General features: G+C 40.2%; 1 protein-coding gene, 1 non-coding gene and 1 pseudogene across 11 annotated transcripts; 2 read left to right on the plus strand and 1 right to left on the minus strand.

Moving 5' to 3' along the window:
- Window positions 1–6,972: 6,972 nt before the first annotated feature.
- SAP130 (Sin3A associated protein 130) lies at window positions 6,973–89,391 on the minus strand. Of its 10 annotated transcripts, none has more exons than XM_058715662.1 (21): window positions 89,247–89,391; window positions 87,482–87,599; window positions 79,032–79,267; window positions 78,153–78,311; window positions 76,752–76,863; window positions 75,601–75,725; window positions 73,826–73,950; window positions 60,209–60,356; window positions 59,956–60,046; window positions 59,646–59,750; window positions 54,722–54,863; window positions 52,074–52,195; window positions 46,400–46,702; window positions 45,312–45,489; window positions 38,255–38,359; window positions 24,911–25,269; window positions 21,022–21,270; window positions 20,731–20,856; window positions 9,399–9,502; window positions 8,182–8,295; window positions 6,973–7,922 (listed from the first exon to the last, which is right to left on the minus strand). In XM_058715662.1, exons 2-21 carry the CDS (start codon window positions 87,591–87,593, stop codon window positions 7,764–7,766), a joined length of 3,174 nt encoding a protein of 1,057 aa, XP_058571645.1. In that variant the 5' UTR covers window positions 87,594–87,599; window positions 89,247–89,391; the 3' UTR covers window positions 6,973–7,763. The 10 variants fall into 10 exon arrangements, with proteins under 10 accessions (XP_058571645.1, XP_058571644.1, XP_058571648.1 ...); XM_058715661.1 differs by lacking the exon at window positions 89,247–89,391 and adding an exon at window positions 88,401–88,563 and having other exon boundaries at window positions 45,312–45,486; XM_058715665.1 differs by lacking the exon at window positions 89,247–89,391 and adding an exon at window positions 88,401–88,562 and having other exon boundaries at window positions 79,167–79,267.
- Window positions 31,812–31,965, plus strand: LOC131505870 (small nucleolar RNA SNORA62/SNORA6 family). The gene has a single exon (XR_009258625.1). It is a non-coding gene; the product is annotated as a small nucleolar RNA SNORA62/SNORA6 family (small nucleolar RNA).
- A 34,362-nt stretch (window positions 89,392–123,753) lies between the features above and the next one.
- LOC131493125 (proliferating cell nuclear antigen-like) lies at window positions 123,754–124,978 on the plus strand (annotated as a pseudogene).
- The last annotated feature ends 13,785 nt before the right edge of the window (window positions 124,979–138,763 follow it).

Genomic DNA, 138,763 nt, shown 5'->3' on the forward strand with positions numbered 1-138,763 from the left:
CGTCTGACTTCAGGCCATGATCTCATGGTTTGTGGGCTCAAGCCCTACATCGGGCTCTCTGCTGTCAGTGCAGAGCCTGCTTTGGATCCTCTGTCTCCTTCTCTCTGCTCCTCCCCCACTTGTGTGCATGCTTTCTTTCAAAAATAAATAGAAACATTGAAAACATTTTTTAAAAAGTTGAGGTAAATAAGATAGCATGCCCTAAGTTTAGACATACAGATCAAGGGAATAGAATTGAGAGATCAGGAGCGTCCGGCTGGCTCAGTGGGGTACAGCATAAAACTCTTGATCTCTTAGGGGTGCCTGGGTGGCTTGGTCGGTTAGGCGTCCGACTTCGGCTCAGGTCATGATCTCACGGTCCGTGGGTTCGAGCCCCGCGTCGGGCTCTGTGCTGACAGCTCGGAGCCTGGAGCCTGTTTCCGATTCTGTGTCTCCCTCTCTCTCTGCTCCTCCCCTGTTCATGCTCTGTCTCTCTCTGTCTCAAAAAAATAAATAAACGTTAAAAAAAAATTAAAAAAAAAAAAAAAAAAAAGAAAAAAACTCTTGATCTCGGAGTTGTAAGTTCGAGCCCCACATTGGGTATAGAGATTAAAAATAAAATCTTAAGAAATAAATTGACAGTTCAGAAGTAATTCTTCACATATATAATTAACTCATCTTTGACAAACTGCCAGGACAATTCAATGCGGTGAAAGAAGCCTTTTCAATACATGGCAGGGAAGACTGGTAAGCCATAGGCAAAAGAAGGAAGTTGGACCCTTTACTTCACATCAGATGCAAAAATTAACTCAAAAATGGATTCAACTCCTAAATGGGAGTAGTGGTTCTGGGTACAGGGCTGATTTTGGGGGCAATGAAAATATTCTCAAATTGATTATGGGATGGATGCACAACTCTGAATATAGTGAAAGTCACTGAGTTATACACTTCAAGTAGGTGAACTGTATGTTATGTGAATTATAATTCAAAGTTTTAAGATTTTATTTTATTAAAAAAAATTTTTTTTAATGTTTTATTATTTTTGAGACAGAGAGAGACAGAGCATGAACAGGGGAGGGTCAGCGAGAGGGAGACACAGAATCTGAAACAGGCTCCAGGCTCTGAGCTGTCAGCACAGAGCCCGACGCAGGGCTCGAACTCACGGACCGCGAGATCATGACCTGAGCCGAAGTCGGCCACCCAACCAACTGAGCCACCCAGGCGCCCTAAGATTTTATTTTTAAGTAATCTCTACACACAACATGAGGCTTGAACTCACAACCCTGAGATTGAGAGTCACATGCTCTACTGAGTAGGCCAGTCAGATGCCCCATCTCAAAAAAAAAAAAATTTTTTTTTGAGAAGGGGGGTGCAGAGGGAAAGAGAGAGGATCTTAAGCAGGCTCCATGCCCAGTGCAGAGCCCAACATGGTGCTCAATCCCATGACCTGAGTTGAAATCAAGAGTCAGATGCTTAACCTACTGAGCCACCCAGGCACCCCTCAAAATCCAAACAACAACAAAAAAGGAAAGGTATCACTACTGATCCCATGGACATGAAAAAGATAATAAAGGAATGCTTGGTTAGTTCAGTTGGTGGAGCATGCGACTCTTGATATCAGGATTGTGAGTTCAAGCTCCATGTTGGATGCAGAGATTACTTAAAAATAAAACCTTATAAAATTTTTTTAGTGTTTATTTTTGAGAGACAGAGTGTGAGCAGGGGAGGGGGAGAAAGAGAGGGAGACACAGAATCCAAAGTAGGCTCTAGGCCCTGAGCTGTCAGCACAGAGCCCGACACTGGGCTTGAACTCACAAACTGTGAGATCATGAACTGAGCTGAAGTTGGATGCTTAACTGACTAAGCCACTCAGGTGCCTCTAAAAATGAAATATTAAAACGACAAAAACAAAAACCCAAAAAACCCAAAAAGGACGTCTGCAAAAAACTCCATGCCCACAAATTTACTAACTTAGATGAAATAATGAAATTCCTTGAAAGAAATAGCCAAAACTCACACAAGGAGAAATAGGCCTATATCTATTTTAAAAATTGAATCAATAACTGGTAATTTCCAAAAAACAAAGTACCAGATCCAGATGTTTTCACCGGTGAATCTGACCAAACATTTAAGGAAGAAATTATACCAATTCTCTACACTTCTCCCCAAAAAACAGAAGCAGAGAGAACACTTCCTAAATCCTTCTAGGACATCAGCATCACCCTGACACTGATAAAGAGAAGTATAAAAAATAAATCATATGTTCTTTCATGAACATAGATGTAACTAAACGTCAGCAAGTTGAAACTAACAATGTATAAAAAGAACTATACATCATAACCAAGTGGAATTTATTCCAGGTATGCTGGTTTGATTGGCTGGTTCAGCAATTTAAAAAGTCAATTAATGTAATCTATTAAATCAACATGCTAAATAAACTCATATGATTGTATCAGTGATGCAGGAAAACATATGACAAAACCCACCATCCATTCTATGATTGAAAACTCTCAGAAAACTAGCAACAAAGAACTTCCGCAACTTAATCAAGAACTTTTAGAAAAGCCCTTTCTCTCACATCGTACTTAATGGTGAGAAACTGGACACTTTATCCCTAAGATTGGAAACAAAGAAGGATACTCCCTCTTACCACTGTTTGCTGTTGTTGTTATTGTTTGTTTGTTTTGTTTTTTAATGGCAGAAGAAGCCAATGCAGTCTTTATTGGACCTCTTACCACTCTTATTCAACATCTTGCTGGAAGTCCTATCTACTGCAGTATGACAGGAAAAAGAAAGAAAACTTATACAGATTGGGAAAGAAGAAATAAAACTGTATTTGTTTACAGATGGCACTGTTGATGTAGAAAGTCCCAAGAAGTTGGCAAAAGCACTTCTGTTAATATAGGAACACCACAGCATATAAGGTTAATAGTATATAGATGTTGATTGCTTTCTTATACACTACTAGTGAACAATTACAATTTGAAAACACAGTACCATTTATAATAGCATACACATAAAATGAAATACTTAAGTATAAATCTAATGAAATATGTACAAATGTATATGAGGAAAATTACAAAACTCTTATGAAAAAATAAAACACCTAACTAAATGGAGGTATCCGTATTTATGGACTAGAACATCCAACATTATTAGGATGCCAATTCTCTCCCAATTGGATTATAGATTCCATGTAGTCCTAATCCAAATTCCAGCAGAGCATTCCATACATATTAACAGATTCTATAATTTATATGAAAAGACAAAAGACCCAGAATAGCTAACACAACAGTGAAGAACCAAGTTGGAGAACCGATACTGCTCAACTTCAGGACTATAAAGCGATGGTGATTAAGGGGTGCCTGGGTGGCTCAGTCGGTTAAGCGTCTGACTCGATTTTGGCTCAGGTCATGATCTCGTGGTTCATGAATTTGAGCCCCACATTGGGGTCTGTACTGACAGCTCAGAGCCTGGAGCCTGCTTCGGATTCTGTGTCTCCCTCTCTCTCCATTCCCCCCCTGCTCACCCTCTGTCTCTATCTGTATCTCAGAAATAAATTAATTTAAAAAATTTTTTAAAAATATAAAAATTTAAAAAAATTAAAAAAAAAAAGCTATGGTGATTGAAACAGAGCAGTGCTGGTGGTGAGATGATACACAAGTACATCAGAAGAACAGAAGAGAGGGCCCAGAAATAGTGCCACACAAATACAGTCAATTGATCTTTGACAAATGGAGCAAAGGTAATTTAATGGGGATGGTCTTTTCAACAAATGGTGCTGGGATTGGAAATACACAAGCACAAACATGTACACAGACCTTACCACTGTCACAAAAATTACCTCAAAATGGATCACAGACCTAAAATGTAAAACACAAAACTATAAAACTCCTATAACAAAATATTGGAGAAAAATCTAGATGACCTTGGGTTTGGCAGTCTTTAGATATAACCCAAAAGCATGATCCACACACACAAAAAGAAATTGATGTTGTACTTTATTAAAATTGAAAACTTCTGCTCTTCTAAAGGCACTGTTAAGTAAATGGAAAGACATGCTATAGATAGCAATAAACTATTCGCAAAATGCATACCTTTCAGAAAAAGGACTGGTATCCTAAAAATACAGAGAACTCTTAAAACTCAATCTGAAAACAACCTAATTAACATATGGGCAAAGATGTGAACAGACACCTCATCAAAAATGGTATAAAGATGGCAAATGAGCATATGACAAGTGATTATCATGTCATTATGCATAAAGGCAGGAAACCACTATTTATCTATTAGAATGGCTAAAATCCAGAAGGCAACAACACTAAACACTGGAGAGGATGCCAAGCAACAAGAACTGTCACTGATGGCTGATGATAATGTAAAATGGGACAGTCACTTTAGAAGACAGTTTGGGAGTTTCTTACAAAAATAAAGTTTTACTTCGTGAGCCAGCAATCACATTCTTCGTTTTTTTCCCAACTGATCTGAAAATTTATTTCCACACAAAACCTGTGTGCAAATGTTTATAGCAAGCAGCTTTATTCACAATGGTCAAAAACCAGAAGCAAGCAAGATGTCCTTCAATAGGGACATGAGTAAACTTGCATATTTACACAGCAGAATACCACTCAGCAGTAAAAAGGAACGATTTATGATACGTACAACAAATGGATGAGTCTCAAAATTAGACACAAAAAAGCACATAATCTATGACTGCATTTATATGAAGTCAAGGACAGACAAAACTAATCTGTGATAATGTACGGATGAGCTGTTTACCTTGGTAAGGCAGAGGTGTGTTGGCTACAAAGGGGTCATCTTTCTGGGGTTATGGTGATGTCACACATACCTGTATTCAGATGTTAGCTAAACGTTTATGTATTTGTCAAAATGCATAAAACTATAAAGCTAAGATTTGGGTATTTTACTCCACATAATTTTATCACAGTAACATTGGTTATTTGAAAAAGTCAAGATAGTGGCTGTTTGTGGGGAGGTAGAGGGTTGTGACTGGGATGGGGCAGTGGTGGGGCTTCTGAGGTGACCAACAGAGTTCTAGTTTTTACCCTGGGTGGTAATTTCAAAGTTGTTTTTTTAAAAAATTTATGAAGCTATACACTTGTTTCATGTAGTTTTCTTTATCTGTGTTGTATTTTACAATAAAAAAGTACCAAAAAATAATCCTTTCAAAAGGTGTCCATTTTTTCCCAGGTTGAGAATCTTTAAATAGCTTTTAAACTCTAAAATTGTGTGATTCTATATTATTACTGTGATAAAAACACTGAAAATGAAAATACTATAAGGCATATTTCTATTTAATGGGGTTTTGAAATATCTGCGTTAAAAAATATATATGAAAGATTTTCTAGACAAAGCAGATAGGTTAAAACTTTTTTTCCCCAGTTTTATGTTTCTTTGATTTTCCAATGTAGAGAACAGGAGCCAAATCCAAGCCTTACCCCAAATATATTTCCAATTCTTTCTAATCTTTAAGTTTGTGAATGATAGTTTTCTGGAACAAAAGCCTGGTCTCTGGATTATCTCTTGCTTATAAACCCCTGGAAAGCAGAAGTACTTTAATATTAAAACATATGTCCATACAAAGAAATGTACAGAACAGTTGTATCTATAATATCAAAACCTGCTAACAACTCGAAAGTCTTCCTACAGGTGAACGGATAAAACAACTTGTGAAACATCCATGCAGTGGAGAGCTTGGTACTCAGCAACAAAAAGCAATGACCTATAGAAACATGGATGAATTTCAGGATAAATTTCCATTATGCTGAGTAAAGCGCGCAGACACCCTCCCTCGAAAAAGAATATATTGTATGATTTCACTCATATACAATTCCAGAAAATACAAACGAATCCAGCGACAAGAGGGCAGACTCGTGTTTGTCTAAAGATAGGGAGGCAGGTAGGGGTGAGAGGGAAGAAATCAGAGGCATGAGGAGAAACTACTGGGTCTGATGGATATGACCTTGACTGTGGGAATGGTGAAATGGGCAAATACACGTGACAAGACTCATCCCCCTGCCTCTCCCAACTTCTGACAGTATAAGGCAAGGAAGTACTGAAAACACTATTGTTCTAACCTGCATTGACAAGCTCCTTTGACCAGGGTTAAGTTTTGTTTAAAGTGAGGTGACAATACTTTTAGACAGGTCTGTAATGCAGGATCCCAAGTACGTGAATCACAGCCAGCACACCACATGAAACCATGGAGGCAATGTGTGCACAGAAGAGAAACTGAGGCAAAGGAACATGCTTCCAGCACTGGTGTCTAGCAAGCAACCAATAATACCTTTTAAAGTTGGCTCCATACCTCTAGTGGAATAGCCTTGATTATTCTGAGGGCTTCTTGGCCTAGGCTACCCAGGCCTATGTGGCCTAACCAGAAGCCTGCTTTGTTTCTTCTCCAGTGCCATAGCAGATGGGAGCTTACCGTTCCAACTGGAGGAAGCTTGTTGCAGGTGAGGCAGAGTGTTAGTCCCAAAGACCAGGGCAGAACTGGCACAGACTCCCCATCTTAAATCTATTTGGGTCGGGGCAAAGAGGTGAGCTTCAGGCTCAAGTTGGCAACCCATGTCCTAAGGAAGAATATCCAGCTGGAAGGGACAGAGGTGGCGGCTGGTGCTCAAAGGAAGCAGGCCTAGCCACTACACCACTCAGGTGGCTCGGAGGAAGCAAGAGCAAACGTGTGAAGAAAATCCACCATCGTTGGCAGCCCCACCCCCACTCCTGCAGCCTCAGTCCTGTAATTTGACCAGTTTGTGCCTGCAATGGGACAAAATACAGTCTTGTATTTATGACAACCAAGAGCCATTGTGACCTCTTCAAAACACCAGGATAAGAGGAACTCACTCATACGGAAGAACAAAACTTTAGCAGAGTCAACTCTCAACAATGTGTGAGAAATTACAGTAGGATACACACATGGTGGACAGCACAGCCCTGATTCACTTGATAAAAAGATGCAAACTGCTCATGTACAAAAACCTCTTTGAGTCCTTTATTAACATTGGGAGATGTGCGGTACATACGATCAACAGCATCACACCAGCTACGCGAAGTACAGATAACTGAGAATGTACTTCAGAACAAGGATCTCAGAGCAACTTCAGATGTTGCTTGCTCGGAACCTCCACAAAAACCCAACTCTGACACACGCAGGACAGACAATATAACAATTTCACTTTGAAATGGTTCTTTAAAAAAATGACAAGAATTAATAGTTCAAACCCTTTAGAGTGTGAGATGTGGCAAGTCTCTTGGTGCCATATGACACTGCTGTAAAAGGCCAGCTCAGGCATTTGAAGGTCAGACAGATAAGAACTGGCTGGGCTGAGGGGAAGAGGTTTGATTTTTCAGTGTAGTAGAGAGATAACAGATGGTCCAAGTGGATACTTTCAGTCCAGGCTCAGTATGGGTCCTGCAGGAATCCGTCAGATAAATACAATTTATAAACCAGAAGGCTGAAAACTGTCAGCCACTCATTTGTGTCACTGATTCTCACTGGCAGACACCGATGCATCAGGAGTCGTTTGTGACACAGCGAGTTTAAGAGGGATATGCCTAAAAGAGAGAATGGAGTTCACTGCATCAGAACAGCTCTGATCCGTTTGTGCCATTGGGTACCATGGGTCCCTCTGCTTTCTTGTGTGAATTAAGGAACACTTCCTTTTTTTCAATGTTCCATTTTGAAAAGAACCAAAACCCTCCCCCCACCCGCACCATCATTCTTCATAAATTCTGTTTCCAAAGTCCTGATTCTTCTGGGTCTAGACTTTCTCCTTTCGCTTCAATTTTGACACCTTCTTGACAGTCCCATTCTTGTTTAGAAGCTTCAGGACACGGTCTTTATGATCTAAAACCTTAAGCATGGAGTCTCTGGCCTCACTGATCTGGTCCATCACAAGTTTACACCGCTGCATATTTCCCTGCAACAGAAGACATCATCACCAATCGGTAATCAGGAGACCACCAGGCTTTTAAATAACCTTTCACCTTTGGACTGAGGCCATTCTGAGGCTGTCATATAAAAAAACGTTTTAGTCTTTCTTGGTATTGCAGGCTGAAGTAAACAGTAGGTTTTTACTAAATAAGTTAGTGAAAGAGGTAGGGAAATGGGAGAAGTAAGACCATTACGTAGGGATAACCCCCTAAACTGGATGGTCAGAGGGAAGGGCTCAATCAAACCTGTATCAGTTCGTTTATTCGGTGCAGATCATCATCAGTGGCCGCCTTTTTCTTTGGGATAATCCCTTCCTGTAGGTTGGTGAGTCTTTCATAAACATCATGCTCCAGATTTGTCTGCAACACACAAGAGGAAGGGCATCATGACCTCAGAGGTACTTTTCCTGAGTAACGTCAGGCAGATGCACCCACCTTGAATCACTTCTGTAAACTGGTGTGAGAACTGTGTGGGTGATAGGATCCTTTCTCCCGAGGACTAGGGCGCTAATGTAGAGCAAGGGAAACTGTTCAACAACGATTAACAGAACACTGCGTCACAGAGTCCATCTTCAAGGATAACTTTTAAATACTGCCCTGAATTCACAACTGCTCTAAAAAAAAAGTCTAAAGGTTTCAGAGAATATGCTTTTCTAAAGTACAAAAAGTAGCCACAACACTACTTTATTTTTAGATACTCATAATAGACCATGTTCTTCACATCAGTGCTACTCCAAAGATGGAAAACTTCATGAGGTTGTTTTGACTGGTGCCCCTTCACCTTCTTGGTGAAGAAGGACTCCCGCCCTAGGGTGATGGAAATGGACATGTAACACCAGCCAACACTGGACACACATGAGATCAACAGCAGTTTACTAGTCGATATACTCACAGCCCAGGGGAGGAGGACATCACACACCATGCAGGGCCACGCAGGGGCTGCACTCAGGAACAGAGTGAACAAGCAGGGGCTGTAGGAGGCAGGCTTTGTAGTATCAAGAGGGAGAGGTGTCCCCTAGTTCCCATGGGAGGATGGGACAGCTTATTTGAACAATATTGCAAACTGGCAGGGAAATAAATCCCACTAATCAGGAAGAGGTGGGAGCTGAGCCTGGTTCCCGTGATAAGGAGCATTGTGGGCAGCAAGGGTTTACAGTCAGGCCACTCGAGGCTCTCTGTTTCAGATTCATGGCAACACAAAATACTGAAGCTTAACTGTGGGTCTTACACCCACAGTTGTTCAATATATTTTGGTTCTGGGCATCAGACTAAGATATGTTTGAACTGTATCTCTGGGATAGATATAATAATTATAATATTACGTATTATACGTAAAAACTCTGCCATCACCCAGATGGAAATGCTTCAGAATTACTCAAAAGGAAACACTATGAATACGGATGCCTCTGGCACCTGTTCCTCATATCAGCAGGAGATAACAACTTTACTAGAACTCCACCTACCAGCTGTAGCAACTGAGCGGCACAGAGGTGAACTTTCCAGCCTTGAGCACGACAGGACACCCCTTTCTGGTTAGCTATTTCCTGCAGCATAGCTTTCTTCTCTTCTGGAGCCATAAAAAAATAAAAAGTGTATTTCAATTTTTATAAAGCTAAAAGAATTCGGGTTCAAGCTGCTGAGGTGCTACTATGTTATCAAGAATGTCTTCACTTAAATATCTTTATTTAAATAACTCCTTTGCATTGAAGTCATTAGGAATAGAGGTCACAACATGAATCAAAGTTTCTCCTTTTGTTCATCCCCGAAGAATGCCATAATGACGTACTCTGCTAATCTAGAGAGTTCAAAAGAGAGCAAATTAATGTTTTAATCTCTTAAAGGAAGGGAACTGGTCTGTGGTTGCTTAGAGCCCTTGCTGATGTGTGATGCTTCCAAGCCTGTGGAGAACTGGGCATGAAGTTTTAGAAGAGTTTTGCTGTTATCTAGATGTTGGAGAAATGAAAGGAATCAAATTTGTATAACATTTCACATTTGGATAGAAAAGTCCAGTAACCAGAACTGTAGTAAAATAAATATGAAACGTATCATCTGGACTGGGGAGGGATAAACTAGGATAGAGGGGTACTTGTCAAAGGTGAGTTTAGCTGTGTATGTGAAGTTTTAATTACTGTTTAGCTATAGCTTAAAATGTATTTACAGATTAACAGATCATTAAAAATTATTTTAAAATATTTTTAAAATTTTACTTTATTATTTAAAAAAATATTCTTGAAAAGACTGTCTATGTATTTGTCAAAACCCACAGAATATAGAACACCAATACTAAGCCTTAATGTAAGTGATGAACTTTAGGTGATAATGATGTGTTCATGTATGTTCATCAAACACACCAAATCTACCATTGTGGTGGGGATGTTGATAGTGCGGGAGGCTGTGCATGTGTGGAGCTGAGGGTACATGGGAATCCCCGTACCTTCCATTCAAATTTGTTGTGAACCTAAAACTGCTTTAAGAAGTTTATCAATTAACCAACGCCCCCCCCCCCCCCCCCCCCCCGCCCTCCATGGCACCTGAGTGGCTCAGTGGGTTAAGCATTCAACTTTTGCTCATGATCTTGCGGTTCACAAGTTCGAGCCCGGCATTGGGCTCTGTGCTGATGGCTCAGAGCCTGGAGCCTTCTTTGGATTCTCTGTCTCCCTCTTTCTCTGCCCCTTCCCCACTTGTACTCTGTCTCTTTCAAAAATAAACCTTAAAAAAAAAAAACTACCTAGTAGGTAAATATTAGCGTGCATATGATTTAAAGACTTTTTAAACTTTTGAGGCAATTGGAGATTCACATGAAGTTGTAAGAAATAACACAGAGATCCTAAGTACTCTACCTGGTTTCCCCCAGTGGTAACATCTTGTAAAACCACAGTACAATGCCACAACCATGATGATGATGCAGCCTATTTAGATTTCACCAGTACTTGGTGTACTGTACTTGGGTATTTCATTTTAGACATTAAAAAAAACTCTTTACTTTGAAATAATGATGGACTCAGAGGAAACTGCAAAGATGGTACAGGGATACATCTGATAAGAGACTTGTATGTAGAACATATGAAAAATTCTTACAACTCCATAATACAGAGATAAATCGTGTAAAAAGTTGAAGGATCCAAACAGACATTTCTCCGAAAAAGATATACAAATGGCCAATAAGTACGTTCTAGTTTCTGGCTACTCCAACAAAAGTTGCTATGAACAGCTGTGCAGATTTTTGTGTGGACACAGGTTTTCACTTTTCTGGGTAAATGCCCAGGAGTGTAAGGTCATATGGTAAGTGTATGTTCTGGTTTTTATGACACTGGCAAATTGCCTTCCTGAGCAGCTAGCTGGGCAAAGTGTGCAAGACAACTGACTTGTGGAATGACAGTGCACCACTGATCACTCCAGTGAAAGAGAAAATTTTAGTAACTATTTAAACCTCTGGGAAGGCACATTAAGGGAAAACAGAAATGCAACTCTACTCATGCAACATATATTTAAGCACATCTGCGGTAAGAACAGAGAGTGCGTGATATCTGAATCAAGACCATTTCTCTGTTTCTCTCCCAGCTCAGTGAGGTGGATACCCCATGCAGACTGTAGCAGCCCAGAACATGGGGTTCCCTTCCCTCCAGCTGCCAGGTGGAAGGCGATCTTCCCAGGAGAAGCAGGTCATCAGGATTTCCCATCCTGACCCTTGCTACCTGCTGCTGAGGCTAAGTACTAGGTGTGTACAACTGAGATGCAGGGGTTCTCTTCTGTTCAATCCCTAGTCCAGAATGGAGACTGTACCCAAGGCAAGTGTGCTAAGAACACTGGGGCCCTGGGAACCCTTTTCCCGCTTTTTGAAGTGATGGTTTTATGCTAGGAGAAGCAAGCCAAGAGGACCCCAGGCTGCTCACTCCTCTTCCCTTCCACTGGATGCTTACCTCCTAGAGAAGGTTGCTCACCTTCAGAGAGAAGGTTGCCATTGTCCCCACCCCACCTCCAGAGTCCTTGCTCAGAGATTCTACCTGGGGCGGGAGGTGGGGAACAGGCCATAAAACAGGTAGTTTCTAATCTTTTTCCAAAGCAACAGGCTCCATGTGCCACAGACTATGAAGCTGAAACCTAAAGGCACTCCTAGGAACAGTGGGTTCCCATAGTATAGGAATAAATGTTATGGAGGTGTCTCGGTGGTTTAGTCTGTTAAGCGTCTGACTCTTGGTTTCTGCTCAGGTCTCATGATCTCATGCTTTGTGGGTTCTGTGCTGGCAGTGTGAAGCATGCTTAGGATTCCCTCTCTCTCTTTCTCTCTGACCTTCCCCCACTCACACTCTGTCTTTCAAAATAAACAAACAAACAAACAAATACATTTTATGGTCATTTTCCATTCTAGGACCTAATGAAAATATTATATCTCCTTAGACAGCTCTTGGCTTGACAGTTTCTCAGACTGTCCTTGATTCTGATGACCTTGACAGTTTTGAAGGGTACTGGTCAAGGAATTTTGAAAGATGCCTTTCTATGTGGATCTGTCTGATGTTTCTCAGGATTAGAATGCAGTTATGAGAGGAGATACAGAGGGGAAGTGACAATGCCATCAAAGACTATGAGGGGTACACACTCCAGTATAAACAACATACAGTTATATTAGTATTAGGTGTACAATATAGTGATTCAACAATTCTATACATTTCTCAGTGCTCATCAGAAGTGTACTTTTTTTTTTTTTTAACGTTTATTTATTTCTGAGACAGAGCATGAGTGGGGGAGGGGCAGAGAGAGAGGGAGACACAGAATCTGAAGCAGGCTCCAGGCTCTGAGCTGTCAGCACAGAGCCCTACGCGGGGCTTGAACTCACAGACCATGAGATCATGACCTGAGCTGAAGTCGGATGTTTAACCGACTGAGCCACCGAGGCAGCCCAGAAGTGTACTCTTAATCCCCTGTACCTACTTCATCCATCCCTCCTCTCCAACTTCCCTCTAGTAACAATCTGTTTCATCAGCTTGTTCTAGAATTATAATTAAGAGTCTGTTTCTTGGTTTGTCTCTTTCTTTGTTGTTATTGTTTTTTTTAACATTTATTTATTTTTGAGAGTGAGACAGACAGAGCATGAATGGGGGAGGGGCAGAGAGAGAGGGAGACACAGAATCTGAAGCAGGCTCCGGGCTCTGAGCTGTCAGCGCAGAGCCCAACGCGGGGCTTGAACTCACGAACTGTGAGATCATGACCTGAGCTGAAGTCAGATGCTTAACCAACTGAGCCACTCAGGCGCCCCTGTTTTGTGTTTTTAAATTCCACATGAGTGAAATCATATGGCACTTAGCATTGTCTTAGCATTATACCCTCTAGATTCATCCATGTTGTTACAAATGGCAAGCTTTCAATCATTTTTATGGCTGAGTAATATTCCCTTGGGTATATATATCACATCTTTATCCATTCCTCTATCAATGGACACCTTGGTTGCTTCCATAATTCAACTATTGTAAATAATGCTGCAATAAATATAGGAGTGCATAAATCTTCTCAAATTAGTGTTTTCATACTCTTTGGGTAAATACCCAATAGTGGAATTACATGATATGATAATTCTTACTTCTAATTTTTTTTAATGTTTATTTTTGAGAGAGACAGAGTACGAGTGGAGGAGGGGCAGAGAGAGAGGGAGACACAGAATCCAAAGCAGGCTCCAGGCTCTAAGCTGTCAGCACAGAGCCCAACGCGGGGCACAAACTCTGGAACTATGAGATCATGACCTGAGATGAAGTCAGATGCCTAACTGACTGAGCCACCCAGACACCCTATTTCTAATTAAAAAAAAAAAAAAAAGGTTTATTTATTTATTTTTGAGAGAGCAGGAGAGCGAGCGAGCGTGTGTGAACAGGGGAAGGGCAGAGAGAAAGGAGAGAATCTCAAGCAGGCTCTGCACCATCAGTGCAGAGCCTGATGCAGGGCCCGAACCCACAAACCATGAGATCATGAGACTTGAGCTGAAATCAAGAGTCAGTGGCTCAACCGACTGAGCCACCCAGGTGCCCTTCTATTTTTAATTTTTTAAGGAACCTCTATACTATTTTCCACAATGGCTATACCAGTTTGCTTTCCCAACAACAGTGCACAAGGGTTGCTTTTTCTCCACATTCTCCCCAACATTTGCTTCTTTTGTTTTTGATTTTAGCCATTCTGACAGGCGTGAGGTGTGGTAGCTCACTGTGGTTTTGACTTGCATTTCCCTGGTGATGAGAGATGTTGAGCATCTTGCCATGTGTCTGCTGGCCACCTGGATGTCTTCTTTGGAGAAATGTCTGTTCATGTCTTCTGCTCATTTGTTGCTTACATTATTTAGGTGTTTTTGGTGTTGAGTTATAAAAGCTTTTAACCTTTTATCAGATGGGTCATTTGCAAATATCTTCTACCATCCAGTACACTGTCTTTTAGTTTTGTTGTTTCCTTCACTGTGCAGATTTTTATTTTGATAGGGTCCCATAGTTTATTTTTGATTTTGCTTCTCTTGCCTCAGGAGACCTATCTAGAAAAATGTTGCTATGGCCCATGTCAGAGAAATTACTGCCTGTGTTCTCCTCTAGGATTTTTATGATCTCACATTTAGATCCTTAATCAATTTTGAGTTTATTTTTGTGTAGGTGTTAAGAAAGTGGCTCAATTTCATTCCTTTTTAAAAATTTTTTTTAAAAATGTTTATTTATTTTTGAGAGAGAGAGACACACAGTGAGTGGGGGAGGGACAGAGAGAGGGAGATACAGAATCTGAAGCAGGTTCCAGGCTCTGAGTTGTCAGCACAGAGTCTGACATGGGGCTTGAACTCCCGAACCATGAGATCATGACCTAAGCCAACGTCAGACACTTACTGAGCCACCCAGGTGCTCCAACAGTTTCATTCTTTTGCATGCAGATGTCCAGTTTTCCCAACATCATTTGTTGAATGGAATGTCTTCTTCCCATTGGATAGTCTTGCTTCCTTTGTCAAAGACTAATTGACCATATCATTATGGACTTATGTCTGGGCTATTTTGTTCCATTAATCTAGGTTTCTATTTTTATGCCAGTACCATACTGTTTTGATTACTATAGCTTTGTATTCTATCTTGAAATCTGGAATTGTGGTACCTCTAGTTTTTCTTTTTCAAGACAACATTGGGTATTCAGGGTCTTTTGCGATTCCATACAAATTTCAGAATTATTTGTTATAGCTGTGAAAAATGCTGTTGTATTTTGGTAGATATTGCATTAAATCTGTAGACTGCCCTGGGTAGTAATGGCATTTTAACAATATTTGTTCTTCCAATCCATAAGCATCTTTCCATTTTTGTCATATTCAATTTCTCTTATTAATGTTTTATAGTTTTCAGAGTACAGGTCTTTCACCTCCTCGTTTAAGTTTATTCCTAGGTATTTTACTATTTTCGGTACACCAGTAAATGGAACTGTTTTCCTAATTTTTCTTTCTGGTATTTCATTAATAGTACATAGAAATGCAACAGATTTCTGTATAATTATTTTGTATGCTGAAAACTCACTGAATTCATTTGTTAGTTCTAATAGTTTTTTGGTGGAGTCTTTTGGGTTTTCTCTATATGCGTCATCTGCAATTAGTGAAATTTTTCCTTCTTCCTTCCCAATTTGGATGCCTTTTAGTTCTTTTTCTTGTCTGACTGCTGTGGCTAGAACTGCCAGTTATATGTTAAATAAAAGTGGTGAGAGTGGACATCCTTGTCTTGTTCCTGTTCTTAGGGGAAAAACTCAGTTTTTACCACTGACTGTGATGTTAGCTATAGGTTTTTCATATATGGCCTTTATTATGTTGAGATATGTTCCCTCTAACTTACTTTGTTGGAAGGTTTTATGATGAATGGAGGTTGCATTTTGCCAAATGCTTTTTCTACATCTATTAAAATATTCACATGGTTCTTATTCTTTCTTTTATTAAGGTGATGTATCACGCTGATTGATTTGTAAATAATGAACCACCCTTGCAAGCCAGGAATAAATCTCACTTGATTATGGTGAATGACTTTTTAAAATATATTGTTGGATTTGGCTTGCTAGTATTTTGTTGAAGATTTTTGCGTCTATGTTCATCAGAGATACTGGCTTATCCTTTTTTTTTTGTGGTGTCTTTATCTGATTTTGGTATCAGGGTAATGCTGGCTTCATAGAATGAATTTGGAAGTTTTCTTCCCTCTTCTATTTTCTGGGATAGGTTGAGAATAGGTATTAACTCTTCTTTAAATGTTTGGTAGAGGGTGCCTGGCCGGCTCAGTCGGTAGGGCATGCAACTCTTGATCTCGGGGTTGTGAGTTCAACTCCCACATTGAGCATGGAGTCTACTTAAAACTAAAAAAAAATTTTTAAATGGGAATGTTGAATAGAATTCACCTGTGGAGGCATCTGGTCCTGGACTTTTGTTTGTTGGCAGTTTTTTGATTACTGATTCAATTTCATTGGTGGTAACCGGTCTGTTCAAATTTTCTATTTCTTCCTCAGTTTTGGGAAGTTATAGGTTTCTAGGAATTTATCCACTTCTTCTATGTTGTCCAATTTGTTGGCACATAATTTTTCATAATATTCTCTTATACTCCTTTGTATTCTTATACTCCTGTGGTGTTGGGTTATTCTTTGTCCTGTTTCATTTGTTTTTGTTTATTCAAGTCCTCTCTTTTGATGATTCTGGCTAAAGGTTTATTAATTTTGTTGATGTTTTCAAAGAACTAGCTACTGGTTTCATTAATCTGTTCTATGGTGGTTGTTTTTTTTTTTTTTAGCTTCTCATTTATTTCTGCTCTAATCTTTATTTCTTCCCTTGTACTGGTTTCAGGTTTTTCTTCTTTTTCTAGCTCCTTTAGGAGTAAGACTTACTTGAGATTTTTCTTGCTTCTTGAGGTTGGCCTGTATTACTATGAGCTTTCCTCTTAGAACACCTTTTAATGCATTCCAAAGATTTTGGATTGTGTTTGTTTTCATTTTCATTTGTCTCCATGTATTTTTTTATTTCCTCTTTCATTTCTTAGTCGACCCATTCATTTTTTTAGTATTATGCTATTTAACCTCCATGTATTTATATTCTTTCCAGCTTTTTTCTTGTGGTTGATTTCTAGTTTCACAGCGCTGTGGTCAGAAGAGACACAGGGTATGACTTCAATCTTTTTTACTTTGTTGACACTTGTTTTGTGGCCCAACATGTGATCTGTTTTTTTTTTTTTTTAAATTTTTTTAATGTTTATTTATTTTTGAGACAGAGCATGAACGGGGGAGGGTCAGAGAGAGAGGGAGAGACACAGAATCTGAAACAGGCTCCAGGCTCTGAGCAGTCAGCACAGAGCCCGACGCGGGGCTTGAACCCACGGATTGCGAGATCATGACCTGAGCCGAAGCCGGACGCTCAACCGACTGAGCCACCCAGGCGCCCCACATGTGATCTGTTTTGAAGAATGTTCCATGTGCACTTGAAAACAATGTGTATTGTGCTGTTTTGAGATGGAACGTTCTGAATGTATCTGTTAGATCCACCTGGTCCAATGTGTCATTCAAAGCCACTGTTTCCTTGTTGATTTTCTGTTTGCACGATCCACTGATGTAAGTGGGATGAAGTCCCCTACTATTATTGTATTACTATTGACTATTTCCTTTATGTTTGTTATTAGCTGCTGTATGTATTTGTGTGCTCCCATGCAGGGTACACAAATATTTACAACTGTTATATCTTCTTATTGGATTGTTCCCTTTTATGATTATATAGTGTCCTTCTTTGTCTCTTTGTTTTAAAGTCGCTTTTGTCCAATATAAGCATTGCTACTCCGGCTTTCTTTTCACTTCCATCTGCATGATCAATGCCTTTTCAACTCTTCACTTTCAATCTGCATGTGTCTTTAGGTCTGAAATAGGTTTTGCTTTTTAATCTATTCTGTCATCCTATGTCTTTTGGTTGGAGCATTTAGTTCATTTACATTCAAAGTCATTATGGACAGGTATCTATTTGCCATTTTGTTACTTGTTCTATGGTTGTTTTTGTAGTTTTTCTCTGTTCCTTTTCTTCTCTTGCTCTCTTCTCTCATGGTTTGCTGGCTTTCTTCAGTGATATACTTGGATTCCTATATTTGTTGCATATCTACTACTAGTTGTTGACTTGTGGTTATCATCAGTTTTATATATAACATCTAATGCATACAGCAGTCTACACTGACAGTCACTTATGTTTGAACAGAAGAGTGCATACTATTAGCACGATGTGTCATTATTCATACTGACCTTGAACACCTGACTGAGGTGGTGTTTGTAGGGTGTGTCCACTGTAAAGTTACTCTTTTCCCCACCAAAGTACACTTTGTAAGAAAGTCTCTATGTGCAGATCCCACTTAAAGACTGGAAATTTCTGTCCCCTTGAACATCTTTTTGTGCATGCCATCCGTGTTATCCTCTTTGGTAAAGTGTCTCTTCATGCCTTTGTCCATTTTCTAATTGGATTATTGTTTTTATTTACTGTTAAGTATTGAAAGTTCCTAATACATATATTCTAAATATGAACCCTTTATCAGATATGTGGTTTGCTAGTATTTTCTCCTGGTCTATACTTTATCTTTTTATCCTGACAGAGTCTTTCAGTGATAAGAAGTTTTTATTAAGTCCAATTTATTTTCCTTTCCTTTTGTGGACAGTGTTTTTGGTGTCGTGTCTAGGAGCTGTTCACCATGCCTTAGGTCCTGAAGACTTTATCCTAGGTTTTCTTCTAAAAGTTTTACAGTTTTACATTTAATATTTAAATCTATTATCCATTTTGAGTTAACTTTTGTATAAGGTGTGAGGATTAAGTTGAGGCTATTTCTCTCTTTTTTTCTCTCTTTTAAACTCTCTTATGGATGTCCACCACCATTTGTTAAAAATAAGAAGATTCTCCTTCCTCCACTTAATTATTTTTCCATTTGGTCAAAAATCAGTTGAGCATATTTGTATGGGTCTATTTCTGCATTTTCCATTCCATTCCAGGCACTTACATGTATATTCCTCTGCAAATACCACCCTGTTTAAACTACTATAGATAAACTATATGCTTTAATATCAGAAAAAACGATTTCTCTTTTTTTTCAAGATTTTAGCTATTCTACTTTTTATACCTTTCATGTAAAGTTGAGAATAAGATTTACTATGTCTACAAAAATCTTTCTGTGAGTCTGTTAGGAACTATATCAAACAAACCTACTGATCTAGGGAAAACTGACATCTTATGTTGAGTTTCAAATCCATGAATGCTGCATGTCTCTTCATTTATTCAGATCATTTTTTTTTAGTATTTATTTTTGGGAGAGGGCAAGTGGGGGAGGAGCAGAGAGAGGGGGCCAAAGGATCGAAAGTGGGCTCTGCGCTGAAAGGCTGACAGCAGTGAGCCCAATGTGGGGCTCAAACTCACAAACCGCAGATATTCAGATCTCTTTAGTCAGCATTTCATAGTTATCAGCAAACATGTATGTTTTGCTAGATTTATACGAAAATTACAATTTTAGTATAAAATTGTATCTAAAATTACAATTGATTTGTGTGTTGACATTGTATTCTGCGACCTTGCTGAACTCATTTACTACTTCCAGGAGTTTTTTGTATGGAATCCTTGAGATTTTCTATGTAGACAATGATGTCACTTGCAAACAGAGATAGTTTTATTCTTTTCCAATCCATATAGTCTTTTTATCTCTTCCTTGACTTATGGCGTGTCTAGAACTTCCACTACTAATCGTGAGTTTGTTTCCTGTGTTGCTTATTGTTCTGTTTTTTTTCTTCTTCCTGTGAATTACCTGACCAATTTTCAATATTCCATCTTGATTTATTTATATGAACATGATTTTAAAGCTTGGGCAAAGTAGATCAATAAAGTTTAATAGTCAAGAGACCATCTGAATCAACACTTTCAGTGGTCAGATTACCTTTCCTGAGATAAATTTTTGCACAGTGAGTCCCAGGCAGTAGTAACAATCCTTCCATATGGCATAAATGTTATCAGGCTATACTTTACAATACTTTCCTGCTATGACATGGAACTCCTGTGCCGTGAAGAGATGTTTATTACTGGGCCACTCCCTGCTTCCACCAAAGGCCACCACTCTGGTATCTGGAAATCGAGCCTCTTTCCAGACCTCAAAGTCCACTCATAAGAACTGCTGGACATGCAGCCACCTCTGGAGTTCCCTTCAGAGACTGAACTATCAGAAGCTTTACCCCTGCTCACAGACATTATAGTCCATACCATCTGACTCATCTTGAGGATTCAAGGAAACCATCAGAGATGTTTCCAAGTAGAATTTATTTGAGGGAAGGGGAAATGTGATCAATTCTCTGAAAACTTACACTTCTCTGTGCCATGATTATACCGGAGATTAATGATGCTTTTAAAGTCTACCGTCTCGTACAAATATTTGCAGATATTTGCAAGTACTATCAGCTATTTTTACTATATGTGGGTTTATGAAAATGTAATTCTCAAGTACAACCACAACAAAACGTTTACTGAAGACTTGCCCCAGACCATTTCAGGAGCTTCACATGTTAAACAAAAGGTGTTTTGGAAAATAAATTTCCTGGGGCTTACAATGTATCTCTCAGCATCCTAGGGACTAATGTGGACTATGTCCAATAACAATAAAGCTTTTCCATAACTACCCTGGGGGCTAAGGAGGTCACTGTGTCACCCCCTGGGTTTTCTGGAAACTAGAAAACTGTAATTCTGTCTTTCTACTCTACTATGATTACCATACAGTCAAGTGAGACCAATTTCATGCATTCACAATGGATGTTTCTGGGGAAACTAACCTTTGACCCGGACATCACTGTACCGCTGAAAGTGGTGGTAAGCAGCTTTCCAAGGGTTCCGATAGTGACGGAGCAAAGTAATGGGAGGTCTCGGACGCACTGGGACATACCTCACACCTTCTTCATCTATTCAGAAGAAAAGAAAAGGAAGACATTAAATAACTTATTATATATTGTCAAGAATCCTCAAGATGTAACTTTAAGAAGGATTATGGGAACAGCCTTGGGGATGGACTCCCAACTTAAGTGGGAAAGCTTCACGTGACAATAGCTAGCCCAAGTGACCATTACCAATATACTCCTTGGGTGGAGACTTGCGCTTCTCAGCCTTCACCAAAAGACTCTTGGCAGTGGACTTCTCGTCGTCAGTGCTGTTCGTCTCCATCATATCCCCTTCTTCTGTAGAAATCACGTGCTGTTGCTTTCGAGGCTTTTTCCTTGGAGAGGCACCAGGTGGTAGGTCACTTGTAGGCATGGACAGGTTGTTAGCCAGCAATGTGAGAGATGGAGACACAGTGCTGGTAGCCAGGGGGGGAACTGCTGTCATAGGAAAAAGAGCACATACATGTGTGAGAGAACCCACGCATTATGGGAAGCTTCACTGGATTTGCAACCAATGAGAATGGCTAAGACAGAAAAGAGAAGTAACATTTACTGAATCTTCCTATGTGGCTGGTAGTGTGCTAAGCACCCTACTTGTGGCAGAGGGTGCCGACTGCTCCCTAATACATCATGATTTCACCATCCTTAAATGAGGACCCTTACACCTGTAGACAGGCACTCTGCCACTCAGCTGAAAGACTATTTACTAGCCTCCTTTATAGATGGGTGTGGCCATATGAAATGAAAACAGAAGTGTTTTGTAGCATTTTTTATAAGTGTCCTTAAATGAAGGTGTGACCTTCTACTCCTTGTCTTCTGTCACCCTGGAACTCAGATACGATAGCTGGAGTTCTAGCAGCTCTCTTGAATCTAAAGCACGAGGTCAAACTAGGGGTGGTAGGACCTTGGATCTCTGATCCTATGGAGTCCAGTACTATCCCTGGACTGTCTGCTTGAACTGTCTCTGCTATGGAGGACACTAGGCATGTTCCTCAGGCCTGGAGTGCTCCTTTTCCAGATATCCGAACAGCTGGCACTTCATCTTTTTAATGCCTCTATTCAAAGATGACTTCCTCAGTGAGGCCCTCCCTTTAAAACTCTTCTTAAATTCATAGCTCTGACTTTCCCTCACATAGCCACACCTCACTTTATTGTGCTTTGCAGATACTGTGCTTTTCGAAAATTGATGGTCTGTGGCAACCCTGTGTTAAGCAAGTCTACCAGCACCGTTTTCCCAATAGCATCTGCTTGCTTTGTGTCTGTGTCACATTTTGGTAACACTTTTTCATTATTATTATATTTGTTATGGTGATCGTGATCAGTGATCATGACTCACTGAAAGCTCAGATGATGGTTAGCATTTGTTAGTAATAAGGTATTTTTAAAAAAAGTTTATTTTGAGTGAGTGAGAGAGAGAGAGAGAGAGAGAGAGAGAGAGAGAGAATGAGTGGGGGAAGGGCAACGGCAAAGAGACAGGGTGGACAGAGGATCCAAAGTGGGCTCCAGGCTGACAGCAGAGAACCCATGTGGGGCTCGAACTCACGAATGGTGAGATCATGACCTGAGCTGGATGCTTAAATGACTGAGCCTCCCATATGCCCCAGCAATAAAGTATTTTTATTTTTATTTTTTTTAATTTTTTAATTTTTTTAATTTTTTAATTTTTTATTTTTTTATTTTTTAATATATGAAATTTACTGTCAAATTGGTTTCCATACAACACCCAGTGCTCATCCCAAAAGGTGCCCTCCTCAATACCCATCACCCACCCTGCCCTCCCTCCCACCCCCCATCAACCCTCAGTTTGTTCTCAGTTTTTAACAGTCTCTTATGCTTTGGCTCTCTCCCACTCTAACCTCAATAAAGTATTTTTAAATTAAGGTATGTATATTGTTTTTAAAGACATAATGCTATCACAGGGTGCCTGGATAGCTCAGTTGGTGAAGTGTCTGGCTCTTGATTTCGGCTTGGGTCATGATCTTATGGTTTCTGGGATGGAGCCCCGTGTCAGGCTTTGCACTGACTCTGCCCCTCCCCTGCTTGTGAGTGCACACTCCCTTAAATAAATAAACATTAAAAAAAAAAAAAAGACCTAATGCTATTGCACACTTATTGTGTAAACATAACTTTTACATAAAATTCATTTGACTTGATTTATTGTGATATTCATTTTACTTTATTATTATTTTTTAAATGTTTATTTTTGAGAGACAGTCAGAGTACAAGTGGCGGAGGGGCAGAGAGGGAGACACAGAATCTGAAGCAGGCTCCAGGCTCTGAGCTGTCAGCACAGAGCCCGACACGGGGCTTGAACCTATGAACCTCGAGATCATGAGTTTGGACACTTAACCTACTGAGCCACCTACGTGTCCCTTATTTTTTTAATCAAAAAAAATTTTTTTAGCATTTATTTCTTTGAGAGACCGTGCATGCAAGTAGGGGAGGGGCAGAGAGAGGGAGACAAAAGATTTGAAGCAGGCTCTGTGCTGTGAGCACAGAGCCTGATGTGGGGCTCGAATTCACAAACAGTGAGATCATAACCTGAACTGAAATCAAGAGTCAACCACTCAACTGACTGAGTTACCCAGGCGCCGTGATACTCACTTTACTGCAATACTTGCTTTATTGTGGTGGTCTGGAAATGAACCCACAATTTCTCTGAGGTATGCCTGTATCTGTCATTGCTTTTCTTAACTGTTTCTCTCCCCTGCTAAAACGTAAGCTCCAAGAGGATGGAGATGTACTTGTTTTGCACAAGGATGTGTCACAGTACCTGGTGTCAAGCCCTACAATTTGAGGCAGGATTATCATCAGTTTTCCAGTACAGAGAGGTAAGAGGAACTATCCAAATCAAGGGAGAACAGTAAAATGGAAAACATTTAATTTCCCATGCTGGGTTATCCACGGTGTCTTTCAACGGAGTACTGAGGCTGAATGTGGGTAAGAATAATATTGTGGGTATTATATATATAAAATAATGGGTAAGAAGAATATTTCATGGCATACTAAATACAAATAAACAGCAGGTTTAATAACTGCAGACACAGCACAACCATACCCCTTACTGAACAAACAGCATGGGGGATGGAGGCCTTTATGCCAAAATGCTAAGAGGGCAACGCCCGGTAACAGGAGTACAAAATGACTTGCCTTCCACCTGGGCTTTATCGGCATTTCATAAATACTGTACATGATATGTTATTTTTGCAGTCGGGGGAAGCAACGTTCCTCAATAAATTATTAACAAGTATACAAACAATCAGAAAACCTCCAAAGTAACCTGCATTTCACACACTGGAAGTTCAGAGTCAAGGAGAGGAGGGAAAGAAAGTAGCGAGTAATTTCAAGATTTAACTAATCACATGTAAGTTTATCAAGAGAGTATTTTCAACAACATAGATCTTACTTCACTGCATAATAAGGCAACACAAACTGGCAGGGAATAAACGTTAGATAATTAGCCCTTGGCTTGATTTATCTTGACCCTTATTTTCTATTTTTAATTTTATTTTTTAATTTTATTTTTTTCTATTTTTATTTTTTTAATGCTATAAATGTTTGTATTAAGAAAAAAGTTCAAATAAACCTTATACCACAAGAAACTAGAAAAAAAAAAGAAACTAATCTGAAATTTAGTAGAGGAAGGAGATAACAAAGAAAAATCCGAAAGAGATAAACAGTAACATTACTGAAAGTAATGATCAGTTTTTCCAAAATAAATAAATAACACTGGCAATGTTTTAACTACATTAAGAAAAAAAAGAGATAAGACTCAGAAACCAAAATGAGAAATGGAAAAGAAAATACAACAGATAGCCACAGAAGCTCTAGTTCAGGATATTCTTGGAGAAATGTTAATCCTTTTCATGATTCTGTTGAAGAAAGAAAATTAGTGCTAAAAGGGAAGCAAAAATGGGTTGTTTTCAAAAGGAGCCTTGTTAGGGAGTCTTCTCTTTCTTAAAAGGAATGAAATGCAAACAGTGCACCCCAAGGGATCGGGCTCTGCGGCTGAGGGTCCCAGGAGTCCGGCCCAAGGAGTGTCATGTGCCAATGAAGAGTGTTCTGGGAATGAACCTACCAGAGACCGGCCTCATGATGTCCATTGGCTCCACTTCTTCTTTAACTTTTATCTCAGGTACCGGAGGGCCCAATACAGAGGAGAGATTGCCGGCCACAGCGGCTGATGGCGGAGGGGCAGCTGCGATGGTAGTGACAGGAGGAGTGACGGGGACCGCTCCGGGAATGGTTGAGAGGGCGACGGCTGGCTGTGATGGGGGGCTCGTGGCTGCGATCATGGTTGGGATGGTCGGTGGAGGCTGCTGAGCCGTGGGAGGGACTGCAATGGTGGGCTGGTCATTGCTTTGACTGGACACGGTCTCCATGGACACAGTGACTGGAGTGGTCATTGATACGTGGATTTCTGACTTAGGCTTGGCACTGAAACACGAAAATGAAGATAATGTAGCAAACATCTCGGAGGATGGGTGTTTGTCCAGTTCTTTTTGTACAATGCACAGCACAACCCTAACTCTATTAGTTTGATTCTAGATATTGAACTTTAAGGTAAGTTTTAAAAATATCCCCACCTGGGCCCACCCTACCAAATTTTATAAGCAGTGATAAAATTAACTTAGAAAATAGCATTCACTTAAAGTCACATCATCAAAAGTCAAAGAACTTTTACTACATTAGTCTTTTTTCTCCCCCAATTCCTTAATGCACATGTTGCCTTATGAAGTTTTGTTTTGAAATCACAATCATACTCACTTTGTCTGTAGTTTCTTGTAAACCTATTTCTTATAGAAGAGGAAGCTCACACACATGGTAATGATTCAAAAGAATACAAATTGAAGATAATTTTCTTCCACTTCACATACCCAGCCCCTTACCCAGAGGCATCACAACTTTCCAGCTATTTTACCAGAATACTTCAGGCCTCTAAAGTAGCTATACATTTAATGTTTAAAACTGTTTATCTGAGGCGCCTGGGTGGCTCTGTCAGTTAAGTGTCCGACTTCGGCTCAGGTCATGATCTTGTGGTTCTCATGAGTTCGAGCCCCACAATGGGCTCTGTGCTGACAGCTTGGAGCCTGGAGCCTGCTTCAGATTCTATGTCTCCCTCTCTCTATGCCCCTCCCCTGCTCATGCTCTGTCTCTCTTTCAAAAAATTAATAAACATTAAAAAAAAATTAGAAAAAAACTATATATCCTATTTTTTTCAGTTTTATCAGAAGTAGTTCCTCATGTCATTACAAATTCTTCTTAAACATTATTTTTTAAAGTAAAAAAAAATATTTTTAAAGACTTTATTTTTGAATAATCACTACACCCAGCATGGGGCTCGAACTCAGGATCAAGGGTCACATGCTCTACCGACAGAGCTGGCCAGGTATCCCAGTAAAATATTTCATTTAATAGCTGTAAAGGTTTACATACTAATGCTGAAAATTCAGGATATGAAAAGCAGTACTTTTCAAGGTATGAAAAGTACCCCCTCAAGTTCAAGGCCCAAAACAATTGGATTTCCATAGGCAAAAAATTCAACATCAAACCAAATCTCATACCATATACAAAATTGAATTCCACATGGATCATAAATCTGAGTTTAAAATGTAAAACTATAAAAGTTTTATAAAAATACAACTCCCTCCCCCCAGGATTTAGTCAAGAGTTCTTAGACATGATACCAAAAGTACACTCCAAAGAAAAAAATGATAAATTGAGTTTTAGCAAAGTAAAGGCTTTTGCTAAAAAAAAAGAAAATAAAATTAAGACTTTTGCTTTGCTAAAGACCACTTTAAGAAGTAAAAGACAAGGCACAGACTGAAAAAAAAATATTTGTGAAACACATTATGTTGATTCCACTTACATGAGGTACCCAGAGTAGTCAAATTCACTGAAAAAAGAAAAGTACAACAGTGGCCCCCGTCGGCTGGGAGGAGGGAAAATGGAAGCGGCTGAATAATGGGGATAGAGAGTTGCAGTTCTGCATAGATCTGGAGAGGGCTGCCCGAGAGTGAGAATATGCTTAACACCGATGAAATGTACACTTAAAAATGGTTAAGACAAACAAACCAAAACACATTATTATCTATGATAAAAGAATGATATTCACAATATATAAACAACTCTGTAAACTCAATACTGGGAAAACATACAGTCTCAATAGAAGACAACATGAATAAGGAACAAACTTATATGAATAAGGAACAAACACTAGAGAAAATATCCAGGAGGCAAACAGGCACATGAAAAGATGTTCAATACCATCAGCCATTAGAGTCGTGCAAATTAAAGTCTTGATGATATCCTACCACACCCCAATCAGACGGTGAAAATAAAACTTAACATTTTATAATAGCAAGCACAGGAAAGGATGTAGAGCAACTTGATATACCAAAAACCTCCTAGCACTAATAAATGAGGTTAGCAAGGTTTTAGGATACAAGGATCTCACATGTTGCCGGTGGAAATTTGAAACGGTACAGCCAGTCTGCAAAACAGTTAGGAAGTTCCTTATAAAATGAAAAATACATGGACCATGTAACTTAGCAACTATACTCGGGATTTTTATCCCAGAGAAGTGAAAATATATGTCTACCAAGGAAGTTGTACCTGAATGTTCATAGCAGCTTTATTTCTAATAAAATAAACCAGAACAATCCCAATGTTCCAAACCAGAACAATCCCAATGAACCTCAATAAGCAAACGGGTAAATAAGCATACGGGTATACCCATGTGATGTAACATTACTCACCCTAAAAAGAAGAAATTATTGATACATACAATTTGGATGGATCTCAAAAGTACAACATTTGGTGAAAAAATAAGCCAGCATCATTAGGTATGAAAAAAAATATATATTACATATATAGAGTATATATTTAATTTGAGATTCCATTTACATAAAACTCTCAAAATGAAAAAATTCTGGTGGGGCACAGCTAAGTGGCAAGGTATTATTAGGTTTGCAGGAAAGGTATGACTGTGAATAAGGGAATATCTTTGTGGCAACAAAAGAGGTTCACAATCTGATCATGATAATGGTTATATAAATCTATTCATGGATGAGATTTCAAATATACACCAAAGGGGGGAAAAAACTGGTGACATTTTAATAAGGTCTGTAGTTGGTCAACAGCATTGTACTAATGCCAATTTTTTCACTTTGAAAAAATACGAGGGTTATGTAAGACGTAATCATTGGGGGAAGCTGGGTAAGGGTACATGGTAACTTTCTGCACTATTTTATAACTTTTTGTGAGTCTTAAATTATTTCAAAATAAGTAAATAAAGGTGGGGTACAGGAAAAGATTATTCTGGAATTAAAGAGAATTAATGTGGGAGTAATGATCTCTGAAAATTCTCTTTCATAAAAGCAACAAAAACTTGGCATTAACAATGTTTTCAGAACTCTGGAAATGAACAATGTAGCAAAATTATTCAAGAAAATCAGCCAAACCTCAGTAAGACCAATAAAGTCTGTGGTGTTTAACTTGCCCTATTTTTAACTGTTTTTTTTTTTTTTTTTTTTTTTAGAGAGAGAGAGAAAGAGAATGGGAGAGCATGTAGGAGAACGTGTGCAAGCAGGGGAGGGGCAGAGGGAGAGGGGGACAGATCTGAAATGGGCTCAGTGCTGACAGTAGAGAGCCTGATACGGGGTTCAAATCCACGAACCATGAGATCATGACCTGAACTGAAGTTGGATGTTTAATCCACTGAGCCACCCAGGCGCCCCTGCCCTATTTCTCTCTTTCCCTTTCCACCGCCAATGGTAGGCTTGCTAACCACCAGTCCATGCTTACAGCAAAAACTAGCAGCCTGGCAGCTACCAGAGGGGCTAGAGGCCCTTCAAACCCTCTTGACCAGAGAACTATCATTATACAAACTGGCTGCTCCCATTTGCAAGACTGTCTTATCTACCAGACCTGCTCAGTGTGAACACCTTTTCCTTCTAGAGTACTGGAACAAATCAGACACAAGTGATCAGCTTCCCAGCTAACTGATAGGATGGTAACAAGTGGGGCAAACAATAAGCTACCCAAAAAGCTTTAAAGGAAAAGTTGGAGAATGAAATGTCCACAGGGGCTTCAAAAAGCTCCAACGTATTTCTGGCAAATTCAGGAAGCAATATATACATGTAGGACTGTGTGCGTATCTTGGGCTGTGCAGAGCCCAGGAAAGAACCAAGAAGGACACAGGTTCTCACCTCTGGCTCTGTGTAAGCGAAAAGAAAAAAGAGATGTAAAACCGCCTGCCTCAGTGTTGATGGGCTACCCCAAGACACACAAGGCCCTTAGCAAACACAGAGACTTACTGGTTCCAGGCATTCAGGCATTCAAGGAAATCGGTTTAATCATTAGATGACTACAAAGCTAAGAGTGTATTCAGTGGCCACACTAGACAAAGACAGTGATTTTAAAGAATTATTTTACAAAAGTCCCTAAACAACCAAAACCCAACAACAAACCCCAGCAGCAACAACAAACCCCAGGGAAGTGTGGGAATCTGATTTCCAGAGTTGCCACACACCGTTTAAAATGTCAAGTTTTCAACAATAATTCTGAGGTATGTAAAGAAACAAAGCAATGTTTGAACATGGCGGGGGAAGCAATAAAACGGTCACTAAGGATGCACAGGTGTTAGGCTTACTAGTCCAAGAATTTAAGTTAGCTATTGTAAATATGTTTAAAGAACTAAAGGAGATCATGGTTATAAGAACAGCCTAAAAATCATGTCTCAGCAAACTGAGATTAATAAAGAGACAGAAATTATTAAAAAAAAGACCAAAAAGCAATTCTGCACTTGAAAAATATGAGTTGAAAGGAAAACAGAAAATCACTAACAAGACTCAAAAGTGTATTTCTGGGGCACCCAGCTACCTCAGTTGGTACAGCATGTGACTCTTGATCTCGGGGTCATGAGTTGGAGCCCCACATTGGGCAAAGAGATTATATATATATAAAAAAAAATATATATATATATGTGTGTGTGTGTGTGTGTGTACACACACACACACACACACACACATATAGCAGTTGGAAAAAAAAAACTATATTTCAGCAGGCATAGGAAAGAATCAATAAGCTCAAACATAGGTCAATTGAGATTATCCAGTCTGAGAAACTATAAAAAGGGGTAAGGGGGCGCCTGGGTGGCTCAGTCAGTTAAGCATCTGACTGCAGCTCAGATCATGATCTCACAGCTCGTGAGTTCGAGCCCCGTGTCGGGCTGTGCTGACAGTTCGGAGCCTGGAGCCTGCATCGGATTCTGTGTCTCCCTCTCTCTCTGCCCCTCTCCTCCTCATGCTCTGTCTCTCTCTCTCTCAAAAATAAATAAACATTAAAAAAAAAAAAACTTTAAAAAAGGGTGGGTACACAGGAGGAAAAATAAACAGAGCCTCAGAGATCTTTGGGACAGCAATAACTGTACCAACATACACATACATAATGGGAGTCCCAGAAGCAAAGAGAGAATGGGGCAGAAACAATATCTGAAGAAACTGTGCCAAAGACTCCCCAGATTTGATGAAAAACATCAATCAACCAACTTCTGTAGGAAAAGGTGAAAAAACGCACACCTAGACACATAAATTGTCAAAATGCACGAATATATATATTAAAAAAAAATTTTAAGTAGACTCCACACCCAATGTGGGACTTGAACTCATGACCCAGAGATCAAGAGTCACATGCTCTACCAACTGAGCCAGTCAAGGTACCCCCCAAGGAATTACTTAAAAGTGAAATTCTGTAATTTGATCGCACCAAAAAAGGGAATATATGGCAAAATACTAAAAGTTAAATCTAGTTGAATAATACTGTGTTCTCTATTTTGTTTTACATTTACAGGTTTTCATATTAAGAACTCCAAAAAAGAACGCTATGAGATAAAGTTGAAGATATCGCCTGCAAAGAAAAAGAGATTTTCAATTTAAACTTCTCCCAGCCATTGTATTATTTAAGAGTGTAAGCAGGAATTCTGTTTATGGAAAGATGGCCTGGACATACTTTTTCATATTCTTCCTAGTTAATTATAGCTGAAATCATGAGTATTACATATAAAAGCAACAAAACACCTGCTGAGAGATGAAGGCAGACTGGCTAGGGTGCTCAGGACCAAAGGAAGACATAGCAGTGAGTTCCCTGGGTTTCCTTTCTGACTGTGCTCCAGTCTGGGTCCTGGAAGGCCATAATACAGAAATGTCAAAGGGCACAGACAAAAATCCCAAGAAAAATCTGCTCAAGGAACCAAGACAGGAGCAGCTGAGCAAGACAGGAGACTTCTAGACAATAACTGCTCTCCCAGTGAAACACCACAGAAACGACTGTGGTCCTAATTCCCACGCTCTCCGGCAAAGGCTGTGGAGAACCTAGACTTCCACACTTGCCAGGCTGTAATGAGGCAGCGTGATTCTCTTTCCGCCATCTCACTATTGAAGTGGTGTCAAAAGAGGTCAAGCAGGGAACCTGGCCTTCAACTCTCCACTTGGCAGTGAGAAGGCAATGCTTTCCCTTCCCCAGTTGTGGCCATGTGAGAGGAGGACTGCCAAAACATTAAGCTAGAAATAAACTCCAGGGTCTTCTAAGACCATAAAGGTCCAGGTCCAAACAGAAAACCACTTGTCTAACCAAGAGCCAAGAAAATCACAACTCGAACAGGAGATGAATGATGTCGGGTAGCATCTGACAAGGACGTAGAGATCATAAAAATGCTTCAACAAGCAATGACAAATTCAAAAGATGAAAAACAAATTTAAAAGATAAAAAAACCAGAAAAATCTCAGCAAAGCAATCAAAGTTATAAAAAGATCCAAATTTAAATTACAGAAGTGAAAAACAATAACTGACCAAATATACTCACTAGACATTCTCAGGAGCACAGTGGAGATAGAATCAGTGGGGTTGAGGACAGATCAATATAATTTACCTAATCTCAACAACAGAGAGAAAGGAGACTTAGACTCCAGAGTGATGGCCCTGCCCACTGTTAGAGTTTGGAGTTGAGGCCACTGGCTGGCCAATGAACTCACAAGTGTAGGTAGTGTGCCACATGAGGGGCAAGTCTTTTGCTACCACCACAAGAGTCCGTGGCCCAGTGAATGGAGTTTGATAGTAATTCTTGCTACAAATAAAAACAAAAAGAGTAAGGGCAGAAAAAGGACATTTCCTAATTTGCAAAGGGTCAAAAATTGACATCTTACGTACTGTTTGCTGCAAAAAAGATGCTCTAACAAATCAGAAAGTAAATCAAGAAAAAAGGAAATATATGTCACCAGGGATGAGATGAAGGGAATTCAGACTGTGAAGGACAAAGGAAACACAAGGGATAACAGCTGGGCACCGAGTCCAGAGAGCAACCAGTGAAGACTGGAGTAGGTGGAAGCAAGGCTTTAAGGAGGGAGGGATGTAAACTAGAAAAAAATGGAACTGACAGAGATCTGATAGGTCTGCCTGTATTTGGAGAATTTCTATAGGTTTCGGGGAGAGTCTGAGGATGAATTAGTACTATGTGATTTGTTTTAAAGTTCATATTTTAAATTTATTTTAACAGCTTTTGGATTTACTTTCTAAATCTGTTTTCTATTTTATAACATTAAAAAATTTTTTTTAATGTTTATTCATCTTTGAGGGCAAGAGACAGAGCATGACTGGGGGAGGGGCAGAGAGAGAAGGAGACACAGAATCCGAAGCAGGACCCAGGCGCCAAGCTGTTAGCAGAGCCAGATGCAGGGCCCGAACCCATGAACCGCAAGATCATGACCCGAGCTGAAGTTAGACGTTCAACTGACTCAGACACCCAGGTGCTTCTCTATTAAAAGAAAACTTTTTAATGTTTATTTTTGAGAGACAGAGAGACACAGTGTGAACAGAGGAAGGGCAGAGAGAGAGGGAGACAGAATCCGAAGCAGGCTCCAGGCTCTGAGCCGACAGCACAGAGCTTGATGCGGGGCTCGAACTCATGAACCAAGAGATCATGAGCTGAGCTGGTCAGACGCTTAACTGACTGAGCCACCCAGGTGCTACCCCCTCCCCCATTTTATATTTTAATCTTCCTTAATCTTTTGGCTTGGAATTGGTAATATAGTCACGTTTCATTTTCTTTTTTTTTAAGCTCTATGTCCAATGTAGGGCTTGAACCCATAATCTTAAGATCAAGAGTCGCATGCTCTGCGCAAGCCAGCCAGGTGCCCCAGTGATACATTCATGTTTCAAAGGATGTACTGGGAACTCTTGTTTCCTCCCTTAACCCTCCACTATCTCCACACAACACCACTCTACTGCAGTGTTTCACTGAATCTAAGCTGCCAGTAATTATACACCCATGTCGTGTAGCACTTAAAAATAATTAATGACAACATTAACACATCCTTACTTTTAACTCACATATTGGTTTCTGAGATGTTGACATGTATATGTTTGATCTTGTATCATAGTATATTTTGTATGGTTTTTGTTTTATATTTATTTCTTTTAAAAATTTTGCTTTTTCGGGGCAACTGGGTGGCTCAGTTGGTTGCATGTCCAACTTCGGCTCAGGTCATGATCTCGCAGTCTGTGAGTTTGAGCCCCGCATCAGGCTCTATGCTGACAGCTCAGAGCCTGGAGTCTGCTTCGGATTCTGTGTCTCCCTCTCTCTCTGCCCCTCCCCTGCTCATGCTCTGTCTCTCTCTCTCTGTCAAAAATAAATAAACATTAAAAATTTTTTTTTAAATTTTGTTTCTTCCATTTCTATCCTCTATGTCTACACTGTTTTCTATTTTAATTTTACCTTCATTCTGTGGTTTCTTCTAGATCTTTACTGAGTTCTATCCCTTCACATGTCATCCCTTTATGTCCTGTCACTTAGTCTGCATTTCATCCTTTGTGTGTTTTCCATCAGTGAGGTGGTGCTAACGTCATTAAGTAATTTAAATTCACAGTCAGAATTTTAAAATAAGTTTCACACTTATTCTGTAACACTTTTCTGGTGCATGTTCTTACTGAACAAATGAGTATATTTTGTTGCTCTTTTCCTACATTTTAATTTTAGTTATCTTCACATGAATATCCTTTTATTACTCATCAGTGAATGAGGTGGGCTATTCCTAAAAGCAGCAATTTCCATGAGATTCCTTTCACTTGGGCGTGGGAGTGTGGGGAGACTGCTCTGGTTTCAGCTAGTTATTTTTCACCGTCCAAATGCTCCCTTCTTTCAGGTGGCACAGAAACAGACTGCCCACTGCAAGGAAGGCCATCTGGGTGCCTGCATGCGCGGGGCCCTACCTCCACAATCTACCTCGGAACCATATTAAGTCTGGGAAAGACTCTGCAAATAGCCCCTGCTCACCTAAGTTTCTGCACATACAGTTGCTTACAAGGAATGTACTTTTGTATATCACAGACGCTTCAGTTACTGTATTTTTTTCCCAGCGCTTTAAAAGTTAACTCTAGTGCTACTTAAAAAAAAACAAAAACAAAAAAAACACTTGAAAAACAAAGATAATGTATTAAATTTGTAAAGTTCAGTATCTAATGTTGGCAACAATGTGGAGAAAATGGGAACACATTTCAAGAGGATATAAACAGATACAGTGACTGGAAATCAGAATTTAATCTCCACATTTAATTTGACCCAGTAACGCTACTTCCAGAAATGTATTCCAGAGAAATGTTTGCGAAGGGGCTCAATGATAAAGATTCACTGCAGTATTTATTACAGTGATAAATGGAAATAATTTAAGTGTTCATTAATGGAGGACTAATTATGGCACCAACACTTCTGAAAACATCACACAGTAAAGGAATAGGAATACAGTCTCTTTTTCTGGTTTTTCGTTTTTCTGATCTCCTAAGAGGACATGTCTGAACACGTGGTCTTTGTACCAGGCCTATTCTCTATACTCACTGTCGATGGGCTCTCTTCCACTCTCACGGTGTTAGAAACATGTATCTGCCAAAACTTAATCACCAGCATAGACCTCTATCTTCAATTCTAGGACTGTATCTACTTCAGAATTTTATATCCAACTATACATTTGATATCTCCACTTGGCTGTGTCTAACCACCTGGAGATCTCAAGAGTAAAATATTTAGAACTAAACTTAAAAAGTTTTTTCTCTCGGAGTGCCTGGGTGGCTCAGTTGGTTAAGTGTCTGACTTCGGCTCAGGTCATGATCTCACGGTTTGTGAGTTCAAACCCCGCGTCAGGCCCTGTGCTGACAGCTCAGAGCCTGGAACCTGCTTCAGAGTCTGTGTCTCCCTCTATCTCTGCCCCTCCCCTGCTTACGCTCTGTCTCTGTCTCTCAATAATAAATAAACGTTAAAAAATTTTTTTTAAAGAAAAAGTTTTTTCTCTCCTATTCCCATAGGCTTCCTTACTTCAGAAAGAATAATTCCTTATCTGCAGTCGCTCAGGCAAAACCTCCTGGCCGGACTTCTCCCTTTCTGTCAGAAAATTCTGTCAGCTGTACCTTCAAGATACAACCAGAATCTGAACTCTTTTGAAGACTTTTACTACCTCCACAGTGGTCCATGCCTCTATGATAGTCTAAGGTTGTATTATTTCTCACTTGGTCTCCCTGCTTCCACTCTTACTTCCTTGCAGTTTATTCCCAGCACAGTAGCCAGAGCAGTTCTTGTAAAAAAAAGTCAAATCATGTCACTCCTATGCCTTAGACCTCTGATGGCTCAGTCTTACCCAGAATAAAATCGAAAGGACACTGAATGATCCACAAAGCCCTACATCATTTGGCCCTCAGTTATATCTCTGAACCATGCTGTGCAACTCTCCTCTCGTTCTAGGCTGGTTTCTCTTGCTGTTCCTTGTATATACCTAACATATAGATAGTTCTGACTTTGTGCAGTGTGTGAATCATACGTATATATGTGTAACTACATTATACCAGTCTCCCACAAATGCAGTTCAAATTTGAGCTACCACTCACTATAATATTAACTGTGAGTAGTTATATAAACTTTAAGCAATTTTATGCAAACTTTGCTGCTGCCTCCTCAGTCCATAAATCACTATGTAACTAACAGATGTGCATCAGGATCTATGACCAATCACATCACTTCCTTCGAAATTTGTCCATGACTGGTTACTGAATCTGTTATTCAGTTTATGCGAACAGCAAAGTGTGGAGCTGTGCAGTCTCTTATTTCCCAGAGACAAACCCACGTGAAATTTTATAATAATGGGTGACAGAGAGCAAAAACTGGCCAACGCAGATAAAAATGCAGAGAAAAAAACAGTCATTCTGGAAGTGAAATTGGATGTGATTAGAAGATTTGAAACCAGCAACAGCAAAGAGAAGACAGGATGAGCACTAGGCCTGTATGAAGATACGGCATGGACCACACAGACAGAATCCAATGAATTGGACTATGACTTTACCGACAAAGACGGTAAAGTCACTTATCATCTTTTAGTTTAAATTGCACTGGGCACAGAAAGCTGCTGTGGCAAAATGTAGTATTGACTTCTACTTTGGACTGAGGACTATTCAATCCTATTCAGGTCTAAGTGGTAAAGTTAGCTGGCACAATGAAAGAAAAAGGCCAATTTCAAGGAGAATGGGGAAAAAAAAAAAACAACCTATGAAAACAAAACAACAAATCCTTTCCTGGCCAATAAAGGCTGGTTTACTTCAAAGTTAAGTAATTAATTAACTTTAATTTAACGAATTAATGTTAAGCTATCTGATGAAGCTGCTAGCACAGTGAAAAGATTCTGCTTTGAAATGTGCACTTGTACTCCACGTGTTAGTTACGGCAGAGGGTTTTGATAAAAAGGATGAAGATAACCCTAGAAGTGAGGCTGGCAAAAAATTTCATGTTAAATGAACTCTTGGAGACAATTTGCCAACACTGAAAAGATACAGGATACAATGTCAGAAGCAGACCGAAACTTAGAAAGGAGTATGACAATTCACCAACACACGGAAGGACTGTCGCTCTGCGTCAAGTTACACAATGTGAAGGCGGCAAGCGCTGTTCAAACTACTCTTGATTAGTTTTTAGAAGACACTTTAGTTCTCAATGTTTCTCATGTTTAAATTACAGTGTACCAAATAAGTGTTAGTTTTACTACTTTTTTCACTTCCTTATATATAACTGACAATGAGAGAGTTTTGAGTATTTTCAGTGTTTTTAAAGATCCTAGAGTAAGTACAATCCCACCCCCTACAATTATGATTATTTTTCACAGCTGCCCCTTGAATGGTTATTTGTACTTTTCTGCACTACTGCGTAAAGTAACGACCGCATGTCCTCCCACATAATTCCTGGCCCTGCTCTTTGCTCTGACTCATGCAGCTGGACATCAGGCAGCATGTGGCGCTTCCTTCCTGCCCTTCAACCTCTGCTCAGAGAAGGCTTTCTGGATGGTGTCACCTCTGCCTCCCATCGCTTTACGTTCCCTTCACACTGCCTCCTTTTCCTTCACATATTTGTTTCTCTACACCCACTAGAAAATAAGCTTAAGGAGAATGGACACTTTGTCTTAGTCACTCTTCTATATTCCCAGATTCTAAAACAGTACCTGGCACATACAAGGCATTCATAATTTTCTTCTTGAATGAAGTTTTATGAAGTACATCTAAATACATTAACATGGCAAGCTGTTACTGACAGAAGTAAAAATGGCAAGATACAGAACACTCTAATCAGCAAGATCCTGTTTTTAAGACTCAATCTATCTACCTGTGTACATAGACAAAAGATGCAGAAAGATACTTAATACTGTTACCAATCAATATTAATTCTAGCTAGTGGGACTGGCAAGGTGGGTGGGGAACAGGACAATGATTTTAACTTTACACTTTAAATGTTCTTACATTGCCTCTCTTTCCCAAAATAGTGTTACTGGTGGAATGAAGAACAAAGAAAGCAGCATGTATTAACTACTGACATGATGCCATTTTTTTTTTTTAATTTTTTAACGTTTATTTATTTTTGAGACAGAGCATGAACAGGGGAGGGGCAGAGAGAGAGGGAGACACAGAATCCAAAATGGGCTCTAGGCTCTGAGCTGTCAGCACAGAGCCCGACGCGGGGCTCCAACCCACGGACCGCGAGATCATGACCTGAGCCGAAGTCGGACGCTTAACCGACTGAGCCACCCAGGCGCCCCAACATGATGCCATTTTTGACAGCAACGATAACTGTGTGTTTACCATGAGGCAGGCTCTGTTCTAAACACTTTAAATACATCATTTCATTTAAATACACAAGAATCCAATGAAGCAGATATTATAAGTATGGCTATTTCATAAATAAGAATCAGAGAGGCTGAGAAATATGTCCAGGTCACACAGCTAGAATGTGGATATAAAAAGATGCACACAGGCAAATTATGTAAAATTTGTCACATGTTAGACTCTTTCCTCCTCAATTGTGTGCAGTTGGAACCAAGAGTGATAACATTTATGTGCTCACCCTGCAGGCCTAGGTGACCCAGATGTACTCCGCATAGAGCTTTCCACTCGAGGGCTAGCCACTTCAGGAGGCTGAGGAGGAATAAGGGTTTTCCGAACTGCCATTCTGAAAGAGACCAGACAAACCCAGAAAACAACAGTCCGAGGGCATTAAAGGATAAGAAGTAAATATTTGCTAGGCATAACTACGGCAAAATAAAAACACTACATTTGCTAGGCATTTTTTAAAATGGTTTTTAAAATTTTATCCAAATACTATAGATATGTTATTGAAAATGCCGAATTGCACTAAAAAGCTTTTAACAAAACACAGGTCCCCTCCATCTCTCCCCATTTCCTGCCCATCTCTCTCCAGGAAGCAACCACTGTGACTCTTTTAGCTGCTGCTTCGACCACGCCACATCTCCTTTCTACTTATTATCAAACTTAACATCCGTATTAAGTGTTCCCGATCACTGTTGTGTTTACATGTTTATGTTGACCTGAGAAAAAGTTCCTGGAAGTCAAGTGAAAGAAAGGTGACCAAGTTAGCGTCACTGTGCCATCCAGTAGAGGCCATGTGTGGCTCAGATGGGAACCAGCAGGCTCAGCAATGTGGAAGCTGTAAGTGTGACATGGGCAGTGTCGGCAGAGTGCTGGAAGCAAATGCCAGATGAGTGGGCTGAGAGAAAATGGCTTGAACCAGAATACACCATTTTGCAAAGCCTAATTAATGGATCCAGACAGTGATCACCAAGTCTGCTAACATCTCAAAATGGGGGACTACCAGACATTTTAATTTATAAACTGGTCTTGCCAAAAATAAAAAATAATAAAAAAAGAATCTATTTAAGCTTTAGATTCAAGTAACAAGAGACAACGTGGTGGGGACAAGAACAGCAAAACCAAACTACAGGGGTAGTGGGCTAAATTGATATCCAAGTCCTAATCCCTGTACCTGTGAATGTAATAGAGTCTTTGTGAGTGTAATTTAGTTAGAGATCTCAAGGTTAAGATCTTTCTGGTGTGGAGGGTAGACCCTAAATCCAATGACTGGTATCCTTATCACGGAAAGGAGAGATATTTGAGAGAGAGACACAGGAAAGGTCATGTGAATACAGAAGAAGACACTGGCGTGATATTCCCACAGCCAAAGGATTGCCAATAGCCACCAGAAGTTAGCAAGGAGGCATGGAATGGATTCTCCCTGGGTGCATACACAAGGGAACACCCTGCTGACATCCTGATTTTAGATTTCTAGCCATCAGAACTGTGAGGATAAGTTTTTTTTTAAAGATTTGATTTTTATTTATTTTTGAGAGAGAGAGAGAGAAAGAGACAGAAGGCACAAGTGAGTGAGGGACAGAGAGAGAGAGAGAGAGAGAAGTGGGGCTCAAGCTCACCCAAAGTAGGGCTCAAGCTTACCCGATGTGGGACTTGAATTCATGAACCGTGAGATCATGACCTGAGCTGAAGTCAGATGCTTAATGACTAAGCCTCCCAGGCACCCTAAAAGATTTATTTTTAAGCAATCTCTACACTCAACATGGGGCTCGAACTCACAACCCTGAGATCAAGAGTTGCATGCTCCACCGACTGAGCCAGCCAGGCACCTCTGTGAGAATAAATTTCTGTTGTTTTAAGCCACCAGATTTGTGGTAATTTGTTATAGCAGTTCTAAGAAACACAAAGGGGATGTAACTGACAAAACCCTGGGAAAGACAGGGAAGGAGAGGAAAAAGTTTACAGGACAAAAGACCAAGTTTCTTCAACAAATAAATCGCAAGGAAAAAAGAGATGAATGAAATCTATATATAGAAGAGCCTTAGGAGACATATCAACTAAATACAATGTGGGCACCCTATCAGAATACTGATTCAAATAAATTAAAACAAAAAAGTTGTGACCTCTGAGACCCCTAGAGATTTGAACTAGATATTTGATATTATGAAGTTATACTTTTTCATAAGTATCTCTCAATAGACACATGCCGAAATGTATACAAATGAGAAGATGTACTATTTAGGATTTGCTTCAAAATAATATAGAAGGGGGTGGGTAGGCATCTAGATTAAACATAATTGGCCATGAGGTGATAAGCTGATAACTGAAATTGAATGATGGGTATAACATTCATATGTTCAAAATTTTGTTACGTTTAAAGTTTCCCATAATAAAAAGTAAGACGTAAGACCAATTCCACTAACTACCCCCGCAGAAAATGAAGAAAACAATTAAACATAGTGAGATACACCACTCTATATCCACAGACTAACCAAACTTAAAGAGTGTCAACAACAAGTGCCGGTGATGATGAATGCGATGACCTGCCTCCCTCCCTGCCTGCTTGGAGCATACGCAGGTACCTACCAGAGTTGCACATAAAGCATAGCCTACAACCCAGCCAATCCCCTCCTAGGTATGTAACAAATACATTTAGCTATGTGTCAAAGGTCATGCACAAAAATGTTCAGGATAACATATGGCCCCAAACTGGAAACAACCCAAACATCCATGGATAAACTATGGTACTGTTATTTAATGGCATCTCACATAGCAATAAAAATACTACAATCACATACAATTAACGTGGATGAACTAAACAAAGGGAAGGAAGATGGAGTCATACAAAAACACGTAATATATGATTCAACACAAATGCCACAAGAGGCAAAGCAAGTCAACAAGGTCAAAAGATAAACTGCTTAATTCCCTTTGGGAGAAAGTATTGGTAGTATTCTGTTTCTTGCCTAGATAGTGGTTGCATGCTGTGTTCACTCGGTGCTAAATTACCCCATACCTGCATTTTCTATGCAGTTTTCTCATTTAAAATTTTTTTTTTTCAACGTTTTTTATTTTTTTATTTATTTTTGGGACAGAGAGAGACAGAGCATGAACGGGGGAGGGGCAGAGAGAGAGGGAGACACAGAATCGGAAACAGGCTCCAGGCTCCGAGCCATCAGCCCAGAGCCTGACGCGGGGCTCGAACTCACGGACCGCGAGATCGTGACCTGGCTGAAGTCGGACGCTTAACCGACTGCGCCACCCAGGCGCCCCTCTATGCAGTTTTCTATACCTCAGTGAAAACGTGGAGAGAGAAAGAAACTGGAAGAAAAAATGGAGTTAGCAAACTCCTTTATTTTCTTTGGAAATAGTAGCAAAAAAACCCATGAGAGCATATTTTTGCTTTCTATGTGAAGGAAACACCAGCGAGAACACACTGGTAAACAGGTGAGAGGGAGGAGAGCTACAGCACTGTTCTCAGCAGGCTAGAAAGGCAGAGGTCAGGGGCTCCAGAGTGAAGGGCTAAGAGTCTGTCCACAGTAAAAGATGAGATGAGTAGAGTGTGGGATACAGATGCCGGCAGGTAGGGAGATTGAAAGCTAGAGTTGACCAAGTTCTCTTTTGGGTGTTTCCATTTTTCTCAAAAAAGTAGGGATCAGGTTCATTAGCTGGTAGTGAACATGGGTAAGGAAGTGTGGGAGTTCTGAGAGGAGCAGGGGGCAACTGTCCAGGAGAGTGGCTTAGGACAGCATCCTATGCTGTTCTTCAAGATCCTAGTGGAGGTCTCTGAGGTTAAGCAAGGCCAGTCAACACAGTTGTTTACCCCACCACAATCTGCTGCGCAAATTCAGCAGAAAGTTGGATTTGACTCTGGTTTTGACAAAGTGAAGAGGGGTGCAAGGAAGTGGGGGCCATATGCAAGGAAGTGACTGCAGCAGACCCCAAAAACTGAGTCAAGGAGAGGAGAGAAAGGTCATGAAAGGGGGTAGCATCAACGGGTGGAAGGCTCCCTGGTGGGTAGTGTGCTCACCACTGCTGGTGAGGTGGGAAGACAGAAGGTAGGCTGTGGGACACCGGAGGACAGAAGAAAAGGTCAAGGAAGGCTTGTGCTTGTGGGTTTGTGCTGATGGATGGGGGAAGACAGAGAGGCATTTAAGCAACTGAGAAATCAGAGACCTGGGATATCATTTCAGACAGAATGACAGCCAGATGTTAGGTACCTTCTGAAGGACATACAAACATACCCCCAAATTGAACTGGAATCTGATCTTGAGCTGCTCTGACCAACAAGGTAGTCTCTGGCCATACGGGGCTACTAAGTACTTGGAATGATGGGCAAGTGCAACCAGGAGCAAAATTTGTACCGGTATTTCATTTAAATAATTTGAATTTAAAACTGATATTTGATTCAGTTATTAGAAAACTTTTCAGTGGGCCTGGAATGACTTGGCTATGTGAAAGTATACTCTTCAAGTGCAAATTTTATGAAATCTGAATACAAACTGAGTGCTTTCGAAGAGGGATGGCTTGAAAGTGGCAGTGAGGCACCAAGAGGACATGGACCCCAGCACCAGGAGGATCAGGAAGAGAGACAGCCATTACTTTGGGGAGAGTGCAGGAGTCGAGATCCTGAGGAAGAGCCAAGTTCCACTTAAAGAAGGCAGACACACTCAAACAGGAAGGAATTCCAATGATGACAACTCACCTATGGGGGCACAGCAGAAAGGTTAAAGGGAGGCAGCCAAGTGGAGGAGAAGGGGGCAGATCTTTTTGTCTCCAGGGTTGTGAGATTTCAACATGTTTATCTAAGTGCCAGTTTAAAAAAAGTTTTTTTTAACGTTTATTCATTTTTTGGTAGAGACAGAGAGTGAGTGGGTGAGGGGCAGAGAGAGGGAGACACAGAATCGGAAGCAGGCTCCAGACTCTGAACTGACAGCACAGAGCCCAACACGGGGCTTGAACTTACGGACCGTGAGATCATGACCTGAGCTGAAGTCGGACGCTTAACTGACTGAGCCACCCAGGCGCCCCTCTCAGTGCTGGTTTATTAACACGCACTGCATCTACTTGTGCTGGGCATGTTGCGGTTCTTTAAATCAGGAAACTCATGCCCTTTAGGTTTGGAAATTTTCTAGGAGTTATTTTTTAAGTGATCTTCCTCCTTTTCTCAGATCTCTCACTGAAACAACATTACTTGGGAGGCGGGATCTCCTGAGCTGATTCTTTGATTTTCTTGTCTTTCCTCTTCTATCTTATTTTTGTGTTCTTATTTTTCAATCTACTTTTGAGAGATTTCCTCAACTATACTTTTTTTTTAAGTTTTTTTTTTTTAAGTTTATTTATTTTGAGAAAGAGAGAGAACAGGGGAAAGGAAGGGCAGAGAGAGAGAGAGGGAGTGACAGAATCCCAAGCAGGCTCTGCACTGTTAGCAGAGCTGGATGAGGGGCTCGAACTCACAAACCGTGAGATCATGACCTGATCATGACCTGATAAGTCAGATGCTTAACTGACTGAGCCATCCAGGCACTCCTGTATTTTTATTTTTTTTATTTTTTTTCAATTTTAAGTAGGCTCCACGCTGGGTGTGGAGCCCAAATGCAGGGCTTGAACTCACAACCCTGAGATCAAGACCTGAACTGAGATCAAGCTGGACCCTTAACGGACTAAGCCACCCAAGAGCTCCTCCTCAACTATATTTTCCAACTCCTCTGAGTTCAATTTCTGCTGTTGTAGTTTAAATTTCAGGACACACTCTTTTGTTCTCTAAATGTTCCTTTTCGATAGCACTGTCTTCTTGTTGCACAGATACATCTTTTTTTGTCCTTTGAAGACAGCATTCAGTTTTGGTCTTTATTTGCTTTCACTTTTTGTTTTTGTTCTCCTTGCCTTGCTTTATGTTCCAAGCTACGTTTTTCAGTATGTCTAGTGGTTTGCCAGAAGGCCCTCAGAAACCTGCTTGGATGTGTGTTCATGATTAGGAACGGGGGACTAACGTTGGCTGGAAGCTCTGAGCTCATGGAAGAACTTGTCTACTTTAAATTTCACGTAAGGGGGATCTGATTCCTGACCTTAGGAAACCCCTAGTGCTGGTATCTGCATCTTTTCCCTTTGAAAAAAAGTGGAGTCAACATCTCACTTTTTGTCAACAGCGTTCAACTGCCAGGGTTCTGCCGGCTAAAAGGGAGAAGGGGACTGGTAAGTCTCAGCACTCTGCAAATCTGTTTCTGGTATAATACTCCTGCCCCCCCTCCTTGTGCTACTTGATCTCAGTGGACCATCTGCAGTGTTAAACTCTCCAGGTGCATGCTGGGGTTGGGAAGGGCAGTGCACTGCAAAGTATGGGTAGGGAAGGGGATGCAGGGCTCTGATCCTCTCAAACACATTTCAACCCTGCTTCTGTTTAACCCAGTCTTCTATTCTCTCCTCATTCTTGTGTGTTTATATCTTTCTAAAAAGCCTCTTTGCTAAAAGTTCTATAGGGTTTTGAGAGGATAAGAAATTTAGAAGTGCATGTTCAACCTGCCATGTTTAGTACAAGCTTTGCCCTGCATTTTCATTGATAAGGCTCCTTTGCCACAGACTGATTTATCCTTAAAAGAGAGTCTGGTCTAGGCAAAGCCCCACACGTCAGGAAACCCTGTATGGACCCAGCAGCTTATGTTCTCACTATGCTTTAACCTTTATAATCTTTTGTAGACACACATCAGCTCAGTGCAGCCACAGAAACTCTGCTCTATGAAGTGTGACTGCCCATCTCCCACCTCCCAAGTTTTCAAGTTAAGTTTCAGAGCACAGCACATACTTTCCTGCCCATCACCCACCAACTCAGGTTCTATGGCAACACAGTACACTTCTGCTGCTGAATAGGACCCTTACTTAACACACCTGGGAAACTGCTTGTCCTGAACAACAATGCATGCTGGCTGATGAGGAAAAAAAAAACAAAAACGCAGTACACATTAATGTGCTTACCTAGACAAGCCTGAAGGGTCTGTTAGAAGCAACTTAGGGAGTCTAGGATTAAACTCCACAAAATAGAGAGAACTCCTAAAGTAGTATGCAATGGCTGTTTATAAACTAACCCCCCACAGACTCCTGGATTCTTACCGTCCCACAGTCTGGGCTTGGCAAGGCTCTACTGAACAAGCCTGGGGTGAGGTTATTTTGAGAGAGATTAAAAATGTCACAGAAGATGAGAGATTTAGAGTTTGCTACCAGCACAATAGAGAGCCTAATGTTTCTACCAATTATACTCAGAACTAGAGGTGTCATGTGGCACTACTGGGTCTACCTACCCATCCGTGGCGGGCTTCTTCCGGAGGATACTTGGCCGGGGGGACGAGCCCTGGGCCGGAGCGTTGGTGCTAGCACTCTGGCTGTGGGTCTGCACCACAGTTGTTGCTGCTGGAGCAGCACTGAATGGACTGCTAATAGGGTTGGCTACAATTGTGGCTCCATCCGCCAATACCACTGCTGGAGGACAGGGAGAGGGCAGAAGAGAACAATGAAGAAAGGGAAACAAAAGCGAACATTACTAAAATGTCACGTAGGGCAAAAACAATTAGACCACCAGAATTAGAGTACCCGTGTTATAACTGATCAACTTCAAGAAAGTAAGGTTTAGAGCACAATGTTCATCTGCCTAAAAGCAGATGGCAAAGTGGGAGGTTACTAAGTCTATTGTTGCATGATCAGTAACAACTTCTCTTTGCTTTGGAATCATAATTACTAATGAATCAGATAAAATACATAAAGTACATAGTAGACTTCAAGAAATGGTCTCCTACAATTCTTGTGAAATACCATTGCCTCTCAACCCCTAAAAATGATACCAACATTCCAGTCCACTTTAATTTTACAACTTTACATACAACTTGGAAGAAACAGCAGAATGAGAACACTGTGGAAAGATGAAATCGGCTCTCTCAACTTTACAGAGTGCTTCCTAACATGTGCAAATGCATATTAGGCTGTTTGTATATATAGTTTCTAATGTTTACAATGACCCTGACAGATAAGTTCTAGGCGATGTTATAAGGAGGAAACTAAGGCACAGAAAAATTACTTTAAACCACCAAGCCAGCAAGAGGCAGAACCAGGATTTTAAACAATTTTTTTTTTAAGTTTATTTTTTTTTGAGAGAGAGACAGACAGACAGACACCAACGGAGAGAGGGAGACAGAGAATCCCAAGCAGGCTCCACACTGTCAGCACAGAGCCTGATGCAGGGCTTGAACTTATGAACTGCAAGATCATGACCTGAGCTGAAACCAAGAGTTGGACACTTAACCAACTGAGCCACTGAGGTGCCCCAGAACCAGGATTTTAAACCCAGTATATCTCTTTCTTCCACACCAACCTCCCTGCAAAAAACTCAAATTACCTGAAGTCTTTCCTTCAGGCTGAGGCTGCTGAGTACCCATTGGAGCAGGCTGGAGTCCCTGTGTGCTGATTGGGGTTGCTGAGTGAATTCCCTGTGTGCCCATTGGTGCCGGCTGTATTCCTGGAGTCCCGATGGGGGCTGGCTGTATCCCCTGTGTACTGATAGGTGCTGGCTGGATCCCTTGGATATGTCGAGCATGAGAAGCATCCACGGTCATCAACTGCATGGGGTTTAGGTGGACTGTGGACGCCACCCCAACGCCAGTCTGGGCTGTGATGGCAGAGTTTGGAGCCTGAGCAGAAACTGAAAATGAGACACAAAGTGACTATAAGAATGTTAGCTCTGATTGGACATAGTCCACATAAAGAGAAAAACACTAAAATGAAAACAGAATTTTCCACTGTAAAATTTCTAAATCCTGTTTTTTTTTTTAAAGTTTATTTATTTAGTTTGAGAAAGCAAGAGCAAATGAGGGAGGGCCAGAGAGAGAGGGAGAGAGAGAATCCCAAGCAGGCAGGGAGCTCGATCCCACAAACCCTGAGAACATGACCTGAGCCTAAATCAACAATCAGATGCTTAACTGATTAAGCCACTTAGATGCTCCCAAATTCTGTTGTTTTTTGGTTTTTTTAAAAGCACTACATAAAGCTCTATATATTGGAGTTTCCCCCCTCATTTCCTATCAATTTGATTTGATCTTGCTGCAGGTAACTACTAGAAATAGCATTAAAAGCAGGAAAGGCAATCATCCATTAAGTTCCAAACATGAGCTAGGGAACTGTGCTAAATAATTAAAATAAACCTTCTGAAATACATCTGTAGCTCCCAGGTCAAGAATCTTTGCTTTAATTGACAGAACCACCATCACAAGCATTTCTGATAAACAGTAGTTATGAATTTTAAATTCCATATATCCACTGAAGAGAGAGAAAACAGCAAGTTTCCTTTCTTTTCTATCACGTATAATAAGAACAAACTCTGTAACATAAAAATGAAAACAACAGCATTCCCAGGAAACCACAGAGAAGGGATTTTTCACGTTTCGTGAAAAGAAAAATACAAAAGATGTTTCTTCTCTGGAGTGCCTGGGTGGCTTATGGTTGAGCATCTGACTCTTGATTTTGGCTCAGGTCATGATCTCACGGTTCGTGAGTTCAAGCTCCACACTGGGTCAGCACAGAGCCTGCTTGGGATTCTCTCTCCCTCTCTCTGCCCCTCCTCCCCCCACATGCCCTCTCTGTCTCAAAATAAAACATAAAAAAAAAGATGTTTCTTCTCAGTCATCAAAACAATCCCAAAAAAAATATATGCACCCTGTGTTCATTGAAACATTATTTATTATAGCCAAGATATAGAAACAACCCTGAGGTTCCATTGGCAGATAAGTGGGTAAATAAAATGTGATATCTATATCTACACACACACACACACACACACACACACACACACACACACACACAATTATTTAGCCTTAAAAAGGAATGAAACCTTGCCATCTGTGACAACATGGGTGGACCCTGAGAATATTAAGCTAAAGTGAAATAAGTCAGACAAAAACAGAAAAAAACTCGCTATGATGTCACTTGCACGTGGAATCTAAAAACAAACAAAACCAAACCGAATTCACAGATATGAAGAACAGATTGGTGGTTGCCAGAGGCAGGGAATGTAGGGTGGGAGACATATGTGAAGGAGTCAAAAGTACAAACTTCCAGTTATAAAATAAATAAGTCACAAGGATGTAACGCACAGCATGGTGACTAGAGTCAATACTACGGTGTACACTGGAAGTTACTAGGAGGGTAGATCTTTAAGTTCTCCTCACAACAAACAATAATCTGTAATTATTTGAGGTGATAGATGTTAATTAATTAGACTTATTATGGTGCTCATTTCATAAATACACAAATATCAAATCATCAGGTGTTGTACACCTGAAACTAAGATAATGTCATGTCAATTATACACCAATTAAAAAAAGGAAACAATGTAATTTAAGTTCTATAAACTACAGACTGGTTAAAAAGAGATTATTATTATGAATGAGAAAATCACAGCAAAATGTTAGGACGTATAAATTTATAATCATTGCTATATTGCAATTCTTCCCTTGCTGTAAAAGAAAGAAGAAAAAATCAACACCCACCAAATTATTAGTTTCTTCTTGAGAAGTGAGTGAACCTTTGTTGTTTCTGTTCAGTGACGGCTGTGGTCTCCTGCCTGAACATGCAGTCCAGTCACCACCCCAACCCTTTCAAGGGCTGATCTCATTCCACGTGCAGCATCCTCACTCACACTACACTCCTGCCCACACCAAACCACTCTGTTCCGAGTGCATATTCTGTGCACTTTCTTCACAGTGCTTTCCCCCAGTCCCACCGTGGCTCTGTGCTACTCATTCTGAGAGATGCTTTCCAAATGTAACTTCTTTTAGGAAGTCACTCCTGACCTCTAAGCCTACCCTCTCAAAGTAGAAATAACCTTAGCTCAGAAGCAGCCTGGCTTTGCTCAAGCCTTTTTTGTTGGGATTAGCACATTCTCTCCAGTAATGGTTCTTCATGTCTTATCTCCCCATGTGGCTCTAAGCTTGATCAAAGTAAGATGTTTAAGAGTCAACTTTAAAAATAGAGCCTAGAATAGGACTTTACATACAACAATAGGGTTCAATAAATATTTGTGAAATTAACGCATGAATGAATAAATGAATGAAATGGAAAACATCTCTACAACAAGTGAAATTTCGGGAACAATTTGAGATGGATCAATTACTTACAGAGTATATAGATTATGTGTATATATTCATAATTACATATTTGTATCTACACCTAATAACTAAATAACCAAAAAGATTCTATCTTTATACACAACCAGAGCCCACGAACAACTAGTCTAATCTATCATAAACTACGTATTACAGTAATCTCATATTTTGCAAGATCGGAGGCTATTATACACAAATTTTCCTGTCCTCTTTCTGATTTGGAAACATCTGCTTTATAATCATTTACAAAGGAGCCACTTGAAAACACGATATTGTAAGCTGGTTAATAAATCATTCCTTCAGCTGTGTCCACCCATGCAAAGATCCACATGTCTGAGAAATAATATATTACCCCTCCTGTGGACCAACAATGACAGCACTGATACTGGAAGAAGTGCGTGCTGTTGACTGGACTACTCATTTTTCTGTGTTTGTATCCATTAGGAGTACTGCAGTGGTAAAAGAAGACACTTGGAAAAATAATGTAGAGAAACAGATGGTTGGCAGGATCCCCAATACTTCTGACAGTCCTCTTCTGATGGATGTTTACAAATAAACATTTATATAAAATGATAGTGTCTGCAGAGATGGTTCTAGCTCAAGAGGGACTCTGCATGTCCTTTACAGTTGGACAGCATTCAGAAAAATACATATTGGTCATGAGTTATCTTTTCCAGAAAGGCAACCATGACTGCACTGTTACAGAAGTATCAACTGGCTGAGGTAGATGAAGAAACTTTAAGTGTTGTTACTAATGGAGACTTAAGAATTCTCTGCATTAAATGTAACACACACACACACACACACACACACACACACACACACACACACGTGAAGTTTACTTAACTGTCAACGCGATTCTACCATACTTTTTGCATCCTACTTTTTTTTTTAACGTTTGTTTTTGAGAGAGAGAGAGAAAGAGAGAAAGAACAAGCAGGGGAGGGGCAGAGAGAGAGAGAGGGAGACACAGAATCTGAAGCAGGCTCCAGGCTCCGAGCTATCAGCACAGAGCCTGATGTAGGGCTCAAACTCACGAACCATGAGATCATGACAGGAGCCAGTCAGACGCTTAACCGACTGAGCCACCCAGGCGCCCCTTGCATCCTACTCTGACATCAGGTAAACACGTTTTATCTTTATAGGACTGTTAATAAAGAATAGTTAGAAGTTTCTTTTGAACAGATGTTATTACTCTCTCTCCCTCTCTCTGCCCCTCCCTTGCTTGTGCTCTCTCAAGATAAATAAACGTTAAAAAAAAAAAGATGTTATTACTTTGATGTACAGCAAAATAGGAAAGAAAACTCAGAACATTTCATCAGCTACTTCCCCACATTAAAATAAGCCTTGGAGAAAGTTTTGTGGGGAAAGAAAAAAACAAACAATAAAAAACCCAAAGCAGAGACTGAGGAACCTGTTTTCAAAGCTATTTAAATTAAACCTGAGAATCTGAAAGTTTTAGACCAATGTTGTCCAATGGAGATGTTAAGTCCATTGCAACTATAAATTTTCCAGTAGCTACATTAGTAGAGTAAAAAGCAGGCCAAATTAATTTTAATGATATATTTTGTTTAAACCAATATACCCCGAATATTACGATTTCAAAATATAATCACTATAAAATAATTAATAAGCTATTTTATATTCTCTTTTCCATACTATGTTTTCAAAATTCAGGGTTTCACTTTTTAAAAAAAAAATTTGTTTTTTAATCTTTATTTATTTTTGAGAGAGAGAGAAACAGAATACAAGCCGGGGGGAGGAACAGAGAGGGAGACACAGAATCTGAAGCAGGCTCCAGGCTCCGAGCTGTCAGCACAGAGCCCGATGAGGGGCTCGAACTCACGAACCATGAGATCATGACCTGAGCCGAAGTCAGACCCTTAACCGAGTGAGTCACCCAGGCACCCCAGGTAAGTTTCACTTTTTAAACATTTTTTTAAATTAAAACATTTTTATTTGAGAGAGAGAGAGAAAGCTTGAGAGGGGTAGAGGGGCAAAGAGAGAGAATCTTAAGCAGGTTCCACGCTCAGTATAGAGCCCAACATGGGGCTTGATCCCATGACCCCATGGATTATGACCTGAGCCAAAATCAAGAGCCAGACACTGAACTGAAGCCATCCAGGCACCCCAGGGTATGTTTTGTTCTTAAAGCGCATCTCAAATCAGATACTGACTTCAATTTTTATCAGGTAAGTTTTTATCAAAAATATTTCATTTGTATTTTGATTCAATATAATCTACAGTTTTGAAACAGTAGTTTCATGATCACTAAATTGTTCCAAACATATTCAAAATATCTCTAATTTTCATTAAGTAAAACAGAAAAAAAACCAGTTTTTCATTTGTGCTGGGTCCCCATTCAAGTGCTCAATGGCTCCATGTAGCCCTGGCTGCAGTCCCGGGTCACACAGTAGAAAGGCAACACCCACAGTCTGGTCTCTTATGCCTAAAGCAAGCTGGGGGTCTCATGCGAAAAGAAAACACAAACCCTGAGGATTAAGTATTATTTTTTCTGGATTAGCAAAAAGAACACTATTTACAAGTGAGGATGGTGAGTGTTGAACATAACTGGACTGATATTACAAACACAACAGATATCCCACAAAACAACAGAAGCTCCATAAAAGTACAGCTTTTACCATTTTAACCATACTGCCAATTTAAGATAAACTGTTAACATAATTATCCTCAAGGTGGGACAAAACCATGCAAATATACTAATAAGCAGCAACTTTTTTATAGATCACACAGATGTGATCTAAAACCTTAAAGCCTGAGATTATCACCTTATCTGAATCTGAAAAGAGAAGGTGGAGTAAGAAAACCCATTCTAGAAATACTCACTCGGCAACTTTCACTTCATTGCTTACAAAAATTGGCAAGTTAAAAGTCCCCTAGCAGGGCTTGTACCTGGATACTGTCGGATGGTGGACACAGAGCTGGTGATTGGGGTGTACGTGTGCGCAGCCAGTGGGTATGCAGAAGGTGGGTATGTTGGCAAAAAGTACTGGAACTGAACGGGAACAGACGGTCTATAGGTGGAAGACAGATAATATGAGCCAAAATGGATCTATTTTCTTCTTCACTTTCAAATGATCCTATCCCCCAGATCATCTTCATACCCTTATATGCCATACCGACATTTCCCCAATTGTGTACCAAATAAAGTGTCAGATCAAAGGACACACACCAAGAGAGTAAGATTTTAAAAAATACATGGGTACTATAAATAACCATTATCAACAAACATAAAAATGTACACAGAGTACTAATTACCAAAACTGACTCAAAAGGAAAACTCACAATCAAAGGTTTGCTCAGCTCAATTCCATTTGAAAGACTCTTAAGTTCAGACTGTTTTTACTGGAAATCTTATCAAACACACATAATACAGATAACCCCAAACTTCTACAGACTGATTCAGAGACGAGAAAAAGAAGAAACAAGATCTAACTTACTTTTTTTTAGCTTAATGTAGTCCTGATACCAAAACTGGACAGGGAGAATAGTAGAAAAGATAAACAAATCTCGCTCTCTACATCAACACAAAAATTTCTAAATAAAACTCAATAGAGTACTATGTAAAATAAAATACATCATGATCAAATAAGGTTTATCACAGGAAGAATGACCCACTATCAGAATTTCTACTACTGTTTTAGATGCTATTAAAAAATTAAGAGGACAATCATTTGAAATATCACAAAAGATACACAAAAAATATTTAATAGAAACTAAGATAACACTAAATGTTAACTAGAATAGAATTAAAAAAATACTCCCCCTCCAAATTTTAATCGCGTTCAATACTTATTCATGATATAAATACCTAAAAAATAGGAATAGGAAAAAACTTGGTTCCTCAATCTGAAAATAGCATCTACCAAAATCTATAATGAAATTTCACAAGAATTCCCATTCAGGTGAGGAGTAAGTTAAGAATGTTCACTATCTCTGCTCTATTCAACACCACATTGGAAGCTCTAGTTAATGAGAAAAAAATAGGTATGTGAAATGGAAATGAAAAAAATCCCTCATACACCTACATACGAAATCCAAGAGAATCTACCAGTTTTAGAGCTAACAGATGTGTTTAGCAAGGTGAATGGGACAGAAGACCAACATATTAAAACCTATAAAAGCATTCCTACACACAAGAACACATAGTCCTCAAACAAGAACACTTAAAAATGATCCAATTCTGAAATTACTTCATAAGCACTGTATGTACCAGCTTCTCACTGGGGAAGAGATACAAATACGGAATGGCGGAAGAAATGGGGTCGAACTAGAAGTATCAAGTGTACTAAAGAGTTTTTACAACATCACATACTTCCTATTTCTGTCTGCTAAAAGGGCCTGTCATTACAATCCAGTAGCAATGAACAGAGCTACCGCTTAGATCCAGATTTCTAAATGATGAAAAGGAGCCAGGTCTCCCTGGGAAATGGGAGATGCCAGGGCTCAGACACTATTGAGGAGCGTGGAGTATCTTGTTACAGTGGAAAGTAAGGAAGGGCTAGAATGTATGGGACATGACAAAACCCACAGGAACTGGTCTCAAGAAGCTCCCAGAGAAAATCTGAGCATCAAAACAGAGGACAGCAAAGGATTATAATAGTGAATAGACCAAATCCATGAGCGCATGCTGATTTAAAAAAATAAGATGCACAACAAAACAAATAAATGGGTGTAAGTAAGAGAAAACTTATTTACCTAAGAATGCCAACTGACAAATGTGGAAGAAATGACTTGGAAAAAGTCACTTTTTTGCAACCATCATACTGCAAGCATCAAGTGATTCAGCCAAGCATCAATAGATGCTAACACCACTGAGACGAAGTTTACTGAGGAGCAGGGTATTTACAGTCTCAAAGTATTTCCACACGGATCAGTGGTTTACAAAGGAGAAAAATATACCTTTATGGAAAAATCTGGCAACCACCACCTTCATTACATAACCAGCATTGCCATGGCTAATGGTGAGACACAAGGGCGTCATAAGCCCTCTGCTGCGGTGACAGTGAGAAGAATGCATCACCTAAGTGGTATTTGCTCCAAAAATGCATAACCTGAATCTAATGATGAAGAAAGTATCCAACAAGCCCAAACTGAAGAACGTTCTACAAAAACAACTGGCCTGTCCATAGTCTTAAAAAATGTCACTGAACGGGAATGGAAGACTAAAGAATCATTTTGGGTAATTGCACTGTGGTTATGAGAAGGTCTCTGTTCTTTGGGGCTGAAAAGGAAAGTACTTAGGGAGAAAGGGTCACGATGCTGCAATCCATACGGTCAGACTGCCTCAAAATAAATCAAACACAGAAACACACCAAACAAAAAAAGCAGATACTAGCAGAACATCTATCAAAAGGAGAATAGCTAAATAAACACAGCACATTTTCACAAAATGAAAAAATAAATTGTACAACATATTATTTTCAGGAGCAAATTTGAAAATAAGTGTATATATACTATATTGTGAGACATTTTGTTACTGAAAAATCAAACCAACTAATGACACAATGGGGCAGTGTAACCAGCACATTCCCTCCTACCTATTGTCACTTCGGGTTTCCATGGCCACAGGATTTGGAGAGGCCCGATGACCTGAAATGGGAATCAGGCTACTCCTCTCCGCAGGGTAATCAGGCTGGATCCGAGGAGAAGTGTGTGTGATCTGCTGAGGCACCACCTTAGCTACAAATGCAAAATCCAATCACATTACCTCTCATATGCTTTTATTGGCATGCCAAAACATTCTTGGCCAGCAACAATCTTAAGAATGCAAACAGTAATAAGAAGCCTGGCTTTTTAGTTTTCATAATAAAAGAAGAGGAGTACATAAAATTCAACTGAATTATTTCAATCCAATACTCCACTGATACGTTCATATATTTGTCAAAAAGGGTTCAACATCATCAGTACTTTAACAAAAATACCAGTAATCAGGTCCTTTCCGCTGGACCTGGCTTCTTGGAGGCCTTTTTTTTAAAAGGAGAAAAAATTTTAATTAGGAAAAAAAAAATCAAAATTTTGAATACAGACATGGCAAAGATCTTAGCTTCTACTTAGCAGAGAGAGAGGGAGGGAGAGACAAACAGAATCCCATGCAGACTCTGCACTAACAACACAGAGCCTTGATGTGGGGCTTGAACTCACAAACCGTGAGATCGTGACCTGAGCCAAAACCAAGAGTCAGATGATCAACTGACTGAGCCACCCAAGCGTCCTGATAATCACTTTATTTCTTAGGTCCTCTGAACATCCTGTGATTTTACATAATGCTTTCGTTTTTGAAAGAAATGCATAATGCTCTCTTTTTTTGTGAGAGACAGCGCGCACACGTGAGAGAGAGAGAGAGAGAGAGAGAGAGAAAGAGAGAGCGAGTGAGTGAGCAGGGGAAGAGCAGAAAAAGAGGGAGAGACAGCATCCCAAGCAAGCTCCGTGCTGTCAGTATAGAGCCTGACTTGGGGCTCAAACTCACGAACCATGAGATCATGACCTGAGCCAAGACTGAGTTGGATGCTTAGTTGACTGAGCCACCCAGGCGCCCCTCCATAATGCTTTACAGCAAAATCAAGATGACTACATACGGTTTTCAAATCTAATGTGAGGCTCAAAGTTTGCTCTTCTCTAGTATTTGCAATCAAGTTTTGTTTAGACGGTACAGCTGAACTGGGACCTACTTTAGTGTTCTTACAGACCTGTTAATTCTATGTGAGGGAATTTGGAAAGGAGAGCTGCAGGCTACATCAGAGAGACAGAAGGACAGCTACCATCCGTGTGAGACCCAAGTCACAGCAGTGACTGGCACATAAACACTGGTGACGAGGATGATGCCACTACATTATCCAAAGTGCAGTGCACTGAATACCGACAGTAAGCAGCACAAACCCACCATGATCCCCAGCTATTTCCCAAGGGAGGCAGCTGGAGAAATTTCTGCAGGATACTGGAATGCCCAGTTCAACCACTGATGATGACATCTAATGGCTAATGAACGGAGAAGCTGGCATGACACATCTTCCACTGGTGGTAAGGAGAGGGGGAGCAACCAAGCCTTGTTTTCCCACTGTGCCCATAAAAGGTAGGAGAAAAGAATGCTTCCAATAGGAATACAGTTGTCATTAGGCAGAGCAGCTAACCACTGGTTGGTAAACCATACACACACCCATAAATTTATTGCTGTACCTTTGTTTCTAATTAAAAAAAGCTACAAGGGCCCCTGGGAGGCTCAGTTGGTTAGGGTTCATCTTTGGCTCAGGTCATGATTTCACGGTTCATGGGTTTGAGTGCTGCACTGGGCTCTGTGCTGACAGCTCAGAGCCTGAGGCCTGCTTCAGATTCTGTGTCTCCATTCCTCTCTGCCCCTCCCCCCCCACTCTCTCTCAAAAATAAACATTCAAAAAATTAAAATAAGCCACATATTATCAATTATCTAAAACCCAAAACACAACACAACAAAACAAAAAAACACCCAAACACTTCAGGAAAAACATAATGCAAAAATCATAAGTTGAACATAATGCCACCTCCAAAGAGAATCCCTGGTTTTCTGAATGCTGTGATCATCCGATTCTGCTTTTTATAATTCCAACACCTCTGTCATATGTAGGCCAGAGCATGGAGAAAATAAAGACAGTATTCTACTGGAAATGAGCACTCCTTAAAGGCAGAAACTGTGCTCATGGTTAATTAGGCTTTTTTCCCCCTGACTCAACACATTTCTATTAGTAAAAATGGTTGAATTCAGTATTTAATCTCACCTGGAGAAAGCAAGTGTTACTTAGAAAAAGCTGCTTAAGTGATTTTAATATATCCCCTAAAACCCTACTTGAAAACCAATGCTGTAGGGTTAATATCAGGTTTCCTTTCAGGGATCATCTAGTAATGTAATAGGAAAGTGTTTGGCTTACCATAAAACAGGAAAAGAAAACTAGAATATGAGCCTAGTGGGACTTAGACGAAATCAGTCACGTTAAGTAGCAGATGTTAAATCTGGACACTTCTGTCAAATGGTTTTCTTATCTAGAATTTACGAAATGGCTAAAAATCAAAGATTAAATAGCTGGGAGATGTAGAATACTGCCCTGTAACTTAAGACAGGTAAAAAGTTAATTGTTTTAGCCAAATGAATGCACATATTTCTTTCTCCTGGTACTCTGAGTTTACTTCCACAGTGTGACCGCTTGGGAAGATACAGTGACATTAACAGGAACTAATCTCTCAATAACTCTTTACAGAGAGGATTCAAGATGAAACCAGAGAGCCCCTATAGGGCACACTGTCCTCTCTTTACTGGTCTAACTTTCTTCGTAGCTATAGATATGCTAGTGAGGCTCTTGACTATAAAGATGGCAAGAATAAACCTGGATCTGTTGTTACAGTGCTGAGGAGACACAATCAGAAAATGGTGTGAGGTGACAATATGGAATAAGCAACGTTCTTTTCCAATAAAAGTGTGTCAATGCTAAAATCATACCCTCCGAACTTCTTTTCAAAGGAGGGAATTAAATTCAGAGGGGTGTGAAAGAAGTATGGTCTCTCCAACGCCAAGATGCAGTGAGCGGTAACGTGAGAAAGAGGCAGTAGCAGTGTTTTTTCACTGCTAAAAGCCTACTGTGGGACTTACTACCAAGTTAAGGACTGGCGTGGCCAAATTACCTAAGGGAGGGGGAAGGACTTCCTGGGTCCCACCATCATTCCGGAAAAGTGTCCTCCAAGTTTTCCCAGAGGGATGTGAAGCTGTCTGACGTGGGAAGGAAGAAAGGAAGGAAGCACAGAGGGAAGGAGCACTGGAATGTAGCAGTAGGGAAGCCATTCTTCCGTGTCTGCTCACCAGACTTCTGGCAGGTAAGTATGTCAGTGTGTCATCTCACAGAAAGCACTCTTCCAAAAGTTTATGAAAAACATGGCAGCTGTCCCATGTCTCTGGGAATAAACAGTAAAATGACATGCTTAATTTCATACAACCAAATCAAAGCTAACCCTGGAAACTAAACCTGGGGCAGTGCTCTGCCTCACAGGTCAGTCTCTGCTTTGGAAGCTGTGACGGTGAGACCTCAGCCCCCAGGACAGGTGTTGGCAGCCTGTGGGCAACTCCCGCCTGATGCTGGTTCTGTATGGCCCATGGGCTGTACATGGGTTCATACTTTGTCATGGTGGGGTGGGGAGGGCAGAAATCAAAAGAAGAACATTTCATGACACATGAAAATTATATGAAATCCAAATTTCTGTGTCCATAAAAAGACTGAACTATAGTCACACTCATTTATTTGTTTACATATTATCCACAACTCAGCAGTTGTGACACAGACCTATGAAGCTTGCAAAGCCTAAAATATTTATAATCTGGCACTACACAGAAAGACGCTCGATCCCTGCTCTTAATTATTAAAGTTTGGCTGCCAGAAATGTTTCAAAGATTTTTTCTTCTTCTTTTTTAAAAATTTCTTTAATGTTTATTTTTGAGAGAAAGTGAGAAAGAGCATGAAAGGGAGAGGGACAGAGAAAGAGGGAGACACAGAATCTGAAGCAGGCTCCAGGCTCCAAGCTGTTAGCAGAGAGCCTAATGCGGAGCTCGAACCCACAAACCATGAGACTGTGACCTGAGCCAAAGTCAGACGCTTAACCGACTAAGCCACCCAGGTGTCCCTCATAGATCTGCTTCTTAATATTCAAGGCATATACAAATTTAAAAGGGGAACAAACAAAGCTTAGAAGAAATTTTATGATGGTTGTGAAGTATCTTGAGGTAGCAGTCAGATGAGAACCTAAGGTAATCAACTTGAGGGTTATCACCCTTCCTGCTGTGCATCATCCAGAGATTTTTCCTAAACAATCCAGCCGTGTACAAGTTCTCTTCATTCCAGATCCGTGCTTCTTTCCTGTTTTTCCTGTGAATCTTGTCTATGTCTGTGAAGTTAACTTATTTCTTAATAGGTACACACAGAAGAGGTAAAGTCTGATGAATGAGGAAGTCAAAGTTGTGTTAAAATAATGTTTACTTTGAGCTCTCAAACATTATTATCCTCTTTTTCCCCCTTACTCTCAATGCCAAATCTGTATGACAAAGACATTTAAGAGTTAAATTCAGCATTGCCTTGGGGCGCCTGGGTGGCGCAGTCGGTTAAGCGTCCGACTTCAGCCAGGTCACGATCTCGCGGTCCATGAGTTCGAGCCCCGCATCAGGCTCTGGGCTGATGGCTCGGAGCCTGGAGCCTGTTTCCGATTCTGTGTCTCCCTCTCTCTCTGCCCCTCCCCCGTTCATGCTCTGTCTCTCTCTGTCCCAAAAATAAATAAAAAAGGTTGAAAAAAAAATTAAAAAAAAAAAAAATTCAGCATTGCCTTGAAAATCAACAACAAAAATTAGAAAAAAAAAAAAACACCTCTACCAACACTAGCCTTGTATATGAAGACCTGGTCAGAGGGGCAGAAAAATCCCTTTCAAGCTCTGTGTGAAGGTTGCAGGACACTTACCGACTGGGATGTTTGAGGTGGTCACAGCGGTAGCATGGGACGAATGTGAGGGCATTGTCATGGTAACAATTGTACTTGTGGGAGCTTGTGTGTGTGACACAGAGCCTGAAATTGGAGAAAAAAAACCTTTTCAACAATGATCTCTTTACACACATTACAGATTCTCCAAAACCTGACAAAAGGTCTTAGGAAAAGATAAGAAAATTCTTCTAGCCTATTCGTTTCCTCTGACTGAAGCTGAGAAATGAAAAATTAACTCAACACTTAAGACTCACACTTCCCTAGCAGGAGAGCAGGGCTGCCAACTTACCGGCTGTAGTCGCTGAAGGAATGGTGTTGGTTGCCAAAATAGGTGCTACTGTGGCCGCAGCCACTGGTGTACCGGTGCTGAAGATAGTTTTCTGGCGGGGGGAGATCCACAACACAGTTATAAACAAGAACAGCTCAACCTCAATGCAGTTAAAAGGAATTGCTGCCTTCCATACTGTGAGGTTCTTATCAAGTTTTGCACAACTCTGGTTTTAACCCACAGCCTACATGGGTGGTTTTGCCTCTGGTTTTACCTGAGCCATGGTGTGAAGCTGCTGTTTTGGAGTCCCTAATGCAGGATGAGATGGCAGTGTGATTCTTGTTGTTACATCCCGTGACTGGGCAGGACGCTGAATGCTAATTGCTGCAGATGGTGGATGCTGGATAGACAAAGTTGGCCGACTGAAAAGGGAAGAAAAGACATTGTGACTTCTAACTTGCCTCTAGACTCGATGCAGGCAGTCAAGGCCATTTACTGTCTTTTTTTTTTTTTTTTAATGTTATTTTTGAGAGAGAGACAGTGTGAGCAGGGGAAGGGCAGAGAAAGACAGGGAGACACAGAATCCAAAGCAAGCTTCAGGCTCTGAGCTGTCAGCACAGAGCCCAATGTGGGGCTGGAACTCGAATCGCCAGATCATGACCTGAGCCAAAGTTGGATGCCCAATTGACTGAGCCACCCAGGAGATTCCATTTACTATCTTGTACTAGACCACTGTCATACAGTTGTATTTTTTGTAGGTCTGTAAAGTGTACAGATGAACCTAGGACGTAAATGGCCTGTTAAGTTTCTCTCCTGAAAGTCCCATAAACCTCATTTCCAAAGGTATCAATAGGCACCATGAACCAAATCAATTAATTCTTAGTCCTTCTCAGCACTCTTAGTGTAGCTAATCAACACTCTAGGACAATCTTAGGTAAGCATTATTATAATCAATACACTTCACTCTGCGGACAAAACTGGAGATACACACTAAGGTTTTCACGTTATGAGGGAGGATTACAGACAACCTCGATTAACAGCAGCCTATGTCAGGGCCCTTGAAGCACTGACCTGCTCCCAATTTTGTATTATTCCTTTCCATGTCATTCCTTAAAGTGTTAGTTATGAGTGCCTAATGATGAAAGGGATATCCACACAGAGAGCAGGTCAAATTAACTGGCAATAAGCTATTGAAATTCCAACAGTGGCAGGAGAACTTGACATTATAACAAAGTTGGCATCTCAAGTCAGAGGGGGAAGAACGGACTACTTGATAATAAATGATGCTGGGAAGACTAGGTAGCCATTTGGAAAAAATAAAATTGGATCCCTGCTTCACATATTACACCAGGATACATAGGAAAAGGATCAAAGATTTTATAAGAAATTTAAAAAAAGCATGTGAAAAAAAAAAAAGAATTCTTTCATAACTTTGGAGTGGAAGAGAGTTTTTTAACTACTAGAAGCTTTGAAAATCCAAAACTTATAAAAAGATCAATAAATTTTACTCTGTGAACAAATAAGCAAACCTACATAGAGCAAAACACACTATAAACATAGTCAAAAGAGTCATAAATGAAAGTGTGACCTTTATATACTAAGATCTCCTTGTAGTCAATGAGAAAAATAATTCCCCAAAAGAAAACAAGCAAGGGAAATGCATAGCCAGTTCCGTTTCACTAACGGAAAATGCAAACGGCCCCTTAATAAAGAAAAGACGCTCGCCCCCACTCATAGGAAGAGAAATACAATTTAAAATACACTGAGACATCACTGTTCACCTATCAGAATGGCCAAAAAAATCCCCCAAATGGATACTATTGTTCAAGGTGCAAGGAAACAGACACTTCTTTTTTTCAATATATGAAGTTTATTGTCAAATTGGTTTCCATACGACACCCAGTGCTCATACCGAAAGGTGCCCTCCTCAATACCCATCACCCACCCTCCCCACCCTCCCACCCCCCATCAACCCTCAGTTTGTTCTCAGTTTTTAAGAGTCTCTTATGCTTTGGCTCTCTCCCACTCTAACCTCCTTTTTTTTTTTTTCCTTCCCCTCCCCCATGGGTTTCTGTTAAGTTTCTCAGGATCCACGTAAGAGTGAAAACATAAGGTATCTGTCTTTCTCTGTATGGCTTATTTCACTTAGCATAACACTCTCCAGTTCCATCCATGTTGCTACAAAGGGCCATATTTCATTCTTTCTCATTGCCACGTAGTACTCCGTTGTGTATATAAACCACAATTTCTTTTCAACGTTTTATTTTTATTTTTGGGACAGAGAGAGACAGAGCATGAATGGGGGAGGGGCAGAGAGAGAGGGAGACACAGAATCGGAAACAGGCTCCAGGCTCCGAGCCATCAGCCCAGAGCCTGATGCGGGGCTCGAACTCACGGACCGCGAGATCGTGACCTGGCTGAAGTCGGACGCTTAACCGACTATGCCACCCAGGCGCCCCTATAAACCACAATTTCTTTATCCATTCATCAGTTGATGGACATTTAGGCTCTTTCCATAATTTGGCTATTGTTGAGAGTGCTGCTATAAACATTGGGGTACAAGTGCCCCTATGCATCAGCACTCCTGTATCCCTTGGGTAAATTCCTAGTAGTGCTATTGCTGGGTCATAGGGTAGGTCTATTTTTAATTTTTTGAGGAACCTCCACACTGTTTTCCAGAGTGGCTGCACCAGTTTGCATTCCCACCAACAGTGCAAGAGGGTTCCCGTTTCTCCACATCCTCTCCAGCATCTATAGTCTCCTGATTTGTTCATTTTGGCCACTCTGACTGGCGTGAGGTGATATCTGAGTGTGGTTTTGATTTGTATTTCCCTGATAAGGAGTGACGTTGAGCATCTTTTCATGTGCCTGGAAACAGACACTTCTTAAACATTCTGGATGGAGTATAAACTGGTATAAACCCTAAGGAAGGCAATTAGTAGATATCAAAATTATAACTGTATATAATTGCTGATTACTTTTGGGAATCTATCTATACTTTGGGAATATAGATATTCTTGCACACGTTATTGACTGCAGTATTACTTATGATAGGAAACAACCTCAAACCCGTTCATACATACAATGGCTCACTATACTGCTACTAAGAGAACAATGAAACGGTCTATGAATGTGGGAAACTTTCGATGTATATTCCTATATGAAAAGAAAGAGAATCTATGAGTTAATTTTTGGTTAAAAAGGACAGAAGTAAGAACTGCATGTGAATCTGACTATATATATTTTATTTACATATTTATTTTTTGGGAGAGCGCAAGCGGGGAGGGGCAGAGGATCTGAAGCAGGCTTTGCGCTGATAGGCTGACAGCAGCGAGCCTGATGTGGGGGCTTGAACTCCTGAACTGGGAGATCATGACCTGAGCCAAAGTCGGGTGCTCAACCAACTGAGCTACCCAGGTGCCCCTGAATCTGACCATATTTAAGAAACCCTGGAAGGATAGCCAGTAAGTTATTATCAGGTAATTTAGAAAAGCAAAGGGAAAGGAACATAGGATCTTGGTGGACGGGGGACAGATGAGAGAACAACACTCCTTACTACACATCTTTTTTTATGCTTTTGTATTATGAAAACATGTGACTACAAATTAAAAAGAAGTTGGTAAGTTGAGCTGTAAGGGTAGACTTGATTGGGACTGTATATATCTAAAAAAATTTTTTTAATGTTTATTTATTTTTGAAAGAGAGAGAAAGAACATGAGCAGGGGAGGGACAGAGAGGGAGACACAGAATCCAAAGCAGATTCCAGGCTCTGAGCTGTCAGCACAGCTGGGGCTTGAACTCATGAATTGTGAGATTATGACCTGAGCTGAAGTCAGACACTCAACCAACTGAGCCAGCCAGGTGCCCCAGGACTGCATGTATCTAAACTAAGCAATGGTTAATTTCATAAGAATCCTGTCTCAAAATTCTTAAAAAACAGACATGGGGGATATTAGTGTATAAAGTGTTAAAACTGAATGAAGGATGGTTTTCTTTCTGAAAAGAAAACTAAATACCTATCATTTGAGTTTAAAGGAAAGCTGAAAAGACTGGCCACAAACACAACTATGCAACTTGGTAGAACTCACTGAAGAGAAAGCCTACTACCGGAGACTGGATTTTCATGTTTGGATTTTTGTTTTTTCCAGGATGAGCCATTTCCCCAAACCCATTCCCTATGTTCACCCAAGATGTAAAGGACCCCAAAAGATTTCCTCTTAAGTGACTCTCATGTTCTCAAGCCAGAAAAAAAAAAACTAGAAACATAAAAACCTGGATAGTCCTGAAAAGTCTTTTGGTCATTCATTTCAAGCCTTTATTATGCCTCTTCTGTTAGTCATCTAAAAAAGGGTGGGAATGAGAAATGGATGTTCTCTTGATAATTTAAATGACCACTTTGAGATTTTGTTTCCGTTTCATTTTCTCTCTCCATTATTATGGTAGAATCCAATTTTTTTTATAAGTCATAGAGCCCAAAAGTTATATCCAGAAACACAAAGAAGAAAAATACAAGCTGTGCCTATTTCACAGCCTGGTTAGTCACCACCGGAGAAATGGCACGCTGGTGGGAATATTGGACTAGATTAGCACATACATGGTAGACCAATTCTGACCAGGATGTAGAGATCCACACTGCGCAAGATACCACATTGCAAACCGAAGTACTTCTGTGGCTCCTAACATTACCAACGATGACCATTTGGACCCACTGTCCTGAGGGTCCAAATGCGGGCTGCAGGGTCAGATGTTTGGTACAATCTCTGCTGAATCTGCCTAAAGATATTATTCTTGATGCAGCAAGTGGAGACTCAGTCCTTGCTCAAATTAACAGGATTCTGAACACCACTGGTCCAGTGAATGAACAGTAATTATGACTTTGTTTTACAGCCTGGATTCTTCCCTACGTGGCTTTCACACCCTCTTCGAAGGTGACTTTAGAATAACCTGAGAAGAGCAGATATTTGGGGACACAGACCACCTGCATAAACTTGTTGCTCCAGCTATCAGGACGTCTCTGCAGCTTTATCAGGTAAAAATCCATTTGGAGACTGGATTTTTTAATGTTTACTTTTGAGAGAGAGGGGTGAGAAGCGGCAAAGAAGGAAGGAGACACAGAATCCAAAGCAGGCTCCAGGCTCTGAGCTGTCAGCTTAGAGCCTAATGTGGGGCTTAAACTCACATGACCTGAGCCGAAGTTAGACACTTAACTGAGTGAGCCACCCAGGCGCCCTGGAGACTGGATTTTTAATAGTTGACAACATAATGTGCTGAATACAGCGTCACATAAGATACCTGCTCCTAGCATTTATAATGAAAACCATTCAGAGAGATACATGTATATATAATTAAAATAAGGACAAATTTTAGGATGGATGAACTTAATTATAAAAGTAATTCTGAAAAACCTCATAACAAAGAATAACGCCAACATTTGGATAACTGGGAAAGGGTCTCCTCAATTCACCTTGAATGCATTGACATTTAAGAGGTCCAGCACATGCAAAAAATACCCAAAAAAGAATATCTGTATTAAGGATTCAAATATGGTTTTAAGTGGTTTTGAAAGCACAGACTATAGTGTATAATAATCTTTGACTTTTCGTGTACTCTTAATAAAAAATGATAAATATTAACATTTCTATAACATATATTACATGCTAGGCATATTCTAAGTCCTTTACATGTATTAATATGATTTATTTAAAAAACATTTTTTTAACATTTTTAATGTTTATTTTTGAGACAGAGAGAGAGAGAGACAGAGTGCGAGTGAGGAAGGGGCAGAGAGAGAGGGAGACACGGAATCCAAAGCAGGCTCCAGGCTCTCAGCTGTCAGCACAGAGCCCAACGTGGGGCTCGAACTCATGGACTGTGAGATCACGACCTGATCCAAAGTCATATGCTTAACTAACTGAGCCACTCAGGTACCCCTATAATCACTTTTTATAATGATCTCTGAGGTAGCTAATATTATTGCCATTTTCTAGGTGAGGAAATTGAGGTATTAACTCTTTGACCTAGCACTCTCACTTCCACAAACACACTTTGAAAATACACCATCTAAAACATGGAACAGCACATGTGTCAAAATGTCCAACACAACATCCATAAGATGGGGTACAATGCAGCCAAAGATAAAAGGAATGAATAAGATATCTCTAGGTACTGATTTGGAGTCCTCTCCAGAATACATTGTTAAGAGAAAAATGCAAGATACAAAACAGTATATATAAATACAACGTGCTAGATTTTCTGTAAGAAAGGAGTGGAACAAACAAACAAACAAAATGTATGGGTTTATCTATGCATATACTTACTTCATAAAAAGAAACCCTGAGACACCAAATCAGAGAGTAATAAAATGGGGACTCACCAAAGAGCAAATGGCAAGTTAGGTGGAGCCACAGACACTTAAGAGTCCATCTTTTTATATAGCTTTGACTTTTGAACCAAATAAATATTTTCCATGTTTTTTAAAAAGTTAAATCAAAAAGTAAATTCTAGGGGTGCTTGGGTGGCTTAGTCAGTTGAGCATCCAACTCTTGATTTTGGCTCAGATCATGATCTCACAGTTCGTGAAATCAAGCTCGAAGTTCACAGCACAGAGCCTGCTTGGGACTCTTTTCCTCCCTCTTTCTCTTCCCCTCCCATGCTTGCATGCATGCTCTCTCTCTTAAAAAAAACTAAATCCTTAAAATTAAAAAACAAATTTAAACAAACAGTCCTAACTATGTATTAAATTATAATAAACATGCACTAAAAAGATAACCAAAAAACTAGGAACAGGTTATCTTAAAAAGCAAAGGGATAGGAACATGGGAAATTGGTACCTGAGGGACAGAGAAGAGAATGATACTTCTCACTGTATACCTTTTTATATATTTACATTTTGGATATCCCACAGAGAAAATAATCAAGTGACTTTTGAACACATTCTCACTTTGTTTAGTGGGATCCAGTTTGAGGACAAAAGAACTGTGAAGAAGTCTTAAACTTCATTCAGTCTTACTGTGAGCAAATCTACAGAAAATAAGGGGTTGATTTTTGACGGTGGACTTGGGACTCTGAAGTGTTACTATGAAACTATTTTTTTAATATTATAGATCAGAAAACCCAACTAGTTATGCTAATGTCTTGAGGACACAAGGTTTTCAGTATGAAAGATGCACAAGTGTAAAATTGAGGAGGGAGTCTGGGTGGCTCAGTTGGTCAAGTGTCTGACTCTTGATTTTGGCTCAGGTCATGATCTTACAGTTTGTGAGATTGAGCCTGAGGAGGGGCTCCACGTTGACTGCGTGGAGACTGCTTGAGATTTTCTCTCACCCTCTCAAAATAAATAAACCTAAAAAAAACAAAAACAAAAAACAAAATATATATACATACATACATATATATATATATATATATACACACACACACACACACATATATATACACATACACACATACATATACGTATACATGTATGTATATGTACATGTGTATATATATGTGGCGCCTGTGTGACTCAGTTGTTTAAGTGGCCAACTCTTGATTTCAGCTCAGGTTGTGATCTCACAGTTCGTGAGTTTGAGCCCCGCATCTGGCTCTGCACTCATAGCACAGAGCCTGCTTTGGATCCTCTTGTCACCCTCCCTGCCCCTCCCCCACTTGTGCTTACTCTCTCTCTCAAAAATAAATAAATGTTAGAAAAATTAAAAAAATATATATATATGTAAAATCGAGGAAAGAAAAAATTTATAATGTTAAATTTCATTTGGAGATATCAGCATGAAGCCATGACTATGTTTACTGTATTGATTACCTCTGTCCACAGAAAGAGCCCAAAAGGAATGATACCTCAAGAGCAATGTGTACCCCTAGCACCCAGATCTTGGGTTCTAATTCCCATTCTCCACTAAAAAGAACCAAGAATCTTTGCAGAAATGGCTGATTTCAAGACCAGGGAAGCAGAAAAAATAAAAAAGGGCCTCATTTATCATGTACCAGAAATAGGAAAGTATGTGAAGTCCAAAAGGAGATATCAAAATGACACTCAAGCCAGTTTGTAGGGGTTCTCACTAGCCAAATTTGGGGCAGCTAGGAAAGAAAGGGATTTTCATTAAAATACACCGAGTAAAGAAAATATCCCTGATCCATAGTAGCAACACCCTCCTATACAAAAAAAGATCAAAGAGATTAAGTAAGGTCAGCCAGCTAGAAAGTGCTCCCAAGTCTGTTGTCTTAATCACTATACTATTTCTTTTTAATGGCCTCAGAGGCAGCTCTAGGAATAGACACCCAATTTAGACAAATACAGAAAATATGTGGTTAATTTACAATGAGTAGACTAATGAGCATCCTCCAGTGTTAAACTGGATGTTTGCTTCACTTTAGAGTGAGGACAAACAAGAAGTACTGTAGGCAGAGACTGCTGGTTTGGGATTTTCTCGCCTCTCAGAAAACAGTAACAAGGAAAAGAAAATGGAATTCAGTCTCCATCTTTGGCAAAACTAGGAGAGACCTGAAAACTCAAACCACAGAAGGGGTAGCAGAATGGCCAAGGCAGTGATACTCAAACATGAGCCAATACAGACAGGATTTCTGCGGCTATAATTTAAGGGACAAGATCCAGTCAAGTATAATTCTCCAAAGTGAGGAGCATACTCTGACACGGGAAACCATAATCTTTTGTTTGTAACAATCAGAGGGGTCACTGAAGCAGAACCTGGACTCGGACCAGTTCCAAGATCCAGGAATCAGTGATGTAGGGTTAAACTATTAACCACAATAGTTTCACAAATAAGTGCCATGTGAAAAACAGGGTGTGGTGAGGGGCACCTGGCTGGCTCAGTTGGTAGAGCATGTGACCCTTCATCTCAGGGTCATGAGTTCAAGTCCCATGTTGGGTACAGAGTTTACTTTAAAAAACAAACAAACAAACAAACAAACAGCATGTGGTGAGATGCAGGGAAGAGAAAAACTGCCATTTGGGACAATCTATCTTCACTAGCAGGAGAGAAGTAATGACCAAGAAAATACAAACATAGGATTCTGAGCCATTAGGAAAATCTCCCCTAATCCAGTACACAGCCCAGCCTACAACAAGAACCAATTACAAATAGATGACGCAGAATACATTCAACTCCATTCAAAGATGAGTAGTCAGAACGCAACCAGCATAGGATCTATCTCATGATGCTATAAGAAAAATGGTGGACAGAAAAAGGGGAAGTTCACTAGAAATACTTTCACTAAGCAGATGAAAATTGTGCCATGAATGAAGAAACCTGATGCAATAACTGCTTCTAGAAATGAAAACACAAAACAAAGATGTAAGAGCTCACTGGACATGATTAGACAACAGAAGGGGCTAAAATAAGCATAGCTCAAGGGAAAAACAGAAGAAAATATTCAGCTGCATCAGGACTGAAAGCAAAACTAAAAAGTAGAGCATGCCAGACAATGGTAGAAACTCAGTAAGAAACAGAGAAAGAAGATTGTGAGAAAAGTAAGCAGAACCAAAAGGGGGAACAGTTAATAAGGCTTAGATAAGGAAGTCATGCAAAAAAGATCTAACAAACACAAACTGGGTGCCCCTCCCACTAAAATGGAATAGAATAAAGACACAATCCAAGAAAACTGTTCATAAATATGGTGTCATGCTGCAGATTAAAAACATACACCATGTTTCAGAACAGAACAATACACAATGGTCACTACAAAACAAATCCCATTTAAATCATCGAAATTCAAAGATAGAGAGCCTTAGGGGCACCTGAGTGGCTCAGTTGGTTGAGCTTCCAGCTCTTGGTTTCAGCTCAGGCCATGATCCTAGAGTCAAGACTGAGCCCCATACTGGGCTCAGTGCATAGAGTGGAGCTTGCTTAAGATTCTCTCTTCCCTTCCTGACCCCTTCCCCTGTTCATGCTCTCTCTCTCTCTAAAAAAACAAAACAAAAACAAAACACAACAAAACAAAAAACAAAGAAAAAAAATCTTAGGCAATCAGGCAAAAATATCAAGATCCTTTTAAGGTGTTTAAAAAAAGAAATCAAGCTGGCCTTACTTCTCTACGTCATCTAGTTCTGGAAGGCAGAGGAAAAACACTTGATAAAGTACTCACAGAAAGAATACAGAAACAAAAGAATTATCAGTTAAACTACTGCTTAAGTATAGCGATAACTGCAAAATGATTCTGAACATGTGAAAACTCAAAATACTAGTCCTGTAAGTTCTTTTTGAGGAAGGTAATAGAGTTCATTCAATCAAGCAACGAACAATAAAAAATGATTTAAAAAATTGGCAGATAAGATTACTCTGTTTAACAAAAAGAATAAGACTTAAAATTTTTTTGGAACTTTCCTTTGTTTCTATGCCTTAAGCCAATTTAATTATCATTGGTTTATCTGGTCTTTGAGAGTTTGATAGAATTCAGTGAAACCGTCTGGGCCGAGTGCTTTTCTGGGAGATGTTGCTTTGAAATTTTTTTCTATTTCTCCAATAGAAATTGGTCTATTTAAACTTTCTGGCTTCAGGGGCACCTGGGTGGCTCAGCTGGTTGCGCATCTGGCTCTTAGCTTTGGCTCAGGTCACAATTTCACAGTTTGTGAGTTCAAGCTCTCTGTTGGGCTCTATGCTGACAGCACACAGCCTGCTTGAGATTCTCCCTCTCTCTCTCTGTGCCCCTCCCCCACTCACATGCTCTCTGTCTCTCTCAAAATAAACAAAATTAAAAAAAATAAACTTTCTGGCTCAATTCAAAGGGAGCTAAATATTAGAAATTTATCTTTGTTATAGATTTTTTAAACTTAAAAAAAAATTATTTATTTTGAAAGACAGAAATAGTGTGAGCAGGGGAGGGACAGAGAGAGAGGGTGAGAGACAGAATCTAAAGTAGTCTCTGTACTGTCAATGTATAGCTCGATGCAGGGCTTGAACTCACGAGCTATGAGATCATGATCTGAGCCGAACACTTAACTGACTGAGTCAGCCAGGTGCCCCTATCACTGTTATAGATTTAAGTAGAAAAATCATCTGGTCATTAGGGTTTTTGCCTGTTTAATTCACTGGTGTATTTCTAGCGCCCAGAGTACTGAGACTGGCAAAATGCTCAAAGTACACCTCACAAAATTCAACAACCAGTTTTTAATTAAAAATTCAATACAATGGAGGGGCGCCTGGGTAGCTCAGTTAAGCGTCCGACTTCAGCTCAGGTCACCATCTCATGGTCCGTGAGTTCGAGCCTTGCGTCGGGCTCTGGGCTGATGGCTCGGAGCCTGGAGCCTGCTTCCGATTCTGTGTCTCCCTCTCTCTCTGCCCCTCCCCTATTCATGCTCTGTCTCTCTCAGTCTCAAAAATAAATAAACATTAAAAAAAAAAATTAAAAAAAAAAATTCAATACAATGGAAAAGATACTTTGATAACATGGTTTAAAAAAAAACAACTCTAGTTTTCATTGTCTGCACCTTTCTAACTTTCAAATTTCCTCATACCATCTGAATATATTAACTTTTTTTTTTTTTAAGTTTATTTACTGATTTTGAGAGTAAGAGAGAAAGAGAGCGAGCAAGCAGAGGGAGAGGGAGAGAGAGCATCTCAAGCAGGCTCTGTGCTGTCATTGCAGAGCCCAACACAGGGCTCAATCCTACGAACTGTGAAATCATGACCTGAGCTGAAATCAAGAGTTGGGACACTCAACCGACTGAGCCACCCAGGCACCCCTGAATATATTAACTTCTTCAAGGTAATACAAAATTAAAATGAACAACATATAATCTGTTTTATGTTGGGCAGTTGTGTCTCTCTATACCTCAGGCAATATTTTAAATTACCAAAAGGTAAAGTATGCTCATTTTACTGAAGAGGAAACTAAGGATCAGTAATGTTGAGAAACTTGCCTAATGCCACACAGCTAGTGAATGACAGAGCTAATGGTTAAATAGAAGTCCTAGGCACTCTTCTACATTTAAAAGTTACTTTCTTTAGAGTTCTGTTCCAGACCCTCTTCTCACTGTATTTATTCCCCCTGGTGAGACTCATACCCCCAACCTTGAACTGTAGCCCACAGGCTGATATCTTCCAAACCCACTATCTCTGGCTCTGACATCTCTTCAACCACCTGCTGACAACAGCCACTGGATTGTTCCATGGATAACCTCAGTATCCCAAAAATCAAAATTATTTCTAACATTCGCTTTCTTTCCCTTGTTTCCTTTTTACTTACTTGGTCAAACAAGGAAAAAAACCAAGGAGACATCTAGACTTCTTCCTCACCACTCTGCCCTGCCTCCAGCTGGTAATCAAGACTTACGGATGGTCTCGTCTGACTGTTTTGGTCTTCATGCCTACTACCCCTTCTTCTGTTCAGTGAATCACTTCTTGTTTATATTGCCAAAGGCAACACATAACCAAAGGTATTAATCAAGAAAGACTTCCTGGCAAGACTCACATCCCATTGTCTCCGCCCAACTTTCACAACCTTCCCACAATGCAATACAATGCAATATGCCTTGGGGATCAGGAGGACAAATACCATCATGTCTTCACCCAACGGTGTACTTCCTTAGAGGCACCCCAGATCATTCCTCATCAACCAGACTTTATCCCTGTAGGGCCCTGTTGATCTCTCCCTTTTCAGATACCCAAACCTTCCAATACAGCCTAGAGACTTACAGTCTATCTCTAGCAAATCCGCAATCTCTAATCTGAATATATCCTTTACCTCCCTGCCCTAAGGAATCTCGGCTCTCCCCTGAGAATACTCCTTCCCCCTTCAGCCCTCTCACCTGGGAGACCTTTTCTCTCAAAAACCTCTTCCCCATCTATATGGTCTTCCTGAATTATCTCCTTCAGAACTCTTACCTGGACTCCAAACTCCTCTATTAACCTATCTCAACATCTCCACTTCAGTGCTCAGAAGTCAACACCATCTTCCAGTGCTCAAAACCAATCAGGGATTCCTCCCCAAAGCTAGTCCTCCCACTGTTCTTCATCACACGTTACTGCAGCATCACCTTCCTAGCCACATGATGTCACCTTCCTAGCCACGCAGTATTACTGCTGCGAAACCTTCCTAGCTACACAACTGGCAGGGCCAAAATCCTGACTCTTCCTATTCTCTCACTGCCCCTATATAATTCTTCAGAAGTCCTCAACCAACTTCAAACCTCTACTCTGGATCTAACCAGGTTCCACCTCCAGCAATCCTCTCTCCTGGATTCCTGACACACCCTTCTAAACCATCTCTCTGTTTCCCACTTTGCCTCTCCACAGCTGATACACCAAAAACTTCAGATCATGATGCTGCTCTGCTCAAAACTCTGGTAAGGCTTCCCGCTGCACCCCAGCAAAGTCTAAATCTGTAAAGGGCTTCCTAAGGCCCTAAGTGATATGGAGACCCTGTTACTTCCTAAAATAATCTCTGGCCGTTCTCCTCCCATCAGCCTCTTGCTTCTCCTTAGGCGTGGCAAACACACTACAATCTCAGGCCTTTGCACTTACTGTTCCCACTGCTTAGAATGCTCTTATCCTACACAGCCATATGGCTCACTTCATTACATCTTTCAACTGTTGGCTCCAATCTGTTCTTATCAACAGTTCTCCCGTATCATCTTACATGAAGTGGTAGGCCTGCACTGCCTACCCTGTCGCTCCAAATCTCACCCTATCTAATTTTTCCCCAAAACACTTTGCACCATCTAGAACACTTTGTTTTTGTGTGTCTCCAGCCCCTAAAAATAGAAACTCTATGAGGGCAGGAATGTCTCGTTGTTCACTGCTTTACCTCTAGTATCTAGAACACTACAGAGTTCATAGAAAATCACTCAAGGAGTATTTACTGAGGTAAATGAAAGGATGAAGGAAAGAAAAAGGTAAAGAAGGAGGGCTAGATCTTTAAGCCCCAAATATACCTGAGTGCTGAATCAGTAGCATGTGCTGCTGTTGTAGTAATGACTGGAGATTGAGCTCTGGTGGCTGAAACAGTTGCTACCACAGCAGGAGGGATGGTATTAGAGGTGGTCACAGGTGGACGAGACTACCAAGAGAAGAGAAAAAAATACTTCATTTAAAACAAAAAGCAAAATAAAATACAATAAGCCAAACACTGTAAATGTAATTTAAAACCTGGGCCTCCAAACAAGTATGTTGTTCAAATGAAAGGAGATTCTCACCATTCTAAGGAATTCTATGTTCAGATAGGTAATTTTAAGACCAAGAGTCAGAATTACAAAAAAAATTCCCATTTTGGCTGGATAGAGTATATAAATTCCTCCTTTCCAAATATGACTAGATTCAACATTTTATCCTATGGGGAGTAGTTGGGACCCAACCCTTCAGATCTAGAGTGCCCACAGATTTGTTGTTGGTTCTGACATAGACATTCTATACTCCCACACAACCAAGTGCTTTCCACAGAGGGCTCTAAGCCGTCAGATGGAGATGCTGGCTCTCGGGCCCTCTAAGCCAGCAAACACGTGAAAACAGCATTTGCTTATGGAAGATTCAGGGTGCCCAGCTGCTCTCTGGCTGTTTTCACATGGATGTACTTCTCTTACCTTCCCTTATACTACATCTGTGTATAAAATCTTCACCAGACAAGTTCCACCCTGGGCTTCACTGGCTTGTCCACTGTCATTTCTTTCGATCATCTGAGCTCTTCTGAGTAGTCCCTTTCTTGACCCTGATACATGCAGTTCAATTCGCAAATGCTGCCCATTTGGATCTGCCTCTTATCTCCAGACCTTCGATCTGCAGTGCCTACGCCTACTGCTACAGCTTGTTTCACACCAGGTCATCACACTAGCTTTAGAACTCCCTGTTTGGGTTCTTTCTCCTGTCCTTCCTGTATACCATTTACACTCCGGGGGCCGAATGAGTCTCCAAATGTGCTTTGTTAGCCAGCAAGCCCTCTTATTTTGTTTTAAATTGAAAACTCTAGGCTGGACATGTACTACCCAGTGTCCTACCCAGCAATCTTCCTGATTGTGTTAAACCCAGCTGTTCCATATATGTGACCAGTCTGGCCCCCAAAAGTATTTGAACATGCATCTACCCTCTGTGGTTCAGCTACATTAATCTTTCAAAGAGATTTCTGTGATCTCATATTACTATGTTCAAAAAACTTAGTGGCTCTCTGCTGTGTATAAAATCAAGTTTACACTCTGTATCTTCAAGCTCTGAATTCAGAGACATCACAGTATACCTCATAACACAGTATACTTCAGTACAATTGAGGCCATAGATTTCCTTGGAAAAAAGTTGAAAGGCACAGACTGTCTTTCTTGAAAAGCACACACACGTGTATAAAAATGTGCACGAAGTATTTAGGGGCTCATACATCCCTATGTGAATTAAAACTTCTCTGTTCTGGCTCACCTTTACTAAACCCAGTATACAAGTGCCATGGTCTTCCTTGCCACTGTGCATAGTCTCACTCCCTTTCGCCGCCTCTTCACTTCTCTGAATCTCCCTCTACACCCATCCCTACGACAGCTTCTCTTGGCCCCACTCTTCTAAATCTCCGTGGCTGATCATCTCACACCGTATAGAACTCAACCTTCTGGACACCTTGGCGACTATATCAAAAGTCACGTGAGGTCAAAGGACTCTCCCAGGCTCTAGCAGAGTCAAGAACTCTGAGTAGGCACTTGATACTTGCTGGCTGACTACCCACAAGCTGACATGCCTGGATAGGTTGGTGAATGATATGCTGTACTGCCGGCTGAGCTGTAGCAGTATTTGGCAACTGGGAAGTCGGCCTCAGGACCGTGGTTACTTTAGAACTGGACATCACAGCAGCAGCGGCTGCACCTGGAAAATAATTTTTGTCATTAGTATGGCTTATGGGCTCACCATTTAAATATTCCAATCATATGCCCTAGGAAAAGAGTGCAGATATGTTCTAAAACTCAGTATGTCAGTAATTTAGCTGACATGCCGTATTGTATACTTCCCTTTTGTCACATAGAAAATTTTAAAAAGTGCACTCATGGGTTGTGATTTGTTAAGATTAGTAAACTGTTTTGCTTCTTTAAGGACACTATGAAATGAAACTGTTTTCTGTTTTGTTAACTGCAAGGATGCAGAAGAGAGGCACACACTGAATAGCACAGCGCGGGGCTGCTGCCTTCATTTAGGCCAAGGCTCCAGCGGTTTAACCATCAGCGAGGGTTCACCTGAACTACCTCTGCCTTTGTATTGTCAAATACAGGCAAATGACATCTTAGTATTTTCACGAAAGTACTTTCGATCTAACACAGACGCCCTTGCAATCTGTGAACTTTGCTCTGGGGACCAATGAATTATGTTATGACCAAGTAAACCTGGTTTTGTACTTGTTAGCCTGATTTTGCCAACAATGATTTTACACTCTCCAACATAAGGCTGATGAAGTAGCTGAGAAAAGTCACTGAATTTAATACTTGACAACCTATCAGAATTTAACTGTAAGAATAAATCCATCTTACAGCTGTATTGCTTGAGTTACCATTATCACTAAACCTTTAAAATATTCAGTATTCGTATCTGTGACTTTATTCTAAACATCAAGATCATTTTGGACTGTCATAGGTCTGAGGCGTTCCTCATTATAAAGGACAATCTTTAGACCCTACTAAAAATCTGAATTGTTTTAAGCATACACACATGCTTGTTGGGGTATGACTATAATTAGCACATATTTGACCATGCCAAAAATGTGTATTGCTCTAAGTTTATTTCTGCTGTCCTATAACTTTAATAAGCTGATTCTAGATACATTTTTTATTACTGTATCTCTTACCAAATGTGTATCTGCCAATGCATTTTGAGAACATAAGCAAAACGTACAGTTTTTACCTCGAGGTAAATGAGAAGCTCCAATGTGAAGAGGGGGCCCAGGAGCATTGCTGCGGATAATAGACATCTGTACATTCGTGGTCATGATATGATGCAGGTTACTGGGATGTCCCTGCAAGAAACAAGACACAATGTTATTTTCATGTGCTTGGTCTTAGCCATTGATGCTTAGCCATTGTTTCTAGGAGGTCAGCTGCCTCCAAATGTGGGTCAGGGTGTTCCTTTTAGACAGTGAGTACCCCAAGGAAAAGGATGTTTAGTTTTTTTTATGCAACATACTACATGAAGACCCATGCCCGCAAGCGTGGGGTAAGTGACTGTGAGGACACTTCAACTGCCTTGAGCCACAGTAGGTGCTAGATCTCTAACAGATGGACTCATTTGACTGCCCACTTTGGGACACTCTCATCTCCAATATTAGTCTTTCACACTTGTTCTCTCTGCGTTGGCAAAAAGCTTATTCTATTTTAGAATAAGCCAAAAGCTTACTCTATTTTATTCTTACTTCCTATTCTATTTTCTTTTTTTTTTTTTTTTCCTATTCTATTTTCTTAACGTGCCACTGCATTCATCCACTCTTTATGTTATGCAGGACTTCTAAGTAAATGTCAATTAGCACTAAGCAGGTACTCCCATACAAGTTCCTCAACTCCTCCCCTCCTTAGAGGACCTTCCTCAGAGGCTCCCAACCCTTATGCCAGTGATACCGAAGTGGGGGTTCCAGTATTTCTGGGAGTACTCAGCAGTATGACAAGAGAAAAAACAAAAAACAAAAAACATAGTGTCTTCTTGGAATACCAATTTTTTTCTTAAAAACTGGAAGGGAAAGTTTTTAGATTCAGGTTTTTTCACTGGTCAATAATTCAAAATATTTAAATAAATCATATACATATTATAGAGTAGGAGTAGAATTTCAGCCAAAAAACATAAGCTAAAACATGAGACTACAAAATAAATGTTCATGACTGATGAGCTGCTTGAGGGCACCTGCTAGGTGCCCAAGACATACACCATCATCCTCCTCAGAGAAAAATCCTAAAGAAGCATTACTACCACGAGGCTGTTCTCCACCCCCCAAAGCTAAGCAGCACAAGTGGACTCTGAGCACCTCAAGGATACGGACGGTCTTGTCTAGACTTGTATCTCACATGGATGGTGGTGCCTCACACATAGCAGATGCTCAATACATACTGGCCAAATGACAAAGACCACTGTGCATGTTGGTTTTACTCCCTGCAGATATCCTTCTCTTTCAAACCTGCTATCCTCCCCTTGCAGATACCAGTGACCATTTAATTTTTTAATTTAATACAGTGCCTAATGTACTGCTGGCATTCAATAAATAATGATCAACAGTTTGGCATCTCAGTTTGAAAATCAGCAAATTAAGAGGAGAAAAACCTGTTGTCCACTGATTGTTGCCACAGGAATGGCTGAAGCTTGAGGGATGCTACTCTCCATGGTAACGGTAACCTGCCCTGGAACCTTGGGGGGAAGTGACAAGGTAGAAGGTGGAGCAGGAGCAATGGGACGGCTAGGCATGGTGGGCTTCGGGGGCGGCTGCGAACAGAAAACCACACGAAACAATCAATAGCTTTTTACGAGTGATGCATTTCCTTCTATAGTTAAAAAAGTACACAAATCAAACCTGGAGAGGGCCAGGAAAGATCCAGAAGCCTTATATATTTTATCTCTTAGCATCACAGCTCTTCCATTCAAGTACCAGCATTTCCATTTTACAGATGAGGAAGCATACAAAGCAAGGCTATGTCACTTGCTCCAAGCCACACAGACAGTAAAAACTGGAACTGGGACTGAAGCCCAGACTTGGATGGCTCACAGCCCACATTCTTTCTTCTGTACAATGCTGTATCCCAAGTTTGGGCGGAAGTAAACAAAACTCCCAGTAACTAAAACATTGCGACAAGGTAATACACAAGGCGATATTCTCAGATACCCCCAAATTAGTGAGCTTTAAAACAAAACCTTGGAGAAGAGTGCCACTCCAAGATAAAAACTAAGTCAGCATGCCCATTAACTTGAATAAAGTCAATGTCAAAATGGATACTAGAAAAGATCCTGTGATGCCAACTGCCCAGCGGCACAAGATAGGCACTGCAGAACAGCAGAGCTCTGAGCGACAGAAAAGAGCTGAACTGATGGGTCAAAAAGAGAACGCTGTGATATCCTGGATGCGGCCTAAGACTCTGTGAATACTGTCAGGAATATAAGCCAGTCCTTAGCTGTGGTTTAATGTGAAATTTTAAACCTCTCCATTACCTTCATAAGTCCCTCCGAAAAGGAGAGTGGCACTGCTGGCGTCAGATGTGCTGGTGGGGCTGTCACTGTGACGGGTGTGCCCGATGCAACAGCATGGTGTGTAGACAACATCTGCACCTGCGGATAGGGCCTTACCACAACAGGCTCTTGCTTCTCTTCACGGGACTGGAGGGAGCCGCCGGAACCCATGTGCTCCCTGGCAGTGACTTCAGCCTCTCGACTAGATTCATCATTGACTAGTAAGGGCATTAAGGGAGAAACCGCATGTCATATGCTTTCAGTGTTAAATAATACTAATGAAGTAAACAGCACATACAGCTGTCAGCTAGGCTGATAGCTCAGAACCTGGAGCCTGCTTTGCATTCTGTGTCTCCCTCTCTCTCTCTCTCTGCCCCTCACCCACTTACTCTCTCTCAAAAATAAGAAGGCATTAAAAAAAAAAAAAAAATGATCTCAAACAGCTGGAAGAGCAATGCAAGACAGGATGCTTTCATTTAAGGTATTTATTTAAAAAGTTATAAAAACCTAACATTAAAAAGATAACATAAATATTCTTAAGCCCAAGAACATACAGCTTTTCAAAACAAATTTCCTACAAGACAAACATGGAGATCTCTATCATTATTACAATCCTATCATCATTATGTACACCTTTTGAAACTCAACAATTCCACTTGCAGCAATGTATCCTATAAAATACATAGTACATGTGTAAAATGACTTGTGTACATTATTTGTTTCACCATTTTTATTCCAGTAAAGGAATTTTTAAAACCTACGTATCTATCAACAGGTGACTGGATGTATAAATTCCAGTATACTCCCAGACTACCATGCAACTATAAAAATAAGACAAGGTAAAAATAAAAAACGTTGAAAAAAAAATTTAAAAAAAAAAAAAAAAAAAAAAAAGGGGCGCCTGGGTGGCGCAGTCGGTTGAGCGTCCGACTTCAGCCAGGTCACGATCTCGCGGTCCGTGAGTTCGAGCCCCGCGTCAGGCTCTGGGCTGATGGCTCAGAGCCTGGAGCCTGTTTCCGCTTCTGTGCCTCCCTCTCTCTCTGCCCCTCTCCCGTTCATGCTCTGTCTCTCTCTGTCCCAAAAATAAAAATAAAAAACGTTGAAAAAAATTAAAAAAAAAAAAAATAAATAAGACAAGGAAGCTTTTTAGGTATTCTTATTAAAAAATCGGTAATGTGCATTATGCAAAAACATATCTAAAGGAAAAAAGCAAGGTACAGAACAGTGAAAAAGTAATCATACATGCCTTTATTTTCTTATGTAGAAACATAACTCCCAAAGTATCTTGATTTCTTGATGGGAAAGAAAGTAGATTCTGAGAGAATAGGGATAGGAGAGATACTTTTTGCTACACACTCTTTCTTTGGGAATTCTGGACCGGAACAACATGTAACTATTTAAAAACAATTTAAAAATTGAGGGAATTCGAGTCCCACATTGGGTTCTGTACTGACAGGGCAGAGCCTGCTTGGGATTCTCTCTCTCCCTCTCTCTCTGCCCCTCCCATGCATGCCTTCTCTCTCTCTCAAAATAAATAAATAAAATTTTTAAAAAAGCTAAATGAAATCCCATTGGATATACCATAGCTTTTTTAACCATTATATCACTGATGGGCTTTTAGGTTATTTCCAAATTTTTGCTATTATCAACAACTCTGGGATAAACATCCATATGTATTTTGAGTTCTTGTCCAGTGATTTCCTCAGGAAAAAAATCTCTGAGTACAGGTGTTACGTGAAAAGACAGATGTACATTTTACATTTTGTTATATGTTGGTTTTTCTCCCTGGTCATTCAGATTTTTTTTACTTTGATTTTTAAAACCACTCTATTGATGTACAATTTACATACAATAAAATGGCTATTCGAAGACTAGAGAGTTCAACAACAGTTTTGTTTTTTTTTTTACGTTCTTAACCAACAGGCTAGGAGTAGAACTGCTGGGTCAAATGGTAAGTAAATGTTTATAGGAGACTGCCAAAATACCTTCCAAAGTAGTTGTACCGTGTTATAGTCCCATCAGCCAGTGGATCAGAGTTCTAGCAGCTCCTTATCCTTACAATTCTTGATACACAGACATTCCAGTGGGTGTTTAGCGGGGTTCTCATGGTGATTTCAGTTAGCATCTCCATGATGACTAGTGATGTGCAACTTCTTTTTATGTGATCACAGGTCATTCATAAGTATCTTCCTTTGTGAAGTATATGTTTCTTTTCAAAAAAATATATTTTTTTTACATTTATTTATTTTTGAGAGACCGATAGAGTGCGAGTGGGGAAGGGGCAGAGACAGGAGACAGAATCCGAAGCAGACTCCAGGCTCCGAGCTGTCAGCACAGAGCCCAACATGGGGCTCGAACCCACGAGCCATGAGATCATGACCTGAGCCGATGTCGGATGCTTAACCGACTAAGACATGCAGATGCCCCATGAAGTGTATGTTTCTATATTTTGTCCATTTTTTAGTCAGTCAGCTTTACTGAGGTATAATTTACATAGAAAATCCACTAAGCCTTTGTATAAAATTAGATGAGTTTTTGCAGGAGTATACAGTATTCTAACCACAATACAATCACGATGGAGAACATTTTCCATTACTCTTACCGGTTCATTCATGCCCCTTTGCAGTCAGTTCCCTCCCTCAGACCCTCCTACCCCTTAGAAACCATTAATTTGCTTTCTAACACTATAGCTTTGTGTTTCCTGGAATTTCATACAAATAGAATCATACAATATTTGGTCTGTTGTGTCGGTTTCTTTCTCTTAGTATAGTCAGTCCTTGAACAACATGGATTTGAATCGCACAGCTGTACTTACACGTGGCTTTTGATACAGTACAGTGCTGTAAATGATTTTTTCTTCCATATGCTGTTCTTTCTTTCTTTATTTATTTTAGAAAGAGAGAGACCGTGCATGTGCGTAAGCAGGTTCCACACTCAGCATGGAGCCTGACACGGGCACTGATCCCACAACCCTGGAATCATGACCTGAGCAGAAATCAAGAATCACACCCTCAACCAACTGAGCCACCCAGGTGCACCTCTTCCTTAGGCTTTTCTCTGTAACATTATCTTTTCTCTAGCTTACTTCATTATAAAAATACAGTATATGATATATAAAACACAAATATGTATCCATTGTTTATGTCATCAGTAAGGCTTCTGCTCAACACTAGGCTATTAGTAAAGTTTTGGGGGAGTCAAAGTTCTACTCAAATTGACTCAGAGGGCCAGTGACCCTAACCCTCAGGTTGTTCAAGGGTTAACTGTATAATGTTTTTGAGGTTCATCTATGTTGTTCTATATGCTAGCAGTCTGTTCCTTTTTATTAAGTAGTTTTCCACTGTATGTATAAACCAAACTTTATCTAGTCACCAGCTGATAAATTCTGGGTTGTTTTCAGTTTATGGCTATTGCTTCTAGGAACACTGATTCTAGGAACACTGAAGTATGAACATTGCTTCTAGGAACACTGAAGTATGAGTCTTTGAACATACATTTCCATTTATCTTGGGGCAATATCTAGGAATGGGATTGCTAGGTTGTATGGTCAAGTTTATATTTAACTCTATGAAGTACTGCCAAACTGTTTCGAAAGTAGCTAGATTATCTGGCGTTCCCAACAAGAAGGTATGGATTCTACTTGCTCCATGAACACCTCAAACTTGGTATTGCTGGTATTTAATTTTAGTCAGTATAGTAGATATGTAGTATTTTCTGTGGTTTAGTTTGCATAGCCTTGAGGAAATAACACAATTGAGTATCCTTCATGTGCTTATTGGACATTCCTATAGTGTCTTTGGTGATCAGTCTATTCAAAGTTTGCCCATTAAAAAAAATCAGAGTGTCTCAAATAGCAAAAGCTATTAAGTTACAAGAGTTCTTTATATATTTAGGATATAAGTCCTCTGCAGATATATTTATCCAAATGTCTTTGTGGCTTGCATTTTTTGTTAATGGTGTCTTTTGAAGAACAGGCATTTTTAATTTTGATGAAGTACAATGTATCAGTTGTTTCTTTCATAATTAGTGTTTTTTGTGACCTAAACAGTATTTGGTCACTGCAGTTTCCATGTTTTCTTTTAGAAATTTTAAGTTTTACGTTTAGGTCCATAATGATACATTGTGAGTTAATTTTCGTGTAAGGCAAAAGTAAAGGTTAAGGTTCATTTTTTCCATATGGATATTCTGGTGTTCAAGCACTATTTTGTTGAAAAGACTATCATTTCCCTATTGAACTATCTATGTACACTTGTCAGAAATCAGTTGACCATTATTATGTATGGGTCTGTTTCTGGATCCTCCACTTTCAATGATCTATATTTCTATCTTTATGCCAATACTACACTGTCTTGATTAGTGTAAGCTTACAGCAAGTCTTAAAATAACGTAGTAGAGTCCTCCAACTTTCTTTTCTTTTTAGGGGGATCAAAATTGCTTTGTCTATTGTAGATCCTTTGGTTTCTACATAAATATAGATTCAGGCTGGCAAGTTTTACAAAAGGACATGAAAGGATTTTCATCAGGATTTTTAAAATCTACAGATCCCCTTGGGTAGAACTATTATTTTAAAAATATTGAGTGTTCCAATCCATAGGCATGATTGATCATTTCATTTATCTAGGTTAAAAAAAAATTTTTTTTAATGTTTATTTATTTTTGAGAGAGAGAGAAACAGAGTGTGAGCAGGGGAGGGGCAATGAAACAGGGAGACACAGAATCCAAAGCAGGCTCCAGGCTCTGAGCAGTCAGCACAGAGCCTGTTGAGGGGCTGGAACTCACGTACCGTGAGATCATGACCTGAACAGAAGTCAGAGACTTAACTGACTGAGCCACCTAGGTGCCCCACTTTTATCGAGGTTTTTAATTATTCTTAGCCATGTTTTTCATAGGTTTTTAACCCTAAGTCTTACACACGTTTTGTTAGTTTATCCTTAAATATTTTCTGGTTTTTTTTTTTATGCTCTTGCAAATGACATTTTAAAAACTTCATTTTTCAAAAAAATTGCTAGTATTTAAAAATATAATTGGTTTCTATACATTGAACTTTTATCCTGAAACCTTTACTAATTTCACTTACTAGTTCTAAGAGCTTTTTTCTTTTTTTTAAAGTTTATTTATTTTGAGAGAGAGTGTACGTGCACTCATGTATGCAAGCTGGGAGAGGAAGAGAGAGAGAGAGAGAGAGAGAGAGAGAGAATCCCAAGCAGGTTCTGTGCTATCAGCACAGAGCCCGACACAGGGCTAGATTTCACTAAGTGTGAGATGAAGACCTGAGCCGAAATCAAGAGTTGGATGCTTAACTGACTGAGCCACCTGGCTCCCCGCTTTTTTTCTTTAAAGGGCTTTAAAAATTTTTTTTAAGTAATCTCTATACCCAATGTGGGCCTCAAACTTACCACCCCAAGATCAAGAGTCACATGCTATTCTGATTAAGCCAGGCAGGCACCCTAGTATTTTCTTTATATATGATGTTTTGAACCTTCCCTGTTATCCAAACAGATCTTCCCATAATTAAATTTTTGAGGGAATGGACAATTTAACAACTTTCCCCAAACCTATTTGTCCAGGAAGACTTTGATTTTTGACAATTTCATTAAGATACACTTTACTGAGCATTTCCTGTTAAGATCTTTTTGAAACCATTTATCATTTCCTTCCAGATATCTGAGTTCTTCATTTCAGCTTATTTTTACCTGAAAAGAATCCTGAAAGGGTAGTTAAGAAGACTGGTTGTAGTCTACACTTCTGAAATTTGAACGTGTTTGAGATCCTGATATGCTTTTACTTCTGATAAAAGCGATAGGAAATATCAAGAAAATATTTAATTCCTCATGGAAAACTTTTGTTTCCTTCTCTGAGAGCAATAGAAGGAAAAAACACACACTATTCACAAGTAAAATTACAGACAATTTTAAGTCAATGATTTCCTCAACAAAATCTGAGGGCAATTATTCCTAAATGACACCATTTTTAATAAGCAGCATAATTCTCTGCAAATAGACATTCAAAAATACTCCCTTTAAGCTATGCTCCTTTATTCATTCATTCATTCATTCATTCATTCATTTATTTATTTTAAAAGAGAGAGAGAGAGAGAGAGAGAGCGAGCATGCAAGTCAGGGAGGGGCAGAGAGAGGGGTGGAGAGAGAGAATCCCAAGCCAGCTCTGCACTGTCAGTGCAGCGCCTGATGCGGGGCTCAAACTCACAAACCATGAGATCGTGACCTGTGCCAAAGTTGGACACTTAACTGCCTGAGCCACCAAGTGCCCCTAAGCTATGTTTCTTTAAATTATTCTATGAATTTATATCAAAGACAAAATACTGTCAAAAATATTTATTAAAAAGCAAAGAACTTTAAGTGGTTCTGTAAGGACTTGATGACCACTACTTTGTGTCCTATGATGGAGCAAGTACAGCAAATACAAAGGTACCCAAGGTGGACGTGGTTCCAGCCCTCATTCCAGGAGGTCCAACCCCTGACTTGCGGATGGTGGAATCAGTAAACACCTCCTAGAGAAAGTGACATCTGAGATGAAACCTCAAGGAAGAACAGGAACTAACCAGATAAGTGAGTGTGAAAAGGAAGAAGGAAGATTGTGGCAAAAGGAACAGAATGTATAAAGTCTCAGAGTCAAGAAAATTGGGAACTTTTTGTCATTCATTTAGAAAATGAGTAGCTACTATTAAGCAGCAGACATAAAGTAGCTTAAAGTTATTTCAAGTCTAAAGAGAACTGAAATGAATTTGTAACAAAAAAAAAGTTGGCAGGAGGGAAGCAAAGGGATAATGAAGTTGAAACACTAGACAAAGGGCCATAGCTCACAGATAAGAGAGAGAGACAAAGCAATTAAAGACGAGGCCATGTTCCTGGTTTGAGCAGACAGTGGTACCATGAGCAGACAGTGGTACCATTTACCACGATAAGGAACTTAGGAAGCAGGAGGTGAAGAAAACAGAATAGAAAAAGAAATACTCCACTTTGCAGTGCCAACTTTTTTCTTGACACATTTAGAGAAAAGACCACTTGAAGGAGTTCTTCAACTTCAGCACTACTGACTGGACTGGATACTTTGGGGCACCGGGGCAAGGGAAGCTCTAAGGCCCATTTAGCGGCATCCCTGACATTTAACTATCAGATGTCAATAGCACCCCCTAGTTGTGACAACCAAAAATGTATCCAGACATTGCCAAATTATTCCCTGGAATGCAAAATCATCCCTGCTGAGGACCACTGACCTATAGCACTCAAAGGGTATACAACCAAAAACTAAGTGCATATATGTGTGCATATTCCGTTGATCCTTGAACAATGTAGGGGTTAGGTGATGGCCACACCTGCAGTCAAAAATCTGCATATAACTTTTGATTCCCTTAAACTTAACTACTAATAGTCTATTGTTGAGTAGAAACCTTACCTGTAACAGTTGACTAATACATATTTTGTATAAGTATTATATATCATATTCTTGCAATAAATGAAGCTACAAAAAAAAATGCTAGTAAGAAAATCATAAGGAAGAGGCACCTGGGTGGCTCAGTCAGTTGAGCAGCCCAGTCTTGACTTTGCTTTAGGTCATGATCTCATGGTTGTGAGATCGAGCCCCGCTTCAGGCTCTACACTGAGTGTGGAGCCTGCTTGGGATTCTCTCTTTCCCCTCTCTCACTCTGTCCTTCCCCCACATTCACCTACCTTCTATCTCTAAAAATAAATTTTTAAAAAATTATTGAAAAAAGAAAATCATAAGGAAGACAAAATACATTTACAGTACTTTACTATTTTTTTCAGAAAAAAATCCACATGTTAATGGAGTTCAAACCCATATTTTTCAAGGGTCAAATGTACTTTTTTTTTTTTCAAACCTTTTTCCTAGTTCATAGGCTCATAAAAGGCAAGAACTATGCCTTACATAGTTTGGACTCTCTCATGGCACTATAATACTCTGGGCATTAATTAAAGGAGAACACACTACTGTATTAAAAATATAGTTCTTGTAGGAATGCTTTAACGTAAGTTTCTGGTATACTCTAGTACAAGTGAAAGAATTAAAAAAGGAATTTAAAAAGCCTTGTTTAGATTAGAATTGTAAAATATTCTTTATTCAAATTTGATAACATAGTATTTACTAAAATCCCACAAGGAATTTGCTAATTAAAAAAAAATTTTTTTAAATGTTTATTTATTTTTGAGAAAAAGAGAAACAGAGTGTGAGCAGAGGAGGAGCAGAGAGGGAAGGAGACACAGAATCGGAAGCAAGCTCCAGGCTCTGAGCTGTCAGCACAGAGCTTGATGTGGGGCTTGAACCCACGAACTGTGAGATCACGACCTGAGCTGAAATCGGATACTGAACTAACTGAGTCATCCAGGCACCCCCCCAAAACTGGCAACATTCTTAAAACAAGAAGCAATATTGGAAAACATCGCATATCTCACCTGTGGCAGCTGGGTTTATCAATCCTGCAGAACCACTGTTTGCAATCTGTGAAGGAGCCTGGCTTAGCCCAGTGGATGGGGTTCCTAATCGAGGAAACTGTTGAGAACTCATTTCCACCTGCAGTGCATACAGTCATATGGTTATTACTAAATTCTCACGTTAGAATCAATAATGAGAAATTAAAGCATCTCCAGTACCTATACTTTCCTTTAGAAAAGCAAATGCAGCATCATTCACCTAGAACAATTATTTGTGATCAATATACAGTGCAGAAGTAAACTAAATTATGTTAAGTTTTTAGTGGACATAGGTTCAATAATAAAATCATTTGTGTGGTGTTGGGGGATACTATGACACTCCATAAATACAGCTTACCACTCTAAAAAATCGACACTGAATTCTGTACAACAGCCACGTGACAGGTATTAACACAATACATATACATCGGTATAAAGTTTTATGGAAAATAGCATGTCCCTTTGAAAGACTAAAGCTTACACCAAGGTGACCACAACTGTCATGTATATGTCATAGGAGGAATCTGAGGGGAGATGCCTTGTTCTAAGAAATCAGAAAGCTGACATCAAGACCTACTTCAAAAGAACTCTCAAATGATTTTCTGCACAGGCCTCCGTTTACCGATTTCCTCCCCCTTTCTCTCACAGACCACCCCCACCCCCCACTAAGCCAGAGGAACCAGAGACCTTCACCACTTTCTCTAAATCGACCCCCACTTTTCCCTCAAGAGCCAAGCTCTACCGGTCTTTCGATTCGCACGCAACCCCACCCCCACCCCAAAGCCCACCGCTGAGATTGGAGAACACAGGTTTCCAGACACACTTCGGGTGTCTGAGACTCTCGGGGAAGAGGGAGGACGGCATTCTAGGGATCCCTAGCACAAGCGGCGTGCCTCTTTACCTGCAGCCGCCGCCCGCCGCCCGCACCTCCCGCTTCCATCTCGCCGGGCTGGGGGTGCCGCGGAGGGCCCATCTCGGTGGCAGCCCTGGGCTCCGGAGTCGTGGAGACGGATCCTACCGAAGCCCACTTCGGGCCCGCCGCTGTCCAGCCCAGCCGGCCCAGCTCACCCCCGCCACCCCACCGGGGCTCCGCTCCAGTACTCTGCCCCCGAACCTGCCCCTACCTCCCCCGCCCGCCCATTGGCCCCACGCCGGGCGCGTCATTCGAGGGCCCGCACCAATCCGCAGAGGCCTGCGCGCTCTGATCCCGCCCCACCCTCCCGCCGACTCCCAGCCAATCAGGCGCGAGCCTCGCCGGGGCAGCCCAAACCCCTCGAGGCTGAGCCAATGGCAGAGGAAGACAAGCGCTCCCGGCGAGAGGGGCGGAGAGGTGGGAGGCCCCGCCTCGGTCGGGGTCTGAAAGCGGCGGGCGCAGGGCCCGGATGTGGAGAGTCACTTTAAACTCCTCCAGGAGCCAAACTCCCTGGGCCGCCCGCCCGCCGGCGTTCCCCCAGCCGCTCTACTTCCCCGCCAGGGCCCACGCCCGCCACGCCCCCAAGCCCGAAACAGCCCACCCCTCCTGGAGCCTCTCTCTTCCTTGCCGCAGGACACCGGGTCCCTGCCGCCGGCCCAACTGCCAAGCCCAGCTCATGGAAAAGCGTAGATCTGAGCCGCAGGAGACGAGGCACCGCTGCCCTTCCCCAGGGACGCTCAGCGGGACGGACGCTGCAGCCCGGCTCAGCCGCCCCGCCCCCTCGTCTCCTCCCCTCTCCTCCCCTCCCCTCCCGGGCGCCCGTCCCGCCATTACCTGGGTGCTGCGCCGAGGGGCCGCCGCGCCGCCTCGAGCTCGCTCCTGTGCGCTCTCTGCTTTTGGGGCCGACGTCCTCAGGCTCTGGACCCGCCGCCACCGCCGGGGCGCTAGCACTCTGCCCCCCACCCCTCAGCCCAGCGCCGCTGCTTCCGCCGCCGTAACGAGCCTCTCATCTATTGGCTGGGGTAGACCCCGCCTCCCTCTGGGGAAGCCAGTCACCGCCCAGTATGAGCCGGAGAGCGGACGAGCCTGCCCCTCGGAGCCGCGGGGTCCTGTGGGAAATGTAGTCTCCGGTGCCAGGAGGGCGGGCCTGGGCGGGACCTCCGGGCGACCCGGCCCGTGTAACACACCCCTTTGCTGCCTAGAGTGGATTCTGCCTTTTCTCTTTGCTTAGTAAAAAGGTAGTGAATCCCACCCCTTTGCCTCAGCTGATGGCACTAGGTTGCATTTTCCCCATGGAGGTGCGGCACGGGAAAAGGGTAATGGAGGCCGACTGCAGCGGGCCGAAGAGGCCGCAGGCAGGGCCGAGGGTTTTCCTGACTGTGCTCACTTCCCCGCGCGGTGTGTGGGACTTGATGTCACCACCGAAGGCCAACCACGGCTAGCAAAGTCTAAGCATCGTGGGAGAATCGGGTGCGCTGAACTGGAGCTATTCTGTGGGGTTTGCGCCGAGCGCGCCGCCTCAGGCACTGCGCACCGGGCTGGGCCGCCCCAGAGCGGTACACCCTCGGGTTGAATCAGGCCGGCCAGAGAGGGGATCCTGACGCAAGGCTCGGGCACTGTGCACTTGCTCAGTTTTTTCCAGATTACAAAGAAGCCAAGGGGGATGGTGTTGCTTTGTTGTTTTGTTTGGGGTGGAAGATTGGAGTTTGTACACCTGTAGAAGTCTTAGCGAAAACTGGGGAAGCAAAATTTGGATCTGTATTATGTTCCCCTCCTCCTTTCCCAGATGGTAATTTAGGCCTGGACTTTTGTGACAAGTTAGAAATAAGAGGGGCTTAAATCTCTCCTTTCTATCGTGCACAGTTCTGTAAGATAACTGATTGGTAGGACGATAGTAGCTCAAGGCAACAAAGATGAGCCTTAAGTACCCCTCTCCTTCCTCAAGCCATTTTCTCACTTTCTTCCCTTCCCAGATTTCTTCTGAAAGTAACTGATGTGATATACTTTAGTCTGCTCTCTCCTTAGGCAGTCTCTACCCCTTGTTGGATTCTGCTCCTGCCACTCTTCTCAAACTGCTCCCCAAAAGTTGCCAGTGACCTACTTCACCCAGTGGTCCTTGCTTAGTTCTCATCTCCTCTACCTTGTTGACAGTAATTCCTCCTTAAAGTGTTCTTCCCTTGGCCTCTATAACCACGCTTTCTCCTTGTTCTACTCCTATCCTTATCAAACTCCATGGTACCTCTTCTTTCTCACAAATACAGCCTTCTCCAAGGCTCCAATCATCTTCTGATTTATACTATCTTCCTAACTGGTTTAATGCACTCTCACACTTTCAAATATCATTCTTGAAAATGACTCAAAATCTTATCTACACAATGTGACTTCTCTCATAGTTGTACACTTACAGGTCCACAAATATGTCTTACAACCCCCTGAAAAGTAACCGATAGAACACCTTTATTGATTTGTCTCATGTATGTACTCCTGATTTCTGGGTTTGATGAATGGCATCACCATCCGCTCTGCCTGTGGTTTTATTGTTGTTATTTTCCACTTTTCCATCTCCTAACATCACCATATGTACCTCTATACCCCTTTTCCAATGGTTACCATAGCCTTGGCTCAAGCTTTCACTATTTCTTGTCTGGATTAGAGCAGTGCTGTAATGAGTGCCCCCATGTGAATCTCATCCTGCCCCCAATCTGTCCTCCACAGTTATTTTTCTAAAACATTAATCTGAGTCCATTCTTCCCATCCTTGGCGTTCAGTAACTTCAGAATAAATCTCTAAATCCAGTATTCAAGGTCTTAATAATTTAATCCCTCCTACCCAAACATAGGATACTCTCTCAACAGTAGTTTCCACCAAATCTCCAAACAGCTTGACTTCCAGAGTTTTGCTCAAGACTGACATGCCTTCTATAAAGGCCTCAACCTTCAGTGATCATCCGGTAGAGTCCTGCTGATTCTACGCTACCTAACTGGAAAGAAAAGGATTTATTATCTACTACAAGCCTTCCCTGAATTCCTCTCCTCCCTTCTCCTCCACAGGATACTTCCTGGAACTTCTTCAGTACCTCTAATGTAGCACTGTCTACTCTGTATTTCTCCTGGAGTAGGCAAAGAAACCACTGATCTTTATATCTCCAATAAACAGGAAGAATTCAATAAATGTTTGCTGAGTCTAGTCACAAACAAGTCAGAGTACATGAGTGAAATCTGAGTTTTCTTTAGTTACTAGGGATAGTCTCTGCTGCTGTATTCATGCATATCTCCAATCCTTCATATCATGTACACTTGAAGGAAAATCCATGGTTGTGTTGCTAGGTTTTAGAATCCCCATCTACTGGGCTTGGTGTGCTGAAGACAACCTCCTGGTGCCCTGGCTGGGATGAATCTTCCATATATCTCAGGTATTCAAGCCCCCTGTCAGTTTCAGGGACTCATTACTCTCTTGGATTCTTGAAAATGATGTTGCCCATACAAGACAGTTTTGATGGATTGAGCAAAGACACCAACAGGTATGCATCTACTAGGTGGTTATCTAAAGAAAGGGAAGTAACTACTCCCCTCTGCCAACAAAGGGCACAGGTTCTAAATGCAAGTGTCCTGTGGTGGTCAGTCAAGTGTCAGCAGGTGGCCTATACGTGTTTGCGATGTAAACAATGCCTTTGGCACTGGACCCCAATGGTTCTCAGTCTGTAAGAGCCTCAGTGGTCCAATGATACTCTTTGCAGTTCCTCTAAGTCCAGAAACTCCCATTGGCCCAGCTCTTCATACAGAGAAACCTAGTCCCTTCTTGTTTGCTCATCTGTAAAGGGAGAATACCGTTACCTATCTCAATCTTTTTGTATAGATTAAATGAACTATAGATATAAAGGATGTGATGTTTTTGAACTTTCTTATATCCATTGTCTTTATGACCTTCATCTGTTTATTACTGAGGCCAGACTCAGCATCTGTCTCCTCCTGGCACCACATTCTGTACCACTGTCCCTACTCCAAATGCATGTATGCTAGGTGTGGTGGGCAGACACTAGAATGACCTCTCATGATCCTCCTCCTGGTGTTTATTCCCTTGTATAATTCCTTTCCCTTGAGTATGAGGAGGACCCATGATTTGTTGTAACCAATAGAATATGACAAAGGTGACGAAATGCCACTCCATGACATGTCATATTCTATGAGACTGTCTTGCTGCCACACCTGATCTAGAGGCTCCTACCTGGGCTGATGAAACAGCCAAGCGACATGGCAAGGGACTGTAGGTGGCTTGTAGGAATTGTAAGCAACCTCTAGGATTTGAGGGTGGCCTCCAGAAAACACTTGCAAGGGCTTAGACCTTCAAGCCTACACACCAAGGGAATTAATTCTGCCAACAACCTGGGTGAGCTTTGAAGCTGATTCTTACTTAGTCAAGCTTCTGGATGAGAACTTAGTCCAGCTGATACTTGTAATTGTAGACTTTGAAACTATAAGCAGAGAATGAAGCTAAGATACACCTGGGCTCCTGACCCACAGAAATTGAGATAATACATGTGTTGTTTTAAGCTGCTGAGTTTGTGGTGATTTGTTATTCAGCAATAGCTAACTAATACACTCAGAGTAGAGTGGCATCTGATCCTAGGGCATCTATTCTATAGGCTGTCCTGAAGGAATATACTGTCCAAACTAGAAGGAATGTAATTGACCAAACGTCTCAATTCTCCAGAATTTGAAAGTAGAATTTGAAATATATAGAAGAAGAGAAGGAATAGAAGCTGAAAAGCTTGAGCATCAATGAAAACCATAAGAAAACTGAGCCAGAAACAGGCTGCAGCCATAGACAGAAAAGAGCAGCATAGAGTTCCCAAGGACAACTGGAAGTCGGGAGAAACCATAGAAGCAGAAACAGATAAGGGCCAATTCATTAGGCAGTGGGTGGGAGATGGACAATTACCTCTTAGAAAGTCAGAGCAACCAGAGCACCTGGGTGGCTCAGTTGGTTAAGCGTCTGACTCTTGATTTCAGCTCAGGTCATGATCTGACGATCACTGAGTTCAAGCCCCAGCACTGGGCTCTGTGCTGACAGGATAGAGCCTGCTTGGGATTCTCTGTGTCCTTCTCTCTCTTCCCCTCCCTGCGGTATCTCTCTCTCTCTCTCTCTCAAAAATAAATAAATAAATAAACATTAAAGAAGAAAAAGAAAGCCAGAGCAACCAGCTGACTCAGTCTCTAGAACTGACCCAGAGGAGGTTTGTGTGTCTTCAACTACAGCATCTGCATATACAGATGAGCCAGAGTGAACCCATCTTCTTTACAGCCATGCCCAACCTGTTGATAAATTCACATTAACTTGAGTGAGTCTCACTGTAGCAGCCTAACCCTGTCAAGGTGAGGTGTGAACCTGAAGGCAGGCAGTTGAGAGGTGATACAGTGGCCATGCCATCTACAAAGATCCCAGTTGCTGTCTCCTGCTTTGTCAAATTTCATGATCCAAGTTGGCAGCACCAGCTCTAGCCATCTATTACTCTGGTTCCACCCCAGCTGGTCTAGTGCTAAGTGGACTGCAATTCAGTCGAGACACTAATCACCCATTAGTGTAGGCCTCCCCAGGTTGGGGGCAGGGTCCTCCCCAGGCTGCCCTCACTTATTGCCCCCAGCAATAAATTTCAGGGGGTCCCCAGGCCACTCGCACCTCTAATTGGCTACAAATTTGGGGGGTTCCCACAAATTTGTTTAAAAACTCACCAGAATGACTCATGAAACTCAGGAAAGCACTATAGTTACAATTACAGTTTTATTGTCAAGGACACACATAGGGTGAGATCTGAGAGGAAATGCAGATCTTGTATGCCCTCTTCTCACAGAATTGGGGTGCATCACCCTCCCAGCACATCAGTGTGTTCATCAGCCAGGAAACTTCTCTGAACTTCAATGTCTAGAATCTATAGTCGTATTTCACTATGTAAGCATGAGCAATGAAATCATTGGCCAGATGACTGAACTCAATCTCCAGCCCCTTTTCCAACACCAGAGCTGAAAGCCCCAGCCCTCTGCCCCATCCTAGAGCTATCTAAAGGCCCACCAGGAATCATCTCATTAACATAACAAAGTCACCCTCCTCATCCAGGAGATCCCAAACTTTTTTGAAGCTTGATGCCAGGAACCCAGCACAAAGACCAGACAAATTATTTATTGTACCACACCATCACATCTGTATTTTAGCCAGGAGTAAGGAGCAAAAAAGGCCCCATCTTTACTGGAAGCTGCACAGGACTATTCCACTAATATCTCAGTGGCTGGAACACAGACACTGTGTTGCAAAAGAGTCTGGGGACTGCAGGTGTTTTCCTTGACAGAAATGTGTCTAGCTAAAAATTGAAGACACTATTTTTAGGAAGGAAGGGAAGATTGGTCATTCAGTAGGCAACTAGTGGTATTTCACAGAACTCATGCAAAGGGTAGAGAGAAACACAAAAGGCAGAAAGAATGTTTTTTTCATTTCAGCCTCTGTGGGAGGTTGAGATGTCAAAGAACCACTAACACAGCTGTGAATAGTTTCCATAGTAACAAATGCCAATGTCATTTGTTACCCCCAACCCTGAGATCTCGCGGTGGCTGCCAGAAGCAGAGCTGTGAGTGTGCCCACATTAGAGGCTAGGTTACTGTCTGTGGTGTTACAAAGGACAAGAGAGATCACCCCGGCAGCCAGAGGAGAAGACAATGGCACATGTCCATTGGACATGTGGACAGACAGGAAGAATGGCCTATGGAGCAGACAGGAAGAATGGGCCACTCATTCCACCAATAGACTAAGTGACAGGCACTCCACAGAGGCTAGTTACACAGAGCCCAATGAAACACTTCCATCACCACCCTCAGAGAACATTATATAAATACAATAAAACTTCCCTGCAGAAGGGTAGAGGCAGAGTCACAGAACAAATAAGTGGTGACCATTATTATGACAATATCTTTACTCCCAGGCCTGTGTGACCATAGAAATCCCAGTGAAGAACCATCGTTCAAACACTTTTTATAGAAGAATGTGCCTGAACACTACCAGTGAGCAACTGGTGTTTTGGCTAATCCATAATCCTTCCTCCTAGGAAAGACTCATCTCCACAACCCCACATATGGTGATGACAATCACATGGTCCTGTCCCCTGACCACCAGGATTGGTATGGGCCCTGCTGGAAGAGTGAATTCTCTCTCATGAACTGGAAACTTATGTGGAGACATGGCAGACATTGAATGAGAATGGAGCCCAGTCATCTCATGGCACCCTTCAAGGTTCTGGTACATAGGATGCCAGAGATGTCTGGGCTCCTACCCTTTCTGGAGTCTGCTCTTTGGGCTCTTCTTTGGGTGCTGTGAACCTTTGAGTATGTATCTGAATTAGTTTTCTGTGGCTGTTATAAAAAATTACCACAAACCGAAAGAACCCACATTTATTGTCTTATTGTTTCTCAGCTCATTGGTCCAATGTAAATCTCACCTGGTGTCAGGCAGGCTGTTTTCTGGAGGCTTTCCTTGCTCATGTGCCTTGTTGGCAGAATTCAGATCCCTGCGTTTGTAGGACCAAGGTCTTCTTTTCTTGCTGCTGTCAGCTGAGGGCTCACATTTCTTGGATCTGGGCTCCTTCTTCATCTTTAAAGCCAGCAATACAAGGGTCCCGCTCATGTTTTGAATCTCTTCTTCTTCTTCCATTTCATCTCTCTGAGCAAGCCGGGAGAAGCTCTCTGCTTTTAGAGACTCATGTGATTAAACTGTACCCACCAGAATAATGCAGGATAATCTCCCCATCTCAGGATTTATAACTTTAATTACATCTGCAAATCCCCTTTTGCCATGTAAGGTTCTAGGGATCGGAGGGTGGGCATCTTTGGTAGGCCATTATTCTATGTACCATGCTACATGTCTAATTAAGTCCTGAGGTTTGGGGATCTGATTTCTACCCTGACTCTGCTTCTAGTCAGCTGTCCGACACCAGACAAGACATTTCCTATCTTTATGCTCTCAGGTCACACCAGGAGTTCATGTTCTGGTAAGCCATGTTGGCAGACCTGCCATACAGGCTGACACAGGGCAGATGGAACAGGTCAGCTCCCTGGAGGAATCAGGGTAGATCGAGTATGAGGGTAAAAGCAGAGTTGCTCCCGAGGAGCCATGGGGGCAACTGGAAAAGCCAGAGAGGAGCAGAAGCATTGGAGCTGGGGCATCTCCATGGAGGAAGGAAGAAGCTGGGGCACACCAAAAACCATAAAATACCTAGGAATAAATCCAACCAAAGTGGTGAAAAATCTATACACTGAAAATTATAGAAAGCTTATGAAAGAAATTGAAGAAGACACACACAAAAAAAGGAAAAATATTCCATGCTCCTGGATAGGAAGAACAAAGATTGTCAAAATGTCAACACTACCCAAAGCAATCTACATATTCAATGCAATCCCTGTCAAAATAACACCAGCATTCTTCATAGAGCTAGAACAAATAATCCTACAATTTGTATAGAAGCAAAAAAGACCCTGAATAGCCAAAGCAATCTTGAAAAAGAAAACCAAAGCAGGAGGCATCACAATCCCGGACTTCAAGCTGTATTACAAACCTGTAATCATCAAGACAGTATGGTACTGGCACAAAAACAGACACTCAGACCAATGGAACAGAATAGAGAACCCAGAAATGGACCCACAAATATATGGCCAACTAATTTTTGACAAAGCAGGAGATAATATCGAATGAAATAAACACAGTCTCTTCAGCAAGTGGTGCTGGGAAAACTGGACAGTGACATGCAGAAAAATGAACCTGCTCCACTTTCTTACACCATACACAAAAATAAACTCAAAATGGACAAAAGACCTAAATGTAAGACAGGAAGCCATCAAAATCCTCGAGGAGATAGCAGGCAAAAACCTCTTTGACCTAGGCCGCAGCAACTTCTTACTGAACATGTCTCTGGAGGCAAGGGAAACAAAAGCAAAAATGAACTATTGGGACCTCATCAAAATGAAAAGCTTTTGCATAGAGAAGGAAACAATCAGCAGAAGTAAAAAGCAACCGATGGAATGGGAGAAGATATTTGCAAATGACATATCAGATAAAGGGTTAGTATCCAAAATCTATAAAGAAGTTATCAAACTCAACACCCAAAAAACAAATAATCCAGTGAAGAAATGGGCAAAAGACATGAATAGACACTTCTCCCAGAAGACATCCTGATGGCTGACAGACACATGAAAAAATGCTCAACATCACTCATCATCAGGGAAATACAAATCAAAAGCACAATGAGATACCACCTCACGCCTGTCAGAATGGCTAACATTAACAACTCAGGCAACAACAGATGTTGGCGAGGATACAGAGAAAGTGGATCTCTTTTGCACTGTTGGTGGGAATGCAAACTGGTGCAGCCACTCTGGAAAACAGTATGGAGGTTCCTCAAAAAATTAAAAATAGAACTACCCTATGACCCAGCAATTGCACTACTAGGTATTTACCTAAGGGATACAGGTGTGTTGTTTCGAAGGGACACATGCACCCCAATGCTTAGAGCAGCACTATCAACAATAGCCAAAGTATGGAAAGAGCCCAAACGTCCATCGATGGATGAATGGATAAAGAAGATGTGGTACATATAGACAATGGAGTATTACTCGGCAATCAAAAAGAATGAAATCTTGCCATTTGCAACTATGTGGATGGAACTGGAGGGTATTATGCTAAGCAAAATTAGTCAGTCAGAGAAAGACAAATATCATATGACTTCACTCATAATGAGAACTTTAAGATACAAAAAAGATGAACATAAGGGAAGGGAAGCAAAAATAATATAAAACCAGGGAGGGGGAAGAAACATAAGAGACTCTTAAATATAGAGAACAAAAAGAGGGCTACTGGAGGGGTTGTGGGAGGGGGGATGGGCTAAATGGGGGAGAGGCATTAAGGAATCTACTCCTGAAATCATTGTTGCACCATATGCTCACTCACTTGGATGTAAATTAAAGAATAAATTAAATTTTTAAAAAGTAAGCTATAAAACGACTTTAGTTTGATATCTATTGGCAATGATAACCCAATAAATTTTTTAAAAACCAAATTCACAAATACATATAGGAACATACCTTAGAGACATTGTGGGTTTGGTCCCAGACCACTTCAATAAAGTGAGCATCTTAATAAAAAAAAAAAAAAAAAAGATGCTAGGCTACTATGCTGAGTGCCAGTACAATGTTAGTGGGAAGTCAAGCAGTATCAGGGCATAGCCATCCTGACAGTCTGCAGAATCAGATCTCATACCTACTCCCTCTCCCTAAGGCCTTTTGTGGACTCCATGGGCCTTTTTTTCAGATGCTCAGTCTGGACCCTTTTGACTCTTGGTGGCCTCAGACCCTCTGAAAAGTTGGCATATGATTCCATTCCTGGACACATTCCCTACCGCCTCTTTCACCTGCCACACAGAAGCCATGGGCCATATAAAAAAGTCCAGTGGGCACTCTCTCCAGGTGCAGAGACTTGCTCCTGCCCCTTCTACAAAGCTTTGTTTGGCAAATCCCCTGGAGTCCCCACTGCTTAACTACTTCCACTGATAATACCTTTGATCAGCTAAGCCAGTTGGAGTCCAGCCCCTTCAGGAAGGAGGTGATCCACAAAATCTACTGGGTCACTGCAGCCTCTCTTGGATCTGGAATAGGGAAAAGCACAGGTGGCTTGCCAGACCTGTCTGGGCCCTTTTTTCCTTCCTGATCCACACATCTCGAAATCACCTGGCTTTCTCTCACACTAGATTGAGCCATCTAGCTCAAAGACCTCTGTTCTAGAGCCTCTTTTTCCAGCAAGCTGGCCTTGAGAAAAACTATCTGCTTTGGTAAAAGGAACTCTTCACCATAGAGGTCACCTTTGGAGGCCTGACTCTCTGGAGTCTAGCATCCTTGTAAAGAATCCTCAGATGGCTCTAGAGCTGGCAGTCCTGCTTTTCAGCATTTGAGTATACTTTCCTATTTGCTTTTAATCATTTAAAGTTGAAAATTTTAATTCCACCATAGATAATATATAGTGTTATATTGGTTTCAGGTATGCAGTATAGTGATTCAACCAGTCCATACATTACTCAGAGCTTTTCAAGATAAGTGTATTCTTGATCTCCTTCACTTATTTCATCCATCCCCCTACCCACCTCCCCTCTGATAACCATCAGTTTGTTCTCTACAGTAAGAGTCTGTGTTGGTTTGTCTCTCTTTTTGTTCCTTTGTTCATTTGTTTTGTTTCTTAAAATTCCATATATGAGTGAAATCATATGGTATTTGTCTTTCTCTTGACTGGCTTGTTTCGCTTAGCATTATACTCTCTAGATCCATTCATGTTGTTGCAAATGGCAAGGTTTCCTTCTTTTTTATGGCTGAATTATACTACACTGCATATATATACTATATCTTCTTTATCCATTCATCTATTGATGGGCACTTAGGTTGCTCCCATAATTTGGCTATTGTAAACAATGCTGCAATAAATACAGGTATCCATGTATCCCTTTGAATTAGTGTTTTTGTATTCTTTGAGTGCATACCCAGTAGTATGATTACTGGGTCACCGGGTAGTTCTTTTTTTTTATTTTTTGAGAAACCTCTATAATATCTTCCATAGTGGCTGCATCAGTTTACATTCCCATCAACAATGCACGAGGGTTCTATTTCTCCACATCCTCACCAACACTTGTGTTTCTTGTGTTGTTGATTTTAGCTATTCTGACAGGTGTGAGGTGAAATCTCATTGTAGTTTTGATTTGCATTTCCCTGATGATGAGTGATGTTGAGTATTTTTTCATGTGTCGGTTGGCCATCTGGATGTTTTCTTTGGAGAAATGTCTCTTCGTGTCTCCCACCTATTTTTTAATCGGATTCTTTGTTTTATGGATGTTGGGTTGTATAACTTTAAAATATATTTGGGATACTATTTGCTGTGCAGGAACTTTTTATTTTGATGTAGTCCCAATAGTTTGTTTTGCTTTTGTTTCCCTTCCCCCAGAAGACATATCTAGGGAGAAGTTGCTATGGCCCATGTCAAAGAGGTTACTGCTTGTGTTCTCCTCTAGGATTTTTGTGGTTTCAGGTCTCACATTTGGCCCTTAATCCATTTTGAGTTTATTCTTGTGTATGGTGTAAGAAAGTGGTCCAGTTTCATTCTTCTGCATGTTGCTGTCCAGTTTTCTCAACACTATTTGTCAAAGACACTGCCTTTTCCCCCACTGCATATTCTTTCTTGCTATGTTGAAAATTAATTGGCCACATAACTGTAGGTTTATTTCTGAGCTTTCTATTATTATGCTCCATTGATCTATGCATCTATTTTTTTGTGCCAATACTATTTTGTTTTAACTACTATAGTTTTGTCTGGAAGTCTGAAATTTTATCATGACATTTTAATCTATGTCAATAAGAGCATTTTTGTGTATATAAACAGCTAATTCAGGCATTGGTCAGCTGTTCTGTTTACCCTTCTTGACTTAGTCTCTCCTTTCTTCACTGTTCCTTCATTATCCCTGATGCTCTTCTGATTCCTCTTTTTCCCGCAGCTCTGACAATGTCCCAGGCCCTCCCATTTACTATGCCCTTACTCCACCACCCCTCCCCCAAAAGCTGAGCAGGGACCTGACAGACAAGTCTTCTGTGCAAGAAGAATTATCAGAATAATCACGAGCGAGAATATGTCCCACGTTGGCAAGAAAGAAATGGAAATTACTTCAGTTTTGTCCTTGGCCAGATTGGAGTTGCCACCCTGAGGTAGTGGGGCACCAAGGGAATCACAGAGGGAGAGGCAGAGAAGACCTCTGGACACCAGAAGTCACAGCTCCCAAGGGTCTCCTGGATAGAGAAGCTGAAGTAAAAGGAAATAGAAAATTCCAGAGGGGTCAGAGAGACATTTAAAAATATTTCCAAGTGTTGATATTAAATTTTTTTCTTATTTTATGAATTCTGTGCAGTTAAACAGTTCTAACACAAGTATTCCTGTCTGATCCCAAATAAAAGTGACAATACTGGACTTGTCATCTTGTTCCACTATTGCAACCACTTCACCACTACAGCCTTGGATAGCTGAGATGCCTGTAAAGTCAGCACAAATGGGACTAGGAATCTGCCTCTTTCAGGTATTTTTGGACAGTGAAGGAAAGTCAAATGGGCCTATATCCTGGAAAGCTAGAGAACCAGAGAACAACAACAACCAAGTTAGTGAATGTAGCAAGGTCATAGAATATATGGTCAATATATAAACATTAATTCTGTGTCTATATAATAGTGATGAACTTTAAGAAAATGAAATTTAGAAGTAATACCATTTATGATAGCAACAAAAATAAAATACTTATGGGTAAACTTAACAAAATACGTATTTACAAAACACTGTATATAAAAAATCTCCAAAGATTGCTGATAGAAACTGAAAAATGAAATAAGTGGAGATACATGCCATGAGTTTGGATTAGTAGACTAAATGTTAAAGTGACAATTTTGCCCATATCAATCTATGGATTCAACATAATCCCAATCAAAATCCCAGCAAGCTCTTGCAGAAATTGACAAGCTGGTTCTAAAGTGTACAAAGAGATACGTATGTTTGTATACACATGTAATGGATATACACATTTTAGAATCAGGAGATGCAAAAGACCTAAAACAATCTTTTTTTTTTTAAATATGCATTTTTGAGAGAGGGAGAGAGGGAGAAAGAGCATGCACATGCACATGTGCAAACTGGGGAGGGGCAGAAAAAGGGGGACAGAGGATCCAAAGCGGGCTTCATGCTGACAGCAGAGAGCCTATGTAGGGCTTATACTTGCAAACCATAAAATCATGACTTGGGCCAAAGTTAGATGCTTAACCAGTTGAGCCACACAGGGTCCCCAAGACCTAAAAAAATCTTAAAAACAAAGGATAAAGTCAGAAGACCTATACTACCTGATTTCAAGTCTTTCAAGACTTAGTGTAAAGCTACAGTCATCAGGACAACGAAGTATTGTAGTAAGGATAGCTATGTCATTCAATGGAACAGAATAGAAAATGTAGAAACAAATCCCCCTTCTGTACAATAAATTGCATTTCCAAATTGTGCAAAGGTAATTCAATGGGAATAAAATTATCTTTTCAATAACTGTTGTGAGAGCAGTTGCATATTTGAATGGAAAGAAAAAGAATGTTCACTTTTACCTGAAAGTACATATAAGAATTAACTCATGCTGAACTTATAAAAAAGCCCATTAAATGTGTTCAAAGAAATAAAAATGAAATAAAACTATTATTCCAATGTCTTAGTTGTTATATAAATATTAATGAAAATGCCTCAGTGTCATATTTAATGGCATATTGTGTGTCAAAGTAGACATTTAAGAAATACTCACCTATCATGCATGGATATAGAATATGTCCTAGTTTTTAATTGCAGTGTAGTTGACATATAGTATATTAGTTTCAGGCATACAATATAGTGATGCTATAATTATGTATACTACAAAATGGTCACCACAATATAGTTACCATTTGTCATCATACAAAGTTATTACAATATTATTGACTATATTCCCTATGCCATACTTTTCATCTTTGAGATTTATTTATTTTTGTAACTAGAAGTTTGTACCCTTTACCTACTTCACCTATACACCTATTGCCCATTTGGCAACCATCAGTTTGTTTTCTGTATTTATGAATCTCTTTTCTGTTTTGGTGGTGGTGGTTTTGTTTTTTGGTTCCCACATACAGGTGAAATAATCTGATATTTGTCTTTTACAGTCTTATTTGTTTCACTTAGCATAATACCTTCTAGGTCCATCCAGGTTGTCATGAATGACAAGATTTCATTCATTTTTATGGCTGAGTAATATTCCATTGTGTATATACACCATATCTTCTTTATCTATTCATCTGTTGATGGGCACATACGTTGCTTCCATATATTGACTCTTATAAATAATGCTGCAATGAACATAGGGTTGCAAGTATCTTTTTGAGTTAGTGTTTTCATTTTCTTCTGATAAATACCCAGAAGTAGAATTTCTGGGTCATATGATATTCTATTTTTAATTTTTTATTAAAATTTTTTAAATGTTTATTTATTTATTATTTATTTATTTATTTATTTATTTATTTATTTATTTTAACACTTATTTATTTTTGAGACAGAGAGAGACAGAGCATGAACGGGGGAGGGTCACAGAGAGAGGGAGACACAGAATCTGAAACAGGCTCCAGGCTCTGAGCTGTCAGCACAGAGCCCGACGCGGGGCTCGAACCCACGGACCGTGAGATCATGACCTGAGCCGAAGTCGGACGCTTAACCGACCGAGCCACCCAGGCGCCCCTAATGTTTATTTATTTTTGAGAGACAGAGCATGAGCAGGAGAGGGGCAGAGAGAGAGGGAGATATAGAATCCGAAGCAGGCTCTAGGCTCTGAGCTGTCATTACAGAGCCCAACGTGGGGCTTGAACTCACAAACCACGAGATCATGAGCTGAAGTCAGACCCTCAACTGACTGAGCCACCCAGGTGCCCCTATTTTGAATATTTTAAAAGTTTATTTATTTATTTTGAGACAGAGAGAGAGCATGGGAGGGGCAGAGAGAGAGAGGGAGAATCTCAAGCAGGCTCTACACTGGCAGCACAGAGCCTGAAGCAGGGCTGGAACTTATAAAACGTGAAATCGTGACCTGAGCCAAAATCAAAAGTTGGATGCCTAACCGACTGAGCCACACAGGCGCCCCTGTTTTTAATTTTTTGAGGAACCTCCATACTATTTTTTGTAGTGGCTGAAGCAAATTACATTTCCACCAACAGTGCATGAGGGTTCCCCTTTCTCCACATCCTCACCAACACTCATTATTTCTTGTGTTGTTGATTTTAGCCATCCTGACAGATGTGAGGTGATATCTTATTGTGGTTTTGATTTGTATTTCCCTGATGAAAGTGATGTTGAACATCTTTTCATGGGTTTGTTGGCCATCTGGATGTCTTCTTTGTAAAAATGTCTATTTATGTCTTCCGACTATTTTTTAATTGGATTATTCGTTTTTTGAGTGTTGAGTTTTGTTTTTAAGTAAACTCTACATCCAATGTGGAGCTCAAACTCAATACCCCCACGATCAAGAGTCACATCAGCTACAGACTGAGACAGCCAGGTGCTCCTGGGTGTTGAGTTTTATAAGTTCTTTATATATTTTGGACACTAATCCTTTATCGGGTATGTCATTTGCAAATACCTTCTCCCAGTCTGTAGGCTGCCTTTTAGTTTTGTTGATTATTTCCTTCACTGTGCAGAAGATTTATTTATTTTTTTTATTAAAATTTTTTAAAAGTTTATTTACTTTGAAAGAGAGAGAAAGCAAATGAGCTGGGGAGGAGCAGAGAGAGGCAGAGAGGGAGAGAATCCCAAGCAGGCTCCATATTGCAAGCACAGAACCCTATGTAGGGCTTGAACCCTTGAACCATGAGATCATGACCTGAGTTGAAATCAGAAGTTGGAGGCCGAAGCCACCCAGGTGCCACAGAAGATTTTTATTTTGATGTAGTCCCAATAGTTTATTTTTGCTTTTGTTTCCTTTCCCTCGGGAGACATATCTAGGAAGAAATTGCCAAAGCCCATGTCAAAGAGGTTACTGTCTGTGTTCTTTTCTAGAGTTTTTATGTTTTTAGGTCTCACATTTAGGTCTTTCATCCATTTTGAGGTTACTTTTGTGTATGGTGTAAGAAAGTGGTCCAGTTTCATTCTTCTGCATGTTGTGGTCCAGTTTTCCCAACATCATTTGTTGAAGAGACAGTCTTTTTCCAATTGGATACTCTTTCCTGCTTTGTCAAAGATTAATTGACCACGTATTGTGGGTTCATTTCTGGCTTTCTATTCTATTCTATTGATCTATGTGTCTATTTTTGTGCCAGTACCATACTGTTTTGATTACTACAGTTTTGTAATATAACTTGAAGTCTGGAATTGTGATGACTCTGGCTTTCCTTTTCTTTTTCAAGATTGCTTTGGTATGCAGGGTCTTTTGTGGTACCATATACATCTTAGGATTTATTCTAGCTTTGTGAAAATGCTCATGTTATTTTGATAGGGATTACACTGAATGTGTAGATGGCTTTGGGTAGTGTAGACATTTTAACAGTATGTTCTTCCAACCCATGAGTATGGAATGTCTTTCCATTTCTTTGTGTCATCTTCAATTTCTTTCATGAGTGTTTTATAGTTTTCAGGGTACAGGTCTTTCAAATATTTGGTTAGGTTTATTCCTAGGTGTTTTGTGTTCTTGGTGCAATTGTAAATGGGATTGATTCCTTAATTTCTCTTTCTGCTGCTTCATTATTGGTTTATAGAAATGCAACAGATTTCTGTATGATTTTGTATCTTATGACTTTACTGAATTCATTTATCAATTCTATCAGTTTTTTGGTAGAGATTTTCAGGTTTTCTATGTATAGCATCATGTTACCTGCAAATAGTGAAAGTTTCACACCTCCTTGCCATTTTGGATGCCTTTGATTTTTTAAAATGATTTATTATTTCTTAAGTTATTTTTATTTTTAAAAAATTTTTTAAATGTTTATTTATTTTGTACAGAGAGAGAGAGAGAGAGAGAGAGAGAGAGAGAGACAGAGTGTGAGTGGGGGAGGGGCACAGAGAGTGGGAGACACAGAATCTGAAGCAGGCTCCAGACTCCAAGCTGTCAGCACAGAGCCTGATGCAGGGATTGAACTCACAAATCATGAGATCATGACTTGAGCCGAAAACAGATGCTCAGTCAAGTGAGCCACCCAGGCACCCCTAAGTTATTGGGTATTTATTTATTTATTTATTTGATATTGGTTTTTTTTACACACAAGAAATAATTCCTTCTAACCACCCACTACTGTGACTCAACTTGTCTATTACCTTAGAAATACTGTATTAGTAGAAAGAAAGGGAGAAATTCATTTGGGCAATTAGCTAACAATCATTATACTAATCCATTTCCACAAACCTTTATAATACATCTTAAGATATCCCCCACAGAAGTACACCAGAAATTTGGGCTACAAAACAAACATTTATATTGATGCCATATTTTTTACTAATCATCCAGAGTTTTTTTTTTTTTTTAATTTACATCCAAGTTAGCATGTAGTGCAATAATGATTTCAGGAGTAGGTTCCAGTGATTCATCCCTATGTATAACACCCAGTGCTCATCCCAACAAGTGTCGACCTTGATGCCCCTTACCCACTTAGCCCATCCCCCCCCTCCACAACCCCTCTGGCAAACTTCAGTTTGTTCTCTGTATTTAAGAGTCTCTTGTGTTTTGTTCTCCTCCTTGTTTTTATATTATTTTTATTTCCCTTCCCTTATGTTCATCTGTTTTGTATTTTAATTTCCACATATGAGTGAAGTCATTGATATTTGTCTTTCTCTAATTTTGCTTAGCATGATATACTTTAGCTCTATCCACTTTGTTGCAAATGGCAAGATTTCATTCTTTTTGCTTTCAAGTAATATTCCATTGTCTATATATACACCACATCTTCTTTTTTTTAAAAAAAAAATGATTCTTTTTTGAGAGACAGAGTGTGAACAGGGGAGGGGAAGAGAGAGAAAGGGAGACACAGAATCTGAAGCAGGCTCCAGGCTCTTATCTGTCAGCACAGAGCCCCATGTGGGGCTCGAACCCACAAACTGTGAGATCATGACCTGAGCCTAAGTCGGACACTTAACTGAATGAGCCATCCAGGAGCCCCTATACCACATCTTCTTTATCCTTTCATCAGTTGATGGACATTTGGGCTCTTTCCATACTTTGGCTATTGTTGACAGTGCCATTATAAACATTGGGGTGCATGTGCCCTTTCGAAACAGCACACCTGTATCCTTTGGATAAATACCTAGTAGTGTAATTGCTGGGTTGTAGGGTTCTACTTATTTTTTAATTAAAAAAATGTTTCTTTATTTATTTTTGAGAGACAGAGAGACAGACAGCAAGAGGGGGAGGGGCAGAGAGAGATGGAGACACAGAATCTGAAGCAGGATCCAGGCTCTGAGCTGTCAGAACAGAGCCCGTCACAGGTCTCAAATCCATGAGCTGTGAGATCATTACCTGAGCCGAAGTTTACTGATGCTTAACCGACTGAGCCACGTACCCCAGGGTAGTTCTATTTTTAATTTTTTGAGGAACCTCCATACTGTTTTCCAGAGTGTCTGGCTGCACCAGTTTGCATTCACACCAGCAGTGCAAAAGGGTTCCTCTTTCTCCGCATCCTCGCCAGCGTCTGTTGTTGCCTGAATTGTTAATGTTAGCCATTCTGACAGGTGTGAGGTGGTATCACATTGTGGTTTAATTTCTATTTCCCTGTGATAGGTGATGTTGACCATTTTTTCATGTGTCTGTCGGCCATCTGGATGTCTTCTCTATTCATGTCTTGCCCATTTCTTCACTGGATTATTTGTTTTTTGGGTGTTGAGTTTGATAACTTCTTTATAGATTTTGGATAGTAACAAAGGTATGTGTCATTTGCAAATATCTTCTCCCATTCCATTGGTTGCCTCTTAGTTTTGCTGATTGTTTCCTTTGCCGTGCAGAAGCTTTTTATTTTGATGAGGTCCCAATAGTTCATTTTTGCTTTTGTTTCCCTTGCCTCCAGAGACATGTTCAGTAAGAAGTTGCTGCGGCCTAGGTCAAAGAGGTTTTTGCCCACTTTCTCCTCGAGGATTTTGATGGCTTCCTGTCTTACATTTAGGTCTTTTGTCTATTTTGAGTTTATTTTTGTGTATGGTGTAAGAAAGTGGAGCAGGTTCATTTTTCTGCATGTCACGGTTCAGTTTTCCCAGCACTACTTGCTGAAAGAGACTCTTTATTCCATTGGATATTCTTTCTTGCTTTGTCAAAAATTAGTTGGCCATACGTTTGTGGGTCCATTTCTGAGCTCTATTCTGTTCCATTGATCTGAGTGTCTGTTTTTGTGCCAGTACCATACTGTCTTAATGATTACAGCTTTGTAATGCATCTTAAAGTCCAGAATTGTGACGCGTCCACCTTCAGTTTTCTTTTTCAGGATTGCTTTCGCTATTCGAGGTCTTTTCTGGTTTCGTACAAATTTTAGGATTGTTTGCTCTAGCTCTGTGAAGAATGCTGGTGTTATTTTTATAGGGATTGCATCAAATATGTAGATTGCTTTGGGTAGTATCAATCTTTAATAATGTTTGTTCTTCCAATTCAGGAGCATGGAATTTTTTTTCATTTTTTTGTGTCTTCTTCAATTTCTTTCATAAGCTTTCTATAGTTTTCAGTGCATAGATTTTTCACCTCTTTGGTTATGTTTATTCCTAGGTATTTTATGGTTTTTGGTGCAATTGTAAATGGGATCAATTCATTGATTTCTTTTTCTGCTGTTTCATTATTGGTGTATAGAAATGCAACCGATATCTGTGCATTAATTTTATATCCTGCGACTTTGCTGAATTCATGAATCAGTTCTAGCAGTTTTTTGGTGGAATCTTTTGGGTTTTCCACATAGAATATCATGCTGACTTTAAAAAGTGAAAGTTTGACTGAACCTTGCTGACTGGGAGGCCTTTCATTTCTTTGTGTTGTCTGATTGCTGAGGCTAAAACTGCCAATACTATGTTGAATAACAGTGGCAATACTGGACATCCCTGTCGTGTTCCTGACCTTAGGGGGAAAGCTCTGTTTTTCCCCACTGAGGATGATATTAGCGGTGGGTCTTTCATATATGGCTTTTATGGTCTTGAGGTGTGATCCTTCTATCTCTATTCTCTCGAGGGTTTTTATCAAGAAACGATGCTGTATTTTGTCAAATGCTTTCTCTGCATCTATTGAGAGGGTCATGTGGTTCTTGTCCTTTCTTTTATTAATGTTATGTATCACATTGATTGATTCATGGATATTGAACCAGCCCTGCATCCCAGGTATAAATCCCACTTTATTGTGGTGATTAATTCTTTTACTGTATTGTTGGATCCAGTTGGCTAGTATCTTGTTGAGAATTTTTGCATCCATGTTCATAAGGGAAATTGGTCTGAGTTCTCCTTTTTAGTGGGGACTTTGTCTGGTTTTGGAATCAAGGTAATGTTGGCCTTGTAGATTCAGTTTGAAGTTTTCCTTCCTTTTCTATTTTTTGGAACAGCTTCAAAAGAATAGGTGTTTGACTAATTTTTAAATGTTTGGTAGAATTCCCCTGGAAAGCCATCCGGTCCTGGACTCTTGTTTTTGGGGAGAGTTTTGATTCCTAATTCAATTTCTTTACTTGTTATGGGTTTGGTCAAATTTTCTATTTCTTCCTGTTTCAGTTTCAGTAGTTTATATGTTTCTAGGAATTTGTCCATTTCTTCCAGATTGCCCAATTTATTGGCATATTGGCTCATAATATCTCATTATTGTTTGTGTTTCTACAGTGTTGGTTGTGACTTCTCCTCTTTCATTCTTGATTTTATTTATTTGGGTCCTTTTCTTTTTCTTTTTGATCAATCTGGCTAGAGGTTTGTCAATTTTGTTAATTCTTTCAAAGAACCAGCTCCTGATTTCATTGATTTGTTCTATTGCTCTTTTGATTTTGATATCATTGATTTCTGCTCTAATTTCTATTATTTCCCATCCTCTGATGGTTTTGGGTTTTATTTGCTGTTCTTTTTTCAGCTTTTTAAGGTGTAAAGTTTTTTTGTGTGTCTGAGACCTTTCTTTCCTCTTTAGGAAGGCCTGGATTGCTATATACTTCCTTCTTATGACTGCCGTTGCTGCATCCCAGAGGTTTTGGGCTGTGGTGTTATCACTGTCATTTTATTCCATGTACTTTTTAATTTCCTCTTTACGTTCTTGGTTAACTCATATATTCTTTAGTAGGATGTTCTTTAATCTCCAAGTATTTGTGGTCTTTCCGAATTTTTTCTTGTCATTGATTTTGAGTTTCATAATTAATTGGTTTATATATTTGGGTGTCTTCATGTTGGGGACGTAAATCTTTACAATGTTAGATCTTGGTGGATAGACCCCTTAATTATGATATAATGCCCTTCTTCATCTCTTGTTACAGTCTTTATTTAAAAATCTAGTTTGGGGGCGCCTGGGTGGCGCAGTCGGTTGAGCGTCCAACTTCAGCCAGGTCACGATCTTGCGGTCCGTGAGTTCGAGCCCCGCGTCAGGCTCTGGGCTGATGGCTCGGAGCCTGGAGCCTGTTTCCGATTCTGTGTCTCCCTCTCTCTCTGCCCCTCCCCCGTTCATGCTCTGTCTCTCTCTGTCCCAAAAATAAATTAAAAACGTTGAAAAAAAAATTTAAAAAAAAATCTAGTTTGTCTGATATAAGTAAGTATGTCTACTCCAGTTTTCTTTTGGCGACCATTAGCATGATAGATGGTTCTCTGTCCCCTTAATTTCAATCTGAAGGTGGCTTAAGGTCTAAAATAGGTCTCTTGTAAACAGCATATAGATGCATCTTGTTTTCTTATCCATTCTGATACTCTATGTCTTTTGACTGGAGTGTTTAGTCCATTGACATTTAGAGTGAGTACTGAAAGATATGAATTTATTGCCATTGTGTTGCCTGTAGAGTTGGAGTTTCTGGTGGTATTCTCTTGTTCTTTCTAGTCTTTGTTGCTTTTGGTCTTTTTGTTTTGTTTCATCTTTTCTTCCCTCAGAGAGTCCTCCTTAAAATTTCTTGGTCACAAACTCCTTTATTTTTTGTTTGGGAATCTCTTTTTTCATTAAATTTTTAAAAAATGTTTGTTAGTTAATTTATTTATTTTTGAGAGAGAGAGAGAGAGAGAGAGAGAGAGAGAGACAGAACATGAGCAGGGAGGAGCAGAAAGAGAGGGAGATATAGAATCTGAAGCAGGCTTCAAGCTGTCAGCATAGAGCCTAATGCAGGGCTGAAACTCACAAACTGAGATCATGACCTGAGCCAAAGTCAGATGCTTAACCAACTGAACCACTCAGGCACCCCTTGTCTGAGAAACTCTTTATCTCTCCTTCTATTTTGAATGATAGCCTTGCTTGATAAAGAATTCTTGGCTGCATATTTTTCTGATTCAGCAAGTTGAATATATCCTGCCACTCCTTGCTGGCCTGCCAAGTTTCTGTGGATAGGTCTGCTGTGAACCTGATCTGTCTTCCCTTGTATGGTAAGGACCTTTTTTCCTTTGTTGCTTTCATAATTCTTTCCTTGTCTGTTTATTTTGTGAATTTGACTATGATATGCCTTGTTGATGGTTGTTTTTTGTTGAATCTAATGGGAGTTCTCAGTGCTTCTTGGATTTTGATGTCTGTGTCTTTCCCCAGATTAGAAAAGTTTTCAGCTGTAATTTGTTCACATAAACCTTCTCCCCTTTTTTCTCTGTCTTCATCTTCTGGGACTCTTATGATTTGGATGTTATTCCTTTTTAATAAGTCACTGAGTTCTCTAATTCTTGTATCATGTTCTTTTGCCTTAGTTTCCCTCTTTTTTCTGCTTCATTATTCTCCATAATTTTGTCTTCTATGTCACTTACTCGCTGCTCTGCTTCATCCATCCTTGCCGTCGTGGCAAAAGCCCCTATCTTTGATTTCTTTTGTTGTCTGTTGTGGGTAGGACTTCCAGCATTATGTTGAATAAAAGTGGTGAGAATGGACATCATTCCTGTCTTGTTCCTGACCATAGAGGAAAAGCTCTCAGTTTTTCTCCATTTAGTATGATGTTACCTGTGGGTTTTCCATATATGGCCTTTATTATGTTGAGATATGTTCCCTCTAAACCTACTTTATTGTGTTTTTTCATCATGAATGCATGTTGTCCTTTGTCAAATGTTTTTTCTGCATCTATTGAAATGATCATATAGTTCTTATTCTTTCTTCTATTAATGTGATGTATCACATTGGTTGATTAGCAAATATTAAACCTCAATGGCAACCCAGGAATAAATCCCACATGATCATGGTGAATGATTTTTTTTAATGTATCGTTGGGTTCTGTTTGCTAGTATTTTGTTGAGGATTTTTGCATTGATATTCATCAGAGTTATTGGCCTATAGTTCTCTTTTATGTGTGTGTGTGTGTCTTTATCTGGTTTTGGTATCAGGGTAATGCTGGCCTCATAGAATGAATTTGGAAGTTTTCCTTCCTTTTCTATCTTTTGGAATAGTTTGAGAAGAAAAGATATTAACTCTTCTTTGTTTTTTATGCTTTTATTTGTTTATTTTGAGAGAGAGAGAAAGAGAGAGAACATGCAAGTGGGGGAGGGACAGAAAGAGAGGGGAATAGAGAATCCCAAGCAGTCTCTGCATTGACAGCACAGAGCCTGATGCAGGGATTGATCTCATGACAATGAGATCATTACCTGAACCAAAATCAAGAGTTGGACACTTAACCCACTGAGCCAGCCAGGAGCCCCTGACTTTTCAAATGTTTGGTAAAATTCTTCTGTGAAGCCAACTGGTCCTGGACTTTTGTTTGTTAGGTGTTTTTTGATTACTAACTCAATTTCTTGCTAGTTATTATTCTGTTCAAGTTTTCTATTTCTTCCTGTTTCAGTTTTGGGAAGTTATATGTTTCTAGAAATTTACCCATTTCTTCTAGTTTGTCCAATTTGTTGGCATATGGAATTTCATAATATTCTCTTATAATTGTTTGTATTTCTGTGGTGTTGGTTGTTATTTCTTTCCTCTCTTCTGTTGGTTCCTTTCTCTTTCCTCTTTGATAAGTTTGGTTAGAGGGCTATCAACTTTATTAATTTTTTCAAAGAACAACCCCTTGTTTCATTGATCTGTTTTATTGTTTTTTAGTTTCTGTATCATTTGTGTCTTCTCTAATCTTTATTATTTCCTTCCTTCTTCTGGCTTTAGATTTTGTTTGTTTTTCTTTTTCCAGCTCCTTTAGGTGTAAAGTTAGGTTATTTGAGACTTTTCTTGCTTCTTGAAGTAGTCCTGTATTGCTCTATAATTCCCTCTTAGGGCTGCTTTTGCTGCATCCAAAACATTTTGGATTGTTGTGTTTTTATTTTCGTTTGTTTCCATGTATTTTTTCATTTCTTCTCTTATTTCCTGGCTTACCCATTCATTGTTTAGTAGCATGTTATTTAACTTCCATGTATTTGTGGTCTTTCCGGATTTTTTCTTGTGGTTGACATCTAGTTTCGTAACATTGTGGTCAGAAAAGGAACATGGTAGAACTTCAATCTTCTTATATTGCCTAAGGCCTGTTTTGTGACCCAATATATGATCTATTCTGGAGAATATTGCATGTGCACTTGAAAAGAATGTGCATTCATTCTGCTGTTTTGGGATGGGAAGTTCTGAATGTATCTGTTAAGTCTATCTGATCCAGTGTGTCATTCAAAGCCATTGTTTCCTTGCTGATTTTCTGTTTAAAGATTTTCCTTTCTAAATTTTTTTATTTTTATTTTTTTATTAAAAATTTTTTTAATGTTCATTTATTTTTGACAGAGAGAGAGAGAGAGAGAGAGAGAGACAGAGCATGAGTGGGGGGGAGGGGCAGAGAGAGGGAGACACAGAATCCGAAGCAGGCCCCAGGCTCTGAGCTGTCAGCACAGGCGCTGACATGGGGCTTGAACTCACGGACTGCAAGATCAAAACCCAAGGTGAAGTCGGACACTCAACCAACTGAGCCACCCAGGCGCCCCTCTAAATTTTTTTTTTAAACGGTTATTCATTTTTTGATGCAGAGAGACAGAGCACGAGTGGGGGAGGGGCAGAGAGAGAGGGAGACATAGAATCTGAAGCAGGCTCCAGGCTCCGAACTAACAGCACAGAGCCCCACGCGGGGCTCGAACTCATGGACTGTGAGACCATGACCTGAGCTGAAGTTGGATGCCCAATGGCTGAGCCACCCAGGTGCCCCAAAAGATTTTACTTTAAGTAATCTCTGCACCCAACTTGGGGCTTTAACTTACAACCTGAAGATCAAGAGTCGAATGCTTTACCAACTGAGGCAGCTAGGTACCCCCGATTTTTTGTTTAGATGACATGTCCATTGATATAAGTGGTGTATTAAATCCCCTTACTATTATTGTGTTAATATCAATTAGTTCCTTTATGTTTGCTATTAATTGTTTTATATATTTGAGGGCTCTCCTGTTGGGTGCCTAAATGTTTACAATTGTTACATGTTTTTGTTGGGTTGTCTCCTTTATAATTATATAGTACCCTTTTCTGTCTCTTGTTATGGTCTTTTTTTTTTAAATTAGAAATTATTTTTACATTTATTTATTTTTGGGAGACAGAGAAAGACAGAGCACAAGTGGGGGAGGGGCAGAGAGAGAATGAGACACAGAATCCAAAGCAGGCCCCATGCTCTCAGCTCTGAGGTTGCACTTTGTGCTTTTTTTCTTTTTTCGCATAAAAACATATCCTGGAAATAACACCAGCATTCTTCACAAAGCTAGAGCAAACAATCCTGAAATTTGTATGGAACCAGAAAAGACCCTGAATAGCCAAAGAAACCTTGAAAAAGAAAACCAAAGCTGGAGGCATCACAATCCCAGGCTTCAAGATGTATTATAAAGCTGCAATCATCAAGACAGTATGGTACTGACACAAAAACTGTATCTAAAGGAACAGAATAGAGAACCCAGAAAGGGACCCACAAATGTATAGCCAACTAATCTTTGACAAAGCAGGAAAGAATATCCAATGGAATAAAGACAGTTTTTTTAGCAAATGATGTTGGGAAAACTGGACAGTGACATGCAGAAAAATGAACCTGGACCACTTTCTTACACCATACACAAAAATAAACTCATAACGGATGAAAGACCTAAACGTCAGACAGGAAGCCATCAAAATCCTAGAGGAGATAGCAGGCAAAAACCTCTTTGACCTAGGCCGCAGCGACTTCTTACTCAACATGTCTCTGGAGGCAAGGGAAACAAAAGCAAAAATGAACTATTGAGACCTCATCAAAATGAAAAGCTTCTGCATAGCGAAGGAAACAATCAGCAAAAGTAAAAAGCAACAGACGGAATGGGAGAAGATATTTACAAATGACATTTCAGATGAAGGGTTAGTGTCCAAAATCTATAAAGAAGTTATCAAACTCAACACCCAAAAAACAAATAATCCCGTGAGGAAATGGGCAAAAGACATGAATAGACACTTCTCCAAGAAGACATCCTGATGGCCGACAGACACATGAAAAAGTGCTCAACATCACTCATCATCAGGGAAATACAAATCAAAAGCACAATGAGATACCACCTCACACCTGTCAGAATGGCTAACATTAACAACTCAGGCAACAACAGATGTTGGCGAGGATGTGGAGAAAGCGCATCTCTTTTGCACTGTTGGTGGGAATGCAAACTGGTGCAGCCACTCTGGAAAACAGTATGGAGGTTCCTCAAAAAATTAAAAATAGGACTACCCTATGACCCAGCAATTGCACTACTAGGTATTTATCCAAGGGATACAGGTGTGCTGTTTCAAAGGGGCGCATGCTCCCCAATGTTTATAGCAACGCAACTGACAATAGCCAAAGTATGGAAAGAGCCCAAGTGTCCACCAATGGATGAATGGATAAAGAAGAAGTGGTATATCTACACAATGGAGTATTACTCGACAATCAAAAAGAATGAAATCTTGCCATTTGCAACTACATGGATGGAAGTGGAGAGTATTAGGCTAAGCAAAATTAGTCAGCCAGAGAAAGACCACTATCGTATGAGTCCACTTATATGAGGACTTTAAGATACAAAACAGATGAACATAAGGGAAGGGAAGCAAAAATAATGTAAACACAGGGAGGGGGACAAAACCTAAAAGTTTCTTAAATATAAAGAACAAACTGCTGGTTGCTGGAGGGGTTTTGGGAGGGGTGATGATCTAAATGGGTAAGGGGCATTAAGGAATCTACTCCTGAAATCATCGTTACACTGTATGCTAACTTGGCTGTAAATTAAACAATAAATAGATAACAAAATATATTAAAAATAAATCTATACTAAATAATAAGGTCTATTAATTAAAAAATAATAAGGCATCTATTTTGGCTAATGTTAAAAAAATTTTTTTTAATGTTTATTTATTTTTGAGACAGAGAGAGACAGAGCATGAACAGGGGAGGGTCAGAGAGAGAGGGAGACACAGAATCTGAAGCAGGCTCCAGGCTCTGAGCTGTCAGCACAGAGCCTGACGCGGGGCTCAAACTCAGGGACCGCGAGATCATGACCTGAGCCGAAGTCGGACGCTCAACCAACTGAGCCACCCAGGCGCCCCTATTTTGGCTAATGTTTAACAAAAGACTAGTGTCCAAATATTAGCTCCACAATATCTAGCATTAAATGTGACGAAATTTGAGTTGTAAATGCAATTTTACTCCTGTGGCTGTAAACTAATGTTTGACCAGGCAAATTAAAATGTCACTTTTGAAAAATAAATAAATAAATTCTCTATCAGTTATGTTATTTATATCTGTTTTGCTTGGATCTCTGGCTGTGACCTGATAGTGTTTTTTCATTTGGAATAAATTCCTCTGTCTTCTCATTTTGTCTAAGTCTCTGCCATCTTCTCTGTGTTAGAAATCCCAGTTATGTCTCCTCTTCCTGAAAGTAATGGCCTTATGAAGAAGAGAGCCTGTAGTGTGCAGGGTCTGGCACTTCAGGGAATGCCTCTAGCATGTGTTACATGGGCTCTGCTGTTGTGTTCTGGCTGTTCTGTCCTCCAGGCCAGTCATCTGCAGAGGCTCTCCCTGCCTGCTGTGGGCAATGCTTGTTCCTGGCCTGGATGTAGTGAGTTTTGACTAGGTATGCTATGGTCTGCTTGTGAAATGAGACCTGTTACCACCTCTCCTGGAACTGAGGACCTGCAAAATTCTGTTGTTAGGAGACGTGTTGTGGGCAGGAGTTTGTGTGGTCTTCTACAGGAGGGGCCTGCCTTGCTGGGACTGAGCAGGGCAGTTCTATCAGAGCCTAAGGCAGTGGGACTTGGTGTAAGCACGTTAGGTAGCCAATGTCTACACTGTGTTGCTTCCTGCAGGTGGATCTGCGTTTCTATTGAGGGCCATCAGAGAAGAATGGCACTATTCAGCTCCCTTGTTCCCAGAGAGGTGCCCCTGTGAGCACTGCCTCTCAGGGACACTCTCCAAGAAGAGAAGAATGAATAATCTCTCCACTGTGTGTCCCATGTGTTCTTCAGATGGACATTTCCATGCTGTTGTCACCCATCCCCCAGGGTTGTTTGCCTGCCTTCTCTGTAAGAGCAGTGCAGTGCCTGCAGGGCTCAATCCCAGCCAAGTCTGGGGACCTTTACTTCTCCAGGCTTTAAGCTGCCCTATTTGCAAGGAGGCATGAATTCAGCCCCTCTTGCTTTCCAAGCCAATGGCTATGGAGAAATATTCTCCCTGTGTATTCGCCTGTGTGCTTCTCACTCTCGCCCTTCTAATGTGACCACAGCTCCCCTCCCTCAACAGCAGCCAGGATCCATCTCTTCTCTAAGCTGCTTCACCATACTTTCTACCTTCTTCAACGTGGACTCTTGTCTCCCTTTAGTTCTGGAGCTTGTTCTGTCAGTCTTCAGGCTGATTTCTGGGGTATTTAGGATGATTTGATAGTTACCTAGTTATATTGCTGGGATGAGGTGAGCCTAGGGTCCTCCTTGTCTGTCACCATTTTCCTCTCTGACTAGGCTTATTGGGATTTTTTTCCCTCAATTTCTTTTCTGCTACTTTGTTATTAACATTTGGAAATGCAACAGATTTTTATAGATTAATTTTGTATCATATGACTTTATTAGTTTTAATAATTTTCTTTGGTGGAGTCTCTAAGGTTTTCTATTTATGCTAATGTGTCACATACAAATACTGACAGTTTTATTTCTTCCTTAACAATTTGGATACTTTTATTTCTTTTTCTTGTCTGACTGCTGTGACTAGGACTTTCAGTAGTATGTTGAATAAAAGTGGTGAGAGGGGACATCCTTGTCTTGTCCCTGACCTTAGGGGAAAAGCTTTCTGTTTTTCACTGATTTTAGTTGTGATTTGTCATATATGACCTTTATTATGTTGAGCTTGTTCCCTCTAAATGTGCTTTGTTGAGAATTTTTGAATTTTTTATTATTTATTATTTTTTAAAAACATTATTTATTATTGAGAGACAGAGAGACACAGAGCGTGAGCAGGGGAGGGTCAGAGAGAGGGGGAGACACAGAATCTGAAGCAGGCTCCAGGCTCTGAGCTTCCTGCACAGAGCCTGAGGTGGGGCTCGAATTCACAAACATGAGATCATGAACTGAGACGCTTAACCATCTGAGCCACCCAGCTGTCCTGAGTTTACTTTTTATCATGAACAGATGTTGAATTTTGTCAAAAGCTTTTTCTGCATCTGTTGAGATGATTATATGATTTCTATCCTTCATTTGTTAATTGATTTGCTGATGCTGAACCATCCTTGCATCTCTGGAATTGATCCCACTTGATTGTGGTGGATGACTTTTTAAAATGTATTGTTGAATTTCATTTGTTAATATTTTGTTGAGGATTTTTGCACCTGTGCTCATCAGGGATATTGGCTTGTAGTTTTTTGTTTTGTTTTGTTTTGTTTTGTTTTTGTAGTGTCCTTGTCTGGTTTTGGTATCAGGGTAATGCTGGCCTCCTAGAATGAATTTGGAAGTTTTCCTTACTCTCCTATTTTTTGGAATAGTTTGAGAAGGAAAGGTATTAACTTATCTTTAAATGTTTAGTGGAATTCAGATGTGAAGCCATATGGTCCTGAACTCTTATTTTTGTTTTTTTTTTTATTTAAAATTTTTTTTAACATTTATTCATTTTTATGAGACAGAGAGAGACAGAGCATGAGTAGGGGAGGGGCAGAAAGAATTCAAAGCAGTCTCCAGGCTCTGAGCTGTCAGCACAGAGCCCAATGTGGGGCTCGCATCCATGAACTGTGAGACCATGACCTGAGCTGAAGGCAGACGCTTCACCAACTGAGCCACCCAGGTGCCCCACTGAACTCTTGTTTGTTGGGAGTTTTTTGTACTGATTCAATTTTGTCAGTAGCAATCTGTCTGTTCAGATTTTCTTTTTTTTTTTTTTTTAACGTTTATTTATTTTTGAGACAGAGAGAGACAGAGCATGAATGGGGGAGGGGCAGAGAGAGAGGGAGACACAGAACCGGAAGCAGGCTCCAGGCTCTGAGCTATCAGCCCAGAGCCCGACGCGGGGCTCGAACTCACGGACCGCAAGATCGTGACCTGAGCTGAAGTTGGACGCCCAACTGACTGAGCCACCCAGGCGCCCCCAGATTTTCTATTCCTTCCTGATTTAGTCTTGGAAGATTGTGTGTTTCTAGGAATTTATCCATTTCTTCTAGGCTTTTATTTATTGGCATACAATTTATCCTAGTAATATCTTATAAAACTTTGTATTTGTGTAGTGTTAGTTGTAATTTCTCCTCTTTCATTACTGATATGATTTATTTTGGTTCTCTTTCTCTCTCTGATGAATCTTCCTAAAGTTTTATCAATTTTGTTTATAATTTTGAAGAACCTCTCTTAATTCCAGTGATTTTTTTCTATTTTTTTTTGTTGTTTCTATTTAATTTATTTCCACTCTGATTTTCATTATTTTCTTCCTTCTGTTAGCTTTGGCTTTGTTTGTTCCTTTTTTTCTAGTTACTTTCAGTGTAAGTTTAGATTTTTTTTGAGATTTTTCTTGTTGCTTGAATTAGCCTTCTGTCACTATAAATTTCCCTCCTAGAATTGCTTTTGCTGTATCTCAAAGATTTTGAAACATGTGTTTCCATTTTCACTTCTCAAGGTATTCACTTCCTTTTTGATTCTTAATTGACCTATTGGCTGTTTAGCAGCATGTTGTTTAGCCTCCATGTGTTTGTGTGTGCGTGTTTTTTTTTTTTTCTTTAGGATTTCTTCTTATAATTGATTTCTAGTTTGAATCTGTTATGGTAAAAAAGATACTTGATATGATTTCAATCTTTTTTTTTTTTTTTAATTTTTTTTTTTTTCAACATTTTTCATTTATTTTTGGGACAGAGAGAGACAGAGCATGAACGGGGGAGGGGCAGAGAGAGAGGGAGACACAGAATCGGAAACAGGCTCCAGGCTCCGAGCCATCAGCCCAGAGCCTGACGCGGGGCTCGAACTCACGGAACGTGAGATCGTGACCTGGCTGAAGTCGGATGCTTAACCGACTGCGCCACCCAGGCGCCCCTGATTTTAATCTTTTATGGAGACTTGTTTCATCTTTTTATGGAGACATGTGACCTGTTCTGGAGAATGTTCCATGTGCACTTGAAAAGAGTGTGTATGATGCTGTTTTTTTGGGTGGAATGTTCTGTATACATCTATTAAATCCATCTAGTCTAATGTGTGATTCACAGCCACTCTTTCCTTATTGATTTTCTATCTGGATGATATATCAATATTGATATGTGAGGTGTTAGAGTCACCCATTATTATTGTATGACCGTCAAGTTCTCCCTTTATGTCTGTTAATAGTTGCTTTATGCATTTAGGTGCTTTTATGTTGGGCGCATAGATATTTACAATTGTTAGATCCTCTATTTGGATTGATTACTTTATCATTATGTGTTACCATTCTTTGTCTATTGTTAGCCTTTGTTTTAAGGTCTATTTTGTCAGATATAAGTTTACCTACCCAAGCTTTTTGTCACTTCCATTTGTATGGAGTAGCTTTTCTATCTCTTCTCTTTCAATATGTGTGGGTCTTTAGGTTTGAAGTGAGTGTCTTATAAACAGCATAGAGGTGATTTTTTTTTTCTTAATCCATTCAGCCACCCTATGTTGTTTTTTTTTAAATTTTTTAATGTTTATTTATTTTTGAGAGAGACAGAGAGACAGAGTGCAAGCAGGGGAGGGGCAGAGAGAGGGAGACACAGAATCTGAAGCAGGCTTCAGGCTCTGAACTGTCTGCACAGAGCCCGACTTGGGGCTCAAACTCACGAACTGCAAGACCATGACCTGAGCGGAAGTCAGATGCTTAACCAACTGAGCCACCCAGGCTCCCCCACCCTATGTTTTTTGATTGGAACTTTTAGACCATTTATATTTGAATTAATTATTAATAAGTATGTACTTAGCCATTTTGTTAATTGTTTTCTGGTTGTTTTTGTAGTTCTTCTCTATTCCTCTCTTCTTGCTCTTTTCCATTGTGATTTGATGACTTTTTTAGTGTTATGCTTGGATCTCTTTCTTTTTATTTTTGTGTGTACCTATTATAGGTTTTGGGTTTGTGGTTATGATGAGGTTCATATATAATATCCTATGTGTATAGCAATCTATATTAAGTTGATGGTTTTAAAATTTTGAATTCATCCAAAAAGCACTGTATTATTACTCCCTGCCTTCTACAAAAGTACATTTTTTTAGTTGAATAGAAATCTCATTTAGAAAAAAACATTTTTCAAATGTTTATTTGTTTTTGAGAGAGAATGTGCACACATGTGCACGCAAGTGGGGGAGGGACAGAGAGAGAGGGAGACAGAGGATCCGAAGCAGGCTTTGCACTGATAGTAGAGAGCCTGATGTGGGGCTTAAACTCATGAACCTTGAGATCATGACCTGATCTCACTGCACTGATAGTGTGGAAGTTGCTTGGGATTCTTTCTCTCTCTCTCTCTCTCTCTCTCTCTCTCCCACTTTCTCTGCTCCTCCCCTGCTTGTGCACTTACTCTCTCTCTCTCTGTCTCTCTCAAAAATAAATAAAATAAAAATAAATAAATAAATAAACTAAGTTTGAAATCAGAGGAGAAGCATGATTTCAACACATTTAGGATATTGAAGTGTTCAAAAGACATTAATGTTATAGCAAGTAAAAATCAAGTGATTGCCCTAACTACAATATGAAGAAAATGTTACAATGAAGATAGTTTGAACAAACACTATTGGAGGTATTGTTATATCTCACATTCTGTATCTCAAACTTATGTTCCTTATTTTCCACAAAAAATTGAAACAGTAAAGAAATGTAGTTAGGGAAAATATACATGTGCTGATAATTGAATTAGACTTGAAGCTTGAAGAATGATCTGGTTTCTCCTTTACATTGAAGGATGATGGTAAGATATTGAGATGAAGACAATTCATTTGTCTAGGAAAAGGAATGTATTGTTTCTGTAATCACAGTTCTATTGGTGTGAACTACAATTCACAATCCAGACCTGATAAAACTCAAAAGACAGACTTGAATGTGAGCTAGCTGTGCACACTGCATTGTAACTTGTATTTGAAGCCATCCTAAACCTACAACTAGCAAGCACACACATTGCAATATAGTCTTCTTAATTCTGGCGGGAGGGTTATGTGTTACATTTAAATATTAGCAAATAACATTTTAGGAAAGCGTGGTTATGATTTTACTTTACTATGTGTTATGGGCCGATTTGTGTCCTCCACCAAATTCATATATCTTGGAGTCTCAACAGCCGGTCCCTCAGGATGTGACTATATTCAGAGATAGGGTCTTTAAAGCGGTGATATTGTTAAAATGAGGCCATTTAGGGTGGATTCCTGATCCAGACTGATTGGTATCCTTACAAGAAGTGGGGATTAGATCAGAGACACCAAAGGTGCAGGTGCACTGAGGAAAGTTATGTGAAGACACATCTGCCACCCAAGGGGAGAGCCTTCAGGAGAAAACAAACCTGCTTATACTTTGATCTTGGACTTCCAGCCTCCAAAATTGTGAGATAATAAATCTCTGCTATTTCATCCCTGACGTCAGTGATATTTTGTTTGGCAGCCCGAACAAACTATATGCAATATATACATAATAGGTGGTAGAGTTTGTGAAATTTTAGTTTCTGTTGCATGTGTGGGTACTGAGTCTCAATGCAAGATGCATTTCTTATTATGGGTTATAGGTCAAAGTGTTGGAAAAACGTTGAATTAGAAGAAATGAAGGATTGTTGCCTCTCAGCTTTGAAACAAGCCAGTTGAACCAGAAACTTGCACTATGCAGACCTGGAGAAACTCTGGCCCTGCCTTTCACAGGGAGAAGCTTAAGTTAGAGAAATGGTCTCCAAAGCTTTGTGCTTCTTCCAAAAATAAGTCTAGAATAGGGTTCCAGGGTGGAGTTTGGGGATGGAATTCACAGGGCCTGTGAACTTAGATAGGAAAAAGATACATATTTATTTTCACTAATGTGTATCTGAAAATGACCTTTTCTATCAATTACAGATGGAAGCAACAGATTTCAGTAATATTAGCAGTACTGGTAACTTTGTCACCAATTGAAATCACCCATGTTTCCACACCATGTCACACAAACTGAACCTTGATATATAGACTACAACCATCATTATATCAAAAGTATATGGGTTTGTAGGTTATCTCCCTGGATCTTGGCTTTCCCTTCTGCATTTGCTGGCTGGCTCTTACCCTGTGATGCCGGAGCAGGCTACAACTTGCTCCTGGGCTCCGTCTGTAGCTGCATCGTTCGAGGCACGCCTGGTCCAGGCATCGTCCTGAAGAAGGTGCTGGAGGCGCTTAAGGATCTCATCAACGAGGCCTGCTGGGACGTGAGCTCTGCACAGCCTGGACTCCTCCCACGTCTCCCTGGTGCAGCTCACCCTGCCTTCTGAGGACTTCAACATGTACCACTGCTAACGCAACTTGGCCTTGGGTGTGAACCTCACCAGCATGTCCAAAACACTAAGATGTGCTGGCATTGAAGACATCATTATCCTAAGGGCTGGAGATAATACGGACACCCTGGCACTTGTATTCGAAGCTCCAAACCAAGAAAAGTTTTCAGACTATGAATGAAGTTAATGGATTTAGCTGTTGAACAACTTGGAGTTCCAGAACAAGAGGAGCTATGTAGTAAATATGCCTTCTGGTGAATCTGCACGTGTATGCCGAGATCTCAGTCATATTGGAGATGCTGTTGTAATTTCCTGTGCAAAATATGGAGTGAAGTTTTCTGCAAGTGGAGAAAGAGGAAATAGAAATAGTAAGTTGTCACAAACAAGTAATGTCGATAAAGAGGAGGAAGCTGTTACCATAGAGATGAATCAGCCTGTTCAGCTAACTTTTGCACTGAGATACCTGAACTTCTTTACAAAAGCCCAGCACTCTCTCCTACAGTAACACTCAGTATGTCTGCAGATGAACCCCTGCTGCAGAGTATAAAATTGCAGACGTGGGACACTTAAAGTACTATTTGGCTCCCAAGATAGAGGATGAAGAAGGATCTTAGGCATTCTTAAAATCCAAGAAAATAAAATTAAGCTCTTCGAGAACTGCTTCTGAGATGCCAGCACGTACTCAAGTCTCTTCTGTCTCCGAATTTGTACCTCTCAGTACATATGTAGATATTTTATGTAAATAACCTTTTTCTTCCTCCATTCTGTACAGTTTGTTTAAAGAATAAAGTCTGAAGTCAAATCTGGTCTTGTTAACCTAGAAATATCTCTGCCTTAACCTAGAAATACCCATGATTTTCATAACAAAAGGGTTTTGACTCTAAATGCAGTTTTAATTTTTTCAATTTAAATAAAAGTTGTTTGAATTTCAACCATCACAACACAGTGCCTCCATTTGGACCGTGACTGTTGCAAGTATCCTAGGGAATTCAGTTCAAGCTACTGTTTTCTAGAAATGTGTTTATTTTTTCTGCCTAGAGGAGCCTGATAAATAATACATTAGATACGGCATTAAAAGTATTCCAAATACAGTAGGTGACAAGATATCTGGGGGGAGAGGATTCATTTGCCAAAATTACTTTGGTGTTCTTCTATCTTTACTCAAGAAATGAACAGAAGTATAGACCAAATCCTATATATTTAGTTATTTTGCCAATTTTGTTAGCAAAACTAAAACTTTAAGAAGCTTCATGAACCCAAAGCCATGTGTGTTTTAGAAGCCTAGCAGTGCTATAGGGCAGTGTTTCTTTAGCCTAGGGAACATTTTCAAAGAATCTTGAAAGATTTAGTAGGTATGAATTAAGGCCCAAGGAGTATGTTTGTGCAAAAATAATTTTTCTAGGATAACTAGCCTTTTTGGGGACTTAATCCTAGCAGTTGTGAAACAGATTGTTGAAATGTTCTTACTAATGGTGCCACAAGGCCACAAACTGGCATACTACATATTGAGAATTGCTTCATTAAAGTCCTTTTTCCCTGTGTATTTTGGCCTTCGTGGTTTAAATGACTGGTTTCTTTGGTGTAATACCTGGAAGAACTCACAATCCAGTAGGTTACTGTTCATTACCTTCTGTGTGCCTGGGGGGTGGGGAAGGAGATGGAAAAGGGGCCTGATGGGAGTTTTGGGAGTGATGTAACTAACGTATGTAGAATGTGGTGATGGTTCCAAGACTATGCACTTGTCAAACTCCTCCAATTGTACTTTATTGTATGTAAATTATACTTTAATAAATCTGGCTTTTGAAAAGCTTAAAAAACAAAGTATATGGGTTATTAGATTTACTGATTGAACTTGTTATTTAATATATTAATAAAGAAGCACCTATATTACTATGCACAGATTTTAAAAATACATTTTGATAATAACCATATTTGTATATAGTTTGCTCCCTTTGGAGCCCTGTACATTTTGTCTTAAACCATTTAAGAACATTTTTCTGGCAATGCCCTACAGGCTTCATGAGACTGTCAAAGGGAATCTGTGGCAGATAAATGGTTAACAAAATCTTCTCTACAGGTATATTCTTTTTTTTTTTTTAAGTTTATTTATTCTGAGAGAGACAGAGCATGAGTGGGGGAGGGGCAGAGAGCGAGGAGAGGGAGAATCCCAAGTAGGCTCCATGTGGTCAGTGTGCAGAGGTCCAATTAGGGACTCAAACCAACAAAACCGTGAGATCATGACCTGAGCCCAAATCAAGAGTCAGACACTTAACCTACGACAGGCGCCCCTACAGCTATATTCTTATAGCCTCACAGCCTCCCTGCTACACTTTCCCTGAGTCTTTTTCATCTGTTTCTTTCAGCTTCTACCCTTTTGGTTACCACCAGGTCTCTCCTTCTGACCAGTTTCTTTTAACCGAGTACTTCCTTGTTCTAACTTTGACTTGATGTCTTCCCACAGCCTGCCTCTTCATTTGCCACCTCTTCCAGTGCAGCTCTTGGGTAGTGTCCTGAACTGGTAACTGGGCCAGGAAACTGACCCCCGGACTGTAACTTCAGGATGGCTGAGCACCTGCCAGAAGAAGGTGCCTTACTCCCAGGGCCAGAAGGCCACCCAAGGAGCTGATGGTCATTTTGAAAAACAGCTAATATTGTCAGCAGCACAAATGGAAACCCTTCTGTTCCAGGCCCCATTGACCTGTTCCTGCCTCCTGAGGATGTTTGGCTTACTTTTGTGGCTTCCCTGATCACATCATTTCATGTTTAGGCACCACCTCCCCCACCCACCCCAACTCTAGCTCATGACCTGAATGTGCAGCCCCATCCATAGCTCTCTAGACTCCGGATGTCCACATTTCCATGGCTTACTTGCATCATCAGTGGCCATATAGAGCGTGTTCATCTCCCACAATGCATCCTTGTACAGCCTGTCTGCCAGTTTCCAGTAATTTGGATCTTCAGCCACTGGGGTTTCCCTCTGCATACAGCATTTCTGTTCTGGCTTGCCCACCTGACAGACACGTGGTGAATTCCATGTTGCACAAAGAACAGAGTGATACCTTCTAGTGGTATCAACCGCCCTCTTTGTGGGAGAGAAGGAGGGCAATTCTACTCCAGCACCACCCCATGTGTAAGTGGCACACTCTGGCCTCTAGAGGGATCCCCGTGAATGAGGGAGAGGAGGAGAAGCAGCCTGAGCCTTCTGGGAGTAAGAATCTGGAACATTGAATCACTAGCTGTTTCGGAGAATGGGGCTCAGGTCTTGGCGACATATCCTTATTTCATCGATATCCTTTAGTGTCATCGATATCCTTTACTTGATGTCACCTGTCTGGTTTGTCCTCCCACCAGCCTTTGGCCACTTTCGACATTTATCTATGTGAGGGGCACAGTGTAGATTCTTGATGGCTTAGGCTCAGCCTGGCCTAAGTACCCAAGTACTTGGTACTCAAGGATTCCCTCAATGGAGACTCCAGATTGTGGTCTATAGGTGTCATGGATGTACCAAGAAAGCAACCAGTCAGGACAAATGCATATCCTTAGTCTCATCTGGGCTTCCATCTGGCAATAAACAATGCTCTGTATCATGTTTAGTTGTGTTTTCCTTTTACACTGATTGTTAAAAGCACTTTAATATATTATTTTTTTTCTCACCTTTTCACTCAGAAATCCTTCAAACACACAGAAAAGTTGAAAGAGCCCATAATGAACAGCTGTATTCCATCCACCTAAATTCAAACAATATTTAACATTTTTGTAGGACAGTTTTTACCTTTCTACTGTCTTTGCTCCCTCAACCATCCCCTTGTTTGTGGGTAAGGGATTGTGTTTGCTTGTATATGCCCACTTTCTTCCCCCTGGACCATTGGAAGTTAAGTTCAGACATCAAGATACTAAATACTTTATCCTAAAATACTTCCTAAAATACTCCATCCCAAAATACTTCAGTATGCATCTCCTAAGCATAAGAGCTGTCTCTTACAAAACTTCCAAACCATAAAGTTTGCTCTGATGAGCTCCATATCCCCAAAGGACCCAGGCCCTTTGTTATTCGGTAGGGAGACTGGTTTTCTCAGAGGCATGTCAGCATTGGTGGGCCCCAGGTGCCAGGCTGTTGCCTCTGGTTGCTCCCAAGGGCCAGGCACTGGGCCTGACTTTTATGTTCTCTTGGTCCTGGTCCTGATTCCGATTCAGAAGCCAGACACTCAGGGTCTGGGCTTCCCAGGCACAAATAACCCACCCATCCTTCTATCTTATGTTTTAAATGTTATCATTTTGAGTAGGAAATACATTCACATGTTGTAAAAGGGTGAATAGTGAGAAGTTCCACCCCCCCCCCCCCCCCCCGTCCAATAACCTCTCTATGCTCCTCCCTCGAGGGAAGCAATCTTATCAGCTTCTTGCAAGCCTGTCCCCAGATTGTTTATACGTTTATAAGCCAATATGTGTATATCAGTGTTTCCCTTTCATTACAGAAATAACACATTATGCCTACTGCTCTGCACCTATGTTTATCAGTAACTCTGAAAATATATAATTAAAAGATAAATACAGCCTTAGTTTTTCGAAACCTGTGCTTAAATTCAAACTGCTCTGCTGTACTCAAGTGTCAACAGTTATGTATCTGTAAATATGACAGAGAGTGGTGTTTGCTCAGGGAGCCTTCACCTTACAAAAGGTTTTCCCCAGAGACTCCCGCCAAGCACCACCAACAGAAATCCAATCTCTATCTAATATGAAAGACAATCCTATCTAGTTCCAAACATAATCCTAACTAATACAATACTATCTATTCCTAGCATGATATATACCACATTAGGTACCCTTTCTAATATGTAATTTAACATATTAGAAGTAGTAGTAGACAGGTCCTACATTTTGGAGCCTGCTGAAATTATTCAAATTTGAAAATCCTAAGCCTGCTTAACCTGCTTACCCTGACTTGTTTCTTCCTTCCCTGGAAACCACAATAAAAGCTCTTGTCCAAGTTTTCCTCTTGTTCTCTTTGTGTCCTGACTGACCCGGTGCTTCCCACATGGCCCTGGAGGGCATAGCATGCTCCTTCCTCTTGGAAACTATGAGAAACTATCTTTTCAATGGTAATAATTTCCTGGTCTGTTGGCCTCACTATACCTAAATAATATTTAAACTTTCATTACAAAAATTTTTTTTTTAATGTTTATTTATTTTTGAGAGAGAGAGACAGAGAGCAGAAGAGGGGCAGAGAGAGAGGGAGACACAGAATCTAAAGCAGGGTCCAGGCTCCAAGCTGTCAGCACAGAGCCCTATGCGGGGCTTAAACTCACGAACCGTGAGATCATGACCTGAGCCGAAGTTGGACGCTTAACCTACTGAGCCACCTAGGCGTCCCTAAACTTACATTTTAAAACAAGTGTGAGGTTTATATAATTAAAGGAAGGCATGGTAACATCTCAATTGAATGTTACTTAGAAGTTATATATCTGTGTAGGTGGGGTACAAGGGAGAATTGCAATGGCCTGTCAACGTATTCGAGATAAATTAAGTTAGATTATTCCCAAGACAAAATGGCAAAATGAGATTCAAAGTCAATGAATCTAATTCATGCTGATTTATCAGGTAAACTGGTCATTTAAAATTGAAAAAGCAGAACTAACCAATTGATTTCTTTACTCGTAGAAGGGAAATTTACCTATTTTTCTGGTAGTCTTCAGACATTCCTTCTGTTACAGGCAGTAAAGAGCACGGCATCTAGTTTCATCTAGAAAAAGGTATAACTTACAGATTCAACACAGTCTCTATCAAAATCCTGGCTAGGTTTTTTCAGAAATCGATATGCCAAAATTTATATGTAAATACAAGGGGCTCACAATATCCAAAGCAACCTTAAAAAGAACAAGGCTAGAGGACCTGCATTTCCCTATTTTATTTATTTAAAAACAATTTTTTAACGTTTATTTATTGAGTACAAGAGAGAAAGGGCGAGCCGGGGAGGGGCAGAGAGAGAATCCCAAGCAGGTTCTGCACTGTCAGTGTAAGCTTGATGCAGGGCTCAGTCCCATGAACCACAAGATCATGACCTGAAATCAAGAGTTGGATGCTTAACAGACTGAGCCACCCAGATGTCCCTGCATTTCCTTATTTTAAAACTTACTACAAAGCTATGGTGATCAAACTGTGTGGTACTGGCTTAGGATAGGCATATACATCAACGGAGTAGAATTGAGAATCTAAGAATAACCCCTTTCATTGTGGTCAGTTGATTTCTGAAAAGGAAAAGGATGCCGAGATAATTCAATGGGAGAAAGAATAGTCTTTTCAACAAATGGTGCTGGGACACCGGATACCCACATGCTAAAGAATGAAGTTTGGACCCTTTGCTAATATCATACGCAAAAATTAACTCCCAATGGGTCATAAGGCTAAAACTATAAAACTCTTAGATGGAGAGGTCTGAGAAATATAGAAATATGGCTTCATGACTTCAAACTAAGCAAAGTCTTCTTGGGTGTCCATTAGAAAAGTAAAAAGACAGGAGCCTAATTAAAAAAAAAAAAGAAAGAAAGTAAAAGACGATCCACAGAAATGAAGGATATATTTTCAAATTACAAATCTGATAAGGAACTTACATCCAAAATATGTAAAGAATCATATCTTAATAATAAAAAGACAATCCAATTAAAAAAATAGTCAAAAGATATGAATAACTCTTTTCTAGAGAAAATATGCATGTGAAAAGATACTCAGCATCATTACTCATTGGGGAAATACAAATCAAAAGCACAATGAGATACCACTTTACAACCAGTGTAATGGGTATAGTAAAAGGAAAAATAACAAATGTTGGTGAGGATGTGGTGTAATTGGAACCTTCATACACTGCTGGTGGGCATGTAAAATGATGCGGATGTTTTGTAGAAAGACTGTCATTTCTTGAAACAGTGTTATCATATAAATGGAAATTCCACTCTTATGTATATGCCCAGGAGAAATGAAAATATATGTCCACAGAATATTTGCACATAAACTTTCAGTGTTATTCATAATAGCCTCAAAGTGGAAACAACACAAATGTCCATCAGCTGATAAATGGGTAAATCCAATCTGGTATAGCGATACAATGGAATATTTTTTCAGTTATAAAAAGCAATGAAGTACTACATTTAATGCAATGAAATACTACAAATGGAAGAACCTCAAAAACATTTTTTCCAAGTGAAAGAAAGCAGTCACCAAAGACCACATATTTTATGATTTCATTTATAAGAAGTGTCAAAAAGAGGCATGTCCACGAAGACAGAAAGTAGACTAGTAGGGATGGGGATAAAGAGTTGATGGGAGATGGGAAATGACTGCTAACAGGTACATTTTAAGGTGTACCATTTTAGGGTGATAAAATGTTCTAAAATTGATTGTGGATGATGGTTGCACAACTCTGTGAATATACCACTGGACTGCACACTTAAAGGTGAATTGTAGTCTATGTGAATTATATTACAACAAAGCTTTTTTAAAAAATGTGTAACTTACTTATTTTAGATGCATGAATAAAATATTCATGCCAAAGAGCACAAAACTTCAATTGCATGTTGGAAAGAATGTTTTAAATCCAGGGTAGCCCTTAAGGTTTCATATCACTTAAGTTTTGTATTAGGTTTTATGACATAACATATACTTTATGATATAAAAATAAATAAAAATAATAGGTTCTTGAAAAAAGTTATTCACAGTAGCTTTTTTTTTTTTTTCAGGAGAAACTAAACCTTCTAGATCTTAGTGTCTATCTAGTCCAAATCTATTAGCATAAGTCATTAATCAGTCTTTGTTTTTGTTAATAAAACAAAGGGACCATTTTCTAAGTCCCAGACAGGTCTCTTCACTTAGAATATTATGGGGGGGCGGTGCTTCCCCTGAATCACCACTGGCTTGGTGTTTTCCTTTTTGTCCGTGTTAGTTGTCTTACTTACTCTCTTTATTACAGTCCTCCATGTAAATGTAAAATATCCATTAAAACCATCTTCTGTAGCCTGTGGAATGGAGGCAGCCCACAGAATGGGAAAAGTTATTTGCAAATGGCATATTGGATATCCATTTGCATATTGGATAAAGAACTAATCAAACTCAATCCCCACAACACAAACAATTCAGTGAAGAAATGGGCAGAAGACATGAACAGACACTTTTCCAAAGAAGATATCCAGATGGCTAACAGACACACGAAAAGAAGCTCAACATTACTCTTCATCAGGGAAATACAAATCAAAACCACAATGAGATACCACCTCATACCTGTCAGAATGGCTAAAATTAACAACTCAGGAAACAACATATGTTGCTGAGGACGTGGAGGAAAGAGAAATATTTTGCACTGTTGGTGGGAATGCAAGTTGGTGCAGCCACTCTGGAAAATAGTAGGGAGTTTCCTTAAAATATTAAAAATAGAAATACCCTATGACTCAGCAATTGCACTGCAAGGTATTTATCCAAAGGATACAAAAATGCTGATTCGAAGGGGAACATGCACCCCAATGTTTATAGCAGTGCTATTGACAATAGCCAAATTATAGAAAGACCCCAAATGCCCATCAACTGATGAAAGGATAAACATGTGATATATATATACAACTGAATATTACTCAGCCGTCAGAAAGAATGGAATCTTGCCTATTGCAACAACGTGGATGGAACTAGAGTATATTATGCTAAGTGAAATAAAACAGTCAGAGAAAGGCAAATACTATATGATTTCACTCATACGTGGAATTTAAGAAACAAAACAGATGAATGTAGGGGAAGGAAAAATAAGATAAAAACAGAGAGGGAGGCAAACCATAACAGACTCTCAAATACAGAGAACAAACTGAGGGCTGCTGGAGGGGAATTGGGTGGGGGGATGGGCTAAATGGTTGATGGGGCATAAAGGAGGGTACTTGCTGAGATGAGCACTGGGTGTTAAATGTGTGATGAATCACTAAATTCTACTCCTGAAACCATTACTACACTATATGTCAACTAACTTGGATTTAGACTAAAAAATAGTATAAAAATAATAAAAAATGAAACAAAACAAAACAAAAAACAAACCATCTTCTGAGAGTTGTAGGAGCAGGAAGTTCTGGAGAAGGAATGTCTAAGACAGGAATATTAGCTACCAGAATGTCTTTGAATTTCTCTACTTGTGCTGCACACTTCTTCAAGGGAACTTGAAAAACCATTTTGAATTTGCAGTCTTGGTTGCCTGCTCTTATTATTATTTTTTTCAGGGTTCGCCTTGAGGAAATGGTGTTGTTCCTCATTCTTTTTATGAAGCAAATATAGTAGTGAATTTAAGTCCTAAATGAAATATAAGTTATTGTACCTTGCACTTATAAGAGTCATAGCATTTTGGCGGGCCACTTTGGATTGATTCCTGAGGCAACATATACATTTGAGTGTGTTGTCTGACCATTTACTGAGTAACATATAATCTTTCAGTTTTGAGACAAAGCCAGAGCAAGAGAAGGTACTGTAGTTGATTCAACTTTATCATTAGCTACTCTACCGCTTGAGACTTATGACCCAGCAGATTCAGTGGTTCCCAAAGTATTTCTGATATTTTGATGGATATGATGGAGATTCTGGAAAATCTCAATAAAGAATTTCAGCTTAGACTTCTAGGATTTTAGGCAAAGCAATGCCATCTTGTGAAGACAGATATTCTCTTTTTGAGAGACAGCTCCTGGTTTACTTCTTAGCCTCAGTAGAGACAAAAAGGAAACTCAATTATCATCTGACCTCAGTTTCTTATCCTGATCTGAGTGTTACTGGATCCATGAGGCCAAAAAGTGTACTGATAATTCAACATCAAGTGCAAATAGTATATATGAGATTGTGCATGAACATGTCCTGAAGGCACAAGTGAGTTGAGTGAGCAAATGGCTTGGACTTGCATGGCAGCTACTCCTGCTCTACTGATACCTTTATTTCAACCCACATTATGGCCTTATGTGGAGTTTCCTATGACCAGCTGACTGAGAAAGACTAGTTTCCTTCTCAGGATTGGTCTATGTATGGTTCTGCATGATTTGCTAGTAGTGATTTTAAAGTGTATTTGTTAATGCTAACCTTATAATTTAGACTTTACAGTATATCAAAGGTGGACTGTAATTGATTTATAAAAGGAAGTGAACATCACCTAGACAGAGATACAATGACTTCTAGGAGTCAAGGTCTCCTCTTCTTAGGGAGAGCACAGGAGCATCTCTAATGGTATTAGGGCTAGTAGCAGTATGTTTGGCAGATCCAGGATGATGGAATTATTACTATTTCTTGGCATTTTAAATATGAGTGGAAGAGTAAGCATGCATGCCAAATTTTTATTTTGAAAAGTTTAGACTCACAGAAATTTGTGAAAATAATATAGAGATCACATATACATTTCATTTAGCTTCCTTAATATTAACAACCTATATAATAATAGTATAATGATCAAAACGAGGAAATTAAAAATGGCTAGTTAGTAAACCATTGACTTTTCTTAAAATCCCGGCAGCTTTCCCCTAATGTCCTTTTGATGTTTCACGATCCAATCTAGGATCCCACATTTGCATTTAGTGTTTGTATCCTTTCGTCTCCTCCAATTTGTTTCCTTATTCTACTCCAATTAATTTCCTTGTCTTTCATAACCTTGACACTTTCCATGAGTATTGGTCAAGCATTTCATAAAATATCTCTTGGTGTAGGTTTGTTTGATGTTTTCTCATGATTAGAGTGAGATTATGCATAGGTTGTTGTGTCCTTCTCCGTGCATCGTATCAGGAGGTAAATCACGATCACTTTATTAAGATGGTATCTTCTGGTTTTCTCCAATGTAAAATTACTAAAATTTCCCCTGTGTAATTGTTAAACTTCTTGGGGAAGATACTCTGAGATTGTGCTAATATCCAGTTTTGCCCACTGATTGTAGTATTCCTTGGTGAAAATGCTTCCCACAATTATTGCCATGGTATTTGCCTATGGTTATGTAAAACTTTTCTTATTTCCCCTACATTTATAATTGGCATTCTTCCATGAGGAAGAGGAAGTATTACCCAATACTATCATTGTTTAGTTTATTTTCCATACTGCCTCAGCTTTGGCCCAAACTCTTTCTGTTTGGCTCTGTGTCCCATTGATATTCCTTCAAATTTATTAAAACACCTCTTTATTTTATCACATCACAAGACATTCCATATTCATCCTGTATTTTCCCTTGCATAAGATTTTGAAGGCAGAAGAGATCTATTTCAGGCAGATACAGGGACAATGATGAGTTCTAGACCACTTTGGAGTTGTAGGTAGCTAAGAGTCAGTATCAGCCTCCTGGAGGTTCGTTCCCTAAGCCTTCCAATAAATGAGGGAGAGAGAGAGAGAGAGAGAGAGAGAGAGAGTGAGCAGGGAGGAGCAGAGAAAAAGAGAGACAGAGGATCTGTAGCAGGCTCTGCTTTGAGAACAGAGAGCCCGATGTAGGGCTTGAACTCACAAACTGTGAGATCATGACCTGAGTTGAAGTCAGACACTTAACCGACTGAGCCACCAGACACCCCCGATCTTCTGTTACAGAGTCTCTCACAAGGCTGTAATAAAGGTGCTGCTCAGGGCTAGAGTTTCATCTGAAGGTTGATTTGAGAAGAGTCCACTTCCAGGCTCAAGTAGTTGTTGGCAGAATTCAGTTCCTTGTGGCCCGTGGACTGAGAGCACTAATTCCCAGATGACTGTTGGCTGGAGGCCACTGCCGGTAATGTGCCATGTGAACCTTTCCAACATGGCTGCGTATTTCATCAAATGTGCAGAGAAGGCAGTAGAGAGACTCTGCTAGCAAGGTGATGTTACAGTTTCATATAACCTACTCACCAAAATAAACTCCTTTGATGTCCTTAGGATACAACATGCCTCTGTTGCATTCTATTGGTTAGAAGCAAGTTGCTATGCCAGTCCACATTTATGGGAAGGAAACTACGTGTGGGTGTGAACACCAGAAGAGGGGGATCACTGGGACCATTTTGGAGTGTTCTAGCACAGTTGTGTAAACTTCTAATTTTTTTCTTGGACCATCTAAGGTGGAATATTGGTTGACTCAGCCATCTTGTCAGGATTGTATTCTATCCCTTCTGTGAACTAGGAGACTGCTGTCTGGCCTAATCAAAGCTGTGGAAATCATAAAACCTGTAGCGTCCATCTTCATGCATTCAAATAATCTCCCCCAGCAGACCAGGCTGTTTGGACATGCCCTCCACCCCTGAGATTCTTCAAGTCTAAGTGGTGTTAGAAGAATTTACTCAAGCCTTTCCTGAGGCCAATTGACACCTTGAGCAGAGTACAGATCAGAGGAACTCTTATTCTACAACTCTAGCATAAGGATTTGTGGGAGATTGATGTTTTCCAAGGGAGAATGGATTTTACCTTCCTCATCCCATCCACACACATTCCCTGACAATAAGGTATGACCTCTAATCTGGAAAGTAAAGAAGAAAGTATTAAACAAACTAAATTAAAAAGGATTTTTTCAACAAATGGTGCCAGGAAAACTGGATATCCATATTCAGAATAATGAAGTTGGACCCTTACCTAACACCACATACAAAAATTAATTCAACATGTATCAAAGATCTAAGTATCATACCTAAGACAATGAAACGGTTAGAAGAAAGCATAGAACAAGAACTTCACGACATTGTCCTGGACAGGACACCAAAGGCACAGTCAGCGACAACAAAAGCAGACAGATTGGACTTCACAAAAATTTAAAAGTTTTGTGCATCAAAAGATGATATCAACAGAACAAAAAGGCAACCCACAGAATGAGAGAAAGTATTTGCAAAACATATATCTGATAAGGGATTAATATCCATAAGGTCTAGAGAACTCCTAAAACTCAACAACAGCAAAACCAAACAACCTCATTAAGAAAATCAACAAAGGACTTGAATAGACATTTCTCCAAAGAAAGACACACAGATGGCCAACAAGCACATGAAAAGATGATCAATATCACTAATTATCAGGGAAAAGCAAATAAAAACCACAATGAGAATTACCTTCTACTTATTTGGATGATTACTATCAAAAACAAAAGGCAAAACCCAATCAATCACAAGGGTTGGAGGATGTGGAGAATTGGAACCCTCATGCAGTGTTGGTGGAAATGTAAAATGGTGTGGCCACTATGGAAAACAGTAGAACAGTTCCTCAAAAACTTAAAAATAAGTGATATGATCTAGCACTCCATCTTCTGGGTATACCTAAAAGGACTTAAAGCAGAATCTCAAGGAGATATTTGTACAACCATGTTAATGAAAGCATTATTCAGGGTAGGTAAAATATAGAAGCAACCCAAGTGCTCATCAGTGGTTAAATGGATGTATATAATGTGGTCTATACATGCAATAGAATATTATCCAGCCTTAAAAAGGAAGGAAATCCTGATATATGCAATAACATGGATGAAACTTGACTACTTTATGCTAAATGAAATAAGCTAGTTACAAAAAAGACAAGTACTATTTGATTCCACTGACATGAAATTCTTAGAATCTTCAAAATCATAGAGACTGAAAGTAGAATGGTGGTTGCCAAGGGCTAGGTGGAAGGGGGGAATGGGAAGTTATGGTTTAGGTTTAGATACAGAGTTTCAGTTTTACAAAATGAAAAGAGCTATGGGGATGGGTGGTAGGGGTGGTTGCACAACATTATGAATGTATTCAATACAACTGAGCTATACACTTAAACATGGTGAAGGTGGAAAATTTTATGTTATTTAGCTCTGTTTCATTAAGGTTTCTTTCTGAGGTTTTAACTTGTTCTTTCGTTTTGAGTATGTTCCTCTGTTTCTTTATTTTGATTGATTCTGTGTTGATTTCTGTGTATTAGATGAAACAGCCATGTCTCCCAATCTTGAAGGAGTGACGGTGTAGCAGATAAAACTTATCATTTAGTCCTGCCCTAGCTCTTGGTCGTTTCTGAAACTTTTATAATTTTTCCAAGCAGTCTGTTTTATTTTTAATAGCTCCCAGTTGTGCTAAGACAAGTCAGTGTCCTAAAGGGGAGTATTACCATCTAACATCTAGATTCAGGATGTTTGGAAGCCAGATCCTCAGGCAGTAGCTTTTCTTCCTTCCTTCCTCTCTTTCTTCCTTCTTTATTTTTCTTTCTTTCTTTCTTTCTTTCTTTCTTTCTTTCTTTCTTTCTTTCTTTCTTTCTTTCTTTCTTTCTCTTTCCTTCTTTTTGTCCTTCCTTCTTTCTTTTGTAGGCTTCTTGCCCAGCGCAGAGCCCAACATGGGGTTTGAACTCATGACCCTGAGATCAAGACTTGAGCTGAGATCAAAAGTCAGATGCTTAAACTGATTGAGTCACCCAGGTGCCCCATTCAGGCAGTAGCCTTTAAAGTATGCAAATATATACAGGCCTGTGGGGCCACAAGCATAATTCCTACAGACCACCAACCCAGGTGATCTAGAGATATCTCCTTGGTGGCAGCTGCAAAAATTGGGGCTCTAGACAGGTGTGTAAGTTCCTTTCTGAGAGGTACCAGCAATCTGTAGTGAGGCAGAGGGAGAGCACAAAGATGGTGTCCACTGGCCTAGTTCCCCAAGGGCAGCTCTGTAGCTTCTAGATGCGTGCCAGACCTGAAGCCTGCCCCTCAGGCTGAAACTCCTGGGCAAATAAATAGGCTTCTTTCAGAGAAAGAATGGGATTGCATTTCAGTCTGCTGTCTGTGCTGTCTGTTCCGATCGTGGTAGTCTGCAAGAACTGTCTCTCTGATTGTTACAATCCTGTGGGACACAAGAAAGCAAGGAAAT

The sequence above is a fragment of the Neofelis nebulosa genome, chromosome 2, assembly GCF_028018385.1.
Source record: "Neofelis nebulosa isolate mNeoNeb1 chromosome 2, mNeoNeb1.pri, whole genome shotgun sequence".
NCBI classification, from domain to species: Eukaryota; Metazoa; Chordata; class Mammalia; order Carnivora; family Felidae; genus Neofelis; species Neofelis nebulosa.

Excerpts from the sequence above, each read along its gene's own strand:
- SAP130 (XM_058715660.1), bottom strand. The coding sequence starts at position 88,472 with ATGGGCCCTCCGCGGCACCCCCAGCCCGGCGAGATGGAAGCGGGAGGT. Across the intron at positions 9,503-20,730 it reads CAGTGATGTCCGGGTCAAAG|AAGAGAAGAAAGCTATGCTG; the intron begins GTTAGTTTCCCC and ends TTATGGCTCCAG. Across the intron at positions 7,923-8,181 it reads GAATAAACGAACTGATACAG|GGAAATATGCAGCGGTGTAA; the intron begins GTTTGATTGAGC and ends CTTCTGTTGCAG.